The sequence below is a fragment of the Melospiza melodia genome, chromosome 20 (genome assembly GCF_035770615.1).
Source record: "Melospiza melodia melodia isolate bMelMel2 chromosome 20, bMelMel2.pri, whole genome shotgun sequence".
NCBI classification, from domain to species: domain Eukaryota; kingdom Metazoa; phylum Chordata; class Aves; order Passeriformes; family Passerellidae; genus Melospiza; species Melospiza melodia.
In genome coordinates, this window is record NC_086213.1 from 2,269,962 (window position 1) to 2,405,765 (window position 135,804).

The 135,804-nt window shown below is 54.6% G+C and overlaps 2 protein-coding genes across 6 annotated transcripts; both read right to left on the reverse strand.

Annotated features, from left to right (window-relative positions):
* Window positions 1-8,059: 8,059 nt before the first annotated feature.
* Window positions 8,060-119,451, reverse strand: OSBP2 (oxysterol binding protein 2). 5 transcript variants are annotated; one of them, XM_063173514.1, is made up of 15 exons: window positions 119,186-119,451; window positions 110,878-110,955; window positions 90,263-90,471; window positions 44,475-44,725; window positions 25,848-26,046; window positions 22,821-22,941; window positions 22,013-22,079; window positions 20,524-20,691; window positions 17,422-17,667; window positions 15,137-15,257; window positions 14,337-14,440; window positions 13,975-14,070; window positions 13,470-13,654; window positions 12,149-12,369; window positions 8,060-10,870 (listed from the first exon to the last, which is right to left on the reverse strand). In XM_063173514.1, exons 1-15 carry the CDS (start codon window positions 119,449-119,451, stop codon window positions 10,728-10,730), a joined length of 2,475 nt encoding a protein of 824 aa, XP_063029584.1. In that variant the 3' UTR covers window positions 8,060-10,727. The 5 variants fall into 5 exon arrangements, with proteins under 5 accessions (XP_063029584.1, XP_063029588.1, XP_063029587.1 ...); XM_063173518.1 differs by having other exon boundaries at window positions 22,821-22,938; window positions 119,186-119,241; XM_063173517.1 differs by having other exon boundaries at window positions 22,821-22,953; window positions 119,186-119,241.
* Window positions 119,452-121,260: 1,809 nt separating this feature from the next.
* IQCD (IQ motif containing D) lies at window positions 121,261-127,924 on the reverse strand. Its single transcript, XM_063172862.1, has 5 exons — window positions 127,852-127,924; window positions 126,346-127,139; window positions 124,923-125,156; window positions 122,649-122,720; window positions 121,261-121,560 (listed from the first exon to the last, which is right to left on the reverse strand). Exons 2-5 carry the CDS (start codon window positions 126,931-126,933, stop codon window positions 121,282-121,284), a joined length of 1,173 nt encoding a protein of 390 aa, XP_063028932.1. The 5' UTR covers window positions 126,934-127,139; window positions 127,852-127,924; the 3' UTR covers window positions 121,261-121,281.
* Window positions 127,925-135,804: the final 7,880 nt, after the last annotated feature.

A 135,804-nucleotide genomic window follows, 5' to 3' on the forward strand; every position in this document is an offset into this window, starting at 1 on the left:
TGCAACCTAAAATTGGGCACCCAACCCTATCTGGGACCCTGACCCCAAAACTGGGTCCCTATAACCCAAAACTGGGACCCTGCACCCCAAAACTGGGTCCCTGCACTGTCTGGGTCCCTGCCCCACCACCCCAGAGGTGCCCCCAGCATTCCCTGGTTCTGTGACATCCTGAGGGAACACTTGGGACCCAGACAATGCAGAAAATCCCCAGGATGAAATCCTGGCTGTGACCCTTCAGGGATTTGGGAACCCTTCAGGGATTTGGGAACCATTTCTCCAGCAATCTCCTGCTGCAGGGTCAGGTTTGTGTTCCCTTGGTGTCACCCACATGTCCAGGAGCCCTGAGGGTGGCAGAGACATTCCTGGAGCCCTGCAAACATTTGGGGTTCCATTAAAAGCTCCGTATAAAAATGTGTTTGTGGCACTGCTCTGGTTGTGAAACTTAAAAGGAAAATAATGAATCCTGACCTTCAGCCAGGGACCAGCAGAGCATCCTGAGGGATTCCAGGTTTTCCCTGATCCCACATTGCAGAGAAACATAAAAACCTCACTTTTATTTTCATTGGAAAGGAAGCACACAGATCCTTCAATCCGCATCCCTCCCTCCCCCTGGAACAAGGCACAGCAATAAAATCCTGCAAGGAACTCCCATTTCCCCCTTTTCACATGGAGAAACTTCCCTTGGATGTTCTCCTGCCAGTTAAAACAGCATTTCCCAAGGAGATCTGCCCAGAGTGAGGAATGGGTTTCTCCTTTTCCAAATTAAATAAAAGCATCCAAACAGAGCAATTCCCTTGGGTTTTTTCCATTAAATCTCTGTCCCAGGGTCAGCCATCCCACTGGGCAGATCCCACTGGTCCCAGGGCACTCCAAGACCCCTCACAACCTCATGGTGCTCCTCAAGGAATGTGCAGGGGTTTGGCTCTGCCTGTTGGAATTCCGTCCCTGGGACCTCAGTGTGCAGGCAGGAAACTCAGAGTCATGGAATCATTCAGGCTGGAAAGGACCTGCAAGGTCATCCAGTCCAGCCTTTGACCAAATCCCTCTAAACCACATCCCACAGTGCCACATGGACCCATTTTTTGGACACTTCCAGGGATGGTGATTCCACCACTTCCCTGAGCAGCCTGGGCCAATGTTTCACCTCCTTTTCTGCTTGGAGTTTTTCCCAAATATCCAACTGGTGGAGCAGAAAAGGAAATGTCACCTCCAGCCAGTCCCTGCTCTGTCCCAGAGTGGGAGATGGGAGCAGGGAGGGAAGAACATGTGGGAGCCCCGAGCCTGAACCAGGCAGGCTCTGCAGAGGCTTCCTGGGATTCCATGGCTGTCACAGACATCTTTTTATGAAAAATCATTTCCTTAGGATTTTTCCTCCTGAGAAGCTGAGAAGCCTCAGGAACAAAATGTAAACATTGATTATCTGCTGCTGTGGAATGCAACAGGTGCATCTGGGATTGGTCTCATGTGGATGTTTGTAATTAATGGCCAATCACAGTCAGCTGGCTCAGCTCTCTGTCTGAGCCACAAACCTTTGTTATTCATTCCTTTCTATTCTTAGCCAGCCTCCTGAGATGAAACCTTTTCTTCTATTCTTTTAGTATCGTTTTAATTTAATATATATCATAAAATAATAAATCAAGCCTCCTGAAACATGGAGTCAGATCCTCATCCCTTCCCTCATCTGAAAAGCCCCGTGAACACGGTCACACATGGCCATTCCTCCTGATTCCCCCAGGATCAGCACAGGCCCTGGGCTCTCCTGGAGGCACGGATTGATGGTGGTGGGACTGCCTGGGGCCACAGGGCTGTTCCAGCAGGAACTGTGCTCCACACTGGAGCCCCCCTGGGTCAGCAGCGGGGCTGGGGCACAGGGGGAGCCCCCAGCCCCTGCCTGGCCCCGGTGCCAGGGGGTGACCCTGGGCTCTGCCCCAGCTGCAGCTCCTGGAGGTGGTGCTGGAGGCGCTGGAGGTGCTGCAGGAGCCCCGGGATGGAGGTGGGATGGGGACATTCCCTGTGGCCCTGCACAGGAGAGGGAAAGGGCAGCTCAGCCCGGGGCTGGGAGCTCCGGGAGGATCCTGCCCACACATTCCTGGCTCCTCGTGCCCTGGAGCTCGGCCATGGACACAGGGCAGCTGCAGTAGCAGGACACGCACACAGTGTCACCCGATGGACATTTCAGCAGGCAGAGCTGGGCACGGAGCCTCTGGAGGGATCTGGGGGTCCCCGAGGCTCTCTGAGACCCCAACCCCTGAGGCCTGGCCCCTGAACCCCAGCCCAGCCTCGGGGAAGGACCTGGGGCCTGATTCACCTGGATCGGGGGCTCCCTCGGGGCTCCTGGAGCCCTCTGTGGCTGCTGCTCCCCCTCCTGCACAGGGACACAAACACGGCTGGGCCCGCGCCCTGCACAGGGGCTGGCACTGCCCCAGGGGTGACAATGGGGGCTCACCCACCCCATGTCCTCCCTCCCAGCCCCGGATCACCTCGTTCCTCTGCCCGGCGGCTCCCAGGGCTCCCTGCAGGCCCTGCCACTGCCCGAGGCGCCGCTGGATTTGCTGCCGGAGCCCCCGCAGGACGTGGAGAGCGCGGCTGGGGAGGGCAGCGATGAGCGGCAGGGGACGGGGAGGGGACAGGCAGGGGACAGGGAGGGGACAGGGAGGGAGGGTCACGAGTGGGACACCCCAGTGCCCCTGAGCACCTCCGGGCACCCACCTGAGGGCTGCCGGCGAGGGGCCCGGTGCCAGGGCAGTGCCAGGCCGGGGGCTGTGTTCCCGGAAAGGCACCGGGGCGTTCCTCAGGGCCACCGGGGCGTTCCTCAGGGCCACCGGGGGATTCCCCAGGGCGACCGGGGGCTTCCCCAGCGCCGCGGAGCCCCCGGCCCGGCTCGGGCGATGCTCCCACTGGGCGCTGCTGCCGAGCGGCTCCTGGAGGGGCAGGAGAGAGGGATCAGGGCAGCTCTGCCCCCCAGTTCCTCCTGGAGGGACAGGGAAAGGGATCAGGGCAGCTCTGCCCCCTCAGCCGCTCCTGGGGCAGCTTCGGAGCCAGCTCAGAGCTCCCAGGGACATCCGGAGCCCCCCGGGCTGGAGCAGAGGTTTGGAAGGAGCAGAAGAGACAGAGACCCCCGGGGGTCCCTCCTGTGTCCCCAGAGCCACCCCCAGCCCGGTCCATGCCCCCGACAGCAGCGTCCCCAGCCGCCCCTCTGTTCTGGGCGGCTTCAGAGGAGCGGCACATGTGGGCTGATGTGGGCCCCTGGCCGCTCCCGAGCCACAGCCCCAGCTCTGGGCTCGCTGTGTCCCGGCCTTCCCTTCCCTTCCCTTCCCTTCCCTTCCCTTCCCTTCCCTTCCCTTCCCTTCCCTTCCCTTCCCTTCCCTTCCCTTCCCTTCCCTTCCCTTCCCTTCCCTTCCCTTCCCTTCCCTTCCCTTCCCTTCCCTTCCCTTCCCTTCCCTTCCCTTCCCTCCCCTCCCCTCCTTTCCCGGACCTGTTCCGTGGCCTCCCGGAGCAGCCGCAGGCTCTGGGCCCGGTCCCTCTGGAGCAGCCCCTGCAGGCGGTGCAGGACCCGCAGCCGCTGCCGCAGGAGGTGGCGGCTGCCCCTCTCCAGCTCCCGCAGCCTCTGCAGGACCAGCGGAGTCACCCTGGGCTGCCCAGGGCCACCCCACAGCCCCGGAGGGCTCAGGGCAGCATCCCATCCTCACCGCCCATTGGGGAAGGGCTGAGCTTTGCTGGGTCGGTGCCCAGGAATTGTCACCGCAGCCTCCAGCCCTGCCTGTTTCCCTGCCCTTCCCAACATTCCAGCTCTACTCCCTCTGCCCAGGCTCTCCAGGGATCCTCTGAGCTGCAGACACTGACCCCAGGCTACCCACGGCCACAAGGGTGATTTTCCCAACAAATTCTTCTCCTAAAAGCCTCGGTCCCTCAATAAACCCTCAATAAACCCCACTGTGGATAAATCCAGCTGGGCTCTGTAGGAATTTGGGCAGCAGGAATGTTTCCCATGGGATGCTGGACAAGGGGCTGAGCTGTGGCAGGGTGTGATGGGTGTGCTCCTTCCCACGGCCCCTCCGGTGTGATCCTGGCCCCTCTGGAAAACCACGAGTGCTCTGACCTCCAGCAGCTCCAGTTTCTCTTCTTGTGCAGTTGTTATTTTCCTTCTCTCCTTGTCCAGCTGCTCCTGGCTCACACGGGCTCCCTGCCCCTGCCAAGACTGCAGAAACCTCCTCATTTCCCATTCCCACACCTTTTTCTCTTCCAGGAGCCGGCTCTGGGTCTCCCATCACCCCAGGAGCAGCAAAGCAGAGCCAGCACAGCCACCCCAGCCTGTCCCTGCCACCTGCAGCAGTGCCAGCCCAAGGTCACCTCACCGTGCTCTGCAGGTCCGTGTGGCACTGGTGACAGGTGTCCCGGGTGTGTCCCAGCAGGGCCAGGCCAGTCCTGTGCCAGAGACACTGTCACCCACAGCCCCAGCTCTGCCTTCAGGGTGCCCATCCCCTCCTGGGCTTCCAGGGCCACCTCCTGCTCCAGCCTGGGGGCAGGAGCCATCCCTGGAGCCCATACCTGGCTCTGTCCCCTTGGCTCCAGGGCCTGGCACCAGATCCCAGCTCTCGTGTCCCCTCCTGGCTCCTCCACAGTGGCTGCCCCGCCAGCCCCTGGCATCCAGCACTGGGGTTACAATCCCATTTTCCCCCTTTCCATTGCATTTCCTGGTGCATTCCCGGGGCCACCACGTGGGACACAAGGGCCAGGGCCAAGCTCGGTGTCCTGGGCCCTCAGTGTCCTGCTGCTCTCCAGATCCCAGCTGGAACCAGAGCCAGGAGCATCCCTGCATCCATCCCTGCCCCCAGTGCATCCTGTCCCAGCTGGGGCTGTGCCTGTGGTCGACCCCAGACCCAAACCCCAGGGCTGTACCTTGCAGGGCAGTTCCCCTTTCTGGTCCCCTCGCAGCCCTGGGGACAACGGTGACCTCCAAGGCCGGGGGGCTCCCACGACTGTGCCAGCACCTGTGGGGGAAATGGCATTTGGGGACAGAGGAGCCACAAACTCACAGAAACCCCACAGGCAGCAGAGGCTGGCCCTGCCACCATGTCCCTGTCCCTGCCTGTCCCTTCCCCTGCCTGTCACAGCCCTGCAGCCCCTCCCGTGCCCCAGGGCCAGCCCGGACTCACTCCTGCTGCTGGCGGCTCCTTCCCTGTCCATGGCAGCCACAGTGAAGGTGACATTCCTTCCATGTCCCCAGAGGGAGAGATGTCCCCTGGCTGTGGCCCTGCTGGCCCTGGGAGCGCTGCTGCCCGGAGCTCCTGTCCCTGCCCCAGCCCTGCTCCTGCCAGCAGCCATCCCAGCAGCGATCCAGGGGTGCCCAGCTGTGCCCAGCAGCTCCCCACGGGCACCGTCCCCGTGTGCCAGGGCTGCCTGGGCAGGGGGGCCCGGCCGGGACACCCGCCCATGGCTCTGGCTTAGGCTCAGGCGGGAGATCCTGGCTCCCAGGGACTCGAGGCTGCTCCGGGATGCGGAGCTGTGCTGCCGGGGGGCTCTGCTGGGCTCCATGGCCGTGTCCGGCCTTCTCCCTGCGGGGAACAAGGGCTCGTCCTGCCCGGGGTGAGCTCCTGCCCTGGGGACATCCCCAGCAGGCTCCTGCTGGCACAGCAGCGGCTCCACCATCGCCTCCCAAAAGCTGGCAGCCAAATCCTCGGTGCAGACGGAGCTGGAGCTGCTGCAGGGCTCCTCTTCCCGTGGGACAGGGCTGCCAGCCCGGACACAGCCGGCACCGCGTCCTGCCAGCTCTGTGGGGACAGCAGAGCCATGAGCCCATCCCAGAGCGAAGGAGCCATCCCATCCTGCTGGCTCTGAGCCACCTGGGAGGGGCTGGCAATGCCTGTTCTTATCGGGGAGCACCAAAGCATTGACACCGAACACATCCCACCCTCTGCTGCAAGATCCTCGACTCCCTCCAATTGGAAGGAGAAGCCACAATATCATCCTTATCTCCATTTTAAACCAGGGCCATTGTTGACCTTGATGCTCCCAGGATCGGGAGGGGCAGTGCCAGGGAGGGCTGGCAGCATCCAGGATGGGGCAGGGATGGTGTCAGCTCCTCCCAGGGGGGAATTTTCCCTAATACCCAATCTAAACTTCCCCTGGCCCAGCTGAGGCCGTTCCCTCTGCTCCTGTCCCTGTTCCCTGGAGCATGGCCCGACCCCCCCGGCTGTCCCCTCCTGTCAGGAGCTGTGCAGAGCCACAAGGGCCCCCTGAGCCTCCTTTGCTCCAGGCTGAGCCCCTGCCCAGCTCCCTCAGCCTCTCCTGGGGCTCCAGCCCCTTCCCAGCTCCCTGAGCCTCTGCTCCATCCCCATTCCCAGCCAGGCAGAGGGGGCTGTGGGGCCAAGCAGAGCTGAGGAAGCCCCGGGTGCCCCGTGCCCACTCACCGACCATGGCAGGACCCTGCTGGAAAGGATGGGGAGGATGGGGAGGCTGGCACCGCCCCCGCTGCCACCAGCGCTCAGCACAGCCACACCCGGGAGCTGCAGGGAATGGAACAGGGAATGGGACAGGGAACTGAGCAGGGAGTGGTACACGGAATGGGGCAGGGAATGGTACAGGGAATGGTACAGGGAATGGGGCAGGGAATGGGGCAGGGAAGGGGACAGGGAAGGGGACAGGGAATGGGGCAAGGAATGGGACAGGGAATGGGACAGGGAATGGGGCAGGGAAGGGGACAGGGAATGGGACAGGGAATGGGGCAGGGAATGGAGCAGGGAATGGGGCAGGGAATGGGACAGGGAATGGAGCAGGGAATGGGGCAGGGAAGGGGACAGGGAATGGGACAGGGAACTGAAAAGGGAATGGGACACAGAATGGAACAGGGAATGGGACAGGGAACAGAATGGGGAATGGGGCACTGCCAGATGTGTTCACTGGGGGGACAAGGCAGGAGCACCGCAGGGGTGGTGCTGCAGCTGCCCCCCCACATCTGAGCCCCACAAAGGAACCCCCCTTCCCACACCTGGACTTCAGGTTTCATCAGCAGGGTCCAGATCCAGGATCCTGGAAGCCCTGGGCTCCAGGGCTGCAGAGAGGAGGAGAGAAGCACTGAGGGTCTCAAAGCCCTTGGGCTGGGCCAGAAATCCCCAGAATCACCCTGGGCTCCCAAACCACTGCATGCTGGAGGGGATGGGGCAAAGGTGCTGGAACAAAGGTGTGCTGGGCCAGGTGTGCTGATCCAGCTGTGCTGGGCCAGGGCTCAGTGAAGGTGCTGAGACCGACACACCCAGCCCAGCCCGGCCCGGCCTCGAACTGCGGTGCCGGGGTGATGGGGCCGGGGGCTGTTTTTCCTTAAACCCACGATTTCGGTACTGGAGCTGCTCTGGGAGCTGCAGGTGCCCGGAGGCCCCCAGGCACACGGGGAGGGTCGCAGGGCCGGGGTCCCCCCAGGGCAGCCCCGACTCACCTGGGCCGGCCGAGAGGAGCAGGAGCGGCACGGGCAGGGCTGTGTGTCCCGGTCTCCCGGCAACATCCCGCGGGGACCGGCCTGAGCCTGCCCGGATTGCCCAGCCCCGGCCCGGACCCTGCTCCAGCTCCCCCGGGGGCAGCTCCTCCCCACCATGCCCAGGGAATCTCCGTGTCTGGGTACCTTCCCCTGAGCCCCATTCCCTGCTCCTGCTCCGGGCCACCGCCACCTTCCCCCTTGGCCAGGCTCCCCTGGGACATCTCCACCCCGATGATCCCTCCCGGGCAAATCCTGTCCTGCTTTTCTTTCTCCTTCAAGCTCGCAGATATTCTCCTTCCATGCTCCTGTTTCCCTGGACCTCCTGCTTTGGACAGGATTGAACTTCCTCTGGATCACCTCTCCTCCCTGCACCATCTCCTCCCCTCGACACCTTCTCCCCCAGATCCTTCTCCTTCCCTGAACCACCACTTCCCTGGACTTCCCTGTCCTTTGAGCAGCATTCCCTGGATCTTCTTCCTGTGCCACCTTCCTGTCCCCCACCCCGTGTCCATGTCCCCCCTCACACCCAGAGCTCCTCCAGGACCTGCAGCCCTGGAGCATCTCAGTGACCATCTCAGCACCACGGCCTTTAAAACTCCCGAATCCAAGTTTTATTTCCGTGTAGGAGAAGAGGGATCACTCACAATATATTATTGTTCAAAAAGAAAATACATTCAACAGCATTTACAGTGGAATGACATTAAAATCCTCGAGGAGGAACAGAAGGACCAGGAGATGGTGCTCTGGTTAAGTGCTGCTGATAAGATGATCTCTGGAAGATGGAGCGATTTTTTTTCCATTAGCCTAAAATCCGGGGGATTTCTGGGTTGGGGCTGCTCCTCGTGCTCTCCCAGGCTCCGTGGAGCTGAGCAGGGTCTGTGGTGGGGGTTCCCGGACGGAGGGGGCGATGGGGGCACAGCAGAGCCCAGCACATCCCGCTCCTGCCCTGCTCCGCCCGGGAACGGCCCAATCCAGCCAGGAACGGCCCGGGCTGGAGCTCCTCCCTGCTCCAAGCTCCCGGGCGACACTTGCATTGACACAGCAAAAAGGCAAATAAGGCATTCTGAAAGCTCCGTTCCACCCCTCCTACACAACCCCCCCGGGCACTGCGGTGCTGCCACAGGCAGGGCAGCGGCACCAGGGCCCGTGGGGACATCCTCCCTCTGCCAGGCAGCACACCTGGGGCCAGGACACCTGGGGCAGCTCCCACAGGCCAAACCCCAGGCTGGAGAAGTCAAGATCAGCTTTCCCAAGCTGGGGCAAAGCTCTCGGGACACTGGGACGCAGCCTGGAGCATCCCACTGCCAGGAATCCGAGTGCCACAAACCCCAAACACCTCATTTCCAGATGGGAATGTCTCTGGAACACCTTTTCCATGCTACAGGATCCAGCTTTGGAGCAAACCGTTGCTTCCCTGCCGTGGGAATCCATCACCACCGCCCGAGCTCGGGGCCGCCCCGAGGGGAATCGTACGCGTGCTGTAAAAACTCAGACAGACACTTCTGTCTTCATCATTTTTCATCTTTTGTGTACCATAGAAATTTAAGCAAAATAATTTTATATATATTTATATATATATATATGTATAAATTAGAAGCAAATAAATAAGATTAAAGGGTGCACTGAGAGCAGAGGGGGCTGCCCTGCAGCACGGTGACGCCGTCAGGGCCCCGGGGAGTGTACACTGTGGGGATCACAGGGATGGAAGTGCTGGAAGCTGATCAGGAGGAGTCTGATGGATGAGGAACCTGATTGCATAAGTGTCCCGTGTGCAAGCCTGGATATTCCAGTTACCATTGCCCCAAGGTTTGTTATTGCTAATTAACTTCACGTGGGTGTGACGGCCAGCTCGGGGCGGCCTCCGAGGCAGGGTCAGTGTGATATGGTGCAGAGCCAGAGGAGGAGACAGCAAAAATGGGATCCAGCAGGGCCAGTGCAGGTCTCCAGGTGTTCCTGGCCCAGCAGATGCCATCTCTGGGATGCCACCACCTCCTGCTTCCCCTCGGCGCTCCCGGTCCTCACCTGTGCTCGCTCTGCTCCTCCCGGTGCATCCAGGGCCAGGCAGGGTGATGGAGCCAGCAGGGCTGAGGGGACGAGGGGCTCCCTGCCCTGACAAACTGGAGCTGCTGCAGGGAGAGCCCAGGGTGAGGGAGGGGAGGAACAGGAGTTGGGAGCTGGGGCTGGGGCGCAGGGACCCTCCAGCCTCATCCTGTGGCCAGGCCTGGCTGAACGGGGTGGGAGATGCTGGACCAAGGCTCCATCCCAGCAGCACCATGGCACCTCTCCCCTCCTCTCCCCATGGCACCTCTTCCCTCCTCTCCCACCCAGCCTCAGGCACAGCTCAGCAGGGAGACACCGATGGAGAAGCTGGAATTGAGATCCAGCCCCCATGTGCAGGGACACCGAGCAGGGACACGGAGCCAGGAGCATCACTGGGACAGAAACTCTTCACTGCATCAGCCTGGTGTTCCCAGCCACGCTGGGGCCATCTCCCCCTTCGGATGTGGTTGCAGGAAAACCAAAACAAACCTCACTCAAACCACGCCCACATGATAAAGACAGGCCCAAGCTTTGCCTGAACACATCAGACTGTGGGGAAGCACCTCCAACGCTCTTGAAAAAAGCAAAAACCAGGTCAAAAACCCCAAAGTCACCAGCTGAAATATCCTACTTGGTGTTACTGGGATGGCTGGGCACTGTGGAACCACGAAGAGCCGCTGGGATCACGTGCCACAGCTCCTGGGGACAGTTTTCCAAGCAGAGTTGTTCGTGTCCGTCTTTGAAGGAAACCTGAACCAGGAGCAGGATTTTTTTTCTTTTTATAAATAATTCCATAAAGTCCACACAGAAATGGGGTCCCAAAAGAAGAAAAAAAAAAAATGGCAAAGAGAAGAGCTCACACAAGCACAGCATTCCCACACCCCGGGCATCTTTGGAAGTCGACGTCTCGGCCAGCGGAGCCAAGGCGCTGGAGGATATAGGCAGCAACTCCTGACAGCAATGAACATCCCAAACCCAGCCCAGCTCCACGTGTCCTCACTCCTAAGCAGTCGCTGGAAAATCCATCATTTAAAAAAAAAAAAAAAAAAAAAAAAAAAGATGCTATTTATTAGTGCATAAAAAAATAGGTTTGGAATCCCTGTTTGGATCTCTGCATGTATTGACCGTGTCAGCCCGGCGGGACGCTGCCGGCGTGTCCTCGCTGTCCCTCGGGCTGTGCCAGTGTCCCAGGGGTGGCCCCCGAGCTCTGGGGGGCTCAGAAGATGTCGGGGCACACGCTCCAGTCCTGCTTGTCCTTGGCCTCCCAGTAGCCGCCCTTGTAGACGCAGATGAGCTCCCCGGTGACGGCGTCCACCTTGCGCTCGAACCACAGCGGCAGGTACCCCTCGTAGTCCTTCCCTGGGGGCACAACGGGGCTCAGGGGCTGCTGCACCTGCAGCCTGCAACCCCACAGCTCCCACAGCAGCAGGGACTGGCTGCTGCACCTGCAGCCTGCATCCCACAGCTCCCACAGCAGCAGGGGCTGGCTGCTGGTGCTCCCACAGCTCCAACCCCACAGCTCCCACAGCAGCAGGGGCTGGCTGCTGGTGCTCCCACAGCTCCAATCCCACAGCTCCCACAGCAGCAGGGACTGGCTGCTGGTGCTCCCAGAGCTCGGGGATTCATTTGAGCCCAGCCCTGTTGTGGTCATGAGGGCCAAGGGAGGACTGCTCTTCAAGGGGACAAAATGACATGGCCAGGGACATGATGACCAGCAAGGCAAAGCAGTCAACAGCCCTCCCCAGAGCCCACTGCCCCAAAAACCCAATCTGCCCCCACAAGTGCCTCAGTTCCTCAATAAAACCTCCCTGTGGATAAATCCAGCTTGGCTCTTAAGGAACTTGGGCAGCATGGAATGAATGGTTCCCATGGGATGCATGTGGCTGGATTGAAGCTCCTAAAGGAGCTCCAGGAAAGATGGAGAGGGACTGGGGACAGGAGTGCCAGGACACAGGGAATGGCTCCCAGTGCCAGAGGGCAGGGATGGATGGGATATTGGGAACTGGGAATTGTTCCCTGTGAGGGTGGGCAGGCCCTGGCACAGGGTGCCCAGAGCAGCTGTGGCTGCCCCTGGATCCCTGAGCTGCTGACAGCTGTGTGATGGCTCTGGCTCTGCACAATTCCTGACAGGAGGGGACAGTCAGGGAGTCAAGCTCTGCTCCCAGGAAACAGGGACAGGAGGAGAGGAAATGGCCTCATGTTGCACCACAGCAGTTTTAGATTGGATATTAGGGAAAATTCCTTTCTGGAAAGGGTGGTCAGGCATTGGAACAGGCTGCCCAGGGGAGTGGTGGAGTCCCCATCCCAACAGAAAATCCCCAAAGCAGGGACTGTCTGTTGGTGCTCCCAGGGCTCAGAGACTGATTTGAGCCCTGCCATGGTCACGAGGGCCAAGGGAGGACTGGTCTCCAAGGGGACAAAGTGACTGGTGGGACAGGATGGCCAAGGACACAATGACCAGCAAGGCAAAGCAGCCAACAGCCCTCCCTGTCAGAGCCCACTGCCCCAAAAACCCAACCAGCCCCCACAAGCACCCCAAACCCGCCCACAAGGGCTCCCCAGAGCTCACAGGGTGTGTCCCCCACAATCACTGTAGTGCAGTCCCCGCATCCTGAGCCATCCCCGAGCGCTCCTCACCTTCCTCCATGGCCTCCACGGCCTCGGCCTCCCTGCGCCGGCGCACGGCTCGCTGCTTCTCCTCCAGCCTCTGCTTCTCCACGTTGGCCTCGTCCCAGCGGCCGCTCTCCATGAGCCGCTGGTCGGGGCGCAGCCGGCTGTCCGTGGGCGCCACGCGCTCCTCGGGCTCGTTCAGCGTCAGCGCCAGCTCCGAGAAGAAGTACATGTTCTCAGCATTGTCCCTGGAATGGAGACAGCCTGCTCAGCACGGGGAGTGCCTCAGGCACAGCCCCACAGCCCCACTGAGCCACTCCTGCTGAGCTGGGGCAGCTCTGGGACCCTCCTGACAGGAGAGACCTGGAGGGGCTGGAGCGTGTGCAGGGCAGGGAACGGAGCTAGGCAGGGGCTGGAGCCCCAGGAGAGGCTGAGGGAGCTGGGCAGGGGCTCAGCCTGGAGCAAAGGAGGCTCAGGGGGGACCCTGTGAGCTGCACACAGTCACCCCAGTCTGCCTACAGCCACAAGGCTGTATTTTCCCAAGAATTTTCCCAACAAATTCTTCTCCTAAAAGCCTCAGTCCCTCAATAAAACCTCCCTGTGGATAAATCCAGCTTGGCTCTTTAGGAATTTGGGCAGTATGGAATGTTTCCATGGGATGTGTGTGGCTGGAAAAGGGGCTGAGCTGCTGACAGGTATGTGATGGCTCTGGCTCTGCACAACTCCTGACAGGAGGGGACAGCCAGAGGGGGTGAGCTCTGCTCCCAGGAAACAGGGATGGGATGAGAGGAAATGGCCTCATGTTGCACCACAGCAGTTTTATACTGGATATTAGGGAAAATTCCTCCCTGGAAAGGGGGGTCAGGCATTGGAACAGGCTGCCCAGGACAGTGCTGGAGTCCCCATCCCAACAGAAAATCCCCAAAGCAGGGACTGTCTGTTGGTGCTCCCAGGGCCCAGAGATTGATTTGAGCCCTGCCATGGTCACAAGGACCAAGGGAGGACTGGTCTCCAAGGGGACAAAGTGACTGGTGGGACAGGATGGCCAAGGACACAATGACCAGCAAGGCGAATCAACCAACAGCCCTCCCTGTCAGAGCCCACTGCCCCAAAAACCCAACCAGCCCCCACAAGCACCCCAAACCCACCCACAAGAGTCCCCACAGCCACCCTCCCCCTCCAGGGGCCCACCTCAGGAAAAGCCACTCAGCCCCGTGAGTCCCTCATGTCCTCAGGCCTGGGCACATGAGCCTGCCATTCCACAAGGCCCTGGGAGATCCCATCCCAATCCCATCCCCATCCCCATCCCCATCCCAGTCCTGCTGTCCATCCCAGCCCAGGGACTCACGGCAGCGGGTACTTCCTCCACAGGACCTTTGGGGACAGGGTCTGGTACACAGTTTTCTGCTTGCCCTCGGTGCTGGTGCTGCCATGGCTGCTGTGGAGGATCTTGGAGCACTCCATCTTCTCATCCCACGTGCCAGACATGACATAGTGCGCTTTGCCGTCGGCGTCGCTCACCACCCCTGTCACCTGCCAGGGGGACGCGGCTCTGGTGGCACGTGGGAATGCCCAGGGGGGCACCACAGCCTCCAGGTGCCCAGCTGGATGTGGTGCTGTGTCCCCTGGACATCCCTGACCCGTCCAACCCACCAAACCCCTCCCAGTGTCAGTGCTGCAGCTCCAGCCCATCAGAGCCAAAGCACGGGACATGGAGGTGCCACCCAGCCCTCCCTGGTGACCCTGCCTGGCCAGCCCCTCAGCCCCATGCTGGGGCTCATCCCAGTGCTACTGGGAGCCTGGAAGAACCAGGAGTGACCCCTGAAGGAGCAGGGTCTCCGCTGGATACTCACCTTGCGGGGGACATCCCTGGAGAAGTAGCTGTAGGGGGTAAATTTCAGCTGGCATTTATCTTTGGACTTATGGTTAACAATCTCTATTTCACCAGACTGGATAAAAGACACAGAACCACAGCAGGGAGAGACAGAGGAGGTGTTAGTTGCAGTGCAGGTACCAACCCCCACCGGGCACAGCAGCACCAGTGGCTGCCCCCACCCCAGCCACCCCCAGCACCTGCTGGCCTCGGGCAGAGCCAGGGAAGGTTCCAGAAGCCTTTCCCAGCCCTGCAGGGAAGCACAGCTCCCCATCGTGGCAGGAGCACGTGCCCAACGCTCCTCCAGCCCCCAGGGCCAGGCAGACCTGTGCTCTCACCCACCTGGTCGATCCAGAGCTTGCCCACGATGATGTTGTGCACTGTGGAGGTGACTTTCCTCCACACGTAGTGGTTCCCACTGGAGTGGAACTCCAGGTGGATGGCGCCTGTGGAGACAGGGATGCTCTGAGCTCAGCAGGGCAGGTGTTCATTCCCCAGAGCCCACCACCACCCAGCACTGTGCTCATCCCTCTCCCTGCATCCCCCACCAGGTCTGGCTCTGGATTCATCCCTCCCTTAGTGCTCCAGGAAGGGAAGGACATCTCCTGCCAGGCCCTCTGCCCTCGTTCTAAAAGCAGGTCAGAAATGTGCTGCCTGGTTGATTCAGGCACTGGCACCACTCTGGGAATGCTGCCCAGCCCAGGGACAGGCAGAAGGAAAATAAAATACTCCAAGGAGGCAGCTTATTGCTCTTGACTGGCAGGCAGAGGGTTAAAACAGGCAGCAAGTTAACTTTAAGTATCATGGAAGGAGAAATCACTTCCTGGGCAAGCAGGGTATTTCCAAAGCAAAGCAGCCTTTGCAGATGGCATCACTTCCACTTCCAGGGCAGACATGTCATTGTTGGATCGTTGGATCAGGAGCACAAACCTGGGCTCCTTAACTGGCCTTGTAGAACCCACTGAGCCCCAGGTGAGCCCAGGGGATTCCCAGGTGAGCCCAGGGGATTCCCAGAGTCCCAGGTGAGCCCAGGGCATTCCCAGAGCCCCAGGGGAACCCAAGGAATTGCTCAAGGCTAAGGAAGCAGTTCCTTTAACTGCAAAGCCAGTGCACCCCAGGGAATTGCAGGATCCATCACCTACCCAGTGGCATGATGGAGAGGTATTTGCCCCTGAACTTGCTGGCGATGGTGATCTCCTGCCACAGCGTCCAGCCTCGCCTGGAGTACACGTGGTGGGCGGCTGCTGGGGGGTGGTGGCTCACCTGGGGACAGGACACACAGCCCGTGAGGACACAGAGCCCAGCGGAGTGCTCGGAGAGGGGACAGCCCCACACCAGCCCAGCACTGAGGATGCTCCAGGCCCTGGGCACCACATCAGCTTTTCAGACACCACAATCCCCTCCTGGGCAGTGCCCTGGCAGCAAAGGGAGACGCTCCAGGATCCTGCCAGGATTGGCTCAGGCTCATTTCAAAGCATGATCCATGAGATCTTCACTTGAGCAACCACTGCTGTGAGATGCTGCTGTTCCCTGAGCCCTGCTTTCCTGGGATCCTGGCTGGCAAACATGGATGTGCTGGCACCCCAGTAATCCCAGTAATGGAACAGCACCTGGGAAATCCCAGAGGACACAGGCCCACAAGTTATCCAAAACACACAGGAAGACTTTGGCTTCTCCCTCACACACACACCAGGCTGGAAAAGAGGACACAGCACCCTAAATCCTCAGAGTGACTTGTTAGAGGTGGTGCTCACATGGCCCTGCCCTGGGAAAAAAGCTGCCCAAACCCAAGGCAGGAGCAGGAATATCCCAGGCAGAGGGACCTGGTGGCACAGCCTGGCACAGGCACCCATGATCCCCAGAGCTCTGGGATGATTTCCCTGCTGTAATTACAGGCTGAGCGCCCCGAGCTCGGGATTACACACACGGGCAGGGCCAGGGCCTGACATTAAATCCAGGCAGCAGCAGCAGGAAATCCTATTTGGATAACTGGATTTCAGGCACTGGATTATCACTGCTTGGCTGGGCACGCTGGCAGGCTGAGCAGCACAGGCAGCACCAAGGAAAATTCAGAGCAGTGGGAAAGGAGGCTGGAATTGGTCAGGAATGTCAAATCTGGGCACAAACACAGGAAAACTGGGACCAAGCAGAGAAAGCAATTCCAGGCAGGTTATTTATTTGGGAGGGAACAGGGATGGAGAAAGGAGTGTGGTGAAAAGGGGGGTGAAAATGAGAACAGGGATGATGCAAGTTTGGGAATGGTGCAGTCAGGGGTGTCCAGCAGTACTGGACAGGCAGGATTTGCAGAGATGTGCTCAGAGGTATCCAGGGGGGACAGGCAGCCCTGGGCTTGGCACTGCAGCTGGGATGAGGCTGAGAAATCTACCCAGGACATCCAGCTGCACCCCAGGAAGGTGAGGGTGTGGTATGAGGGTACCCCAGCTGGCTAAGGGATGGATCCATCTCTTCCAGGCTGAACCAGGTGACAGGGCAGGAACTGCTGCCAGGCAGGGGGAGGTGAAGGTGTGACTCTGCTGGGATGGGAGAACCTGAGCTCTGTGACAGCTCTGTGACGCTGTGCTGGGGTGGCTGAGGCTTGAGGCCACCTCTGGCCCTGGCAGGCAGGAGGGCTCAGGCTGTGGCTGGCAGTGTCCCACCTCACTGGCATGGCTCCCAGGCTGGGATGGGCCATGTGGGGACATGCAGAGCTGGGTGACATTGGGCCCACGGCGCTGGGGGTGTGGAGGGACAGCAGAGCCAGGAACTCTGGGGATTATCTACTGCAGGACCTTCCTTGGGTCACACTTCCAGGAGACCCCAGAGAGCCTGTTCAGCATGGCCTAGAGAGGATGGGATGGGATGGGATGGGATGGGATGGGATGGGATGGGATGGGATGGGATGGGATGGGATGGGATGGGATGGGACAGGAGGTGCCATCCTGCCTCAAGCCAGCGCTCCACATGTGTCTGACAAGTTTGGGTGCCACTGCCAGGGAGGGCTTTGTCCACCCCTGGGTGTCCTGCAAGGAGCTGCTGGCAGAGCCTGACATCACTGCAGCAACTGCTCCAAACCTGGGGACAAAGCCAATCCAGCCAAACCCGTGCCACATCCCTCCCTCGTCACCCAGCCCAGAGCACCAAGTACCACATCCAGTCCTTCCTTGGATACGCCAGGGGTGGGAACTCCACCCAGCACCTTGAACCCATCCCATTTTGGGGAGAAAAGCTCAGGGGAGGCTTGGGGAGAAAAGCTCAGGGGAGGCTCGGGGAGAAAAGCTCAGGGGAGGCTCGGGGAGAAAAGCTCAGGGGAGGCTCGGGGAGAAAAGCTCAGGGGAGGCTCGGGGAGAAGAGCCCAGGGAAGGCTCGGGAGGTGCTCTGGTGCCCCCAGCAGCACGGCAGCAGCGGCAGGAGCAGCCCCAGCGCTCACCTGCTCGCAGAGGGAGCGGAAGCCCAGCTCCTCCAGGCGGTCCAGCTCGAAGGTCTCCCCCAGCAGGGGGTTGAATGGCTTGGCAGTGCGGTGCACCGTGGTGGAGTAGGAGGACACGGAGAAGGCGGCCACAAAGCACATCTGCTCCGTGGAGCTCTCACACTTCACCGCCTTGTCCAGCAGCTCGTGGTACTCCAGGTCCTCCGTGAGCCGCTGCAGCATGGACAGGGGCTCGTTGAAGTTCACCTGCAGGGGAGCAGGGTGGGGTTAAGAAAGCAGGAGAGATCCCCAAGAGGCACCCCCAAGGCCAAAGGAAAGGGAATGTGTGCTCTGCTCCCTGATCTGTGCCAGGCAGCGCCACGGTTTGGGGTGTGGGATGATCAGGGATCAGCCCAGGTTATCACCCTGACCCCAAAATGAGCCTCAACAATGAGATCAGCCCCCTCCCAGGCAGCATCCCTCTGGGCACAGGACAGGGGTGTGCTGTTCCCCAGCCTGCCCTCATCACCTCCATCTCTGTGTGACCCAGCTGCCCAGAAAACCTGGAAAAGCCCCATTTTGGGGTCTCCATGCTCCTGAGACTCCTGCAAAAGCCCCATTTTGGGGTCTCCATGCTCCTGAGACTCCTGCAAAAACCCCATTTTGGGGTCTCCATGCTCCTGAGACTCTTGCAAAAGCCCCATTTTGGGGTCTCCATGCTCCTGAGACTCCTGCAAAAACCCCATTTTGGGGTCTCCATGCTCCTGAGACTCCTGCAAAAGCCCCATTTTGGGGTCTCCATGCTCCTGAGACTCCAGCCCATGACAACACCTCTATTTTTCACTCTGAAAATACTGAAATTAAAAAATAATTGAAAGCAAGACAGAGCCACAAAAGGTCTTCTGCCTTTTTCGTTTCATTTCGAAACAAAGGAATATATTTTAAGAGGAGCAGATGGCTGAAGAAGCACTTCTGTAAGCCAAGTTAAATATTTCATAGTAGAAAAAACAAACTGCAGATTCCAGGATTTAGCTTTTTTTAGATTTTCCACTCAGGGATTTAGCCTGCAAGTGGCAGGGATCTTACAGCATCAGAGAAAGAGAGAGCTGGGGAGAAAGAGCAGCATCAAATCCACATAAAGAGCAAATCACTTGGGATAATTCTCAGAAGAGATGGAGCGAACAAAGCCAGCAGCTGCATCCTCAGGCAAGAGGGAGCAAAAGCCTTTCATGGGGGAAGAAGATGAATCCACCCAAATTCCAAATTCCTACAACTGTTTTTCTCCTTTTCAGTGCTGCAGGTTTGTTCATTCAGAAGCAGAATCAAGGAGCTGTTTGCACAAGGGGTTTGTCAGTTCATCACTTCCCCAGGAAGGGGATGGGGGTCTCAGAAGACCTCAGAGAACCTCAGAAATGCTCTTAATTCATCAGGAATCTCCCCAAATAACGTCCACATGCAGCTGAGCTTGTGGGGTGGATCCTGGTGCATCTCTGGCAGCACCTTCCTTCTCATTTCATAGGGACTGTGGGATCCTTGAGGATTTCACAGAATCCCAGGATGGTTTGGGTGGAAAGGGACATTAAAGCTCATCCAGTGCCAGCCCTGCCATGGCAGGGACACCTCCCACTGTCCCAGGCTGCTCCCAGCCCCAGTGTCCAGCCTGGCCTGGGGCACTGCCAGGGATCCAGGGGCAGCCACAGCTGCTCTGGGCACCCTGTGCCAGGGCCTCACACCCTCATGGGGAACAATTTTTTCTTATATTTAATCTAAACCTCCTCTCTTCCCCACTGCCCTCAGGGTTTGGACTCCAGCAGCTCCCAGGATGATCTGATGGATAGGAGAAGCACAAATTTCTCTCTCCAGGCAGCAGCAGCTGCTGGGATTTCACATCCTGAGCTCATTCCTGTGCCCATCACGCCCTGATCTGCTGCTGCTGCAGAACTGGATGGTGCTGGGCTGTCCATCCCAGCTGCAAACAGCACAAGGGACAGCCCATCACTCTCATCAGTGCTCTGAGCTCTCACTCAGGCTCTGTTTGAAGAGACAGAACACAACCAATGCAGCATCCCAACCCCTGGAATGTGCTCCCTGCTCTTTACCCATCAATGTGGCTCTGTGCAGCCCACGTGGGGCTGTTCCACACACACAGACCCCCCAGCAAACCCTTTCTGGCCATCACAGGGAGCCTTTGCCCCCAGGGCTGAACCAGCAGCACCCAAAACCTGCCCCCAGCACCTCCTTCACCAAAAATCTGCTCTCTGTAAGGAAAAAGAGGCTCTCTGAGCCCCTGGGGTGGAACCCAGCCCTGCCGTGGCTGGTGCAGGTGGAGCTGAGCCCTGAGTGTCCTGTCCTGGATCACAGGGGGGAAAACATCACCAGCAGCAGGGTCCCTTCCTCATGAATCCCCAGGGATTCACAGTGTCCTGCTCCCCCAATGCCTCTGGATATGCAGAGGACACTCAGGCAATGTCCCCTCTGCCCCAGCCTGCCCAGGACACCAGGGATGTGATGGAGAGAGCCCAGAGGAGGCACCAGGGATGCTGCAAGGGCTGGAGCCAGGCTGGGAGAGCTGGGGGTGCTCACCTGGAGAGGAGAAGGCTCCAGGCAGAGCTCAGAGCCCCTGGCAGGGCCTGAAGGGGCTCCAGGAGAGCTGGAGAGGGACTGGGGACAAGGGATGGAGGGACAGGACACAGGGAATGGCTCCCAGTGCCAGAGGGCAGGGATGGATGGGATATTGGGAATTGGGAATTGTTCCCTGGCAGGGTGGGCAGGCCCTGGCACAGGGTGCCCATCCTGGATCCCTGGCAGTGCCCAAGGCCAGGCTGGACACTGGGGCTGGGAGCAGCCTGGGACAGTGGGAGGTGTCCCTGCCATGGCAGGGGTGGCACTGGATGGGCTATTCGCTCCCTTTCCACCCAAACCATTCCACAATTCCCTGACAAGCATGCAGCAGCTGCCAGCACAAAATCCAGCCCTGGTGACAATCTGTCCCTGCCTGGGGCTGCTGTGCCACCACAGCACCAGCAGAACCATCCTGAGCTGTAACCCAAAGCTCTGCACAGCCAAGAGCTGCCCAAAGCCACCCCCTGTGCCAGCCCTGGTGCCAGGGACACTCAGACTCACGGGCATGGGGATCTTGGAGAGCTCCTTGCCAATGCAGTTCTTCATGATGCTCCAGAGGTTAAGGCTGTAGTTGGGTTTGTCAGGAATTCGAGTCCTTCTCCTCTTCCTTGGCAGGAGATCTTTGCCTGTGGACTCATTGTAGCTGCTTTGATTTGAGCTCTCAAACACCTGTGGAAGCAACAGAAGGAACTCAGGTTTAAACTGGACCCAACCAGACCCAGCAGCTCCCAGGAACAGCAACCACAGCCCAGGAGACACCTGAGGAGCACTGCTGGAAACCTGTGAGAACAACTAAATTACAAAGGGCTATCACACCACGTCCAAGAAAATGACCAGCTAGCATGGCAGAGCTCAGAAAATGCAAAAGGCTTCAGTCCTTTAACTCAGAGGCTCAAATCCTCTCCCTAGCTTAACCCAAACTATTGGAATATGATCCCAATATTACCAGGTAGGTTGTGTCTGACCCTTGCTGCTGGGACAAAGGCGGCAACTGTGGTGTTTCACCTCAGAGACACCTTTGGCTGGCTGGATGCTGCAGCTGAGCACTGAAACAAACCCAGGCTTGTAGAAACTCAGTTTACCTCAGGTGGGAAGGCTTCAGGCTAAGGTGAGGAGAAAAAGGAGATGGATTCTGTCGGAGGGTTAATATCCAGAGTTTATTCCATGGTCACAGATGTCTGAGTCTTGGTAACAGCTCCAATGGAATGCTGACTGTATGGTTCTGGCCCAATTTAAGCCCAGGGACAGGGGAGGGGAAGGGACAGGTGAGCACCAACCAGGTGGGAGGGGCAGGGTCTCAGGGGACGATGACACCCAGTCAGGCCAATGACCCCAGGCCTGAGGGGCATCCTTTGAACCTGACCAACCATACCAGGCCTTGCTGGAATGTTCAGCCTGATTGACAGAACTCACTCAGCAAGGGGGCGAGGGGGAAAAGAGAGAGGTATTGCCACACCTGGGAAGGGACTGGGGAGTAAAACAGGAAATTGCAACACTCTGCAACACCAAACCATCTACCATGACTAACCACCCTCTCCTAATCAACCTCATCATAGCTGTCTCCTATGCCCTCCCAGTCTTAACTGCAGCAGCCTTCCTCACCCTAGTAGAGTGCAAAATCCTAAGCTACATACAAGGCTGAAAGGGCCCAGACATTGTTGGCCCATTTGGGCTCCTACAACCTCTAGCAGATGGCGTAAAGCTATTTATCAAAGAACCCATTCAACCATCAACATCCTCCCCAATCTTATTCATCACAACCCCAATACCAGCCTTACTCCTAGCAGAAATATGGGTACAGCTGTCCCCCAACACCCTCCTGCTTCCCTCAGGAGAATGTTCAGGATGCTGATGCCTGCTGACATCTGTGACTCTCTGAGGAACCACCAGAGATGAAGGGTCCCCTCACAGCCATCCCCTCTGCCCCAGCAGCACCACCCTGGTTCCACCCCAGCAGCACCACCCTGCCCACCCTGCCCAGCCCACTCACACTGTCCTCCAGGGTCCAGTCCTCGGGGTGGCCCTCGCTGGCCCCGCTCAGGTTGCTGCCCGAACGCCTGTGGGGAGAACAGCAGTGGGGAGCACAGGGCAGGGAGCACCCCCAGAGCACCTCCTGCACCCCCAGGGCACTGCCAGGAAGGAGCTGGGGTGCCAGAGGCTGTGCACAGCTGCTAGGAGGGGATTCTAAGGATGGGATGCTCAGGAAGGGATTCTCAGCCACAGCCCTGGGGGCACAGAGGTTCTGCTCTTGTCACCAAGCCCAGAGATGTGACCATGGGTCAGACCACAGGCTCCTCCAGCACAGGTGTCCCTGGAGGAGTAAGAGCAGGTGACAGCAGACAGAGGGCAGGGTTTTATGGGATATTGGGAACAAATTCTTCCCTGGGAGGATGGGCAGGCCCTGGCACAGGGTGCACACAGAAGCTGTGACTGCCCCATCCCTGGCAGTGCCCAAGGCCAGGCTGGAGGGGCTTGGAGTAACCTGGAATAGTGGAAAGTGCCCATGCCCATGACAGGGGGTGGAATGAGAGGAGCTTTAAGGTTGAGGGACAGGGGACTCAGCTCTCCCACAGCACTGCCTGACACTGCCCTTCCTCACCTGCTTCACTACAACTGGGGGCCACCCTCAGCCTTGCTCCAGGAATGCAGGAGCAGCCAGACGCAGGACAGACCTCTGGACAGGGGCAGGGGAAGTTCTGAAGGACATGGCCTCAGAGTGACCCCGTGGAAGGGCTGCTGAGGGAACACCAGGGCTTTTCCCAGCCCTCCCCACACTCCTGGGCAGGCAGGGGCGGTACCTGTGGTGCTTGGGGTCTGCAGTTACTGTGATAAAAGCTGGTGCATCCTCCATGGCATCGAAGTACTCCGTCTCCTCATCTTCATCACTGGCCTCTCCTTTGGCAGACTGCACACTCCCTGCTGGCACAGAGGCTTTGAGACAGAGCCTGCTGCAGGATCTGTCCCCAGAGCCACCCCCGTGTCCCCTCCTCACAGCCTGGCCCCCCTGCATCCCGCTGCACACCCCGAGGATGCTGTACCCAAGCTGTACCCAAGGATTTCCAGCTCCTCGAGGCCAGGATGTGCCCTGCTCCCCAAGCCAGGCACACAAAGCTGTGCTCGGGAGCACCCCCAAAATGTCCCCAGGCTGCCTGAGGGTGTGGCCATGCCCAACCCCGTCTGGGTGTGGCTCCACTCCAGCACCGCCCCGTCCGCCGGGAAATCCGGTTTGGATTGAAGCAGGAAAAACAAATCCCGTGTTTGAGGTGATGCTGGAGAGGGTTCCCAGCCCTGCATTCCCAAACACCGTTCCCAAACAGCAATCCCAAACACCATTCCCAAACACCAAAGAGCAATCCCAAACAGCAATTCCAAACACCAAACACCATTCCCAAACTGACACCATTCCCAAGCACCAATCCCAAACACCATTCCCAAACACCATTCCCAAACAAACACCATTCCCAAACACCAAACAGCAATCCCAAACAGCAATTCCAAACACCATTCCCAAACACCAAACACCAATCCCGAACACCATTCCCAAACACCAAACACCATTCCCAAACACCAGTCCCAAACACCATTCCCAAACAAACACCATTCCCAAACACCACACAACATTCCCAAACACCATTCCCAAACACCAAACGCCACTCCCAAACACCAAACACCATTCCCAAACACCAAATAGCAATCCCAAACACCAATCCCAAACACCATTCCCAAACAAACAGCATTCCAAAACACCAAACACCATTCTCAAACAAACACCATTCCCCAACACCAATCCCAAATACCATTCCCAAACACCAAACACCATTCTCAAACAAACACCATTCCCAAGCACCAATCCCAAACACCATTCCCAAACACCATTCCCAAACATCAATCCCAAACACCAGTCCCAAACAAACACCAATCACAAACACCATTCCCAAACAGCAATCCCAAACACCAAATCCCAAACACCAAATACCATTCCCAAACACCACTCTCAAACACCAAACACCATTCCCAAACACCATTCCCAAGCACCAATCCCAAACACCATTCCCAAACACCAAATACCATTCCCAAACACCAAATACCATTCCCAAACACCGCTGTGCTCTGATCCATGGCTGCAGTGCCCAAGTCCCAGTGCAGTTTCCCTGCTCCCAGCCCATCCCAGACAATCCCGTTCCCTGCCTCTCTCCCGCTCTCCAGAGGAGCTGTGTCACCACCCCAGGCGGATTTGTGGATTTGTGCCTGTCCCTGCAGCCATTTCCCCCCAGCTGCCCCTCAGGATTGTTCCAGCCGCTGGGCCCTCTGAGGACACCCAGCCCCACCATTCCCAACCCGTGTCCCCAGGTGCCACATCCACAGAGCCGTTAAATCCCCCCAGGGATGGGGACACGGCTGAACAACCCTTTCCATAAAGAAACATTCCCCAATATCCAAACTAAACCTCCCTTGAGGGGGAACAAGGGCAGTGCCTGGCACCAACATCCCCCCACCTCCAGCAGCCACTGTTCCCTCCCTCGGGTCTGTATCTCCTTCAAAAGTCAGACCCAGCACTCTGAGCAGTGTTTGTGGCTGTAACTAACGCTGCCCTGGGGGAAGGACACTTGGCAGGAATGTGCAAAGCTGTTGGATCTTACTGCAAACGAGCCCTGGCTGTTCCACTGCCACCCCACAGCCAACTCAGCAGTGCCAGGGGACCCTGAGCCTTTTCCCAGTGCCATGGCTGCCCTCCAGCACCCAGAGATGTGCCCACCAGTAAGGGTTAAAGCTTCTAAAGCAGCCTGGAATAGCATCAGTGAGCTGGGGACAGCCCTCTCTGCATCTGAATCTTGGGGACATCCAAGTCCCTGAGCAAGGACAATTAGGAGTAATTATGGTGTAATGGGAACCATTTAGAAAAATACCATGGGGACACAGGGCATTGCCTTGGGCACCCTTCCTATTGCTGGCAGCTCGCTGGGAGCAGCCAGGCAGAATGCCCTGATCCATCCCAGAGCTGACTGAACAGCCCGGTCCCATCCCAGGGGTCCCCAGGCAGCTCTGTCTCATCCTGACGGTTCCTGAGTGGAACACCTCAGTTCATCCTGGGAGTCCCCGGGTGGCTCCATCCCATTCCACGGGTCCCTGAGCAGCCCTGTCCCATCCCAGGATCCCCTAACATCCCTGTCCCATCCCAGGATCCCCTTACAGCTCTGTCCCATCCCAGGATCCCCTAACATCCCTGTCCCATCCCAGGATCCCCTTACAGCTCTGTCCCATCCCAGGATCCCCTAACATCCCTGTCCCATCCCAGGGATCCCCTAACAGCCCTGCCCCATCCTGGGGATCCCTGGCATGGGACAGGGTCCCTGAACAGCCCTGCCCCATCCTGGGGATCCCTAACAACCCTGCCCCATCCCAGGATCCCAGAGCAACCCTGTCCCATCCCAGGGATCCCCTAACGGCCCTGTCCCATCCTGGTCCCCTAACAGCCCTGTCCCCTCCCAGGATCCCCTAACATCCCTGTCCCATCCCAGTGATCACTAATATCCCTGTCCCATCCCAGGATCCCCTAACATCCCTGTCCCATCTCAGTGATCACTAACATCCCTGTCCCATCCCAGTGATCACTAACATCCCTGTCCCATCCCAGGATCCCCTAACACGCCTGTCCCATCCCAGTGATCACTAACATCCCTGTCCCATCCCAGGATCCCCTAACATCCCTGTCCCATCCCAGTGATCACTAATATCCCTGTCCCCTCCCAGGATCCCCCAACATCCCTGTCCCCTCCCAGGATCCCCCAACATCCCTGTCCCTCCCAGGCCGGGCTGTGGCTCACCCTTGGCGGCGCTGGCGCTGCTGGCAGTGCCCGTGGCCAGCCCGGGTGCCCCCCGGCAGGCTCTCTCCAGGCTGTTGTGCTGCTTGGCTAGCTGCTCGATGGTCTCCTCCAGGCGGATCCGCTGCTCCCGCTCATGCTGCAGCAGCCGCTGCCATTTCCGGCTGTGGCTCTCGGCGAGGTCCAGGAAATCACGGCAGGCCTGCAGGGAAGGGACAGCTGAGCCAGGAGTGTCACAGCACACGGGGACAGCTCAGCCAGGAGTGCCACAGCACACGGGGACAGCTGAGCCAGGAGTGTCACAGCACACGGGGACAGCTCAGCCAGGAGTGTCCCAGCACAGCCAGGAGTGTCCCAGCACACGGGGCTGTTGAAGATTGCAATGCAAGATGTTTTCCATTCCCATCTCTATGGCAGATTACCTTTGTCAAGTGGGCAGTTTGCCTTATCTCTCTCTCTGAGTGACCACATTCACACTTCCCTGGGAGGGGACATTGCTGATAACAGCTATTGAATGTCCCTGCATGGCTGATAAGAACTACAGCATCCCATTGGGAGATGTGAGCCCAGGGGGAGGAGCCAAGCATTCCTACCCAGATATAATCCAGAGGTTTTGAGACACCAGCACGGCTTCTCCACTGGATTCCCCAGAGGAACAGCAGCTGCCTCTCCTTCCACTGGATCTTCAGAGGAAGAATCCATCCTTCTCTACAGGATCCCTGCTCCAGCAGAACCACCCCTGACACTGCAGGAGGGCTGAGCCACAATTCCAATGGCACTGCCACCAACACCCTGACCCACAGGGTGCCAGGTTGGGTTCTGACTCTGCCAGTGTTGTTCTGGTGTACTGCATTGTTTATTTTATCCTTTATTTTTTTTCCCTTCCCTATTAAAGAACTATTATTTTCTGCTCCCATATTTTTGCCTGAGAGCTCCTTAATTTAAAATTTATAGCAATTCAGAGGGGTGGGGAGGGTTTACATTCTCTATTTCAGGGGAGGCTCCTGCCTTCCTTAGCAGACTCCTGTCTTTCCAAACCAAGACAGGGACAGCTCAGCCAGGGGTGTCACAGCACACAGGGACTGTGATGGTGTTCACAGGGGTCTTAGGATGATGGAAGAGATGAGGATCTGACTCCATGTTTCAGAAGGCTTGATTTATTATTTTATGATATATATTATATTAAAATTATACTAAAAGAATAGAAGAAAGGATTTCATCAGAAGGCTAGCTAAGAATAGAATAGGAAGGGATGAATAACAAAGGCTTGTGGCTCAGACTCTCTGTCTGAGCCAGCTGGGCTGTAATTGGTTATTAATTAGAAACAACCAACATGGGCCAATCAAAGATCTACTTGTTGCATTCCACAGCAGCAGATAATCAATGTTTACATTTTTTTCCTGAGGCCTCTCAGCTTCTCAGGAGGAAAAATCCTAAGAAAAGGATTTTCCATAAAAGATGTCTGTGACAGGGGACAGCTCAGCCAGGGGTGTCCCAGCACACAGGGACCCCAACATCCCCTCCTGCTCCTCTCCCAGGAGGGGGCTTTTACCAACTTCCAGAGCTGTGCTCAATCCCCTTATCCACAGCTCAACTCCGGCCATCCAGAGCTGAGCCACCACCAAGGAGGCGGCTGCAACAGGGACAGCTGGCCAAGGCAGCCTGGCCTGCCAGAGCCTGCCCACAGCCTGTCCCTGTCCCTGTCCCTGTCCCTGTCCCTGTCCCTGTCCCCAGCCCTGAGCCTGCTGTGCTCCTCAGAAGCTCTCACAGCCCTCAGCCAAGCCCAGAGGTCTTGAGTGGCACCTTCATGACCAAATTCAGCAAATGTGGAGAAGATGGATGGGACAGTGGTCCCTGGGGTAACAGCCATAGACAGGAGAGGATCACAGAATCATGGAACAGTTTGGGCTGGAAAGGACCTAAAGATCATCCAGTTCCACAGAGAGGGACACCTTCCACTAGCCCAGGCTGCTCCAAGCCCTGTCCAACCTGCCCTTGGACACATCCAGGGCTCCAGGGGCAGCCACAGCTGCAGGAGTCAGCCATCCCTGTGCTCCAGGGAGGCAGAGAGCAAGGACACCTAGCTGCACAGCCCAGGACACAGCACAGGGCCTGGCCCCTGCAGCACATCCACCATGGCCAGAACCCCCATTCCCTCCCCAGCAAGCCTGGGCACCCCCCCAGCCATGAGGAGCCGACAGATGTGCTGGGTGCAGGGCAGGAGGGCTCAGGGAGTGCTCCAAGCCTTGCAGTACACACAGCATCCATCCTGTGCCACCAGGCAGGGGACAGCTGGGACACCACAACCCAGGCTGGCAGAACCCCTTGGCACCACCCCCCTCCCCAGAGCCCCCCAGGACTGGCACCACCAGCCCAGCTGTGCTGCACTGCCAGCAGGAGCTGTCCGGGAGCAGGGCTGGGACACGGGGACACTGCCACATCCCACACAATGGCCTCACAGCACAGCCAGGCCCTCACAGCTCTATTTTTAGGTTATTTTCTATTTTGGATGAAACCCTGAGTTCTCGTGGCCTCGCTGTTTCCTCTGCCATCAGCGCCACGTGCAGCTGAGCACGCAGGCAGGGCTGCTCCTCCCGCCCCAATCCCTACCAGATGCAACACACTCAACTTCTTCTTGTGTTTCAAAGTAGGGAAACAGGATTTTTATGGAAATTCTCCAGGAGCTGGCAGCGAGAAGGGAAATTAACTGTGCTTGTGCAACTCCCTGTCATACCAAGGGAGTCCAATGGATAAATGCTAGCTGAAAAACTCAAACCTATTCACAGACATCCAGAGAGTTTTGGATGTCTGACAGACTACAACATTCCCAGGACTTGCTTATTTTCTGTTTCCAGCTATTTGGATTCCACAGATGATTCATCCAGCTCTTGGCTTGGTTACTCAGCATTTGGGCTGCAGGTGGCACCTGAGGATTGAGGTAACTCCTGGTCAAGCAGAAGATTCAGGGCTTCAGTTTCCATGACGTGCTCTGATTTTACCAGGATTTGTCCAAGAAAAGCTCCAGCTCATCAGTTCTTCACCAAACCTTTCCATTGGATAGGAGCAGGATTTGAGACTTATCCAGGGAAAGAAGTTTTTCCTTTAAGGTTTTGCTTGACATACACCTGGAACATGGAGGGATCAGACCCTCCATGTGTCCCCTCTCCACCCTTTTGATGCTTTTCCCACTGAAGGCAGGGAGGGCTCAGGGTCCTGTCCCCCCAAATTCCTGGCTGTGCTTCCATCTCACATGTGTTCAAAACTGGGATCAGCTCTGGGACCCTCCTGACAGGAGAGCCCTGGAGGGGCTGGAGCGTGTGCAGGGCAGGGAACGGAGCTGGGAAGGGGCTGGAGCCCCAGGAGAGGCTGAGGGGGCTGGGCAGGGGCTCAGCCTGGAGCAAAGGAGGCTCAGGGGGCCCTTGTGGCTCTGCACAGCTCCTGACAGGAGGGGACAGCCGGGGGGGTCGGGCTGTGCTCCAGGGAACAGGGACAGGAGCAGAGGGAACGGCCTCAGGCTGGGCCAGGGCAGGCCCAGGGGGGATTTTGGGGAAATTTCTTCCTGGAAAGGGATGTCAGGCCCTGGCACAGCTGCCCAGAGCAGGGCTGGATCCCCATCCCTGCAGGGATTTAACAACTGTGTGGATGTGGCACTTGGGGACAGGGGCAGTGGTGGCCTTGACAGTGCTGGGGAATGGTTGATGCTCTCAGAAGCCACAGCAGACCCCACATTGTCTGGGTGATGTTTTCACCTCCTCCTCTGCAAACAACTCAGTTCCTCCCCACCCCAAAATCCTTCTGGGAGCCGCCCATGGCCCAAAGCCCAGGGGGACCCTGCCCTGGCCCTTCCCAGTGACACCATCCCAGGCTGGCTGTGTGTGTCCCACCGATGCACTGGGCTAAGAGGATGAAACCAGGGCAAATAATGGGATACGGCCATGACCTTCCCACCCCAGCAAAGCTCATTATCTGCTCCAAAGGTCCAGCTCCACAGGCAGCAGGCACAAAATGCCCAGTTTGGCACCGAGGGTGGCAAGTGCCGCCTGCTCCAGGCTCAGCGCTGAGCACTTTAAAACGAGATCACCTGTAATTATCCTAGTGCAATTAACCACGGGCTGGAACAGGGAATTAGGGGGAAGGAGGTAATTATGGAGGAGCCACAGCGAGGCAGGGCTGGGAGCTGGGAGGAGAACTTGCTCCAGTAGCTGATGGGAATCAACATCCTAGTGAAAAACAGCAGGAAACACCTCGGAATCTCCCATCCCAAAGCTTCAAGGAGGAGTCCATGCTGTATCCCAAAGGGAAACCTGCACCACTGGGCTTCATGTACAGCCATACATAAAATCCAAGCGATGGAGAATGGCTGCCAGCAGTGCAGAGCATGGGGAGGTTTGGGAAGGAGCAGGATGGTCCTCACGAGGCCACAGATCCCACCACGGGCTGTGGAGCTTCCATGGAGCAGGTCAGGACAATGCACAGTCCATGCTGCATCCCACAACGGTGTCCATGTGGATTCAGGAGCTGGGATACACACAGGGGTTATTCCCTGGTTTTGAAAGGCTCTAGGGGCCCCCTCTGCAGCCTCCTCCTCTGTAACTCAGACAATGGCTTGATCCAAACCCGGATGAAAGGATCTGGATAACCAAACAAGGATCATGTTTGCTCCATGGGAGAGAAGTGATGCCAGGGGTGGAGAGGGGAGAATATCCTGCAAGAGGGATCTGCCAAACTCAGCCCCTACTGCTGCCACCAGCAGCCAAGCAAATGACAGTGATTAATTTGGGTTTACACCCCCTAGAGCCAGACAGTGCCAAGTTCCACAGGGATGCCCACTGAAGGCGGGAGCACCACCAAACAGGGATCAGGGGATCTCTTCTCAGTCTCTGTCAACTGAGCTCAGTCCAGAGCCAAAACTCATCCCTGTACGGAACAAGGGCTGCAGGGCACTGGGATGAGGAGCTCAGACACGAATATCCCAGCTCATCACTCACTGCCAGCATTAATCCCCTGCCTTGGTGTTCCCAAGGTACAGACAATCCCAGCCACTGAGCAGGAGCAACACCTCACAATCCAGCTTAGGAAATTCTCATGGAGAGCTGGCTAAATTCAGTTGCAGCTGAACTTGCTCGGGGCTGGAAGCCACAAGACTCAGCCACAAACCCACAGAGGCTGCACAGGGACACAGGACAGCAGCAAGGGCTCCTTGAGGAATGCACCCAAAGGAGGGCACAGAGCCCAGGCTGAGGGATGGAAGTGCAGGAAAAGTGATTCCCCAGAGAGCTGTGGGGCTGAGGAGTCGAGGCCACGAAGGTACAACCATTCTCAAAGCTCTCCCAGGATCCACGCTCTCTTTTTAAGCAACTCAACTCTCATTATATCTAAATAAAGATGTCAGGCTTGGAGTCCAGACTGAGGAGCGTTGAGCTGTTGTTCCAGGTAGGAATGCCCTCTCTCCCCAGTGAATTTCCTTGCTGCACATGGGGAGAGCTGATCTCTCTGACAGAGGCACTCCTGTTGCAAGGCTTTGCAAGGGTTTTTCAGGGTGAGAGAGATAAACAAGAATCTTGATCTCGTGATCAGAAGGCTGGATTTATTAATTTATGATATATAATACATTATGACTATACTAAAAGGAATAGAGAGCAAAGTTTCAAAGCTGCTAAGCTAAGAATAGAATAGGAATGAATCAACAAAGTTCTGTGTCTAGGCAGAAAGCAAGAACAACTCTTCTGTGAGTGGTCAGTAAATCTAAACACCCACAGAAGACCAATCACAGGTGCACCTGTTGCATTCCACAGCAACAGATATCTTTTGTTTACATTCTCTTTCTGGGGCTTCAGCTTCCCAGAAGAGGGAAAATCTTAAAGAAAGGATTTTCCACAAAAGATGTCTGTGACACACTCCTTGTCCTCAGAGTCCTCTGTAAGAGCAGAGAAGAGGAAAGGCCACAGGATGCTGTGCTCATCCCCACATCTTCTCACCCCATCAGGAGACCGGGTTAATCCTCCACAGCATCCAAACTGCCGCCTCCCACTCGCAGAGGGGCAGCAGGGACAGGAGGTGACAGAACACGATCTGGATTTCAAACCCTAAAGTTCCAAAGGCTGTTCTGCCTCAGCATCATCACAGCACAGATGGGGCAGCCAGGCTGACAGGTCACCAGTGACCAGAGAGAAAAGCAAGCTCCATCCCTGTGCAGTCCCTGATCTCGGGGAACCCCCGCGTTCCCTGCAACCACGGGGCAGGAGGGACAGGGGTGGTTTCTCCTCCTCTCCATGGCCGGACAAAGTTGTGGCAGGTCCCAATCCAGCGCTGGCCAATGGAACTGTAAAGACAGGGAGGCACAGCCAAAAGAAATGGAAAAATACCATCGAGGCTCCTGCAAATTCCTGGAGGAAGAGGCAAAGTGCCATGGAGATGCTGCCGGGAGCAGGAGGCAACGCTTGGTGCCATCAGCTCTGCGGTCCCTCCCTGTGCCCAGCAGCTGCCAAGGGCACATTTAGCACCTTTCACACATTTGTCACGGCAAATATCCCGATTTCACAGCTTGTTGCTGGCTAATGGGAACGTCGTTAACAGCCCCGGGATTATTCATGCAGTGGAAAGCAATCACCCGAGGTCACCCGTGTCCTGCCAAGGTGCTGGTGTCACACACCCTCGGGGATCTCGGCTTCCTCAGTGGAGCAAACAGTCAAAATCGGAGGGAAGGAACAAAGAGATGAGGTTAATTAGCTTGAAAGGGTAAATGATCACAGCAAGGCCTGCCAGACTTCATACAATCATGGAATAGCTTGGCTGGAAGTGACCTTAAAGCTCATTTTGTCTCATCCCCCTGCCATGGCAGGGACACCTTCCATTGCCCCAGGATGCTCCAAACCGCATCCAGCCTGGCCTTGGGCACTGCCAGGGATCCAGGGCAGTCACAGCTGCTCTGGGCACCCTGTGCCAGGGCCTGCCCGCCCTGCCAGGGAACAATTTCTGGGGTCACCAAATGGTGACAGCCTCTGGGGCAGCCCCAGCACAGCAGAGCATTCCCAGTTTCCAGCACAACGCTGCTGGATGGTGAGGGAATGGGCTCACACCTGCAATCCCACCTGCCCCAGCATCCCACACAAATCCAACCTTTGGGCAGGAAAAATCCAGCAGGGAAGTGCCTGCTGTTGTGGGACCAACACCTCCTGCTCCTCAAGCATGGGACAAGGAGCACTTCATGGCCCAGGAGTGACAGGAGAGGAGGCAAGTGCCAGATGGGTTCAATCATCTCCTGTTGTTGGGTGAATCACAGAGCAGGAGCCGTCACTGCACTCAGCAGGGACACAGCTCTGTTCGAGTGCCTGGCAGATAAGTGCTCCCTTCCTTCCTGGAGTCATCAAAACCCTGGGACACAGCTGCTGCTGCTGCTGCTGCTGCACAACAGCCCCCAGGGAAGGGCTTTTGTTTGGCTCTGCACTCAGCACAGAGCAGAGAATATCAGCATCACGGGGTGGCTGGGAAGGGACCTTGGAGCTCATCTCCTTCCACCCCCTCCGTGGGCAGGGACACCTCCCATACCCTGCTCCGAGCCCTGTCCTGTCACAGACATCTTTTATGAAAATCCTTTCCTTAGGATTTTTCCTGCTGAGAAGCTGAAAGGCCTCAGAACAAAATGTAAACAATGGTTATCTGCTGCTGTGGAATGCAACAAGCAGATCTTTGATTAACCCATGTTAGTTGTTTCTAATTAATGGCCAATCACAGTCAGCTGGCTCAGACAGAGTCCGAGCCACAAGCCTTTGTTATAATTTTTTTCTTTTTCTATTCTTAGCCAGCCTTCTGATAAAACCCTTTCTTCTATTCCTTTAGTATAGTTTTGATATAATATATATCATAAAATAATAAATCAAGCCTTCTGAAACATGGAGTCAGATCCTCATCTCTTCCCTCACCCTCAGACCACTGTAAACAGTGACACTGTCCAACCTTGAACACTTCCAGGGATGGGGCTGAAGCCATCGGGGTTCAGAGGGGTGAGATACAGAGCCACAATCTGCCACTGCACCCACAGAGGGTTAATTTGTCCTTCCTTCCTCCAAAAACACTCTGAGCAGCAAGCAAAGGGGAAATAAAAGGACAGAGCCAACCTGAATCCCAAATCATCACACATGGCATGGAGTGTGGGCATCTGCTCCATGGCAGCCATGGCACCCACAGCCCTGCTCAGGTGCTGCTCAGCACCACAGCAACCCAGCCTGCTGAAACAACAGCAAATCCTCCCCAATCCTTGCCGTGACCCTCAGCCACTGTCCAGCTGTCTGAAGCACGATGTGGAAACACCAGGAACTGCTCCTGCCTGGGGCAGGGCTGGTGGGGAGAGCTGGGCTGAGCCTCAGCACGCTGTGACACCCTGACAAACCAAGGTGACATTGCATAAAATGTGAGTTCAACATGGAAAATTATCCTTCTGCATCCAGGGGAAATTGGTGCAACAAAAGGCACAGGCCTGGGAAGGATCCTCAGTGACCCAACAGGAAATGGGAAGACACTGGAGCAGGCTCCAGCCCACCCCTTGATGCCACTGTCAGCAGCTCAGCCAGACCCCCAGTGCTCGAACAGGGTGCTCCCAAAATCCCCAATGGTCCCCATTCCATGTGCCTGCTTCTCTCTGGGATTCATGGTTCCCTGGGAGCCAGAAATGTCCATGGTGGAGATGTCCAAGACAGAGAAAACTGAGACACGTATGTCCAAGATGGAGACATCCCCACTGTGATGGGATCAGATCTTGCCTCCTGGTTGTGAATCTGGGAATTTTCCCACCTTACCATGTTATTTTGGGCCACCTGCTTAAAGGCCAAGGACACACCAGTGTTCCAATCAGATGCACCCTGCCCAGGGGTTCCCCAGAGCCAAGCTCATCCCACAGCCCATCCCACAGCCCATCCCACAGCCCATCCCAAAGCACCAGGCCTGGCCCAGCACCCAGACCCCGCCTGCAGCACCGCTGCGAGCGCTGTGGAATCCACCCCATGCAATAAAGAGAGGATTAGTGGGAAACAGTGGCAAATCCACGGGCTGGCTGTGCTAAGAGCCTCTAATCCCAACCCCACGGAGCTCCGTGGAGGAGGAATCAGGGACCGATCCCGAGCCAGCGGCACCCGGCAGGAGAGGAGGGCATGGTCAGGGTGGCTCTGGGAAAGGGAACAGTCAATGCTGCCCAGGGGTTACAGCCTGGAGCTGTGCCACAGGAAGGATCTGAGTCTGCTTTCTGGTGGGAAAACAGCTAAGGGAATTGCTGGATACACCGGGGTGCCGACCCTTGAACCCCAAAGCTCACTGAGCAGCACCTCTGGCAATGCCAGAGGGTGCCAAGGGCATGCTGGGACCAGTGCAGAAAATATTCTGGGAGCAGAGATTGAGCTGGGACCCCCTGCTTCAGAGTGGCCATCCCAGAACTGTATCTCTGCAGGGCTTCCCTGCTCTCCTCCAGCCATGAAAAGCCCCAGGCTTGTCCTGGTGCTCTCACTTGTCCCAAAAATCCCGTCTGGGAAGCTCCCAGCTCTGGCTCTGTCCCTGCAGGGAGGTACCTCCAGGTGGCTGCTGCACATTCCTCGTTCTCCTTGCCCTGCCCAAGCCCCCAGACCCCCCCAGCAGTGGGGGACCCTCCCAGGGTCTGCACCCCCATTCCAGGCCCCGGTGCTGGTGTGCCCAGAGAGCTCTGTCCTGCCCACGGCTCCCAGGATGGCAGATTTCCTGAGGCTCTGGCTGGCTGCTCTGCCCGTCCCTGATGGAGCAGATCCCAGGCTGGAGGAGCAGCTGTCCAAGCGCTGGCAGCAGGAGCAGCTGGCACTGCCCGCGGGCAGCTCCGACCCCGCCATCCGCAGGATCTGCCTCGGATTGTCCCTCACACTCAGCCTCGTGCAAACCCCCCCGCGGTGTGAGAGGGGCTACAGCAGCAGCAGCAGCCCCCCACAGCCCCCTCATCTCCTGGGTAAATCCACAGCAGAGCAGAGGGGCCATTCCAGAGCCTTTTCCTTCCACACGCGCTGGAGGAAGGAGCTGGAGTGAAGCATCTCGGGGCAGCAGCCCAGGGAAGAGGCAAACACAACCCCTGTGGGATTCACCCAGCAACGCTCTGATATTTGCCCTCCCCAGGGCCCCATCCTGCCCCAGCCTCCAGCAGGGATGGGGGTCCCAGGAGGATCCCTGGGCACAGTAAATGCAGAGGTGAGCCTGGCTGGGCTGGCTCCTGGCTCAGCAGAGCTGCTGCTCAAACCCAGGCACTGCTGACAGAGCAGGGCCGAGCTGGGCCCACCGACACAGCCCTGCTGACCCAGCACAGCACAAACACCCCCAGCTCTCCTCGGTGCAAAAGGCATCCCTCGGCCAAAAACATCCAGGGGGGAGGAGCTGCAAGAGGTACCCTCAGGTGTGGGGACAGATTCATCCTCCCTCTTGTCGCACGAGGTTCTGAGGGGAGCCCCAGGACAGACTGAAACCTCTCAGATGGACAGAATGAGGAGGAAGAGAGAGAAGAGGGGGAACAAAGGTGAAAACCTCCACAGCAGGGTGAGCAGGAGCACCCACTGAAAGCTCTGGGCAGCACGGAGGCCCCACACGAGGGCTGAGTACCCCTCAGTACTGATACCCAGCCTGATAAAATCCAGTTGGAAGCACTCAGGGAATGATGATGAGGAGGGAGTGGGAGGAAGGCACTGCCTGTCTGAACAGATCTGATCAGAGAAACCCTCACGCCTCTACATTCAAAAGCACCACAGGATGCTCCGGGAAAGGCACAGCAGCTCCAAGAGCAGGGGCCAGGCTCCACATCTCACCATTTCCACATCTCCCCATCTTCCCTTTTGCACATCTCCCCATCTCCACATTTCCACATTTCCCCATCTCCACATCTCCCCATTTCCACATTTCACATCTCCACATCTCACATCTCCCCATTTCCACATTTCACATCTCCCCATTTCCACATTTCACATCTCCCCATCTCCACATTTCCACATTTCCCCATCTCCACATCTCCCCATTTCCACATTTCACATTTCCACATCTCACATCTCCCCATTTCCACACCTCCACATCCTCCCATTTTCACATCTCCCCATCTTCCTCTCTTGCCATCTCCCCATTTCCCCTCCCCCAGCCCCCCGGAGGCAGTGCAGACCCCCGGGTGCCACTGTCCCCTTCCAGCCTCCCCCAGTAAGAGCAAAGCACCCACCAGTTGTTTCCTGCCAGCGCCTCCACAGCAGGAGCACGCAGGGCACCCGGAGCCCTGGCTGCTGCCCTCTCCTCCGAGGGGGATTAGGGCTGGGTTAGGGATTTAATCCCCCTGCCGGGGCTTTTCTGGGTCGGTGACATGGTTTGCGAGGCGCTGATTAGTGCGCGTCGTTAGCGCAGCGCGGATAATTAACACAGCCGGTGCCACATGCCAGCACAGCTCCTGCGCCATCGCCCTGCCAGGGGCACACACAAACCCCCTGTGGGCACCAGAGCAGCTGCCTGGGGTCACGGAGGGAATCCCTGCCCTGAAGAAGCAAATCTGATGGAGTTTTCTCGCTGCAGCGCTGGAATTAACCCCTGAATGCACAGGTCCAGCCCACTGGCTGCACTGGGATGAACTGGGATAAACATCCATTCATCCACAGGAGCCTGCTGGTGCCTCCCTGCTGCCCAGATGGAGGATGTCAGGTCCATCATCCTGCCTGTGCCACGATGGGCTTGGGGACCCCAAGGGACAGACCAAATGTCCACGCACAGCAGGAAGCAGCTCCAGCACAGGGACGTGCCCAAGGTAGGGACCAACAGCATCAGCCCGGCCCCAGGGGCACTCCAAGGAGGTGATCCCAGGTCACTCTGCTGCCTCCCAGCTCTGAGCAGCTCTCCAGGCAGGCACAGACACACTCACAGGGTGTACCCATCACCTGCCACTGCACAAAGCCAGGAGCCACACACTGGGCTGTGCTGGGCAGCCTGAGCTGCTCAGAGCAGGGGCTCAGCACCATCTGAGTTAAAATGGAAACAGTGTGGGGAGTATGGATCAGGGACAGCAGCGTTCCACGGGGCAGAGGGGGCTCAGTGCTCCAAGCTGGAGGCAGAGGAGGAACTCTGGGGAAGCACATCTTGTGCCCAGGCAGCTCATTCCATCACAGGCACCCAAAGGGCTCCAAACAAACCAACCCCACCTGGCAGATGCCCCTCAGAGTCTCCAGGAGCCCAGTGGGGCTGCAGGGAGAGGCCAGAGGCTCCTTGAGCTACTGGCACACGACCAGGGCCACCCCAAAAGTGCTGCTGAGGCAAAGCACAGCCCTGGAGGGATCCACAGGGAGAAATCCTGCTGGGACTGCAGGGTGCAGCCTCTGGGACGCTGCTGGCTGTCCTGGAGGGACTTAAACTGACAGCCTGGGGGCCCTTTCCTGGAGGAGAGGCAGCACATGCTGTTGTTCACCTCACTCGGGCTCCAGCTCCGTGTTTGACACTCCTGGAAGCCCTCCTGGATGGAGGCCTCAAGGATGGAGGATGCTCTGTGCTGATGCCTCAGGTGCTGCTGCTCCAGGCAGGTTCGTTCCCATGAGAAAGGAAAAGCTGGGTGGGAAATGAGCCTGCCTCAAAGAGGGGGCTGGCACCCCTGCAGGACAGGCTGTGGTGGCCAGCAGCGCCTCTTGAGGGCAGGTGAGTCCTTTGTTCCTGGGACTGCCTGCTCCAGGGGGTCCATTCTCTCCAAATCCTGCTGGAGCAGCATCTCCCACCCAGCACTGCAACCCTGCTGGAGCAGCATCTCCCACCCAGCACCAAACCCTGCTGGAGCAGCATCTCCCACCCAGCACCAAATCCTAATGGAGCAGCATCTCCCACCCAGCACCAAACCCTGCTGGAGCAGCATCTCCCACCCAGCACCAAATCCTGCTGGAGCAGCATCTCCCACCCAGCACCAAATCCTGCTGGAGCAGCATCTCCCACCCAGCACCAAACCCTGCTGGAGCAGCATCTCCCACCCAGCACTGCAACCCTGCTGGAGCAGCATCTCCCACCCAGCACTGCAACCCTGCTGGAGCAGCATCTGCCACCCAGCACCAAACCCTGCTGGAGCAGCATCTCCCACCCAGCACCAAACCCTGCTGGAGCAGCATCTGCCACCCAGCACCAAACCCTGCTGGAGCAGCATCTCCCACCCAGCACCAAACCCTGCTGGAGCAGCATCTCCCACCCAGCACCAAACCCTGCTGGAGCAGCATCTCCCACCCAGCACCAAATCCTCGTGGAGCAGCATCTCCCACCCAGCACCAAACCCTGCTGGAGCAGCATCTCCCACCCAGCACCAAATCCTAATGGAGCAGCATCTCCCATCCAGCATCAAACCCTGCTGGAGCAGCATCTCCCACCCAGCACTGCACCCCTGCTCCTCTGACCCTTCCTTGTCTGGGCTGCACTGGCCTGGCAGAGCCTTCCTGCACCCCTGCTCCTCCAAAACCTCCAGGGAAAACACAAACTAACCCAGGAATGACACAGGCATCCCTCCTGCCCTGCTGCTCCCCACACTCTGCTCCTTGAGGAAGCACAAAGCTCCGCCGTAGCATCCCCGTTCCCATTAAAAACCTATTTCCATCACCACCCACAGCCCTGTGAGCTCTTCCTGACGCCCCAACTGGCTTCCTCAGTGCATCCACACATCCCTCCTGCCTGTCTCCTGCTGAGTGATGAGACAGAGCTTTCCCCACTCCTGGATGAGTCCACACAACTCAGCTCACTCTCCGGATCCTCTGGGCCTCTCATTCCGGTGATTGTTGCTCCTTATTTTCACACACCTCCCACTCCTCCCCCGTGGCAGATTGTGCAGGTTGTGCTCTGGCTCTCTGTGCCTGCTGCCCAGCCCTGCTGACACTGGGCTCCTGCATGCCTGGACTCTGCCTGCTGGGATTCCAGCAGGGAGCAGAGCCAACAGGAGCCTCACAGAGCTCTGGGCTTCAGTTTAGGCACTGCAACAGCCAGACTGAAACCCAGCACGTCTGAAATCCTCACCTGTGCCACAGCAGCCCAGCACATCCCACTGTGCCCAAAGCCTGCCCCATCACTGCCAGCACCACCTGGCCAGGTGATGCTCCCAGCCTCTGGGGAGGAGCACCCGGTGCTGGCTGTGGCAGCACCCAGAGCACAGAGGGAAGGTCACCTTCCCAGCAAAGCTCTTGCATTTCCATCTCTGTTTATTTATTTCCTGTGCTCGCTGCGCTCCCTGCGGCTCCGGGGCCATTTACATAATCGGATCAGAGGCAGCTGCACAGGAACCGCACGAGCCGCGCCGGCCGAGCTGCAGGGCCTTCCTCCAGGAGCACCCATTCCCTCCCTGCAGCACCCATTGCTGCCATGGAGCATCCATTCCCTCCCTGCAGCACCCATTGCTGCCCTGCAGCACCCATTCCTGCCCTGCAGCACCCATTCCTGCCCTGCAGCACCCATTCCTTCCCTGGAGCACCCATTCCTTCCCTGGAGCACCCATTCCTTCCCTGCAGCACCCATTCCTGCCCTGCAGCACCCATTCCTTCAATGGAGCACCCATTCCTTCCCAGGAGCACCCATTCCCGCCCTGCAGCACCCATTGCTGCCATGGAGCACCCATTCCTTCAATGGAGCACCCATTCCTGCCCTGGAGCACCCATTCCCTCCCTGCAGCACCCATTCCTTCAATGGAGCACCCATTCCTTCCCAGGAGCACCCATTGCTGCCCTGGAGCACCCATTCCCTCCCTGCAGCACCCATTCCTTCAATGGAGCACCCATTCCTTCCCAGGAGCACCCATTGCTGCCATGGAGCACCCATTCCCTCCCTGCAGCACCCATTGCTGCCCTGCAGCACCCATTGCTGCCCTGCAGCACCCATTCCTTCCCTGCAGCACCCATTCCTTCCCAGGAGCACCCATTCCTGCCCTGCAGCACCCATTCCTTCAATGGAGCACCCATTCCTGCCCTGCAGCACCCATTCCTGCCCTGGAGCATCTATCCCTTCCCCAGAGCTGCCAGCCCTTCCTCCCAGGAGCACCTGCCCCTCCCTGCAGCACCCATTCCTGCCCTGCAGCACCCATTCCCGCCCTGCAGCACCCATTCCCTCCCTGGAGCACCCATTCCTGCCCTGCAGCACCCATTCCTGCCCTGGAGCATCTATCCCTTCCCCAGAGCTGCCAGCCCTTCCTCCCAGGAGCACCTGCCCCTCCCTGCAGCACCCATTCCTGCCCTGCAGCACCCATTCCCGCCCTGCAGCACCCATTCCCTCCCTGGAGCACCCATTCCTGCCCTGCAGCACCCATTCCTGCCCTGCAGCACCCATTCCTGCCATGGAGCACCCATTCCCTCCCTGCAGCACCCATTCCTGCCCTGGAGCACCCATTCCTGCCCTGCAGCACCCATTCCTTCACTGGAGCACCCAATCCCTCCCTGCAGCATCCATTCCTTCCCTGCAGCACCCATTCCCTCCCTGCAGCACCCATTCCTGCCCTGCAGCACCCATTCCTTCCCTGGAGCATCTATCCCTTCTTCCCAGGAGCATCTTTCCCCTCCTTGGAGCACCCATCCCTTCCCTAGAGCTCCCAACCCTTCTTCCCAGGAGCACCCATTCCTTCACTGGAGCGCCCATTCCTTCACTGGAGCGCCCATTCCTTCACTGGAGCACCCATTCTTTCATTGGAGCACCCATTCCTTCTTCCCAGGAGCACCTTTCCCTTCCCTGGAGCACCCATCCCTTCATAGAAGCATCCAGCCCTTCCTCAGATTGCCCAGCCCTTCTTCCCTGGAGCACTCTTCTTTTTCCTGGAGCACCCCTTCCTTCCCAGAAGCATCCATTCCTTCCCTGGAGCACCCACCCCTCCCCAGAGCACCCATCCCTTCTTCCCAGGAGAACCAATCCCTTCCCTACAGCACCCATTCCTTCCCTGGAGCACCCATCCTTTCTTCCCCTAGCACTCCTCCCTTCCCCTAGCACTCATCCCTCCTTCCCTGGAACACTCAATCTCCCCCTGGAGCACCCAGCCCTCCCCAGAGCACCCATCCCTTCTCCCCAGGAGCTCCCACCCCTTCTGCTGACAGCCACAGCACCAAAGCTCACAGATCCAGAGCAGATCCACGGGGTTTGGTGCTGCTGCTCTGGACACAGAGCATCCACGTGCCAGCACCAGCCCAGTGCTGAGGCTGGGATCTCTCCAGGAAAAGCCTGGGGCAGGCAAGGACACTTTCATTTCTCCTGCAGGGAGCTCCTGGCCTGGCAAAAGCACCTTGGGCTGCCATGGGAGATGTGCTCGGGGATGGAGGTGGGATGAGCACGGTGTAGTTTTACCAGGAAGCTCCCCATGCTTCCCCAGAGTGATGTTTCATGTTCTACACAGAAGATTTTGGGATCTTTGCACTGCACAGAGTTCCCCCACCCCACCATGAGAGGCTCCTGGCAGCTCCAGAAGGCATCAGCCCATCCAAAAGGAGAAATCAAGGCACAGAAAGGGATCCATGCTGGGAAAGGTGACACTGTCTAGGAGCCACCAGTCCCTGTGATGGGGTCAGGCTGGTCCCCCTTTCACTGCCTGTCCCTCTCCTGCCTTTCCAAGCCAGCCCCTCAAAGTGTCCCCCTGGCCACAGCTCTGTCACCCCCTCCCAAAACACTCATATCAGCAGGGCTCTGGGAGAGCCACAACCTCCTCCTGGAGCTGCCCCTGCTCCCATCTGTCACAGACATCTTTTTGTGAAAATCCTTTCTTAGGATTTTTTCTCTTCTAAGAAGCTGAGGCTTCAGAAACAAAACGTAAACAATGGTTATCTGCTGCTGTGGAATGCAACAGATAGATCTGTGATTGGTCTCATGTGGATGTTTGAAATTAGTGACCACTCACGGCAGAGCTGGCTCTCTCTCTCTGTCTGAGCTACAGACCTTTGTTTTCATTCTTTTCCTTTTTTTTTTCTATTCTTAGCTGAGCTAGCCTTCTGAGATAAAGGCTTTTCTTTTTATTCTATTAGTATAGTTAATATATATATCATAAAATAATAAATCAGCCTTCTGAAATATGGAGTCACATCCTCATCTCTTCCCTCATCCTGAAAACCCCTGTGACCACTGTCACAGCCACCCTGCTCCCTCCAGCCCTGTCCCTCCCAGGGCATCCCCCCAGGATGCCCATCCAGAGCTGAAGCACCACAGGATGCTGTGAGAATGTGCCCTGCCACCCCCAAGCCCCTCTTACCTGCTTGGGATTTTGGATGAGCCCTACTCCTGCTGTTTTATCTCAGCACAATGGTTTGTGTGGAATTTCCCACCCTCCAGACAGCCTTGCTCAAGCTTTTATCACATTGCAAACACCACAACCTCCTCCTCCTCCTCCTCTTCCTCCTCCTCCTCTCTGGGCTGGACACAGCAAATACTGCTCTGCTCATCCCTTCCCAAAGGCTGCCTGAGAATCCTCTCTCTGGCAACTCCCTCTCTCTACCTCCCATTGCTGCTCTGCCTCCTGACAGCAAAGCTGGGCAGCACCAAGGGGCTGCTGGCACCTCCCACCACGCTGCCAGCCCCATTCCCAAAACTTGGACAAACTCTCCGTGGGGAAAGTGCTGCACAAGCCTCCCCAAACTGCTCAGAAACACAAAAGGGAACTCAGGAAGCCCTTTCCCCCTGTGGCTACAGAATCCTAGCAGTGGGAATGGGGAGGATGCTGAGACCATGGGGATCCAAGTACCCTCCAGCTCCTGCTGGGAATTACTGTTATTCTTTAAAGCCCACATCAAACAACACCCAACCTCTTTCTGCTCAGGGCTGGGACAGCACAGCGACAGCACTGCTCCATTCACAATCCCCTGAGCTCTGCCTTCATCCATTATTCCAGCCCGGTGAAGCTTTGGGACTGCTTTATTTTAATTTTCTTTAAATATTTTATTCAGTTTTGCTCTCTCTCACAGCTCCCTGGGGTAAACCAGGCTCCCCAGGAAGGGCTGTCTCACTGCCATGGAGGCAGAGCCACACTCCAAACACGAGCTGTCTCCAAAAAGCACCGAAAGCACCGTGAGGCTGCACAAGGCAGGAGCAGGGGAGGTGCCAGCACATCCTGACCTCTGAAACCCAGCTGGGAGAGCAGAGCCCAGCATGAGACCCCGAGGGGTTAAATCCCACTGAGACACTGAGGGGTTAAATCCCATAGAGACCCCGAGGGGTTAATCCCACTGGGACACTGAGGGGTTAAATCCCATAGAGACCCCGAGGGGTCAAATCCCACAGAGACCCCAAGAGGGTCAAATCCCACAGCCATGTGGGACTCCAGCAGCTTCATGGAAGCAAAGAGGATGTGAGGGATGTGGGATGTGGGTCTCAAGCTGCAGTGGGCGGTGGGCTCTGGAGTGCTGTGCCAGGCAGGATTTCCACCCAGGGAGCAGGAGAAAGCCCCTCAGCATTGCCAACACCCCCATGTCCCAGCTTTCCAGCAATGTTCCATGAGGCAGGCTGGAAGGATGCAGCATACCTGTGTCTCAGCGGGGTCCACACCCGTGCCCTCTTCCCAGCTGCATCTTCCCAACTTCCCATGCCCTCAGCGCGGTAACACGAGCCAAAGCACGGGGAGCAAACAGGGAGGGAGGGAGGATGGAGGAGGAGGAGGAGGAGGAGGAGGGGCAGAGCAGCAGCACTCACGTTGATCATAGCATTGGAGGTGATGCGGAAGAGCGTGGCGCGCTCGTTCACCGCCTTGATCTTCTCGCCGCTGTCGGCCGGCAGGCGCAGGTTCTCCAGCTCGCTGAGCGAGCGCTGCAGGGCCGCGCCGTGCTTGGCGATCAGCTCGTTGCAGGTGCTCAGGTCCTCCAGCTTACTCGACAGCGTCTTCAGGGGGCCGTGCAGCTCGCTCTTGTCTGACTGCGAGGCGGGCTCCTCGTCACCCGAGTCATCTGCACGGGGAGGGACGGGGAGAAAGAACAGCGTTCCCATGGCTACCCCCGGCCGCTGAGCCCCGCAGCGCCGCGGGCACGACCGGGACAGGGAGCGGGGACAGGGAGCGGGGACAGGGGACAGGGAGCGGGGACGGGGAGCAGGGACAGGGAGCGGGGACAAGGGAGCAGGGAGCGGGGACAGGGAGCGGGGACAAGGGAGCAGGGAGCGGGGACAGGGAGCGGGGACAGGGAGCAGGGACAGGGACAGGGAGCGGGGACAAGGGACAGGGAGCGGGGACAGGGAGCGGGGACAAGGAGCAGGGACAGGGACAGGGAGCAGGGACAGGGACAGGGAGCGGGGACAGGGAGCGGGGACAAGGGAGCAGGGACAGGGAGCAGGGACAAGGGACAGGGACAGGGAGCAGGGACAAGGGACAGGGAGCAGGGACAGGGAGCGGGGACAGGGAGCGGGGACAGGGAGCGGGGACAGGGAGCGGGGACAGGGAGCGGGGACAGGGGACAGGGAGCGGGGACAAGGGAGCAGGGACAGGGAGCGGGGACAAGGGAGCAGGGAGCAGGGACAAGGAGCAGGGATAAGGGACAGGGAGCAGGGACAGGGAGCAGGGACAGGGAGCAGGGACAGGGAGCAGGGACAAGGGAGCAGGGACAGGGAGCGGGGACAGGGAGCAGGGAGCGGGGACAGGGAGCAGGGACAGGGAGCAGGGACAAGGGACAGGGAGCAGGGACAAGGGACAGGGAGCAGGGACAGGGAGCAGGGACAGGGAGCAGGGACAGTGAGCAGGGACAAGGAGCAGGGACAGGGAGCAGGGACAAGGGACAGGGAGCAGGGACAGGGACCCGGGACCTCCTGCCAGCGCCAGGCTGGGGGTCGTGGCCACCACATCCCCCAGAGCACAGTGTGGCGGGAGTGGCACCCAGAGCCTGAGCAGACGCTGTCACCCAGACCTGGTTCAGGGATGGGTGCTGGTGAGGCAGAGCAGAAATTCTCCAGGGTAGAAATCTATTTTGATTTAGGTGAAATCCACATTTTTGAGTTGAGTCTGTGGTTGGAAAACATAGCTATTTAGCCTGACTGCAAAGCCTAGGCTCGGAGAAACTGCTTCAGTGAAGGACAGAGATAAGGGGGGAGACAGAGGGTGATAGAGAGAGACACAGAGGCTGCCGTGAGAGCAGTCAGAATTCCTGACCTAGGAATTCTTTCTGATAAAGAAGAACTAGCAGCAAATGTCACGCGAAATTCATAAAAATGATTATGTATGAACCTATTGTGAAATTGTATGCATATGTATCTGAGAAGGGGATAAAAAGGGACCTGAAGTTCCCAGAAGCACACATGTCATTTTAGGAGAACGATTCCCACATGTGTCCAGCACTGTAATAAACATACATACAATAAACACACCAGCTTTACAACTTTCACAAAACTTGTGGAGTTTTGATTCTGGGGTGGCACAGGAGGCGCCACACACCAAACCTGCCCTTCCCAGGCTCGCTGGGGTCGATCCACCCTGCACTGGCAGCTCTGCCAGCCCCACTCAGGGCAGAGTGAACAGGGCCACCCGAGGGAAGGTCACAGAGACACCAAGGGAAGTGACACTTTACCCAAAACTACCACCATGTCTTCAGAGGGCAGAAAACTTCACGATCAGCGCCTCAGCTACAGCAAAACATTCCTGTAACTCCAGAACACTCAAAAGCAGGAAACTAACCCAAATCCACTCAGTGGGGGTAACACAGCATTTCTGATCACCCCACAGCTCCCTCAGGAGCCGTGATCGGCCCCAAGAGGCAGCAGCACCCAAAGCAAACACGAAGAGAGAGAAGCAGGTCCTGGGCAGGGGCTGTGCCCCATCCTTATGCTCTGAAATTCAACTGAGGGTTTTCCAGGTGCTCCCAAAACCCACCGAGGCAGCAGAGCAGAGAGCTGCTCCTCTATCTCCCCTCCCTCAATCTTCTGTTTCTGGATTTCAGACAGATGGGCACCAGCAAAACCCAGCTAGAGCTGCTCTGCCAGGTCTGGGGGTGTTGGGGGAGTGAGAACATTCTCCAACCAACCCAGGGGATCTGAGGAGTGAGAACATTCTCCAAACAATTCAAGGGGATCTGAGGAGTGAGAACATTCTCCAACCAACCCAGGGGATCTGAGGAGTGAGAACATTCTCCAACCAATTCAAGGGATTTCAGGAGTGAGAACATTCTCCAAACAATCCAGGGGATCTGAGGAGTGAGAACATTCTCCAACCAATCCAGGGGATCTGAGGAGTGAGAACATTCTCCAAACAATTCAAGGGATTTCAGGAGTGAGAACATTCTCTAACTAATCCAGGGGATCTGAGGAGTGAGAACATTCCCCAAACAATCCAGGGGATCTGAGGAGTGAGAACACTCCCCAAACAATCCAGGGGATCTGAGGAGTGAGAACATTCCCCAAACAATCCAGGCACAGAGCTCAGGGAAGGCTCTGGTGTAGCAGGGAGCAGCACGTTCCCTCTCAGGCTGTGAGGGAAGAAGGAAACCCGTGATTCCCTGGCAGGTGGGTGTTTGGCTGCTATTCCTGGCTCATTGATGGGAGCTCTGCAAATGCTGTGGCGACAGGGAGAGGTGCTCAGGCACTGAATGCACAGTAAGGAAAGCAGAGGATGAGCACCCTTTGATAGCAAGGATCTGGATAAAAGTGACAGGAACATCAGCCTGGAGTGGCAGCAGGAGCAGAGCACAGCACAGGGTCACAGCAGGCTCGTGGTGAACCTCCCCAGAGTGGATGTGATGGGACAGGAGGCACAGCTCAGGGACAGCACTGATCCTCACAGCAGGACCAACCTCACTGCCCGAGGACAAAGGGAGAAATCCAAGGGAAACGGGGCATGGAGCAAACCCCAGGTGGCCCTATGAAGCACCGGGACAGCACCTCCCAGTGTCACCACCTGGTCCCTCTGCAGCCCAGCTGACAAACAGGAGCAGAGCTGCTGGAGCCAGAGAGGAAGCAGCCAGCAAGGAGAATCAGACACGCAGGGGAAAGCAGCTGAGAGCTCCCCAAGGGAGGTGAGTGCCAGCTGAGGGGCCGGGAGCTGGGCAGGGACAGCAGCAGAGGTTTGAAAACACCCCCAGAACCAGGGAAGTCTCCAGAACAGCTGGCAGGGAAACAGGAACAGGAACAGACAGGATTCCAAGGACTGGTGCTGGGAAGGATGAAAGTTTGACAAGAAAGTCTCACAGATATCTATGCTCAGCAGAAAAATTTGTAAATGTAGAGTCTGATGAAGGAATAGAGATGGAAGCAAGTTTTGATATAGAAGAAAAGAATTGCTGAGCCAGTCTCACTGGCTAACCAAGGAGGCAAAGGATGTGTTGGTTAGAAGGGGTTTTTATGACTTAGAGCAAAGGATAAACCCACCCCAAACAAGAAGATGTTTTTACCAAGCAGAAAGATAGCACAGGCAAACAAGTCAGCAAATGTGGCAAGTAGAAAAAAGGTCTCAGGATTTTCCACTGCAAGAAAACTGAAAAACAACTTCTAGCTTAAACTGCAATGTACTTTTAGTGACTGGAGAACAGTACCATGAATATGGTACTTACAGTAGTTATGATAGGCTATAGGTAAAAGTTAAGGTATAGATTGGTTCTGCTGTATTAAGATGCTCAGCAAAGAAAAGTAAATAGAGCAAAGAAAAGTAAATAATGCAATATAACCTAAACTAAGGGTCTCCAGGCCTGCCTACAGCTGGAGCTGACAGCTGTAGGCACAGCTCTGTCACCCACCACCCTGGGCTGCTGTGATATCTTGAATGGAATAAACTGCATTTTGGATACAATAAACTGCATTTTGGATACAATAAACTGCATTTTGGAGAGCCCCTGGAGCCCTGCATCCCTCACTATGGCTCTTGCACCCAGCAAGGAACACAGAGGCACCACAGCAATGGCACAGGCTCACACCACAGGCCAACTCCAAAAGGTCTGGCAAGAAAACCAAAGCCACTTTTCTACCAGTAGAGAAAATAACCAAAACCTCCTCCAAGTCCATCTTCTGACACAAAAGTTTCAAGCATTCCTATGGTGCCTTCCACACTGTGGCACACAATGGGTCTCCAGCAGGGTGGGCACATTCCCTTGGATATTGGATATTGGATATTGCCACTGCACCTGTCCTGACCATTTGGAATGCTCTGTCTTACCAAGGCCAGAGCATTCCTAACCCCAGACACCCACTGGGAGGGGGACACCAGGCTGCCCCTGCTGCTCTGAGCTCTTCCTGGGGCTTCCCAGGGCACTCTCTGGCCTCCTGCACACCTCTCCGTGCAGGTGAGAAACTCTGCTCTTCCCACAGCACCCTGTGCAGGCTGTGCCAGCTGCCTGCCCTCCTGAAGGCAGAACCTCTTCTCCACAGCTCTGCGATCTGATCACTAACCAGGCTGCACTTTAACAGCCAATTTATCAGAAAGTCCCATATTTTATAAAGCTCCCAGGAGCAGAAGCCAACCCAACCCCTTGGCTCAGCTGTCACTGCCAAGAGGAGGCTGAACATGGCAAAACCCACCTGTGAGGGACTCCAGGGGACAATCCGAATTTCCCAATTTTCTTTTTAGGAAAAATACCAAAAAATAAATCACAAAGACAATTTTATCTGCTTACAAGTCCTGCAAAACCTGTGCCAAGCAAGAGAAAGTTCCTCTCTGCCTATCTCCTGTCCCTTTAGTTTTCCCCCATCCTGCCTTTCACAAAATGCTGCCCCAAAGCCCTGGCCTCGTGGGCTGTCAGTGCCTGGGTGCAATCCCAGATCACAGCCTGGGATTTTCCACAGAATCACAGAATGCCCTGAGCTGGGAAGGACCCACAGGGATCACCCAGACCCCCAACAACCCCACCCTGTCCATCCCTGGCAGTGCTGCCCAAAGGCTCCTGGAGCTCTGGCAGCCTCGGGGCCGTGCCCATTCCCTGGGCAGTGCCAGCACGGGGATGGCAGAGCAGGGACAGGGGTGGGCTCTGCACTCTGCCAGGACATTATTTCCTGCCCATTGACCGAGGCTGTGGGAACAGTCCCTGCCCGAGTGCTCAGCTTGAGGCAGGAACACAGCGTGGCCCAATTTCTCAGCGCTGTGCAGAATTATATAAATGCCTCAAAGCCCAGGAAAAGAGGGAAGGAACCTGGGTCAGCCCAGTGATTGCTGTTCATTCCAGCTGAGCTGAACATCCCTCCCCAGCTCCTGCTGTCCCAGAGCTGCTGCTGTGGGAGGCTGGAATGCTGGAATGCAGCAGGACACCTCCTTCCTCCTCCTGCCTGGGCAACTGCAACCATAGAACCATGGAATGGTTTGGGCTGGGACCCTGAAGCTCACCTCATTCCATCTTCTTGATATGGTCAGGGACACCTTCCACTGGAGCAGGAACCAATTAATAATATATATAAATAATTATATATATATATATATATATATATATATATATATATATATAAAATAAAGAATTATATATATATATATATAATAAAGAATTATATATATATATATATATATATATATATATATATATATATATATATATATATATATATATATATATCAAGTGACATAATGTGTTGCAATTATCTCAAATCAAAGCATGGGAAGAGGGAAACCCAATGATGTCACAGCTCCAGTCAAATAAATCAGAGCAGCTGAAAGCAGGAATGATCACACAGAGCACCCAAACCTCCTCACTGCCATTCCCAAGGTGGAGCTCTGGCTCTGAAGGTGCTTCCATCTTTCTCCTGGGAGCTCCCAGCAAAGCTGACCAAACCCCAAACCCACAGAAACATGAATCCTTCTGTCTCCTGCAGCAAGCAGCAGCCACTCAGATCTGCACCAGCTTTGGAGCTGCAGCCCCAGATCCCAGTGGAGGAGCTCTGCTCCCACCAGGCCATCCCCAGCATCCCCCCAGCTGTACAGCAGGACAAACTGCCACGGGAATGCTGTGACACAGGACAGGGCTCTGGCATCCCCTCATTCCCCCCTCAAGGCTGCTCTCAGGGAAGCTGCTTTGAATCAAGGATCATTTAGGAAAAGACCTCCAAGACCATCATGTCCAACCTGTGACCAGCCTTTGCCCATGACACACCAAATCCTGTAGTTACAGCTGGAGATTATCTTATCACCAAGGGCGAGAGGAGAGAGCTGCAGAAAGATTTCAGTATTTCTCCTGTTGCTGACGAAGAAGGATTCAGTCAGGCAGAAAGGTGGAAGAGCAGGGAGCCTCTGCCTGGAGGTCTCTGCCTGGAGCCCAGCCAAACACCACAGCTTTGGGGATCCTGCCCTTATTGCAGCTTTTGGATCAGCTCAGACAGGGAAAAAATGATTTGGCTTTGCTAAGGCCTGGAAAACACCCTGAAGGTCAGGAAAGACCCACAGAGAGAGTCAATCCAGGGCTCCTCATGCCAGGATGGAGCACAGGGGATTTGCAGAAACCAAAGTGCAGTGGGCCCAGCAAGATCAGAGCACTGGGAATTCAACCTGAATGGGGGGACCCTAACAGCACCCACTGAGGGTCACAGAACCTCCTGGAGGCTGCAAAAACACAGATTCCTCAATAGCTGGGAGGATTTAGGAGAGGGAAGAGGGGGAGAAGGGAAACACAACTCGCACGGGGTGATGGTGAGGGACACCCAGCAGAATCCAACTGAAACATTTTCCAGCACAGCCCAGGAGGAGTTTTAGTGATGGCTTTGAAGAGATTCCAAACATGCAGGGAATGAGGAGGAACCAAACAGAGGAAGTGAGGACTGGCTGAGGTGGAGGAAGCTCAGGGGCTGGAGCGTGTGCAGGGCAGGGAACGGAGCTGGGAAGGGGCTGGAGCCCCAGGAGAGGCTGAGGGAGCTGGGCAGGGGCTCAGCCTGGAGCAAAGGAGGCTCAGGGGGCCCTTGTGGCTCTGCACAGCTCCTGACAGGAGGGGACAGCCGGGGGGGTCGGGCTGTGCTCCAGGGAACAGGGACAGGAGCAGAGGGAACGGCCTCAGCTGGGCCAGGGCAGGGGCAGGGGGGAGTTTGGGAACATTTATTTACTGAAAGGGTGGTCAGGGGGGCACAGCTGCCCAGGGCAGTGCTGGATCCCCTTCCTGGAGGGATTTAACAGCTGTGGGGATGTGGCACCTGGGGACAGGGATCAGTGGTGGCCTTGGCAGTGCTGGGGAATGGTTGGACTCGACGATCTCAGAGAACTTTTCCAACCTCAATGATTCTGGTGTTCTATTCCAATGCTCTGTCTCTGGATGCTGCCCCCACTCCTTTCCCTCAGTTTGGTCCTTTTGGATCCTCAGCTCCCAGCAGCTCCTAAATCCCATTAATCTCCAAACCAACATCCCCAGCTGGGCAGGGCCAGAGTGGATCAGGAGCGTGTCCAGGAGCAGCACAAAGCCTGGAGGCCCTGCAGGAGCCAGGGAGGGCTCCCTGCTCCTCCCCACAGGCAGCACACACAGAGTGCTGCCATCCCTGGCTTCCAGCCCCCAGCACACCCTGTCCCTGCACAGGGAAGGGCTCAGGGATGGATCCCCTCTTTCCACACAGGTGCTCCCACCCACCCTCACCTGCTCTCCATGGAACCAAGCTCCTGCCTGGAGCCCCAAACCCTCAGGGGTGGCAGGGGGCTCCCAGTGCCATGCTGGGGTGCAGGTGGCCCTTGGGAAGCAGCACATCCCTGGCTCAGGAGCTTCACCCCAGCTCACCCTGCTGCTCCTCATGAAAGGCAGACATTCAGCAGGAATTCCTGTCGCTCTTCCCCAGGGAACAAAAGCTCCTCAAGAAAACAAACATGAAAGGCTGGCAGGAAAAATTTGACAACAAATTGCCAGGTTCCTCTGGCTCCTGTGCTGTGGATGAGGCAGCCCAGCCTCCACAGCATCCTCCTAAGGATTCCTGCACTCCCAGTGAGCTCTGGAGATTTCCCTGTGCTCACCAGTGGCACAGGGGAACTATTCATGATTTGAATTCATCCCCCTCTCCATCCTGCAGCCAAGCTTTGCCCCGGCCAGCACCTCTGGGACCCAGGACCAGAGCACAGTGAGCAGCCATCACCACCCAGCTCCAACCCCAACCCTCTTCCCTGTGCCACGACACAAGTGTGGCACAGCAGGGCTGGCCCCAGGCACTGCAGTAACCCACATAACACCCTCCTCCTCCTCCTCCTCCTCCTTCCCCCCTCGCTCCAGCAGTGCTCCACAAATGCAGCTGCTGCTTCCCGCTCTCCTCACTATGCACATCTGCAAACTCAGGCTCAAATCCCAGAGACACAAAGCACAGCAGCTTCCCATAAATCCGGGAGCACTCCAGGCTGGTATTTGACACCTCCGTCCCCAAAGCCCGGCGCTCCCCGAGCCCAGCCCTGCTGCTTTGTTTGGACGGGGAGCAGCTGGGCTGGCTGTGGTTTGTAGGGCACGGGCACGCAGGGTTGCTATAGGAACAGGCAGCCTCACCATAAGCTGGGCAGATTATTTTTGGAGCTGTGATGCAATTTAATCTATGGAAAATGGATCGGCAGCCATGGCCATAAGCCTCCTCAGGCTGGTTTCTCAAACACAAACCTCAGTGCCTGGAGCAGCAGCCCAGCAGAGCCACCAAGGCAGAGCTCCCTTTCCTCCCCTTTTTCCATCCTGAAATCTTCCCTCATTGCCTGCAATTCCTGCAGAGCTGGTGGGAAAGCTGCTGGCTGGAGGCACAACACCAGAGCGTCCCCATGCCCTGGAGACACACTGGGGGCACACTGGGACTTTGCAGTCCATCCATGGGGATCCCAGGGACAGGGATGCACTGCCACACAGAGCTCCCACCCCAAAACCACCAGGGAGCAATCCCAGGGGGCTGCTGCTCATGGCTGGGCTGCTCCAGTGGTGCCTGTGGATGAGCATAGCTGGGAAGAACCTTTTCAAACCAGCAGGAGGAAAAGGGATTGAAAGGTTCAGCATTAGACCAAAATTATTCCAAAGTTCCCAAACTGCATCCAGAGCCTGGCTGTGATGTCTCCAGCCCAAAACACCACAGCTCCTCAGCCCCACACCATGCCTGGGGCAGGCAGTTCACCCCTGCTTATCCTCCTCTCCAAGGCCAGCACAGCTCTCCTCACCTTCCTCCATCCCTCACCTTCCTCCTTCCCTCTCCCTGGGAGTGGAAAACTCTCCCTTCCCAAGTATCCTCATTTCCAGCAGCAGTCCTTGTGCCTCCTGCATCACTGTGAATCTCTCCCCAAGAGATTCCTGCAAGCCTGAGCTGCTTCCCCACCACTGCATCAGAGCCTCGGGAGCCTCCAGAGGCAGGGCTGGCCCTGGCTGGGAATTAAACCCAGCTTTCTCCTGATGGGGGGGTGGAAGTGCAGGATCAATACTGCAGGAGCGAAGTCAAGGAGCCCAGAGCAGAGATCCCTGAGTGCTGCCCACAGGGAAAGCTCAGGTGGGACAGAAGGAAAGCTGATGGCTTTAATTCAAACAGCATTCCTGGGCTGCCCCAAAGGCACCAGAGACCACAGCAGTGACAAAGGGGCATCTCAGCAGCTGATTTCCCCATGGGCAGCAGGACCTGCACATCTGCCAGGGGAGCTGAGCTTGGAAGCCTCAGAGTGCCAACCCTGGCTGTTCCCAGCCCTGGAACAAGCTGCCTTCAGGCCTGGATGGTCCCACCTCCAGCACAGCATGGATTATGCCTCCATTCCCCTCTTGTGCACTTTCTCCTGCCTTTTCCCACACTTGTCTGGGAGTTTTGGATCTAGAAGTATGGAAAGTATCCCACTGACTGGAAAAAGGCTTTTCTCCTCCACAGACAGAGTGGAAGATGTCCATGAGGATCAGGCAGCAGCAAATCCTGCAGCCATCCCAGCTGAAACTCCAAGCTCTTTCTTCTCACAGCAAACCACACAAATCAATCCCATCTCCTTTCCAGATTCCCCATTTATCCCAACCCCAAGCAAAGGTATGATTCAGAACCAGCAGCCCTTCCTGTGTGGAATTATCCTGATATCTGGGATCTGCTGCTCACCCGTCATTGCTGAGGCAGAGCAATTTCCAGCCTGGCTCTGGCAGACACAGCTGCTTTCATCACTTTTAATCGCTATGAATATTAAATGGAGCAGGGATCTATATTTAATAGCCTGGCCCGGCTGCCAGGGAGATGGATGAGGTTTATAGCAGCTGCAGATGCAGGAACAGGCGGAATTTTGGTGGTTAGAAAGAATTACACTGAGAATTAATCATCAAAATAGTAGGGAAAATAATCATTCATAAATCATTCCAAATCCGGGTGATCGCTCAGCAATTGCCACCAACCTGCCAGGGCTGGGCCTTCTCCCCAGTAATGCAAAGGGAAATGGGAGCAGGCAAATGGGAGCCTAAAAACAGGGAAAAGTGGCTGCTCCTGACAAGCTGGGACACACCCCAAAGTCACATTCAGTGGGGGCAGGAGGGGAGGCCCAGCTGGTGATGGGGCTCCAGAGAGCAAAGCCAGAGACCAAAGGCCACTGCTCCTGGGGTGCTCACCTGGAGAGGAGAAGGCTCCAGGGAGAGCTCAGAGCCCCTTGCAGGGCCTGAAGGGGCTCCAGGAGAGCTGCAGAGGGACTGGGGACAAGGGATGGAGGGACAGGACACAGGGAATGGCTCCCAGTGCCAGAGGGCAGGGATGGATGGGATATTGGGAATTGGGAATTGTTCCCTGGCAGGGTGGGCAGGCCCCGGCACAGGGTGCCCAGAGCAGCTGTGGCTGCCCCTGGATCCCTGGCAGTGCCCAAGGCCAGGCTGGACATTGGGGCTGGGACACCCTGGGACAGTGGGAGGTGTCCCTGCCATGGCAGGGGTGGCACTGGATGAGTTTTAAGCCCATCCAGCCCAAAGCATTCCATGGTTCTATGAAAATAAGCAGGATACAGAAATGGGCAGTGGGAAAGCACAAAGCATCTCCATTCCCATCACTGCAGCATTCCCAGCCTGGCCATTGAACATTTTATTGCTGCAATTACAAAATGATGATGATGCTCCTGGTCAATAATCCTGAGCAGCACAGGCTGCACTTTGCCTGGACTGCACTCCTGCACTTCCCAGCACAAATGGGGTTTTCCCAACACCCAAACAACCCCAATAAGATGAAATTCAGGCTACAGAGTCACACAGATTGAGTTAAAAACACAGCAAAAGGCAGGGCTTGAACCACAAAGAGGATGGACACACTGAGGAAATGGAGGTGAAATGGGATGTGATCAAACCAAGACTTCTCATGGCCTCAGTGGAGAGACCCAACCCAAGAGGCGGCCCTGGAGCCTCTGGTCACGGCTGCTCCTAAAAACACACAAATCCCAATGGAACTTGGAAAAGTAAGCTACAAGAGCAGATGAATTCAGGGTTATAGAAACAGAGAAGGCAAATTTGAGACAGGAGGTGATTTCTGCTACGTCCTCACCAGCCCACAGCCAGTTTGAGATCCTGCACTTCCAGAGTATCCCAGTAAAGGACATCCCTGATGGCACTGGGGCTGGGAAACACATCCCAGAGGGACAGGGACTGGAGGACAGGGCTGGGCAGAAATGGGAGAAGTCAACTGGAGACATTTTGACAGTCCATACAGAACAACTCCAGAAACTCAGGAAGCAAAGCTGGAAAAGGGAGCAGCTACAGAGGGGCAGCCGTGACACAGAGCCCTGAGGGGGGAGAGCATTGTCCCTGTGTCCCTGAGTGCTGGAGCGTGTGCAGGGCAGGGAACGGAGCTGGGAAGGGGCTGGAGCCCCAGGAGAGGCTGAGGGAGCTGGGCAGGGGCTCAGCCTGGAGCAAAGGAGGCTCAGGGGGCCCTTGTGGCTCTGCACAGCTCCTGACAGGAGGGGACAGCCGGGGGGGTCGGGCTGTGCTCCAGGGAACAGGGACAGGAGCAGAGGGAACGGCCTCAGGCTGGGCCAGGGCAGGGGCAGGGGGGATTTTGGGATAATTTCTAATCACTGAAAGGATGCTCAGGCACTGGCACAGCTGCCCAGGGCAGTGCTGGACCCCCATTCCTGCAGGGATTTAACAGCTGTGTGCACGTGGCACTTGGGGACATGGGGCAGTGGTGGCCTCGGCAGTCCTAGGGGAACAGTTGGACTTGATGCTCTCAGGGGGCTTTTCCAACAGAAAAACCATTCTGTGACTCTATAAATACATACATATAAATAAATAAATAAACACACACGCACACACACACACACATATATATATGTATGTATGTACGTATGTGGGCTGAAGCACAGGCAGGCATCAGTGCTGCTTCACAAATCTTCCCAGTGGATTTTTCTTCACAATCCTTCCAAAACTCTCCTCAGGAGGAGCCAAGAAGCTTTGCAAGATGCCACTTTGCTGGCTTTCGGAGGAGGTGGAGGATTGGTGGCTGTTTTTTTGCTCTGCCTTTTGCCCACAACGCTCTGTTCCCTGTTCCCAAAGGGATGAGGAGTTGGGAGCCCTACGGAAAAGCACAGACCCAGCCTTGAAAGCTCCTGAGCAGGGATCTGAGGGGCAGAGCTGGCAGGGAACACAGCAGGAGATCCAATGAGCCCAGCTGATGCTTTTGTGGGAGCACTGGAGAGTCACAGTGAGCGCTGCTGGACAGGCCCTCTGTCCCTCCTGTCCCCTGAGGGCACTTGTGAATAGCAATGAGCAAAAACATGAAGGGGAAGGAGTGATTACAGGGAAATAACGGCTCATTAGCAGATAATTGGGGGCTCAGCAGCACAGCTCACTGCCAGGAAAGAAAATTTTTAAAAAATTAAACTAATGGCTTGATAAAAATAGAAACTTTTTCATTCTGCAGCTCGGAACAGCAGCGACACACCAAGTGCTGAACTCCAGGAGCAGTGTGGGTGCAGAGCTGGGGCAGGGAGTGCCAGGAACAGCCCAGGGATCCCAGCAGGTCCTGCCAGTGCCCAAAGGGGCTCAGGAGAGCTGGAGAGGGACTGGGGACAAGGGATGGAGGGACAGGACACAGGGAATGGCTCCCAGTGCCAGAGGGCAGGGCTGGATGGGATATTGGGAACTGGGAATTGTTCCCTGGCAGGGTGGGCAGGCCCTGGCACAGGGTGCCCATCCTGGATCCCTGGCAGTGCCCAAGGCCAGGCTGGACACTGGGGCTTGGTGGAAGGGGTGGCACTGGATGGGCTTTAAGGCCCTTCCAGCCCAAGCCATGCCCTGGCTGGGAGCTGTGGTGACCTTGCAGGAGGCCCCATCACTCCAGAATCCTGCAGTCAGCCTGGATATCCAGTTACCCTCCCCACCACCCGCCCAAAGCTGCCTGTGAAAGCATTTCTCATTCCTGGGTAGATCCATATCAGCAGGACAGAGGCACAGACCTCTGTGTCCCTTCCTGAGCCTCTGAAACATCCACATCCAGCTGAACTTCTCCCATTTGCCCTTCACCACACCAGCCCTGCTCTGATGTCTCTGTGCCCTCTGAATTCACAGCCCACACCTGACCCAAGGCAGGACTTGCCCTGCCTGCACCTCCAGGGCCATCTCCAAGGGAATATTTAGCCCACAGACACAAGTGGCATCATAAATAATTCAGTCACTTGTTCTTGTCCAAAGCACGCCAGAAAATGTCCAAAACTTGTTCATTAATTGTTTCTGTTCCTTTAGTCACTGAATCCTTCAGTATCCAGCGATTCCTACGGATTTGCATCACTCCCCCACACTGAAATGGAGCAGCTGCCACAGCCTGGTGGCACCATGAGCTTGGGGACAAGAAGTCCCTGAGTCCCTGAAGGGGTGACAGGCAGGAGCAGGACACCAGGCCAGGCACAAGCAGCTTCCTTAGCCAGGAACAATCCCAAAAAAGGGCAGAAATAACTAAAATTCCAATACTTTGGGGGAAATGAGGTATTTTCAGTGCAGATACTCACAGAAGTGACCAGTGTGACAGCTGGGAGGTGACACCCTGTGTCACAGACATCCTTGATGAAAAATCCTTTCCTTAGGATTTTTCCTCCTGAGAAGCTGAGAAGCCTCAGGAACAAAATGTAAACAATGGTTATCTGCTGCTGTGGAATGCAACAGGTGCATCTGTGATTGGCCCATGTTGGTTTTTCCTAATTAATGGCCAATCACAGTCAGCTGGCGCGGACAGAGAGCCTGAGCCACAAACCTTTGTTATCATTCCTTCCTATTCTATTCTTAGTCAGCCTTCTGATGAAATCCTTTCTTCTGTTGTTTTAGTATAGTTTTAATGAAATATATATCATAAAATAATAAATCAGCCTTCTGAAACATGGAGTCAGATCCTCATCTCTTCCCTCAACCTGAGACCCCTGTGAACACGGTCACAGCCCTCCTCTTCCACAGGGCACAGCAAACCCTGGCACAGCAAACCCTGGCACGCTGCCACTGACACCATGGCAGGTCTTGGATGTCTCCTTCTGCATCACTGGACATCCATTTTTTATGATGCTTAAACATTTTCCAGCCCCAGGTCCATCTCCAATGTCAGCAGGGCGAGGAGGGGAGCTCACAGATGGGCTGCCCTCTGCCCTGGCATCCATCAGGGTTGGAGAGCTCCCAGGATCCCTGGGGATAACACCATCCTTGGGGTAGCCAGGACCACTCCCAGGGGCTCACCACAGTGAATCCAGCCCAGATCCATTTATGGTTTTTTCTGGAAGTCTCCCATGAGCAGGGAACACAGATGCTGCCCCAGGCTCCCTCCAGCTCACAGAAAGCAGTGGGAGATGTGCAAAGGACACTCCCACACTCCTGTCAGCTCCCTCCTTGCTCACTGACCCTGGAACAAGCAGGAGATGACAAGGGCTTCACTCCCAGGGAGGGGGAGGCAGGGAAGGGACAGGGCAGGCTCTGTCCCTGTCACACCCACGGCTCTGCAGGATCACAGGGGAACAGCAAACCCCAGCAGCACGAGCAGGGATGGTGGGACACAGGCAGCCCAACCCAATCCCTGCTGGGCCACCCAGAGAGGCTCAGAGAGCCCCTGAGCCTCCATTCTCCCAAATCCAGCAGGTGTCATGTCCCCTGCCTCAGGATCAGGGCTCAGCTCATCCCTGCAGGCCCCAAGCTCAGCTCATCCCAGGCTTTGCAGGAACACCCAGGCTGAGCTGCAGTGAGGCCACGGAGACACAGGCACCTCCTGATGGGCACTGAGCCCCTCCCGAGCCGGCAGGGCTCAGCTTACCCGGGGTAACAGGATCCAGGGGTGTCAGGTGTCCCCCCTGCTCCATTCCCCAAGGTCAGGACACGCCAAAGGCACAGCTCACACGGGCAGGAGCTGGGAGCCTCCCAGCCCCCCTGCTCTGCCAAGGCTCAGGGAGGATGGGGAGGATGGCAGCAGGGCAGCAGCAGTCCCAGAAAGGCTCCCAGCTTCCATCACCTTTAATTTGTATTTCAATCCTGCTCCCTCTGAACCCACAGGCAGGGAAAGCCTCCAAGCCCATCAAGTCCCAGCTGAGCCCAATCCCCAGCCCAAAGCACTGAGTGCCAAATCCACACGGCCTTCCTGGGACACCTCCAGGGATGAGGGATGGGCACTCCAAACCTCCCTGGGCAGCTGTGCCTGACTGCCCTTCCCATGAAGGAATTTCCCCAAAATCCCCCCTGCCCCTGCCCTGGCCCAGCCTGAGGCCGTTCCCTCTGCTCCTGTCCCTGTTCCCTGGAGCACAGCCCGACCCCCCCGGCTGTCCCCTCCTGTCAGGAGCTGTGCAGAGCCACAAGGGCCCCTGAGCCTCCTTTGCTCCAGGCTGAGCCCCTGCCCAGCTCCCTCAGCCTCTCCTGGGGCTCCAGCCCCTTCCCAGCTCCGTTCCCTGCCCTGCACACGCTCCAGCCCCTCCAGGTCTCTCCTGTCAGGAGGGTCCCAGAGCTGCCCCAGCCCTGGAGGTGCCCCAGCAGTGCCAGCTCAGGGCACGGGCACTGCCCTGCTCCTGCTGCCACCCCAGGGCGACACAGCCCAGCTGTCCGTGGCCTCTGGGCACACCTGGGCACATCTGGGCTCATGTCCAGCTGCTGCCACCAGCACCTCCAGAGTTTTCCCACCAGCAGCTTTCCAGCCCCTCTGTCCCCAGGTCACCTCCCCTGCAAGGACAGGTCATTTCATGGGTGTCACAGGATAACAAACCTGTCCCCAAGGTCAGGGCACTGTCACACATCCCAGGTTAGAGCAGGAAGTCACAGTTCAGTGCCTGTGGTGAGCCAGGGACCATCCCACATGGGCCCCATGCCTGGCACCACCTCCTTTACAGCCAGGACAGCCCCAGGCCCCTCCTGGGCTCAGTGCCTGCTGTGGGAGCACAGGAAATCCAGGTTTGATCCCTGCAGGAGGCACCAGCACAGCAGCACTGACAGCTGCTCCAGCAGCAGGACAGAGCAGCAGGGGCTGAGGCCAGGCCAGGCACAGCAGGTCCTGGCAGTGATTCACTGCCAGAGCTCCTGGAACAGCCAATCCATCCCTGGAGTCTCTCAGCAGCTCAGCACAGACAGGGAGAAGGGCACACACTGCAGGAAGTGCTGTGCTGGCTGTCAGTGCACAGAGATCAGGGGAAAAGGGAAAAGACGAAGAAATCCACTCCTGCTGCAGGCAGGGCCTGTATTGCAGAGCTGTCTGATGGAGCTGGGAGCTCATCTCCCTTCCAATTCTAGAAGAGCATTTCTGGTGTCTAATTAACACCATCAGGCTGTCAGGATGGCCACTTCCTCCCTAATTACTGTGCTTTGTAATTAAGATACAGCTAATAAACTCCTGTTATTAGTGATTGCTGCTGATCAGCTCTGAGGTGCAGAGCAGCTCCTGCCTTGTGCTGGTACCAGAGCTCCCAGGCAGTGCATCCATGGCTCAGAATGCCAGGATTATTTGGGTTGGGAAAGCCCTTTAAGGTCACTGAGTCCAACCATGAACTCCAACACCTCCAGGCCCACCCTAAACCCTGTCCCTGAACCATTTCCATGGCACCTGCACGTCCTGGGGATGCATCCTCTATTACAGCAACCTGAGTGGGCGCTGCTGGTGAGAGAGAGACGGCGAATCTTGTTTCTTGATCAGAAGGCTTGATTTATTAAGATATTATATAATACATTATGACTATACTAAATAGAATATAGAGAGAGGTTTGCAGAGCTGCTAGCTAAGCTAAGAATAGATAGAAAAGAATCTCAAACAAAGCTGTGTCCAGGGACTCAGTCTCCTAGCTTGTACTGGTGATTGGCCCTTAATTATAAACATAGGAAATGAACCAATCAAGGTGTCCCCGTTGCATTCCAGAGCAGCTGATAATCATTGTTTACCTTCTCTTCGGGGGCCTCTGGCCTCCAGGAGACGCAGAAATCCGAAAGAAAGGATTTCTGTGGAGAAATGTCTGCGACAATCCTCTGCCAGCCAAGCCACATGTGCTTGTGGGCAGGAATCCACCTTCACACTGCTGAAAATGAAAGGGAACAGGGCAGAGAGGGCATCCCTGGAAAGAAAATAAACATTCCCTGCCCTCAGCACATGATCTGGTGCTTTGATGAGTGTTTAAGGCTCACTGCTGGGAAGGATGGGCTTGGCCAGCTCTGGCCACTGCCATTCCCTGATGGCCCCAGGGACACTCGCTGCCCCACGAGCTCATCCCAGTGACAATCATGGAATGGGATCGTGGAATGGAACCATGGAATGGAACCGTGGAATGGAACCGTGGAATGGAACCGTGGAATGGAACCGTGGAATTGGAACCGTGGAATGGAACCGTGGAATAGGAACATGGAATGGAACCATGGAATGGAATCATGGAATGGAACCATGGAATGGAACCATGGAATGGAACCATGGAATGGAACCATGGAATGGAACCATGGAATTGGAACCATGGAATTGGAACCATGGAATTGGAACCATGGAATGGAACCATGGAATAGGAACATGGAATGGAACCATGGAATAGGAACCATGGAATGGAACCATGGAATGGAACCATGGAATGGAACCATGGAATAGGACCATGGAATTCCCTGAACTGACCCCCAGGATCATCCATCCCAGCCCCTGTCCCTGCCCAGACCCCCAACAACCCCACCCTGTCCATCCCTGGCAGTGCTGCCCAAAGGCTCCTGGAGCTCTGGCAGCCTCGGGGCCGTGCCCATTCCCTGGGCAGCCTGGGCAGTGCCAGCACCCTCTGGGGGAAGAGCCTTGCCCTGAGCTCAGCCTGAGCTGCCCTGGCACAGCCCAGAGCACAGAGACAGCTCCACATCCACTCCCCCAGCCCTGGGGCCAAGGGCAGTCACAGGGAAAAGTTTCCTTCCACTTCTCCCTGGACATCCCAGCTCACACCGAGCTCCCTGAGCTCCCACTTCTTGAAATGAAAGGATTCACAACATGAAACATCTCCAAACACCTCCATGGACATTCTTACATCATTATTTCACCTGGAAAAACCATCCACACCAAAGGACACGGGCAGGGCCCCATATCAATGCACCCTGAGTGACCCGTGACTCAGCCATGGAGAATCCAGGCTTTATTTTAAAGCAGGTGGATCCACCAGCCCTGATTACAGATTTTAAGCGCTTTTCACAAATAAACCAGCAGCCACCACTGCTAAAGCTGCAATAAAACACCTCCAGTTCTCCAGCAGCTCCAGCAGACACTGCCCCAGCCCAAGTTCCAGACTCCTAACCCAGGAGCAGAACAACCAGGATGCAGCCCATGGATTCAGCATCTCCCCATGCCAAAACTCTCAGGAAAGAGCTCCCCACCTCAGAAACTTCTAAATAAATCTGGATAAAGGCTGAACCAACACACCTGCTTTGGGAGCAGGATACAGCCTGTCCATCACCACCTGTGCTTGGTCCTCCTGGAAATGTAATCCAGCTCATTCCTGAGCAGACTTTAAACACTCATTTCAATGGTTCCTAGCTGGGCCATGAAATAAATACACCCTGCATGTCTATAGGGAGAGAAATGCATTTTTCCATCTGTTTTATGGTCCCCTCTGCGTGCTGAAGCTGTGGGCCAGGTGCAGCCCAGGATCTGAGTTTCCTTTGAGGATAATTGCCCATGTCACCACCAAATATTAACGACAGACTGCATTTGGGCATGGTAAGAAACCCAGCACCAAACACACAGCATGGAGCTGGAGAGGGAAATTCCTGATGGAAATGCCCTCTGAAAGCAGCAACAGCACTGCTTCTACTGGCAAGAGCTTTGAGATCCTCAAAATTAACTAATGAGAAGCTAATTATCTTAATCTGCTAGCTACCCACAGACCTTCCTGTGCACAGCAAGTGAAGTGTCTGCATTCCTCTGGCTCTAAAGGCTTCAGCACCTCACTCCTTCCTCCTTAATTTGGCCACAAAGCCAAAACCCAAGATCCTATCAGCTCTGACTCAACCAGACCAGCCCCTTAACACACAAAAACATTGTCTCTGTATAATCAAAAGAGCACTGGCACAACTTGTGCCATCCCCTGGACCCCTGGCAGTGCCCAAGGCCAGGCTGGACAGGGCTTGGAGCACCCTGGCATGGTGGGAGGTGTCCCTGTTCATGGCAGGGGTGGCACTTCAAGGACCCTTCCAAACCAATCATTCTGGAATATTGAATCATTCAACCCAAAGATTCAGTAATTGGTTTTATCTTACAAGCACAAAAGGAGCTCCTGAAGCCACCCAAGGCCTCCAGGCTGAGCTCCTCTGCTCCCAAGGAATCTCCTGCCGAGCACAGCCAGGCCCAGCTCTTCCCTGGGCTGCTCATTAAAACTCATCAGCATTTTAAACATAATTCAGACAGCTCCTTTTGAGGAGATAAGTGGATTTAAGGACAAAATTTTGGTAGGGAAAAAAAAAATCACAGCATGAGGATTTCTAAATGAAAAGCAAAGCCACCCTGGGATGTATTTTCCCATCCAAAATATTGCATTTCCAATGGGGAATGTGCTTACCAGAGCGACACACTTTGCACATCACAGTTTTTACAGTAAATTGGTTTTAAAAGCCAACATTTTCCCAGCTTTGGGGTTCAGTTTGCTGTTAAAACATGACAAATATTTGCCTGTCACGTCCCAGGGCCAAAAGCCTCTGGGTTTGTCAAATTTGCTCCACATGTGTGAAATGGATGTTCCCCCACCAGACAGGGAAAATTTTTCCATGTCACTGCAAAGCTTGCCCGAAATACCACCATAAAATGGGGGAGAGATGCTTTGGGGGCAGAAAAAGACCAGGCCAGCCATGGGAATACCCCAATCTCACCTCAGACACCCTCAAAACCTCTCCCCAGGTTCCTCCCTGCACTTCCCAAGCCCACTCCCCATTTCTCCAGGGCTCACCACTCACCTTCCCCAGATTTTCACACAAGACTGGTTTCAGCTTTTGATGAGAATAATTCTGGTTTGGGGCATTTTATTCTCCACTGAAGGCTTGTTATGTAAAGCTCTGTGCAGAACTCCTGGAACACGCATGTCCTTACGTCACCCAGCTGGAAAAGCAGCTCGAGAAGGGAAGCAAAGGGAAGGGGACAATCTGGATTTGATAAAAAAGATTTTTTTTTTCTTTTTGGTCATCTGAAGCTAGCTGTAAATCCTCAATTGCTTGAATTTTGATTTGACCTATTTGCATTCTTCCTTTCCTCGCCCATTTCTGGGGGAAGGAAATTGCATTTAGATAAAATGATTTATTGTGAAGTGATGCTTGAGAGCAGGATGGGACAACAAGAGGGAGGGGAGTGACACAGGACCATGGGATCATGGCATGGGTTGGGTGGGAAGGGACATTCAAGCCCATCCAGTGCCACCCCAGCCATGGCAGGGACACCTCCCACTGTCCCAGGCTGCTCCAGCCCCAGTGTCCAACCTGGCCTTGGGCACTGCCAGGGATCCAGGATGGGCACCCTGTGCCAGGGCCTGCCCACCCTGCCAGGGAACAATTCCCAATTCCCAATATCCCATCCATCCCTGCCCCCTGGCACTGGGAGCCATTCCCTGTGTGCTGGCATCATCCCAAACTACATCAAAGCAGCAACATTTGGATTTGACCATCACAAGGCCCAAGTGTGAATCACCAGGTCCCTGCAGGCAGACCCTTGGAGCACAGCAGGGACAGAAATAAAAGAAATAAAACAAGGGATGTGATGAGCTGCCAGTGCCCAGGACAGGGGAGCTGCCTCTGGTGTCCAAGGAGAGCAAAGAATATCCTGCAAGTCCTCACTTCTCACCATCAGCCTTCACTGTCAGACACTGGATTTTGCTCAGCCCCTCCACTGATGAATCATGGAATGGGTTGGGAATGACCTTAAAGCCCATCAAGTGCCACCCCTGCCACGGCAGGGACACCTTCCACTGTCCCAGGCTGCTCCAACCTAGCCTGGAACACTTCCATGAATTGTCAGTGCTGCCATGAAGCAACACCAAAGCTGAACTGAAAGGCAGGACCCACCCCCAGCCTCTTCCTGCTTCATCCCACTGAGGAAAAAACACCAAAAAGGGGGTTTGTGTCCCAAAACACAGCAGATTTGGGCACAGCATCCTTTATCCCATGAAGGACAGTGCTCCTGCACACCCAGCACTGGGCTCTACTGGGAATCACCTGGAATGACACAGAGGGCAGGGACAGACAGGACATTTCAGTGCACACCCTAAACACAGCTCAGTGTTCCTGGAGAACAGCTCTGCCCCTCAGCATGGCATGGGCAGGGAACAGCACAGGACCAACACAGCCACGCTCCCATTCCATCTCAACTCAAAGGAATTTGGCTTAGAACTCAAAAAATACATCCTGACATCGAAAGGGACTGATTTACCCATGACAAACAGCCCAACACCCTGTGCAATTAAAGGTACCCGAACAGAACAAATTATCAGCAAATTCAGAGGGTTTTTTGAATTCAAACTGAGTTATTCTGGATTTTTAAACACCTGATAAAGCAGGAGCCCCACACTTTGTCCATCTCCAACCAAACCCAGCAGGGCTGTAGCACATGATGCCTGCAGGGCAGATCCCACACGTGCATTCCTAATATTTCTGGTACGGGGTTAAACATCTCCTCCCCAGCCCACCCCAGCAGAGCAGCCCCAGGGATGCATCCAGGACGCCGGGAAGGCCACTAACCCTTGTGGAATTTATTCAGACAGCCGGCGTTGCAGAAGGAGCGCAGCGATCCTGTCTCCCAGCAGCCCCTACCCTTCATCCCCACCGCGGGATGGCTCTGCCGAGGCTGCCACGATTCCTACATGGCTGCGAGCCTGGGGAGGCAGGAAAACCCCCAGGGATGGAGGGACGGCCCAGGGAAATGTCCTTATCCCAGTGCCACACTTCCCATCATCCATCCATCCATCCATCCATCCCCAGCACATGCCGCTAGCAGGGCACTACGGCTCCATCATCAAACAGCCTCGTACCAGCATGCACCACGGAGCAGCCTTTAACTCCATCGCTGCCGGAAAACAGCCTCAAAATGCCCCAAAAACTGGGAATGGGAGCGGCAGCAGCAGCCCCAGCCCCGGCAGGCTCGGCTGGGAGCGGCTCCGGAGCGGTGCCTGTGGATACCCAGCCCCAAAGGCAGAGGGATGCTCGATTTTTGGGGAGGGAGGAGGAGATTTGGAAGCTTGTCCCTTTAAATGCTGCCGGAGGTTATTTTTAGGACATTGGCTTAAAATAAAGAGCAGAATTCCTTTATTTTTTTTATCAGAAAGTCCATGATCCATTTTAGTCACTCGGTCACATTTCACATCCCGAGAGCTCCGTAACCAACCCCGGAGGCTCCTCCAGCCCTGTCCTCCCCGAGATCCATTTTCTCACCCCTCCTTTCCAAAACCACTGGATTTTCCCAGCTTTAACTTGCCCAGTCTCGAGGGAATGTGTAATTCTGAAGGAAAAATGCAGCAAAAATCGCAATCCCAATCCCTGCTGCCTGTGTGTAGTGGGACCCAGAGCATGGAGTGGGAACTGGGAATCTCCAGGACCCACAGGGATTAACAGTTTGCATTTGATCATTTTTTTTTTCTCACTCCAGCTGGATTACAAGGATTTTACAGCAAGAAAGAAACGTTTGTATTCCAGCTTTTAAGTTAGAACCACTTTCTGAGGACACATTTAAATAGAGAGGCAGGGACTGTGCAAAAATTCCAGGTGGAAAAAGGAGAAATTCAGCCAGATCACACAATCTTTACAATGTGCAGTCAAGCCAGGGAAACTAATGCTGGCAGGGCACATACACACAAAGATTTAATTAAATTATTGGCATATTTATTGATGGTCTGGGTAAGAATCTGCAGTTCTTAAGGGGAAAATGACCACCACAAGAGACTGGATTTTAATTGGAGAGAAGAGGAAGGTCTGGATAAGATTTAGCTCAAAACAAGAATTTCCAGCTCTGATATCAGATCCAAGGACCAGCTGGAGGCAGGATCTGGGTTTTGACACTGAGACCAGAGTTAATACCTATACAGGGCCATACAGACACACACACATTTATGTTTTGTATTATACCCTAATTCCCAATCCTGATCAGCAGGGATGGAGCAGACACAGCTCCTGCGGGAAATCAAGGCAGGATCATGGAAAAAGAAACCTAAGATCCTCTCCATAAGGATCACATTCCCAAACTGACACAGCTCTGCATCTTTCTGCCAGCTGCCCCCAGCCTCCTCCTGCCAATATTTAAGTCACAGCCCCAGTCACTCATCTGAACATTTGGCAATCAGCCCTCAAGTTCCCTGTTCATCAACAGATTGCAGGTTTAGCCCTGGATTCAGCTCATTCTGCTGCAAATCCAGAGTTACCTGGGTCCCAGGAACAGCAGAAGGTGCCTGGGAAAGGCTCCCTGACTTCCATGGGAAATTCAGGATGAGCTTTCTCCTTTCTTTCCAAGGGAAAGGCTGGAATTGTGATCTTGCTTCTTGCTGAGCAACTGAAACTCAGTTGGGAAGAGGAGTGAGAGTGCAGAACACCCAAGGCTGATGAGGTGCCAGGGCAAGGCTGGGATAAACACCATGAATGAGGGGATCCAGGAGGAGACCATCCATCCATCCATCCATCCATCCATCCATCCATCCATCCATCCATCCATCCATCCATCCATCCATCCATCCATCCATCCATCCATCCATCCATCCATCCATCCATCCCCTCACGGCACACACACATCCCACAACACACTCCCAGACCATGGATCTCCCAAAACACCAGATCATTCATCTTCCAGAAACTGCATCAAATATAAAAAGCCATTTAAAAATGCAACTTCTACCTTTCAAATATTTTGCCTGAAAGAAGACGAGGTGGGTAGGTCAGAGGATGGCTGCAGTTTGGGCTTAGTCTGACTTCTTTTCCAAGTTTGATGAAATTCCAAAACAAACTGCAGAACTTCAAGAATTCTCTTTTCCCATTCCTGAGCATTACCAACAACACTCCCAGCTGCCCTCTTCAGCCTGGTATCTCCTTTATCATTATCCAGTTAATCTTGAAAGCCTCCGTAATCCCTAATTTTCTGCTATCTTTACAGCTCTGCCACATCCACCTCCCAAACCCACTGATACAAACATCAGGTGATTGTTACAAAGCCCTGCCAGGATTAGTGGGACCAAACCACCTCCAACTCCAGCCCCTCCATTAAAATCCATTGGAAATGCTTTATCTGGAGCAGTTACAATAACTTCTCCCTGGTCCCGAGGTTCCCTGGGTGGGAAGGGACCTTAAATCCCATTTTATTCCAGCCTTGGGGGTTTCTCCAGCCTGACACGGGGCAGGGTGGCATGAAGGGCTGCCCCACACAGGGACCCTCTGGGGACCCCCACATAAGGAAACACCCCTCACTTCACCCATTTATAATCAATCCAAGCGTCTCACCAGCCCCAGGGGCTCTCCCAAACACCTCAAACCCAGTGCAGACCCCAAAGGAGCCCTCAAACCCAACCCTGCCCCACAGCGCTCAGCCCCAGGGGGGTTAGGGCATTACATACTGCGTTTGCCACAGCACCTCTTCCTCATCCAGCGCTCGGGAGGGGCTGCAGGGACAGGGACAGGGACAGGGACAGGAGGTGCAGGAGCAGCCCCGGATGGCCCCGAGCCCGGCCCAGCCTTGCCCCGGGCTGCTCTCCGCAGGCTCCATATCCTCATCCCTGCCCCTCTCCGCAGCTCTCACTCCCTGCTCAGGGCTGCGAGTGCCGCCTCCTCCTCCTCCTCCTCCTCCTTCCCTTCCTCCTCCTCCTCCCTCTCCTCACCTCACCCACAGCAGCTGCGCTGCCCCAGCACGTGGAGAACAGGCTCAGAATAAACAGAAACTTGGGAAATTTCACCTTTCCAGTGAAAGGAAAAGCCCCAAACCAGCCCCTTCTGGGGGTCTCTTCTGGGCAGAGCTGCATGCCAAGGGTGACACAGACACTCCTTGCCCAATTTCAATTTTATGGTGATAAAACCACCTAAAAAAATTCTGGGGACTTGTGCCTGCACTGAGATACCTTATGATACACTAATGATGGGATATTAAATATAGTCATTTACTGTATATAATCTAATGTTGCCTTGAAATACTCTTTCCAGTATTGCCTTGAAACACTCTTCCCATAAATCCCCAAGTATTCCAAAATAAAACAGTCGTGCTGATTTCTGCTTTGGGATTGTTGTAGTTTTTAAGCAGAGTTATTCTATTCCCAACCCTCAAATTATCTCCCTGCTCCGACTGCAGGGACTGTCTCTGCCCCCTGCAGACACAAAGGAGAAGTGGCCACTTCCCTCTGCAAAAACCTTCATTGTATTGGAAACATTTAACACATCTTCATCCTCTGCTGCTTTTAATAACATTTTATTATTTTCAATGTTTTCTAGAGGGGTGGGTGTCCCTCACTCCCTAAATTCTTGCTGCCTGTTTAAAGTATGATGCCCAAAACCACCCCACATAAATTCACACACACAGGAGCGAAGTGAACATGTGTGAAATATCACAGAACCATGGTTTGGGGTGGGAAGGGACCTTAAAACTCATCCAGTGCCACCCCTGCCATGGCAGGGACACCTCCCACTGTCCCAGGTGCTCCCAGCCCCAGTGTCCAGCCTGGCCTTGGGCACTGCCAGGGATCCAGGGGATGGCACAAACTCAAACTCTCTGGGCACCCTGTGCCAGGGCCTCTTCTCCCTTCCTGGTCCTCTCCTCCCTCCCAGGAAAAGCCAATCTCCCTGTGCCTACATTGTCAGAAAACTTTTAGGATTTCCAAAAGGAAACAATTCAACTTTGAACCTTCCCTGGGCAAAGAGATAACACTGGATCTTCTCTTTTGCCCTGTGTGAATCAAAGAAAATATTATTTATATTGTAAAAAGTAAAGGAAAAAACCTACCAGTTATACTGGGGAGATTTTCATTCCTGACTGAGAAGAGCTCCAGCCCCTGGATATCACCAGGAAACACCACTGCACATCCTGAGCAGCTCAAATCCATCTCCAGGCTGCACATCTCAACCCAGGGATGCCCAGAATCCAGAGTGCTCCAAGGCCAGCCACAAAGGAACAGCTCCCCAGAGGCTCTTCCACAGCTCTGCCCAACAACTGGCTCTTTTTGACACTTGTTCCTGACTCCATTTATTTTATTCCTCTCAAAAATGCTGCTGGAGTGCAAGGAACTCCCCCACCTGCCCCACCTTGGTGACACTGAATGCCATGGTGGGTTTGTGTATGGAAATCCTGGATTCTTCACACAATTCACCCTCCAAAAGGAGACCAGTGGAATAACCAAAATATCCTTGTTTTAGTGTAAACAGGCAGTTGGAAGGGCTCACATGTGAGTTTTCCATCAAACTCCAGCAGTTCTGCTCCCAGACTGGAGCAACTTGGTTCATTCCAGGGGCTGGAGAGCAGAGGCAGAACCTGGAGGGAATTTGAGGGTTTTTTTACTCCTTTCCTCGTTTAAAGCCAGACATTCACCCTCCAGCACATTTCTTCTGCACTGCTTACCGACCAGATGCCAAGGAGGGACAGGGAGCAGGAAAATGCTGCCCAGGGCAGGGAGGGAAGGGAGGGACCTTTGCCTTGAAGGAGAAGTGGCTTAGCTGGGAATTTCAGAGGCACAGCAGGGACAGAAATCCTCAGAGTCCCTCACTCCCTGCAGGCTGCAGGAATCACACCCAGCCCCTCTCCACTGCTCCCCACGCAGCACCCAGGTGAGTGAGAGCCCTGGGATGGCAGCACTGCACTGAACAGGCTGTACCCTCCAGCAGGGAACCCTGCCAGGAACAGGCACAGCCTGCACCAGCTCTGGGAAAGGCAGCACTGAGTGCAGCTCACAGCTCAGAGCCAGCAGCACTGCGAGCAGCAGCCTCCTCCCCACCACACAAACCAGCATCCCTGAGGCTGGAAAAGCCCTCTCAGCCCATGGAGGCCCAGCTGTGCCTCATCCCCAGCCTGTCCCCAGCAAAGAGTTTTGAGTGCCACCTCCAGTCACTCCCTGGACACTCCAGGCCCCATCCCCAGCCTGTCCCCAGCCCTGAGTGCCACCTCCATGGAGTCCCATCTGTGCCCCATCCCCAGCCTGTCCCCAGCCCTGAGTGCCACCTCCATGGAGTCCCATCTGTGCCCCATCCCCAGCCCAGAGCCCTGAGTGCCACCTCCAGTCACTCCCTGGACACTCCAAACCTCCCTGGGCAGCCCCTGCCAGTGTCTAACAATGCTTTCCATGAAGGGAATTCTTCCTGATGTCCAGCCTGAACTTCCTCCTCATGAACCAACCTCCATGGCTGGAAAACCTCCACCTGCAGCACCAGGACCCTGTTTAAAAAGGATTAACAGCTTTTGTACCCCTCCATCCATCCTCTCCCAAGTCAGTGTCAGCACTTTACACCATCCAAGGGTGTTGCAGACATCTTTTATGGAAAATCCTTTCCTTAGGATTTTTCCTCCTGAGAAGCTGAAAGGCCTCAGGAAAAAAATGTAAACATTGATTATCTGCTGCTGTGGGATGCAACAGGTGCATCTGGGATTGGTCTCATGTGGTTGTTTGTAATTAATGGCCAATCACACTCAGCTGGCTCGGACTCTCTGTTCGAGCCACAAGCCTTTGTTATAATTTTTTTCTTTTTCTATTCTTAGCCAGCCTTCTGATGAAATCCTTTCTTCTATTCTTTTAGTATAGTTTTAATGTAATATATATCATTAAAAAATAAACCAAGCCTTCGGAAACATGGAGTCCTCATCCCTTCCCTCATCCTCAGGCCCCTGTGAACACCATCCAAGGGTTCAGCCCTCCCTCCCTCCATCCTGTCAGGAGCTGAGGGTTAACCCAGTGTGCCACTGTCACCACTGTGCTCCTAAATCCAGCACCCACCACACCCCTCAGGGAGGCTCTGGCAGCAGTTTAAGCTCCCAGCAGCACATTTCAGGGAGAATCCCAAACTGGGTGTTTATCATCTTGTCATGCTTTCAGCCCTCTTTGTTTTCCCTTCTCCTGCCCAGCTTTAACTATAAATTAATATTTGAGTTCCTCGTGAATGAGCTACTGCCAGAGGGAGAGCTGCTCCCTGAGGAGACTCATTTTAAATTGGAAACACTCCTTAGAGCTAAATTTTTAGTTGAAGCTACAAATCTAATAACTGAGGTCAAAACTCCCTGGTTATCCATCTCCAGGAGCAGCATGCCTGCCAACATGATGTTATTACAGCACCACAAGAAGTCATTTCCATGGGAAAAGGCAGCTCTGCTGCTGCATCCATCCTTCAGAAGGGGCTCTGCCCTCCATGCTGGGTTTGTGTTCCACTTCCAGCAGCTCCTGGGGGAGGCTGGAGCTGGATCCCTGCTCACACTTGTCCCAAGGCAGCTTCCTGCAGGACAGGCTGCTGAGCCCAGCCAGGGCACCAAATATGCTCAGCCCAGCAGGCCAAGACCCCCAGCAGAACTCCCAGCAAAAGCTTCTGCTCTGCAGAAAAGCTGAAGAGCAGAAACCCTGTTTTTTGTGCCAGCTGCCCCCAGCCTCCTCCTGCCAATATTTAAGTCACAGCCCCAGTCACTCATCTGAACATTTGGCAATCAGCCCTCAAGTTCCCTGTTCATCAACAGATTGCAGGTTTAGCCCTGGATTCAGCTCATTCTGCTGTAAATCCAGAGCTACCTGGGTCCCAAGAACAGCAGAAGGTGCCTGGGAAAGGCTCCCTGACTTCCCTGGGAAATTCAGGATGAGCTTTCTCCTTTCTTTCCAAGGGAAAGGCTGGAATTGTGATCTTGCTTCTTGCTGAGCAACTGAAACTCAGGAGGGGACTCAGGTGGGAAGAGGAGTGAGGGTGTGGAGCACCCAGGGCTGGTGAGGGGCCAGGAAAGGCACAGGGAAAGAAACACAGTGGGAATGAGGGGACCCAGGAGGAGACCGACCATCCATCCATCCATCCATCCATCCATCCATCCATCCATCCATCCATCCATCCATCCATCCATCCATCCATCCACCCATCCATCCATCCATCCATCCATCCATCCATCCATCATCCATCCATCCATCCATCCATCCATCCATCCATCCATCCATCCATCCATCCATCCATCCATCCATCCATCCATCCATCCATCCATCCATCCATCCATCTCCTCCTGGCACACACAGCATCCCACAACACACTCCCACACCGTGCATCTCCCAAAACACCAGACCATTCATCTTCCAGAAACTGCATCAAACATATTCCATGAATCCCATCCCTGCCTCAGTAATGGAGCCAATGGAGGAGGCAAGGGAGATTTCCCTCAAAAAAAATTTCCTCAAATAAAATAAAAAGCTGAGCAGAATAAAAGTGGCATTGTATCCTCAAGCTGATCTTCACTACCTAGAGTGACAATTTTAGCTTAAAAATTGCTAACATTTGGATTAAATTTAGGATTTAAATTTATAAACTCCACTAGAATTCTGAATTCCCACGTGGATCTGGGGAAACGCCCCGGCGGAGCCTCTGCTGGGATCAGACTGCAGCACTGGCAGGAGCTGCAGGAGGAGCAGAGGCACCACAAGGTGCCAGCACAGCCCAGCTGTGCCACTTCCAGCCGGGAATGTGGGGGCAGGGGGAGTTTGGGCTCCCCACAGCCTGAGGCTGGGAAAGGGGCAGGAACCCAGGACAGAGGAGCAGCTGCTCCCCATGGAAAAGCGGCTCTCCTGCCCTACTGGAGTGCCCAAACAAAGTCTGCCTGGCAAATCCCTCTTTTCCCAGACGTCCATTAATGCCAGCTGCAAAGCAAGTACACACAGGCAGTAAATAACCTCCAGAGCCGGGCTCTCTGCAGGGCCAGGGCTTATGCAAGAGCTGGGAGAGCTGGAAGCACACGGAGCTCCACGGGCAGCCAGGAACGCAGGGAAGCAGCGAGCCAGGAGGGGGCAACCTGCTCCTGCTGCATGGGATGGGAGCGGGGAGAGAACAGCGCCTGCAGAGCGCCGGCAGAAAGGGACCGGGGGGGCTGGACAGAGCCCAGGTGTGCCCAGGTGTGCCCAGGTGTGCCCAGAGGCCACGGACAGCTGGGCTGTGTCGCCCTGGGCTGGCAGCAGGAGCAGGGCAGTGCCCGTGCCCTGAGCTGGCACTGCTGGGGCACCTCCAGGGCTGGGGCAGCTCTGGGACCCTCCTGACAGGAGAGACCTGGAGGGGCTGGAGCGTGTGCAGGGCAGGGAACGGAGCTGGGAAGGGGCTGGAGCCCCAGGAGAGGCTGAGGGAGCTGGGCAGGGGCTCAGCCTGGAGCAAAGGAGGCTCAGGGGGCCCTTGTGGCTCTGCACAGCTCCTGACAGGAGGGGACAGCCGGGGGGGTCGGGCCGTGCTCCAGGGAACAGGGACAGGAGCAGAGGGAACGGCCTCAGGCTGGGCCAGGGGGGATTTGGGGACAATTCCTTCATGGAAAGGGCTGTCCAGGCCTGGCACAGCTGCCCAGAGCAGTGGGGAAGCTCCCAGCCCTGTAGGTATTTAATAACAGCTGTGTGGATGTGGCACTTGGGGACAGTGGTGGCCTTGGCAGGGCAGGGGAATAGAGAGATTTGGGTGATCTCTGGGGGCTTTCCCAACCTCCACAATTCTGTGATTCTGTGACTACAGTGTGCTCAGGTATCCCAAGCTCCTTGTGCAGAGGGATGTCAGAAATCCCAAGGGGATGGATGGATGGATGGATGGATGATGGATGGATGGATGGATGGATGGATGGATGGATGGATGGATGGATGGATGGATGGATGGATGGATGGATGGATGGATGGATGGATGGATGGATGGATGGCACACATGGCTCTGCAGGTGTTCCCTCAAGCTGTGAGTCCCAGCAACTCCCTGCTACCTGAGTAACAAATGAACATCCACCCAAACTCCTTCGTGTGCAGGGAGAGCCCTGAGGGACTCCCTGTGCCCTGCCAGGGCTGCACAGAGCTGTTGTAGCCCACCACCAACCCAAATCCCATTTCCCCTCTGTGGCCAGGAGCAGGAGCTGTTGGCCTTCATTAGACACAAACACCACGAGGTTTCCTGCCAGTCCCTCACTCCTCAGTGCCCAGCAGCCCTGCCACCCCCACCTCTGCCCAGCCCAACCCTCCAGAGGTGCCTTCAGACCCACTGAAGGATCACTTTTCACTCAGTGACTCATTTCTAATTAGCAAGGACTGTTATTGTTTTCACAGTTCAAATCTGATTTACCTCCAAGAGTCTTTATCTGTGCCAGGTAAAGCAAAAAACCCGTGGGAATCCTGAATGACTGACAGCAACAGTGAGATCCTGAACTGATTCCTGAGCTGGGAATCTCCCCCTTGCTGCTCCCAACTGTATGAAAATCCCTGTTGTGCTGCTAAATGTGGCATTAAAAACTACTTACAGGTGAAACTTGCCTTAAAAATCAGTAACCAGAGCCTGTTCAGGAAGGAGAGAAGAGCTCAGGGCTCAAGAGCCAGGGTGAGCAAGGACCAGGCTTTGTCCCCTTCCTGCAGCTCCACCTCCATGAGGACAGCACATCCCTGTGCTGGAACTGTCCCTCCCATGGCAGGGACACCTTCCACCATCCCAGGGTGCTCCAAGCTCCATCCAATTCCTCATTCCCAATATCCCATCCATCCCTGCCCTCTGGCAGTGGGAGCCATTCCCTGTGTCCTGTCCCTCCAGCCCTTGTCCCCAGTCCCTCTCCATCTTTCCTGCTCCCAGGGGATAAAGTTTTGCTTTATCTCTGTGTCCAGTCCCTTCATTGTGCCATTTTCCCAGAAAAATGAATCTTAGTTTGAGCATATAAATCCAATGCATGCTCCCATTTTAGACAGCACTAGAAGTGCTTGAAAGTTTTGACATTATTTTTAGCACAAATATTTTTGAAAGTCTTCCCAAGCTAAACCTGGTGTGTCACTGGTACTTAGGGAAACCACATTTTTTCGCCTGTTGTGAAAAATAACGAGTTTGTAGTATAGATAAGTGTTTTCTTGCTCAAACACCAAAACCCTGTCACCAAGGGTGTCTTCTCTCCTGGTTCCCTGCCAGGCAAGCACTGTGCATTCCCTGGGATCCTGAAAATCCCCTTTCCTGCGTGGGTGCACGAGTGGGAAGGATGATCCTTGTTGTTCCTTCCCAGCTTCACTTGCTAACATTGACTGGGTTTGTCATTTTGGGAACTTTTCACTTGAACTTTTCACTTTTCACTCAGTGCAGACGTTCCCTCCTTGTGGGCACTGGCAATGGGATTTCTGCCCTCTTAGATAAAGGTGTCCCTGCCCATGGCAGGGGTGGGAAAAGCTGAGTTTAAGGTCCCTTCAACCCAAACCACTCCATGGTTCTGTGACCCTGCAAAGCTGTTCCAACCCCTGTGGCTGCAGTCACAAAGCACCACCTGCAATTCCCCAAGGGAAATAATCAGCCCTGAGTTCAGGTGAAATGTGGGCACAGCAGCCCAGGGGTCACTGGTTTGGGCTTTGCAGCTTTGCCAAGTGACCTTGGGAAATTCTTTCCTCAAAAAAGATGTGTGGAAGGGAGGAGATTGTGTGGAAGCAACAAAAAAGGCACTGGGAATGAGAGAAAGGAAACACAGACTAATAAACAGCTGGGAAACATGGAATGAGGGAAATCCCCTCACTCAGGCCACACACTCACAGTGTTTGCCCATGGCACAGAGGGAAAGGGCCATAAATAATGAAATGAGGGGAAAAACCAGATTTAGAGAAACACAGGAGATGGGCATGGGAGAAATACAATCCAGTAACACAATCCTCAGCATTTTTGGAAACAAGAATGGATTTGTGGTACCTACAAACATGGCACAGCAGAGACCATTCTGCCCTGGTATTTACCTCTCTATCAATTTATAACCAGTTTTTCCCTGCTATTTGTCAACTCCAGCAGTAACATAACCCTCACCATAAGAATTTATCTCTCTCCCTCCCATTTTTGCTGGAGAAGAATCTGCTCTCCAGCTTGCCAAGGAGTGAACTGAGCCCTGTGTGTACAACAGGACACTTTAGCCCCTGGGTTTTGCCCTCCCAGCTCCCACAGGCAGGGCTGAGCAAGGGCCCAGAAGGATTTCTCCTCCCAGTGTTCCTGCACCAAACTCCTCCTGCAGCAGCTCAGCCAAAACAGGGCCTTTCCTTCACCACAGCTGTCCCAGGTCACCCTTGACACTGGCTGGGGGCTCTGTACAAATCACAAACGGGACGGGGCTGCTGTGGAACCTGCTTTGAGCTGTTTGATTCTCCAGCATCAGTCTCATTCCATGGTGATGACAATGGGAAGAGGCCACCAGCTCACATCCCAGGCAGCAGACTAAGAATTTTATGTTACAACTCACTTTATAAGTTTTTGGACCAATCACACAAAGCAAAAGCACATTGACAGTATTTACATCTGTATAGTATATATTCTATATTGACAGTAGTTCTATCCAACCACTATAAGCACAGGTACCTTTGGTTAAACAATGCTTGCTTCTTTTGAATACAATACTTACTTGTAAGCCTTAAAGCACAATACACAGAGCTCCATTTTTTATTAAGCTTCAACCTTCTTAATATCTTGCTAGATAAACTTTTCTGTAGCTTAGAGAGTTATTCTAGACCAGCATTAATACACAGATCATTGTTCTATTTGTCTTTGCTTTTGTACAGTTTAAATAATTTTTCTGCTGACCAATCTCATGGCTGCTGCTTAGCTCCAATCACAGTTCTGCTGTCTCTGGGGCCTGCCTAAAACCCTCTGATTTTGTGGATTCCCACAACCCTGGTGAGGAAAGAAGGGCCCTGGTGTGCCAGCAGAGCTCAGAGTATTGTGGAATCACTCAGGTTGGAAAAGTCCTCTGAGCTCCTCGAGTCCAGCTGTCCCCGGCCCTGCCAAGGCCACCCACACACCCAAGTGCCACATCCCCACTGCTGTTAAATCCCCCAGGAATGGGGACTCCACCATCTGGGCAGCATGTTCCAAAGCCTGAGCAGCCTTTCCTGAAGGAATTTTCCCAGTATCCAATGTAAACCTCCCCCAGAACCCTCGTGCTGCACATCCCACCCCCTCCTCCTGCAGGAGCATCTCCCAGCTCTGGTGTGGGCACGGAGCCTCCTGCCCAGCCCAGCCCTGCTCCTGCTGTGCCAGCCCTCCCCGAGCCTCCCCCCTGCTCTGTCACATTCCTGGGGTTATTAAAGGGGGTTCCTGCTGCAGCCCCACCTGGAATGCTGAGAACACAGGAGCCCAAAAACCTCCACTGAGAAACTGCCCCACGGCCTGGCTCGGCACGCTGAGCTGAGAGCCAGCCCTGCTGAGGGACTGCAGGAGCCCATGGACATTCCCAGAGGCTGCCAGGAGTGGGAAAGGATGGGGTGACTGCCCAGAGGAGGGAGCAGAGGGTGCCCTGGGCAGTGGCACAGGGCAGGGCAGGCAGGGGGATGTGCCCCTTGGCCAGGGTAAGAGCAGCACTGGAGCAGCAGGAGCTGTGACATCAATTCCCATCTCACTTCAGAGTTACAGAATCCCAGAACAGTTTGGGTGGAAAGGGAACTCAAAGCTCATCCAGTTCCCCTGCCATGAGCAGTTTTCCCTGCTATTTGTCAACTCCAGGAGTGGCATAATCCTCACCATAGGAATTGATCCCTCTCCCTCCCATTTTTGCTGGAGAAGAATCTGCTCTCCAGCTTGCCAGGGAGTGAACTGAGACCTGTGGACACTTTAGCCCCTGGATTTTGCCCACCCTCCCAGCTCCCACAAGCAGGACTGGGTGGAAAGGGAACTCAAAGCTCATCCAGTGCCACCCCTGCCATGGCAGGGACACCTCCCACTGTCCCAGGCTGCTCCAGCCCCAGTGTCCAGCCTGGCCTTGGGCACTGCCAGGGATCCAGGGTGGGCACCCTGTGCCAGGGCCTGCCCACGCTGCCAGGGAACAATTCCCAATTCCCAATATCCCATCCATCCCTGCCCTCTGGCAGAGGGAGCCATTCCCTGTGTCCTGTCAGACAATCATGGAATAGTTTAGGTTGGTAAGAACCTTAAAGCTCATCTTGTTCCAGCCCCTGCCATGGGCAGGCACAGCTCCCACTGACCATGGGCACCAGGCAGAGCTGAGGAGCAGCCACAGCTCTGCTCTCACTCTGGAGGATGAGGCAGGAGCAGCAGGAATGGCCTAAATACTGCTGGCTGCTCTGAGCCCCTGCTGGAATGTTTAATTCCTGCTGTTATGTAAGTACTGTTTTCTGGGTTCCTTGGCTGCCAGTGATTATCGTGGATTACATCTGCACAACAACAGCAGTGGATGTGCTCTGGTACCTGGGATCAGGGAGAGCAGCAGCACAGCCAGGAGGGAGCTCAGTCTGGGGCTGCTCCATCCCCACATGCAAGTGGAGGGGAAAACAGCAGCAAGGGAATTAAAAACAGATTAGAAAAATAACAAGGCGGGGGAGGGAGGGGAGGGAAGTGGTTCCTGGCTTGTGAAATAGAAAAATCCAAAGATTCCTCCCATCCTCCTCGTGTTTGCACCACCAGGCAGCAGCCAGGAGAAGGGAGCAGTTGGAGGCTGTGGAGATAAAAGAACCCTACACTGGTTTGGGGTGGGAAAGGACCTTAAAGCTCATCCATTCCCAGCCCCTGCCATGGGCAGGGACACCTTTCATAAGACCAGGGTGCTCCAAGCTCCATCCAGCCTGGCCTTGGGCACTGCCAGGGATCCAGGGACAGCCACAGCTGCTCTGGGCACCCTGTGCCAGGGCCTGAGCACACTTACAGGGAACAATTCCTTCTCAGAGTCCCACCTAACCTGTCACTTTGTCCAAAGTCCCTCTCCCTGGCACAGTTCCCATGGATCCAGCCTGTCCAGACCCCTCTGCAAACCCTTCCTGCCCCCCAGCATCCCTGAGGCTGTGGCAGGAGGAGCTGAAGCGCTGCCTGCAGCTCCCTGGGGTGGCTGAGATGGACCAACCCACCCCAATCCACGAGGAGAATGGGGAGCCAGAGCATCCTGCCAGCTGCAGGAGGAGCACAAGTGAGAGCAGAAGGCACTGAGAGGAGACAGGAATCATTAGGAATGGGAAATCCAAGCAAACAAGTCCATCAGCAGCACTGTCAGCTCTATTTCCCACAGCAGCAGCTCCTGGCACGGTTACCAACAGCTGGCTGTCCTGGGGAAATCCAGACTCCAAGGATAAAAACACAATTAGAAGAGCAAGGTGACAGCCAGGCACGAGGGAAACAGCTCACAGAGATGGGAATCTCACAGGGAGGAGGGGAAAAGGGAATGCTGCTGTCCAAGAGCTGGGAATGGCTGGGCTGTTACAGCCACACATGAGCTGGGACAACAATGACAGCAATTGTCCTGTCCTGCCACAAGCCAAGGCCACCTGGCCAGGAGCTTCTGTGAGGCCCTGGGGAGCAACAAGGGGATAATTCATGGCATGGGACAGGGAAGGTGCCAGATGCTTTGCAGTGTCACGGGCCCAACTCAAAATGGCTTTTGCAAACAAACCCCTGCCTTGGAAAAAGGACAAAAAAACAGCCAAAATGAGCAGAGCAACACAAGCGACATTAGCAGTGGAGTGATTAAAGGGAAAGCTGAGGAATAATTAATTATGGCTAGTTTTTAATGGGATCTGGGACGCTGAAGGGGAACTCCCTGCTGGCCTGAGCTGCTTCCACCCACCCAGCTGCACCCCAGCCCTGCAGTGTCCAGTGTCCCTCTGCAGAGATGGATTGTCCCTTTCCACTCTCCTGCAACAGGAATCCACCCCAGGACCAGAGCTGAGGGCCTCACCAGCCCTCTTCCACTCCTCCTCCTCTCTGCTCAGAGCTCCCACCCTCCTGCAGGGCACAGAGAGCCCCCAGGAGCAATCTCTCCCTGTTTGTCAAGAAGAAAACAATGGATTAATGCAGGAAGGATAACCAGGTAAGCCAGGTAATCAACCCCCACTGTCCCACACCACAGGGTGTTGGTTTCAAAGTGAATCCTCCCCAGGATGGTCACACAAGGTCAGCCTAAAACCCCAGGAAATTCCATCTCTTCCCCAGCAGGCAAACTGCAATTGGCATTTTGGAAACAGGATACTGGGACAGGGCACAGGCTCTGGTTCCTCTGGGCACTGATCCTGCACTGTCAGAGCTGCGCTGCACAAGGAGCCCCCAGGTCACATTCCACACACAGCCAGGCACAGCCTGTACCCCAAGGGATGAAATTGTGCCCAAATCTGTTCGGTCTCCCTGGATTTTCTGGCTCCTGGCAGCAAGTGCCACCATTTAATTGGATGTTGTGCAAAATATTAATTATTCCTGCTCCATTTAAACCTATGAGCTGATCATTCCCTCCTTTTTCTTGTTAAAAGCACTTGTCCCCAACTTTTCCTAGACTCAAGACAGCCACAGAATTGTTAAAGTTGGAAGAGACCTCTAAGATCAAGTCTAACCATTAATCCAGCACTACCAAGGGCACCAATAACCCACAAGTGCCACCTGCACACAGCTGTTCAATCCCTGCAGAGATGGGGACACCAGCACTGCCCTGGGCAGCTGTGCCAGGGCTGGAAAACACTCTCCAGGAATAAATTATCCCAAAACCCCCCCTGGCCCAGCCTGAGGCCGTTCCCTCTGCTCCTGTCCCTGTTCCCTGGAGCACAGCCCGACCCCCCCGGCTGTCCCCTCCTGTCAGGAGCTGTGCAGAGCCACAAGGGCCCCCTGAGCCTCCTTTGCTCCAGGCTGAGCCCCTGCCCAGCTCCCTCAGCCTCTCCTGGGGCTCCAGCACATTTCCTGTACCACTGACCATCATCCATGTGGCACCTTCAGCTGTCCTTCCCCCAGATGATGTGATGGTGTTCACAGGGGCTCTCGGATGGGGGAACAGACAGAGATCTGACTCCATGTTTCAGAAGGCTTGATTTATTATTTTATGATATACATTACATTAAAACTGTACTAAAAGAATAGAAGAAAAGGTTTCATCAGAAGGCTGGCTAAGAATAGAAAAAGAAAGAATGATAACAAAGGCTTGTGGCTTAGACAGAGAGCCTGAGCCAGCTGACTGTGATTGGCCATTAATTAGAAACAACCCCATGAGACCAATCACTGTTGCATTCCACAGCAGCAGATAACCATTGTTTACATTTTGTTCCTGAGGCCTCACAGCTTCTCAGGAGGAAAAAACCTAAGGAAAGGAGTTTTCATAAAATGATGTCTGCAACAAGATGAAAATTTTACTTTCCATTATCCTCCTTCCCTTGTCAGAGACGATTTTATCTCTCTGGTTAATCTTGTGCCTGTTTGGTTGTCTGGGTTTCCTTTTCAAGTTCTGCTGAAAACCCTGTGAGTCACTGGCAGGGTTTCTCCAGGGAAGAGATGCCAGCAGCACACAGAGCAAAGCTGCATTTCCTTCTTTTCCCTCTGCTTATCAATTCCCAGTTTTTCTGCACTCAGCCAAAGGAAGCAGACACCTCAGAGAGTGGCTGGCAGCTGAGTTGTTCTTGGCACAGACCCCAGCACTGACCTGTCCAGTGAACTCCTGGATTTCAGCACCATGAACACCGAAATCCCTTTCTGTCAGCTCAGAATCTGCTCCTCATCAGGGTAACACTGGAATCACACACAGATTTCACCCTCTCTGCTGCTGGGGATGCCCAAGCAGGGAATCAAAAGGAGTCAGCAACTCCCTCTCCCAGCAGCTCAAGTCCATTCTGGGGAGTTTTCCTGGTGTTTAAAGTACCAGGAACAGAATTCCACTCTTCCCTTGCACACTTTTCCCTCATTACAAAGCCAAGAACACCATCATATATTCAGCACTCATCAAATTCCTGGATGTCATGATACTGCTCCAAAAAAAAGGATAGTTTTTTATCTGTTTTTGTATTTGTTTAATGAAAATCCACCAGCCCCAGTCACCAAATACAGAGGGTGAACACAGAAATCTGATTTTCAGGCCAGGTAACAGCACAGGGCCACAGCCAGTACTGATAAAAGCAGGTGATGGATGAGGATAAATTGAGTTTACTACAACACTTTGCAATGCCACTTAGCAACAAGAATGCCACATTTGGCTGAGCAGAGCTTGGTCTGGGACTGTTCTGTCCTCCTGTCACACTCTACATCTGTTTTAGAGGAATTAAGCACATGTGGTAATTGAGGAGAGAGCTAAGCTCAGCTCCACTCTCACTTTCTGCCACTAATCCCTGGGCAGGTTCATCCCTGGGCAGGTTCATCCCTGGGCAGGTTCCTCTCCCTGGGCAGGTTCCTCTCCCTGGGCAGGTTCCTCTCCCTGGGCAGGTTCATCCCTGGACAGGTTCATCCCTGGACAGGTTCATCCCCCTGGGCAGGTTCCTCTCCCTGGGCAGGTTCATCCCTGGGCAGGTTCATCCCTGGGCAGGTTCATCCCTGGGCAGGTTCATCCCTGGACAGGTTCATCCCCCTGGGCAGGTTCATCCCTGGGCAGGTTCCTCTCCCTGGCAGGTTCATCCCTGGGCAGGTTCATCCCTGGGCAGGTTCATCCCTGGGCAGGTTCCTCTCCCTGGGCAGGTTCCTCTCCCTGGGCAGGTTCCTCTCCCTGGGCAGGTTCATCCCTGGGCAGGTTCCTCTCCCTGGGCAGGTTCCTCTCCCTGGCAGGTTCATCCCTGGGCAGGTTCATCCCTGGGCAGGTTCATCCCTGGGCAGGTTCATCCCTGGGCAGGTTCATCCCTGGGCAGCAGGATGAGGACAGGGAGCCCAGGTCACATCTCAGTACCAATGTCCCAGGTCACAGCTCATTACCCAAATACTCCTGACCCCACAGTGGGCAGAGGGGAAACCAGAGCTCCTCCTTGCACAGAACAGCAAAGTCTCCCATCCCATACTTGGTTTGGGGACAGGTTTTGCAGTTACAAACAGACATGAAAAGCAGTCCTGTGAAATGGCCCCCGCGGCTGCACAGCTCCAGCCAGCAGCCAAGTAAAAAACAGAGTTAAAAACACTCCCACAGCTGTTCAGCTCAGGGGGAATGACCCTTTTGATCCACCCCAAAAAGGTGACCCAGCAGTGAAAATACGGGCAGCAGTTTGCCAGTCCTCCTACCCGTGGAATTTCCCACCAAATCTCAAACACCCTGGCAGCACTGAGGGATCCCTGACTCCTGCAGAAACAGTGAATGAACCCCAGCCCAGGCTCCAGCAGGTCTGGGGGTGATTCAAGGCTGAGCAGTGCAGCTGACACAGCAGAGGGATGGGGACATCCAGGGGGTGGAGAGCTGGAGAGGGCCCAGGAGAACCTCACAAGGTTCAACAAGTCCAGGTGCCAGGTCCTGCATCCAGTCAGGGCAACCCCTGAGCACAGATGGGAGAGGAACTCCTGGAGAGCAGCCCTGGGGACAAGGACTGTAAAATGGGATTTTGACAGGACAAGGACTTTGGGGTGCTGCTGGGTGAGGGAATGCCCCAGCCCTGGAACCCCCTCAGCCCTGGGCTGAGCCCCAGTGTGGGCAGCAGGGCAGGGGGGATTCTGCTCCTCTGCCCCACCTGCAGAGCTGCCCCAGCCCTGGGCCCAGCGCAGGAGGGACCTGGAGCTGCTGGAGAGAGCCCAGAGCAGGCACCAGAGATGCTGCAAGGGCTGGAGCCAGGCTGGGAGAGCTGGGGGTGCTCACCTGGGGAGGAGAAGGCTCCAGGGAGAGCTCAGAGCCCCTTGCAGGGCCTGAAGGGGCTCCAGGAGAGCTGGAGAGGGACTGGGGACAAGGGATGGAGGGACAGGACACAGGGAATGGCTCCCAGTGCCAGAGGGCAGGGATGGATGGGAGATTGGGAATTGGGAATTGTTCCCTGGCAGGGTGGGCAGGCCATGGCCTCTGAAGCAGGCAGGTCAGCAGGCAGTGCCCATGAGCACAGATGGCCACAAGGATGCTCTTTGTGTCCCTTCCCAGAAGGACAGACAGCATCAGACACAAACCTGCTTTTCTCTCCACCTTACCTGTCTCCTCTGCCACCCTCTCTGCACCTTCTGGCCTTCCAGTCATGGATGCTCCTCCCTGAGGGCACAAATCCCTTCAGCTGCTCACCACCCTTTGCACTCACTGGAGCCCAGCCCTTGGGGAGCACACAGCTTTTGGGGATCCCTCAGGAGGCAACTCAGACAATTCTGCACATGAGCAGATTGAAGGACTGGGGACTTGTACAGCAAATCCAGAACCTCCTCCCTTTACTTGTAAACATCCACCCCAGTGCTCACAGAGACACAACATCAAGAATTCTATTTGATTCAAGCCAAACCCACAGTCACTCTTTACTATAATTAAAATATTTCTAATTGGCAGAAACCATCAGCCAGGTGAACATTACAGCATAAAGAAATTCACTGATGTGCTCAGGATTCAGCACCCATTTAGAGAGTGTCTTATCCCCTTGATGAGATCAGGAAAGTATGGAAAAGCAGGAGTCTGCTGTGGATTTTCTGTTCCATCAGCTCTGTGGCCTGGATCACAGCTGAGTCAGCAGAGCCTGGGGCAGCACAGCCACATCCACAGCACTGCCCTCAGCCCAGAGCTCAGCAGGGCCTCAGCCCCAGCACAGCCAGCCTCTGCAGTTGCTATTTTTATGGGCAGACACAAACCAAAATAGCTGTGCCTGACTGGGGAGGCAGCGTGGCCGACAGCCCTGGGACTGCCCCGCCCTGACCCAGCACTGCCACAGCCCCACGGTCACCAAGGGAAGGTAAAGAACACACAGCACCCCTCCAGGAGATCCTTTCCTACATCCTCCTCTGCTAGAGATCCTTTCCCACACATCCACTTCTCCAGGAGATCCTTTCCTACACCCTCCTGTCCAGGAGATCCTTTCCCACACATCCACTTCTCCAGGAGATCCTTTCCCACACATCCACTTCTCCAGGAGATCCTTTCCCACACATCCACCTCTCGAGGAGATCCTTTCCCCCCACACCCTCCTGTCCAGAAGATCCTTTTCCACACCCCATCCCCAGGAGATCTGTCTCCACACAACCACCCAGCTGAAGGACTCGAGAGCCCCCAGACACACCTCAATGCAGCCAGGACCAGCACAGTGTCCCAGTGTCCCACCCTAAACAAGTGTGCCCAGAAATTTCCCCCTTCTCCTGCATCAGCTGGGCTCTCTGTCAGTATTTGAATACTCCAGAGCTGGAATTTTAAGGGACAGAAAATTCACAGCACTTAAAATCACAGAATGGTTTGGGTTGCCACTTTAAATATCACGTACCCCAACCCCCCAGCCATGGCAGGGACACCTCCCACTGTCCCAGGCTGCTCCAGCCCCAATGCCCAGCCTGGCCTTGGGCACTGCCAGGGATCCAGGGGCAGCCCCAGCTGCTCTGGGCACCCTGTGCCAGGGCCTGCCCACCCTGCCAGGGAACAATTCCCAATTCCCAATATCCCACCCATCCCTGCCCTCTGGCACTGGGAGCCATTCCCTGTGTCCTGTCCCTCCATCCCTTGTCCCCAGTCCCTCTCCAGCTCTCCTGGAGCCCCTTCAGGCCCTGCAAGGGGCTCTGAGCTCTGCCTGGAGCCTTCTCTTTTCCATCTGTTTTACTGCAGCCTGAGCTATGCTTGCTTGTAGAAGAAAACCCAATGTTAATCCCAGAAGAGTTATAGACATTGAAATACAGACTAACAGAATCACTGAAGTATTTCTAAAATATTCTGTTTGCCAAGCCTAACTGACCCATTACAGAGTAGAACAATGCCACCCCGGGGAGGAGCTGTGCACCAGGCACAGGGCTCTGACAGCTTTACAAAGTGTCACTGTCCCAAACCCCCTCCAATAAACACCACAACAAAGGGACAGAAGCAGAGATGCACACAGAAACAGCTCAACTAAATATCTGTGTCACTCACCCACCAATCTTCCCCAAGCTGTGCAACACCACCCTGGGGTGCTCAGCCCTCTGAGCACAGCATTTAAAGCATTTACAGCATTTCCAGCATTTACAGCATTCCCACACAAAGTCTCCAGGAGGAAGACACCTCACTCTGCCTTCCAGAAGCAGCATCCTTAGCTCATTGTTACTGGCTCTCTGCAGTTCCCAGCCATTCCCAGGGCTCTGAAGACCTGCTCAGGGCTGGCAGGCAGCTGAGATGAGGAGCAGCAGGGCTGTGTCCAACCCTTTGTGTCCCTGGGAGACCATCAGCAGCCTCCAGCTGAGCATTAAACCCTCCCTGGGTGGGTTCTGCACCATTTAGCCAACCCACAAGAGCTGTGTGAGCTGAGCAGAGCAGCAGGAGCTGTGCTGGGGAAGATGAAACAGGAAAGCCTCATAAATGTGATTGCCTGGCAAAAGATTTTGAGAATATGGAAACTGTAAGTGAGATTGAAATGAAAGCAAGCTTTGAGATCCCTCAGTTACTGAACAACTGGAAAACAATGGCAGGGCCACCTGAAGGTGATCCCCTTTTGATGGAACAACACCCTCTGCTTGCAGACAGGCCCAAGGCTCAGAGCAGACCTACAGCTTGGCAGAAGGGCCCAAAGAGGAGTTTTTAGGGTTTAAAATGTACCACAGTATGGTAATGTAATGATTCTTATAGGCTGTATGGAAATGCTATAGGATTTGTATCTTGTACTAGATTGGTTAGTGGGAATTGGAATATTCAACAGAGAAGAAGATTTATGGTATTGGAACAGGAACGTCGCTCTCTCACCCTCTTTACCCCACTCTTGCCTTCTCTCTCTTTCCCACTCTCTTTACTTCTCTCAGCCCTGCCCCAGCTGTGTTTGGCAGCTCCCAGCAGGGCCCTGCACCCAGGCCCTCTGCAATGAACCCCAAGTTCCTGACCTGGCTTCAGAGATGTCTCGTGTCTGTCCGTCCCCGCCATCCTACCTCTGGCACTCTCACAGAGCTGGAGGGCTCTGGCTACCCAGTCTGCCCCATACATGACCAGTTAAACGGCTGTTCCTGACTGGTTAAACCCCCACTCTTGACTGGTTAAATGCCCATACCTGACTGGTTAAATCCCCATTCCTGACTGGTTAAATCCCTGTACCTGACTGGTTAAACCCCGTACCCAACTGGTAAGACCCTCGTACCTGACTGGTTAAAGCCCCGCTCCTGACTGGTTAAACCCCTATACCTCACTGGTTAAATCCCCACACCTGACCAGTTAAATCCCTGTTCCTGACTGGTTAAACCCCTATACCTGACTGGTTAAATCCCCACACCTGACCAGTTAAATCCCTGTTCCTGACTGGTTAAACCCCATACCTGACTGGTTAAATGCCCATTCCTGACCAATTAAATCCCCGTACCCGACTGGTTAAATGCCCATTCCTGACTGGTTAAATCTCCATTCCTGACCGGTTAAACACCCGTTCCTGACCAGTTAAATCCCCATTCCTGACTGGCTAAATGCCCGTTCCTGACTGATTAAATCCCTGTACCTGACTGGTTATATCCCTGTACCCGACTGGTTAAACCCCGTACCTGACTGGTAAGACCCTCGCACCCAAATGGTTAAATCCACATTCCTGCCTGGTTAAACCCCTGTGCCTGACCAGTTAAATCCCTGTTCCTGACTGGTTAAATGCCCGTACCTGACTGGTTAAATGCCCGTACCTGACTGGTTAAACCCCCGTACATGACTGGTTAAATCTCCGCTCCTGACCAGTTAAACCCCCGTTCCTGACTGGTTAAACACCCATTCCTGACTGGTTAAACCCCTATACCTGACTGGCTAAATCCCCAAACCTGACTGGTTAAATCCCCATTCCTGACTGGTTAAATCCTCGTTCCTGACCAGTTAAACCCCCATTCCTGACCGGTTAAACCCCCGTGCCTGACTGGTTAAATGCTTGTACCCAACTAGTTAAATCCCCGTACCTGACTGGTTAAATCCCCATACGGGACTGGTTAAATCCCCATTCCTGACTGGTTAAACACTCGTTCCTGACTGGTTAAATCCCTGTACCCGACTGGTTAAACCCCCATACGGGACTGGTTAAACCCCCGTTCCTGGCTGGTTAAATGCCAGTACCTGACTGGTTAAACCCCCGTTCCTGACTGGTTAAACCCCTATACTTGACTGGTTAAATCCCTGTTCCTGACTGGTTAAACCACCGTTCCTGACTGGTTAAACCCCTATACTTGACTGGTTAAACGCCTGTTCCTGACCAGTTAAACACTCTTTCCTGACCGGTTAAATGCCCATACCTGACTGGTGAAACCCCCGTTCCTGACTGCTTCAGCCCCCGTACATTACTGCACAAATCCCCATACCTGACTGGTTGTTGCGCATGCGGATGGCCTTGGCCTTGGCCAGCTCCAGGGCCGTGACCCAGCGCTGCCTCTCCACCTCCGAGTTGGCTTTCAGGTGGTAGGTCCTGCCCCCGTTGGACAGCACGATGTTGCACGAGTCCTCCGTGTCGATGTGGGCTGTGGACAGGTTGATGGTGCCCCGGCACGTGTGAGCCATCTCTGCCTGAGTCCTGCACGGGAACAGAGGGACAAGGAAGGGTCAGTGCTGCTGTACCTGACCCCAGAACACCTCCAAGGCACCCTCCTGCACAGCACAGACCTGTGGAGACATCCTGAGGCGGGCAGCACTCACATGCAATCCACTAAAGCTGGAAAAGGAGTGGTATTCACATGCCCTCTGAACAGAGATTTAGCTTTCTCAGGATTCTCCTGAGAGAAGCAGAGAAAAGAATGATCAAAACAAAATCTCATTTGCTGCTCCTGTGTTTGTGCCCATGTGGAATGTGTTCTGGAGATGGTTTACCCGAGGTGATTGCTTGATTGGATTCTGGTGATGGTGTTTTAGATTCATTGAGCAATTGGATCCACATGTGTGTGTCAGGACTTCCAGGCAGAGAGTCACAGGTTTTCTAGTTAGTTAGTGATAGTTCTTGTTAATGTAATATAGTTATAGAATAAATATAGTATAGTGAAGTAATTAATTAGCCTTCTGATATAATGGAGTTCTGAGCATCATTCTTCCCTGTGTCAGGGGATCTTCACAGCATCCAACAGAAAAGGCCCTCAGAGGAACAAGGGCAGGCTGAGGTGTTTAGATGGAACTTGTTCCCTTGAAGGAGCAACACCCCATCATTCCTTACACATTCACATCCCATCGTGTCCACTGCTTCTAAAAGCGAAGTTCCAACTACACAACACCAGCTTTCTCATCTCATTTCCACTGCTGCTCTTCTCCTTTCTCCCAGCTGTGCCACCTCCAGAGTCCAGCACTCTATGGCTCATTATACCCTCTCTGTTCCATCATTGTTTTTGTCCAAGTGTGCTCAGACCTCGTGGGTGCCAGCCCTGGGGTGGCAGCAGGAGCAGGGCAGTGCCCGTGCCCTGAGCTGGCACTGCTGGGGCACCTCCAGGGCTGGGGCAGCTCTGGGACCCTCCTGACAGGAGAGACCTGGAGGGGCTGGAGCGTGTGCAGGGCAGGGAACGGAGCTGGGAAGGGGCTGGAGCCCCAGGAGAGGCTGAGGGAGCTGGGCAGGGGCTCAGCCTGGAGCAAAGGAGGCTCAGGGGGCCCTTGTGGCTCTGCACAGCTCCTGACAGGAGGGGACAGCCGGGGGGGTCGGGCTGTGCTCCAGGGAACAGGGACAGGAGCAGAGGGAACGGCCTCAGCTGGGCCAGGGCAGGGGCAGGGGGGAGTTTGGGGAAATTTCTTCCTGGAAAGGGTGGTCAGGCCCTGGCACAGCTGCCCAGGGCAGTGCTGGAGTCCCTGTCCTTGCAGGGATTGAACAGCTGTGTGGATGTGGCACCTGGGGACATGGATTTGTGGTGGCCTTGCCAGTGGCAGGTTAATGGTTGACCTCAATGATCTCAGAGGGTTTTTCCAACCTCAGTGACTCCGTAACTCCACAAGAACATCAGAGCAGGGAGGCCTCAGAGGCACAGCCCAGAGCTGCTCTCACAAAGTGTTGGTGATCAAGCTCACCACAGGACAGAGATATGGGCCCTGCCAGGGAACAGTGGGCAGCACTCCAGGGATACCCACTGCCAACCTGACTCCTAAGGCTGCTTGGTACACAGAGGAGGCCACTCTGCCTGACCAGGAACTGAAAATCTCCCAACCCCCAAACATCTCAAGGACATCTCTCACCTGCTCAGTGGGACAGATTTATGCCAGGGCCATATCCAAGCCTGACATGAGGAGATGAAATCCTTCTGGTGCCTCCTAAAGACCGACAGTTTGTGTCTCTCAGCACCACAGGGCAAGTTCACAGTGTGGTTAACCTTTCTGCAGGGGTGAGTTGGCCCCAAAGGAATCAAGCCCCAATTTTCATTCCTAAGTCATCCCTTCACACTGCAGCACGTACTGTGCTCCCAGGAGGGATCCCTTCCCACCCTGAGAGAGGTGCTAAAATCATCTTCTCTCCTCCACAAAGCAAAGGTCCCCAAGGTGACTGCACTAAATCAGCTGCAGACACTCAGAGCCTCACTCTCCCACCCAGGGAAACAGAGATGTTGCTCTCCCAGCTCCCCTCCCGAGCCAATCTGCATGGGAAATCAACTCCTATCAATCAGCACCCACACACGAGGCAGGCACCTGACCCAGCCGGGAGCCAACCTCCGGTGCCCAGAGCCGGGCAAAGGAGCAGAGGTGCCCTTCAGAGCCCTCGTGGTCAGCTGGATCCGCTCATTCAGGCTGGCACTGGGCTCTGCTGTAACCTGATCCTGCAGATCCCAGCTCTGCCCTTCCTGCAGCACTGGGAGCGCTGTGTTTGGAGAGTTCAACCTGGCTGGGGGTTAAACCTGAGCGCTGAGTTTGGAGAGTTCAACCTGGCTGGGGGGGGGGGGGGGGGTTAAACCTGAGCACTGAGTTTGGAGAGTTTAACCTGGCTGGGGGTTAAACCTGAGCACTGAGTTTGGAGAGTTTAACCTGGCTGGGGGTTAAACCTGAGCACTGAGTTTGGAAAGTTTAACCTGGCTGGGGGTTAAACCTGAGCACTGAGTTTGGAGAGTTTAACCTGGCTGGGGGTTAAACCTGAGCACTGAGTTTGGAGAGTTCAGCTTGGCTGGGGGTTAAACCTGAGCTCTGTGTTTGGAGAGTTTAACCTGGCTGGGGGTTAAACCTGAGCACTGAGTTTGGAGAGTTTAACCTGGCTGGGGAGGTTAAACCTGAGCTCTGTGTTTGGAGAGTTTAACCTGGCTGGGGGTTAAACCTGAGCACTGAGTTTGGAGAGTTCAGCCTGGCTGGGGGTTAAACCTGAGCACTGAGTTTGGAGAGTTCAACCTGGCTGGGGGGGGTTAAACCTGAGCACACAGAGGTGGAGGCAGCCAAACCTCTGGGATTTTTGAGCTCTGCGAGGGAGCAAAACCCACCGGGATTCGCCCTCGGAGCGCCAGAATTAGAGCTGTGCATGGGAGGCTGGGGGGAATGACAGCCTTGGAGAGTCCTGGCCAGGACACAGCAGAGGGAAAAAATATCCCAAAATACCACAGGGAGGATGAAAGCACCCACCTACCCAGCCAGGGGATGGCAAACATCATCACATCAACATCAATGTGTCCTTTTTGCCAGCAGCAGGATCCCAAAGCACCAGGACATGCTCCATGGAAGCTCTGAGTGATCAACCCAAGGAAATGCTGCCCAGCCAGGACACACCAGAAAGAAAAAATATCCCAAAATACCACTGAGAGGACGAATGAACCCACCTACCCAGCCAGGGGATGGCAAACATCATCATATCAACATCAGTGTGTCCCTTTTGCCAGCAGCAGGATCCCAAAGCACCAGGACACACTCCATGGAAGCACTGAGTGATCAGCCCAAGGCAATGCTGCCCAGCCAGGACGCACCAGGGAGAAAAAATATCCCAAAATACCACAGGGAGGATGAAAGCACCCAGCCACCCACCCAGGGGATGGCAAACATCATCACATCGACATCAGTGTGTCCCTTTTGCCAGCAGCAGGATCCCAAAGCACCAGGACATTCTATGGAAGCCTTGAGTGGATCAGCCCAAGGCAATGCTGCCCAGCCAGGACACACCAGAGAGAAAAAATATCTCAAAATACCACAGGGAGGACAAATGCACCCAGCCAGGGGATGGCAAACATCATCACATCAACATCAGTGTGTCCCTTTTGCCAGCAGCAGGATCCCAAAGCACCAGGACACGCTCCATGGAAACCGTGAGTGATCAGCCCTGCCCAGCCCAGGCACTCAGTTCCACACAGAGCAGGGCAGGAACCACAGACAGATTCATGGCTGACCCCAAAATCAGGCTTGTGGCAACACCAGTGCTGTTGTGGATGTGCTAAGATCATCAGAGAGGAGAATCCTTACCCTAAAACCAGTGATATTTTTACCACGATGCCAGCAAGACCCCATCTCAGCTGTCCAACCTCCTCTGGAGGCACAGGCCCCAACTCCCAGGCGGATTTTGTCCAAGCCAGCACATGCTGCCGCTCTGAATATATATTTTCCTCTTTTATTTCAACAGAATAATAGGAATTTCAGACTGGTGAAAATTCTGGCATCTCCATCACCCACCCTTACTCACTAGCCCAGCACAGCTCTTGTATCACAGCCACTCACAATGACAGGTTTTGCAAAAATCTTGAAAGAATTTCTTTTTAAAATATTATTTATAGCATTTCTCCCCTTTTTTGACTGATAAAGCTACTTCAGCTCCTTAACACCACAAATCTAAACACAGAGAGTTTGACAAGACAATCTGCAGCATCAGTTCCTTAAAAGGGCTTCAGTCTAAAACTCCTGGAGTCTGATTTTCAGTGACTTGGATTCTACAGCCTGACAGAGCAGCTACAACACTGCAGTGCCATAAAAGAGCAGCAAATTATAATTTAAAGACCTGCTTTGTACTGCTGAAGGGACACTTGAGCTCCAGGAGGCTGCTCAGCATGCCAGGGCTGTGCAAGAGAAAGATGCTCCCAATTTTTAACAGCTGTACCAAATCTCCCTGGATTTAAACAACAAATCTCCCTGCAAGGGCTCACAGGACAGCTTTACCTACAGAACAAAGAGAAGAAGGTGAAAAGGGAGATAATGAAATGTTTTTTGCCTGCCAGCTCCACAGCTGTGGTTTTGGTGATACCCCAACAGCCAAAGGTTGAGCTCTGGATGCTGCTGGGAAGTTGCTGCTGACACAGGATCTGTAATTAAAACTGTGTGGCTCTGCTGGAAGCTAACAGGGCACAGCAAGGAATGAACAAGCCAAGCTCACACTCTGCTCCCAACACTTAACCAGCACAAGGGATGCCTGTGGAATTTCTCTGAAGAATTTTCTTTCTACCAGCAAGGCACTGCACCATTCTGGGTAGCCTTGTCCCTCCTAAAACTCAGCTTCTTGTCTGACAGCTCCCACAGCATCAGGCAGAGGAACCTAGCAGGGAACTGAGACCATCCCCACGTCCCAGGCACAGCAGAATTCCAGCCTGAGCATCCTCAGGGAGAGCTTCCAGCAGCCCAGCCCTGGGACCAGAGCATTCCTGCAATCCTGGAAACCCAACCAGAGCATTCCTGCAATCCTGGAAACCCAACCAGAGCATTCCTGCAATCCTGGAAACCCAACCAGAGCACTCCTGCAATCCTGGAAGCCGAACCAGAGCATTCCTGCAATCCTGGAAGCCCAACCAGAGCATTCCTGCAGTCCTGGAAACCCAACCAGAGCATTCCTGCAATCCTGGAAACCCAACCAGAGCACTCCTGCAATCCTGGAAGCCCAACCAGAGCAGTCCTAGAAACCCAACCAGAGCATTCCTGCAATCCTGGAAGCCCAACCAGAGCATTCCTGCAGTCCTGGAAGCCCAACCAGAGCAGTCCTAGAAACCCAACCAGAGCATTCCTGCAATCCTGGAAGCCCAATAGCTGCCCCAGTTCAGCCAAGCAGGGCAGGAGTGACACCTGGAGGGACAGGTGACTTTGTGACATTCTGTCCTGGCGGGAAGCATCCAGCATCATGAGGGGAACAGAAACACTCAGGGTAGTGAGGGACAGGTCTCCAAACTGGATTATCCACCTGAAACCCAGCAGGGAGCCACACAAACACTGAGCTGAGGGTGCCCTTCAAAGCTGGCAAGGGCAGACTCCAGTATCACCCATGCTCTAAGGCACTTCCACAGGGAAATCCAATCACATTTGAAGTTATTTCCTGAAATATGTTCACACTCTCATCCTGCAGATTTTCTTGATCATCTCAAAACCATTGCTTTGCTGTAAGCCTCAGAAATCAGCACACCTGATTCTACATCACAGAACCATGGAATGGTTTGGGTTGGAAGGAACCTTAAAGCCCATCCAGTGCCACCCCAGCCATGGCAGGGACACCTCCCACTGTCCCAGGGTGTCCCAGCCCCAGTGTCCAGCCTGGCCTTGGGCACTGCCAGGGATCCAGGGTGGGCACCCTGTGCCAGGGCCTGCCCACCCTGCCAGGGAACAATTCCCAATTCCCAATATCCCATCCATCCCTGCCCTCTGGCACTGGGAGCCATTCCCTGTGTCCTGTCCCTCCATCCCTTGTCCCCAGTCCCTCTCCAGCTCTCCTGGAGCCCCTTCAGGCCCTGCAAGGGGCTCTGAGCTCTCCCTGGAGCCTTCTCCTCTCCAGGTGAGCACCCCCAGCTCTCCCAGCCTGTCCACAGGATCTCAAACACTGAATTCCCATCTTATCAGTGTTTCCTGCTGTAAATGTAGGTCAGGCTCACACTCAGCCACCTCCCCAGGACAGGCTCAGAGAAGCACAAGGTGAGCAGGAGAGATTCCTGAAGGAGGTTTTGTCTTCCTTATCCCAGTGTATCCTTCACCCTGGGCTTTCACTCCCTGCTGTTACAGCACAACCAGTGAAATCTGGGCACTGAGGGGTTCAGAGGCTGCATCTGACTCCCCAGGCCACACACCCCAGGGACTTCTCCCCAGAGTTATCCAGGAGCCAGCACAGCTCACGAGCAGCCTCTGACCCAGCCTTCTCCTGGGAAAGCAGCAACAAGTGCTCCAACAGGGCCCTTGCTGGGATCTCTGGAGCAGCAGGAGGCACCAGCAGCCACAGCAGAGCGTGTGCAGGGCACCACTGAGCTCCCTGGACACTGCTCACCCAGCAAGCATTTCCTCATTTAAACAGCACTTACAGAGAAATCTCCTGCTGTTGCTGCACAGTCTGGGGGGGTTTTCCTTGCCTTACATTTGTTTTCCAAGGAAGTTTTGCTGTCCAGGTTTGGGGGGTGAGTGTAGATCCATGAACAGCCTGCCCTGCATGACCAGACAGGTTCCTGCAGGTGCCACCCTTCAGGTGGATGGGACAGCACAGGGGCAGGGCCAGCAGGGATGCTCCCAGCTCCTCCTCCCTCAGGCAGCCTCAAGGAGAAAATAAGAAACATCTGAAGAGTTTGAAAAGGAAAAGGCACAAAGTTTCAGGGAAGAGAGTGAAATTGTTTGTGGTTGGGGGTGGGTTTGAGTCTCTGGTTGAGAGGTACAGAGACACCACAGCAACATTTGTCACTGCCCACGTGGGATGGAGCTGGACACCAACCCCAGGTTCATCCTGGAGCTGGCAGATGCACACACTGAGGGACTTTCCCAGCACCACGCTGGATTTGCAGCTCAGAAACACTTCTGGCTGCCAGATCTCAACAGAATCACAAATCCAGGCTCCTGAACTGCTGCAGATCACACCCAAAACCCAATCCAAGACAGCCAGGAGCAACAAACAGCACAAACCACAGCACAAACCCAACAGCTTCATAGGACAGACAGGAGCCTCAGACAAGGGCCCAGGAAGAGAAAGGGAATGGCTTCCCATGGACAGGGGCAGGATTAGATGGGATATTGGGAAGGAATCTCTCCTGGGAGGGTGGGCAGGCCCTGGCACAGAGAATCTGTGGCTGCCCCTGGATCCCTGGCAGTGCCCAAGGCTGGGTGGGGCTTGGAGCAGCCTGGGACAGTGGAAGGTGTCCCTGCCCAGCACAGGGGGTGGAACAAGATGATATTTAAAGTTCCATCCACCTCAATCTGTGACACCCTTGCTGCTTCTTACACCACTGCCCTCTCCAGACTCAGCGATTAAGACCTGTTTTTTTTTTTTTTCTACTGTTTATTTTATGGATTAAGTAGAAAACAGTTTGTAAAAATTCATTTCTTCATCATACTGGAAAATATGGTAACATTAAGGGCTCTGCAGCCTTAGAGGAATATTTATACCCATGGCCAAGTGGGAAATGCCCTTTGGAGTCAGGTGCAAGGACTGCTGCAGGCAGAGGGAAGGAGAGAAATCAAGGCCAGGGAACAAACCAGGCAGAATTGGACAAATCAGTAGCTGGGACAGGATTTGATTTCCTTCCCAAGCACCAAGGATGCCACAGCCCTGAGTCCCTGCCGTGCCTGAGCAGCACAAGGATTTCCATGCAGAATTCAGAGCCTTGCACCTGGGTTAGGCTGAGCTCTCCCATTCCCCCGGGGCTCAGGGACAGGAGCTGCTCTGCCCATTGCTCGCTGCCAACAAAGGGCTCTTGTGCCACCACCCCCTCCCAGCAGCAACAACAGCTCCCTCACGGCTCAGCTGCCACTCCCAGAGCATCCGTGCCCACATCTGGTGTTTGAGTTCCCCGTCACCCCCACCCCACACTCCAGCCTTGAAATATCAGACACAACGAGCCTCCCTGCACAAGGGCTCCAAGGCAAAACGCCCAATAAACTGAGATTTCCCATTTGTTCAGTTTTTGGGGCTATAAAGCCAGTGAAATCTCTGCTTCCCTTTTAGGCATGAGAAATCCCAAAAAGCACTTGAATTTGAGCTCACATGCCTGAAGGACATTGAAACCAAACCTCTTGGGGTTATTACTCTCCACGGGTTCAAGGAAAAAGGGAGTTTATGGCAGCTCAATCCCAGAACTCAAATCCCCAAGGGGATGCAGGCCTGTGGCTCCAGAAGTATTTTCCCAGTGAGTTCAGCACACCACAGCTGGTTCAGCAGGGCTCTCACAAACCACAAGCTCCATGTGACAAACAGCTCAGATATTCCCTCTGCTTCCTCTTTTTGCCTTCCCCAAAACCAAGGAAGCACAAACCAACCCCAAACAAGCACATGGCAAGTGTTGGGCTGAGATTGCTGTAAAAACACACGATTTTAGATCTGTTTAAAGGCCAACTAATCTGTAACTGGCTGCAGTCAGGATGGGCATGGGTTGGGAATGATCAGGGCTGAGGGAAAGCCTGCAATCCTGGCTGCAACCCTGGCTGCAACCCTGGCTGCAACCCTGGCTATTTGCAACCCTCACCAGCCAGAGGGATGTCTGCAGCTCAGGATCATGGAAATATCCCCCACAACCTATCCTGCAGCTTCCCAAGCTGGTTCCAGGACAAATCCCTGCCCACACGGGGACCAAAGAGCCTCAGCAACACCACCCAGGCAAGGATTTAAGGCAGATTTGGCCATACAGCTCTTCTGTAAGCAAGCAATAAGCACAGCAGTCTGGAATTCACACTCCTTTCTCCACCTTCATTTGGCTGCAATACCCACCCCAGCAAAGGAGGAGCCTGGAAGATCCTTCTGCTCCAGATCATTCACAAACAGCTCTTGTCTGTCTGTGCTTCAGAGAGGGAAAAAACTCCAGAGGAGCTCAGGACAGCCAATTTGTCAGACAAATTCCCTCAGTGCCACAGTGCAGGGTCACAGACATCTCTTATGAAAAATCCTTTCTTCAAGATTTTTTCTCCTGAGAAGCTGAAAGGCCTCAGGAACAAAATGTAAACATTGATTATCTGCTGCTGTGGGATGCAACAGGTGCATCTGTGATTGGTCTCATGGGGTTGTTTCTAATTAATGGCCAATCACAGTCAGCTGGCTTGGACTCTGTCTGAGACAGAAGCTTTTGTTATCATTCTTTCTTTTTCTATTCTTAGCTTAGCTAGCCTCCTGATGAAATCCTTTATTCTATTCTTTTAGTATAGTTTTAATATAGTATATATCATAAAATAATAAATCAGTCTTTTGAAACATGGAGTCATCTCTTCCCTCATCCTCAGACCCCTGTGAACACCATCAGTGCCTGCTGGGAAGGTTCCATCCCACGAGGATGGGACACTTTGCCAACGCCAGCACTTCCTACTCTGAAATCTCTCTGCTGTGAGAGTTCCATGAGAACACTCCCTGCTGGGGAAGTGCACGGCTGTGAGAACGTGCTCAGGGCAGGAAAACCACCACAGCCCAGCTGAAAGGGCTCTGCAAACAACACCCAGGCTACCCCTCACCTCTTTTCCTGAATAAAGTCAGGGTGAGCTGCTGGGTGGCTGAGGAGCACAGAGCAAGCTCCTCCCAATACACAACATATCCGAGCTGGGTGCCAAGCACAGGGGCTCATTTCCTGAAAACCTGTGTAAAACCTGCAAAAATGCACTCAGACCTCAAAATGCTTTCCCTGCCACAATCAGAATCACAGCAAAAGGCACAGTTCCCTTCCCCGTGTTCCTCAATGCTGTTTCTGCAGCACTCCCACCGACAAGACTCCCACCCCAAACACAAAGATACTCTGAAGTCAGCCCATCCTGCTGCACACCTCTGGGATTGCCTCTTATCCCACATTTCTGCCTCTCTCATGTGCATGCTGCAAGTTTTCTGCCAGGACACCTCAGCACTGGCCAGGAGATAAACTAAGCCATAGTGCAGGTCAGCAGATGTGGCTGGCAAAGAGGGTTTGTGTCGGAGTTTTTATGAAAACAAAACAAAACAAAACAAAAACAAACAAACACAAAAGATAAAATTAATGTTAAAATAATTTACTGGGAAGCACTCCCACTCCTCCCAGCACACGGGGCTATCTCCTCTGCACCTCTGGAGAGGCCGGTGTGGCCCTGGCTGATAAGGGTATCAGCCCTGCAAACACGGGCACCCAAGCAGCTCCAGGAGGCACTGACTGGTTTGGGGCTTCACCTGCTCCACCATGCCCCAGCCCTGCAGGGCACAGCTCCCCGAGCTGCTGTGACCCCAGCCCTGCTCCCACCCAACGCTGCTGCAGCTCCCCAAAAAGGGCTCTCACTCCTTCCCTTCCTGCAGGGCAGAATGAAAGGAACTCGGCGTGGGAAAAGCATCTCAGGACATGAGCAGAAGGAAGGGCTCTGAGAGCGTGTCCTTGGTGGCAGCTGGACTGCAGCTGACCCAGCACAGGGACACTGGTGTCCCTCACAGCCCAGAAACCAAACCAGCAGCTCAGCAGCTTCAGCAAAGCCCCTGAGCCAGGATTTGGGCATGGAGCTGGGAATGGTTCCTAGAACCAGGAGGCAAGCATGGAGCTGGGAATGGTGCAGGAACCAGGCTGTGGGCATGGAGGTGGGAATGGGGCAGGAGCCAGGATCCAAGCATGGAGCTGGGAATGGTGCAGGAGACAGGCTCTGCATATAGAGCTGGGAATGGTTCCTAGAACCAGGATCCAAGCATGGATCTGGGAATGGCTGTGGGGAGCTGGGAATGGTGCAGGAGTCAGGGTTGGCACATGGAGCTGGGAATGGCTGCAGATCCAGGCTCCAAGCATGGAGCTGGGAATTGTTCCTAGAACCAGGATTCAAGCATGGAGCTGGGAATGGCTGTGGGGAGCCAGGCTCTGGGCACGGAGCTGGAAATGGTGCAGGAGCCAGGATCCAAGCATGGAGCAGGGAATGGTGCAGGAGCCAGGCTCTGCATATAGAGCTGGGAATGGTTCCTAGAACCAGAATCCAAGCATGGAGCTGGGAAAGGCTGCAGAGCCAGGATCCAAGCATGGAGCTGGGAATGGTGCAGGAGACAGGCTCTGGGCACAGAGCTGGGAATGGTGCAGGAGCCAGGCTCTAAGCATGGAGCTGGGAATGGTTCCTAGAACCAGGATCCAAGCATGGATCTGGGAATGGCTGTGGGGAGCTGGGAATGGTGCAGGAGTCAGGGTTGGCACATGGAGCTGGGAATGGCTGCAGAGCCAGGATCCAAGCATGGAGCTGGGAATAGTTGTAGGGAGCCAGGATCCAAGCATGGAACTGGGAATAGTGCAGGAGCCAGGCTCTGCATATAGAGCTGGGAATGGTTCTTAGAACCAGAATCCAAGCATGGAACTGGGAATGGCTGTGAGGAGCTGGGAATGGCTGTGGGAGCCAGGCTCTGGGCATGGAGCTGGAAATGGTGCAGGAGCCAGGATCCAAGCATGGAGCTGGGAATTGTTCCTAGAACCAGGATTCAAGCATGGAGCTGGGAATGGCTGTGGGGAGCCAGGCTCTGGGCACGGAGCTGGAAATGGTGCAGGAGCCAGGATCCAAGCATGGAGCTGGGAATGGTGCAGGAGCCAGGATCTGCTCATGGAGCTGGGAATGGCTGTGGGAGCCAGGCTCTGGCATGGAGCTGGGAATGGCTGTGGGAGCCAGGATCTGCTCATGGAGCTGGGAATGGCTGTGAGGAGTCAAGATCTGTACATGGAGCTTCCAAAAACACCAGAGGAAGCCCCCCCCCAGTCCCCCCTGTTTTTTTGTTTTCCTTAGTTTCCAAACTAAAATTCCAAGGATCCCGAGATGTGGAATCCCATTAAGACTTTCAGCTGCTCATCACATCAGTCATGGAAGGTCTGCTCCAGGTCTCATCACCTCCACAGCCAGCAGGATAACCCAAAACCTGGACCAGGCCTGACTCACAAGCTCGGTGGTTCATTTTTAAGCAAGAACAAAAAAAGAGTGACCACACACAAGTTCATTTGACAAATGCACTTTACTGCACAAGAAACAAATGCACTGCAGCAGATGAGAGCCTCAAGCAGTCATTTTTCTCATTACAGCCTCTGCTTTCAAGTTTGTACTGGTGCTTCAGCCCTTGGGAGTTGTGTTAAATGATCAGCATAAAGATCAGCCACAGTCAACTCGTGTTTATCTTTTCTCACCACCACAGCCAAGGACATAATAGCATACAGGGCACACAGAGTCAACATTAAAACCCCAGTTTTACTCCTATCCCATCAATTCCTATCTCATTTACAATATTCAGACTGGTTAAAAAATCCTGGTTTTCCAGACTACGGACGTTAGGGATGTATTTGCTTCAAGCACAAGACTTATCCCACCTTTCAGAGATTGAGGGTGGGTAGAAAAGTTCACTCCAAGAATTTTTCCATGCTGCAAGCACCTCTCTTTTCTGCAAGTTACTGTCAATGTTAATGTTTTCAGTACCCAATAAATTTCCCTCAGAGACAGCACATGAGATACAGTTTGTGACCTCAAACATCACTCTAAAATCATCACATTCCTGACTTTTGCCAGCTCTCAAACAAGGCTCAGTTCTAGCCCAGGATCTCTGTGTGGATGAGATCTTCCTTAGGGATACACATCTAGATGCAGAATCTCCTTCTGGATGAAATATTCCTTGAGGAGAGATATCTGGATGCAAAGCCCACATGGTTGCATAAATATATATTTTCCTCTATTTTAAGGCATGAGAAAAAAGATAAAACTTCATATCTAAAAGCTGAACTGTTGTTTCTCAGCCCTGGACTATGAAATCCTCAGTTCAACAAGCACTTTGCTACAGGTTTATGTGGAGGAAGGTTCCAGGAGTGTGTCCAGGGCAGACATGGAGAGAGGTTCCTTCAGCTCCATCTTCTCCCTGAACAGGACACACAGCTGCCTCTGCCCAAGGCAAACACACAACAGCAGCAGCTTCTGCAGCCTGCTGTGACCAGCCACAGGTTTACTCTGTGCTAAATCCATGCTCAGCTCCACAATCAGCACATCCTGCTGCTGGGAGCAGCCACCCTGGGGCAGTGGAGGCAGCTGCCTGCTTCCAGGAGTCACTGCCTGAGAGCAGGAGGAGGGGAATGAACTTTGCTGCATACAAGGTGTCTCCGTGACCTCCACTGCCCAGGAAAGCAGCAGCTGATCCTTGCAGGACACGTTCCTGAGGAGTCCTGAGGTCAGCAACCCTGGGAAGAGCAGGTTTCCTGTAAGAGGGGAGCAAACAGAGGGAAATGCAAGCAGCACAGCAAACCCTGTCAGCAGTGTGAGCAAGGGGCAGTGTGGCACAGTGCAAGACCTTTCCCATCCCTTACAACACCACCCATAAAATAAAATATGTTGGCAGCCAGCATTGCAGATGCTGGAGATGCCAAGAGCTTGATTTAAAACAGAAATCAAGAGTTAACCAGTTACTGGGCCATGACTGGGGCTGAGGGTGCTTCTGCATCAAATCTGCAGGTGCCAAAGTGACTTTGGCCAACAGCTTGGGGACAGGCCTGGCACATGCCAGCTGCTTCCCTGTGACACCAAACATCCTCCTCCACTGAGTCTCAGTGCCAGGACACAGGGAATGGCTCCCAGTGCCAGAGGGCAGGGATGGATGGGATATTGGGAATTGGGAATTGTTCCCTGGCAGGGTGGGCAGGCCCTGGCACAGGGTGCCCACCCTGGATCCCTGGCAGTGCCCAAGGCCAGGCTGGACACTGGGGCTGGAGCAGCCTGGGACAGTGGGAGGTGTCCCTGCCATGGCAGGGGTGGACAAGATGCTATTTCAACTCCCTTCCAATCTAAACCATTCCATAAATCTCTAATCCAAGACACGCTCTGGGATCATTCAGGGCTGCACATTTTCCGCAAAAACCCTGCAGATATTGACTGTGGGTTACCAGGAACAGCCAAGAGGGAAGGCAAAGTCACTGACCTTCACAAGGGACAGCTCTCACACGCAGACAAGGATGAGTTGCAGCTTTCAGCCAATTTCCCAACTGCTCAGACCAGACTCTCTGTGTTATTTCAGTGCATTGTGTTGCAAGACAAGTTGTGTGGTGCAATAAATGCTCCGAGGTTTTAATGCAGAAACATTTCAGTGTTTCAGCACAATCTGAGTCCTGCCCTTCACTCTCACCCCTGTGTGCTGCCCTGGCTGCAGCCAAGCCAGGCCATCCTCCCCCAGCACAGGACACCCTCACACCCCCACAACACCCAGCTGCCACCCCAGCCCTCTGCTCCACGCTGGAAATGTTCACATGCACAAAAGCAGCAGCAGCAGCACTTCATCCAAAGCCACTCCTTCCCATTCCAGCACCACTCAGGGCAGCCAAGGGGCTCCTGCTGTACACACCAAGGCAAACAAGCAATCCACAGAATCATGGAATGGGTTGGAAGGGGCTTTAAAACCCATCCAGTGCCACCCCTGCCATGGCAGGGACACCTTCCACTGTCCCAGGCTGCTCCAAGCCCTGGCCTTGGGCACTGCCAGGGATCCAGGGACAGCCCCAGCTGCTCTGGGCACCCTGTGCCAGGGCCTACCCGCCTCACAAGGACCAATCTCTTTTAATATCCAATCTTAATCTACTGTCATCCAGCTTTAAGCCATTCCCTGTGTCCTGTCACTCCAGGCCCTTGTCTGAACTCCCTCTCCAGCTCTTTTGGAGCCTCTTTAGCTGCTGTTTTTTCATGAGAAAAACACCAATTTTACACATTGCTTGGCCAGGCAGCTCCACAACCCCCTCAGCTGCTCAGGCTCCTGGGAAGCAGCAGGATTGTGCCAGCAGATCCCAAAATCCCCCTGCAGCCCAGGCCCTGGTGCTCCACAGAAGACATTAAAGCCTCCATCCTGAGAGCTCGTGTCCAGCAGTTCCTGTCACAGGGACAGGGCTGGGAATGGTTTATTTTTAGCCCTCAGCATCTTTCATTTCCGTAGGAGCTGCATGCAATGCTCCCTTCCACAGAACACCTCCTCCCCTGCCTCTCCAACACTGCAAACCAGAGTGCTGGGACAGAACAGAATGCAGGGCTCTGGCTGCTGAAAAGGACAAAGCCACCCGAGGAGGGGAGCAGAGGCACCACACGCAGGCTGGGTGCTCTGCCAGGGCAGGAAACAAACAGGGAAAACAGGGAAAACAGGAGAAGCAGAGCCATGTGTGCCAGCAGGATCTGTGCAGTGATCCACACTCCCAGTGAGGTGTGAGACAACAAACAAACACCACAAGTGCAGCCAGCACCAGAAGCAATCCAACAATCCAGGGCTTTTCATCTTCTCCAGCCAACAGCAGGGAGATGAATGCTGCTCTCCAGTTTCAAACTCCCACGTGGTGAAGAGCACCTATTTATACAATTTTTTACACAGATGAAAGGGCCAATCTTGGCCTAGAAGCCACTCTCTGCAGCCGTGAATGACTCCAGGCAGTGGCTCATGGCCTGTCTCTCCAGCAGCACCCTCAGCCCTGGGGCTCTCCCTGGCAGGTTCAGCAGCTGGAAGGACTCCACCAAAGACATGGAAGTGTCCCAAGAGAGAAGGAAGAGCCCAGCTGAGCTGCAAAGAACAGAGCCCAGTGCTCAGCTGGTTTCCCCAGCAGGACTCAATGCAGGGGACAAATAAAGCTGTGACCATCCTCCTCCTCTCTTCCCAGGATCCACCAAACTCATTGAAAACTCTCTTTTTCTTTTTTACATAATTTTATTTCTTAAGTCTTCTACAGGAAGAAAAGCAGGTTTAAACTTTCAACTTTGTATCTATTTTTATGTTATCAGAGATTTTTAAAAATGGCATAAGAGGGGACAGAAGCCAGGCCACCGAAGGGAATTCTCCCATAGGAACATATTCCAGGAGCTGGATTTGAATGATCCTTGTGGGTCCCTTCCAAGTCAGGATATTCCACGACTCTGTGATGTGAAGGAGCACAGAGCAGTGAAAAGCAGCACAATGCCCTTTTCCCAAGTGAGGGAGCAGGATCACATCACATCCAGGCTCACTCGAGCTGAGCTGTTCTGACTCCAACACTTGCACAGGGGAGCAGATTCTTTTTATAGAGACCTGGCACGGCACAAACACTTCCATGAGGTCTGTGAAGGGATGAAGGGGCAGCAGCAGGATGTGTCCCCACAAAGTGCCACCATCACAGGACAGCTCTAATGCCACACAGGCACATCCCAAGTGCCTCTGCTGGGTTTACATCTGCAGTTCTATAAATAAACCATTTTGTAAATTAAGACTACACCTAATGGTGTAATGGTCTATTATATGGTAGAATGGCCATGATATATTTTGAACTTGGAAATTAAAGCTACATTAATGCTAATAGTGGAGTTTGTGTACCTGCCCCGTGGGACAAAGGGCTCAGTATTTATTTCCTTTACAAACAGAAAACTCTAATTCCCTCTGTACCCATGAGGATGCCTCACTTCAGGGTAGTGTCTGATTTAATATTGGTGTTTTAGCTACTTTACAAATTTGTCCTTCCTAAAACTACAGAAATTGTAAATCTTCAGGGAAACACCTTGAACCAAAGTGCCAACATTAACCTCACTACATTATGGCTGAAAGATTTAGGATTGCTCAGCCTGGAGAGGAGAAGGCTCCAGGGAGAGCTCAGAGCCCCTGGCAGGGCCTGAAGGGGCTCCAGGAGAGCTGGAGAGGGACTGGGGACAAGGGATGGAGGGACAGGACACAGGGAATGGCTCCCAGTGCCAGAGGGCAGGGATGGGTGGGATATTGGGAATTGGGAATTGTTCCCTGGCAGGGTGGGCAGGCCCTGGCACAGGGTGCCCATCCTGGATCCCTGGCAGTGCCCAAGGCCAGGCAGGATGGCACTGGGACACCCTGGGACAGTGGGAGGTGTCCCTGCCATGGCTGGGGTGGCACTGGATGGGCTTTAAGGTCCTTTCCCACCCAGACCATTCCATGGTTCTGTGACTGAAGATTTTGCTCCCTCCCCTGCCTGACCCTGTGACACCCCAGCCTGGCACCACAGCAGCTCCTCACCACGATCCCAGAGCTTCCTCCAATGCATCACTGCCTCCCTGCAGCATCCACAGGGATTCCTCAGCAAAGCTCTCAGCCTCCACTGCCTGCAGAACGTGACTCTCACAACCACTGAGCCTGTTCAGGTGTTGAGCACTTGGAAATCAATTGTACAAATCCTGATGGGATCAATCCCGTTCTCACAGCGTGGGCTCTGTGCTTAAATTAAGCTACAACATTCCAAAAATGGGGAATGTCAGCTATGGGCAGCCAGAGGTTTCACTCCTGCACTGCAAAGGCACCTCAGGGCTGCAGCTGTGCAGCAGAATTCAATCCCATCCAGTAATTACAGACCTTATCTGTGCTGAGATACAGAGCTGCAGCCTCTCAAGGCATTTACAAGTGACAATTCCAGGCTGGATGTCTGCAGCTGTAAGGGAGCCTGTTACAGAGCAACAAACACAAATTTCCACACCTCTACAAGTCAGCTTTCAAACTTAAAACTGCATTTCCAAGGAGCTTGCATGCATAGGTTTTTCCACTTTGAAGCAGAAATTTTTGCTTCTTTCCTGGTGGTGAAAAAGAAGGGGACAGAGAGGGAGAGGCAGATGCCTCACCCAGTGCACACTCAGTGTTTATCCACAAAAAAATCCAGGTTCCTGGGAAAACAGTTCCCATGCAGCACCCAGCTGGGACATCCCAGAGACTGCACAGACAAAAAAACAGGAAAATTCCTGTCCATCAGCTCCTAAGCCAATCCCTAAAAGGATCAGAAGCACCACTGGGTCTTTGCCTCCCCAAATGCTGCAGCCAAACACTGTACTTATAATGAGCTTTAACAGATAAAAGCCTGATAGAGGAGTAAAGCACAGATAATCCCATAAATTTGGTTTGCCAATCCTCAGGCTGTCCCAGGGTCAGGCAGCTCCTCCACCAACTCAGAGTGCCATGGAAGTGCAGGATGGTCTGTGAAACAGCCTGAAGGGCTCAGACACAGAAATCACCAGGGCTCCCCTGGCACTGACAGGACAAGGCTTTTCCTCATCCCTCATCAGCATCCAGAGCTGAAGGCAAAAAGTGTCACAAATAACCATAGAATGGTTCATGAAATGTGTCTGGGAGGCACCTCAGGTGCAGTGTCCTGCTCTGAGCATCTGCCTCCAGACAAGGCTGCTCAGGACCCTGCCCATGGAACAGCCATGAGTTCCCTGCACCTCTCCAGATCCCTGTCCCAGTGTTCAGTCTGAACAGTCCTCATTCCCAAGCCAGCATGTTTCCATGTGTCCATGCAGGGTTTCCCACGTGCTGCCCTGTGTCTCACCCTGCCACGAGCAGAGCCAGGCTCTGTCCCCTCTCACCCCCTCCACCGTGGAGCTGTGGGGCCTCCTCTGCTCCAACCACACTGAAGGCCCAGACAGGGCCCCCAAGGGCTAAGCAGAGGGGACAGTCCCTCCCCTCAACACTTCTGCTGACACAGCCAAAGCCACCGCTGACCTCTGCTCACTCCTGGTCACCTTCTTGTCCCCAGGGCTCCTCTGCAAAGCTGCTTCCAGCAGCAATGGCTCTGCTGAGCATCACAGGGTTCTCATCACCTGCAGCTCCAGGGTGTCACAGTCCCTCTGAACTCCAGGCCTGTGAGCTCTCTGCTCCACTTGGCAGCACCCAGAGCCGGGCTGTGAGGGCACTCACCCATTAATAACCACAAATACTGCAACTAATGAACTGTGCTCTTATCACAGCTACCAAAAACCAATCAAATTACACATACTCCTAATCAATGCCTGAGAGGATACAGCTAACCAGAGCACCACCAGCACCCCAGCTCCCAAAGGGAGCCCTGCTGCCACAAACATCTTTTATGAAAAATCCTTTCCTTAGGATTTTTTTTTTCTCCTGAGAAGCTGTGAGGCCTCAGAAACAAAATGTAAACAATGGTTATCTGCTGCTGTGGAATGCAACAGGTGCATCTGGGACTGGTCTCCTGTGCTTGTTTGTAATTAATGGCCAATCACAGTCAGCTGGCTCAGACAGAGAGTCTGAGGCAGCTGCCTTTGTTATTATTCTTCCTTCTCTATTCTTAGCTTAGCCAGCCTTCTGAGATGAAACTTTTCCTTCTATTCTTTTAGTATAGTTTTAATGTAATATATATCATAAAATAATAAATCAAGCCTTCTGTAACATGGAGTCAGATCTACATCTCTTCCCTCATCCTAAGACCCCTGTGACCACCATCACACCCTGCATGCTGTGGACAATTCCAAGTGGGAGCTGACAGTGTGTCCTGTGTGCCACATGTAAATTATGCAGTATTAAGATGATTATCACTTTTGTACCATCACAAAATGACTTTTAGTTTGAGCCCTCTTTTCCTCCTGTTTATAAAAGTTCCATCCCAGCAGAGAAGCAAAGCCAGGGAGCCCCAAGCAGACTCTCCCCAGCACAGACCAGGAATGGAAAACTCTGCTGGGATAAAATAAAGCCATAGAGCAGTTCCACCTCACCACACACTATAAACCTGCAGTGCCTTCTGCTCCACAAACCCTGCTGGGAAACACCACAGTGGCAACTTGGGAATAATAAACAGCAGATAAACAGCACCCAGCATCAGTCACAGGAACGGGCATGCTTGGAAACAGAAAAGATGGAAGGTCTCAAGTCATCCAAGAACAAAGGATAGGGCTGCTGGAGAACACAGCCCTGACACCAGGCACCACCCAAGAGTTCCTGGACTCCTCCAAAAAGGCTTCAAACCAAAGGCTGAAACTTAACACAGAATCATGGAATCTCCTGAGCTGGAAGGGACCCACAGGGATCATCCAGTCCAACTTCTGGCTCTGCCCAGACACCCCAAACCCCACCCTGTCCATCCCTGGCAGTGCTGCCCAAAGGCTCCTGGAGCTCTGGCAGCCTCGGGGCCGTGCCCATTCCCTGGGCAGCCTGGGCAGTGCCAGCACCCTCTGGGGGAAGAACCTTGCCCTAAAATCCAACCTAAAATTCCCCTGACACACCTTCATGGACTCCTCACGAGCTGTGGGCACAGCTGCCACCCCCACCTGCTGCACAGCATCTCCACACCACAAAGACAAAAATCTGCTTCTTTATTCTTATGGTCTCCACCCCTGCATAGTCCTGGAGAGGAGGGTCATGTCTGTGTCCCACAGCCATGAGCACATCCCAGTTATCCATGTCCATGCTGCAGCCAAATCCACCCAAACTCACCCCATCTTCCGAACTGGCACCGGTGTATTTTTCAAGCGCTTCCAAGAAGAGCCACCACTCCTGACAGTTGCAGAAGACCTGAAAAAAAAAGTTGGTGGAACCACCCCTGTGCATTTCACAGGAAAAAAAAGAAACTTCAAAAATCATGAAGATTTCCAGAGCTAGGGAATTAGTTGCCATGGATATTTGCTGCTGTGACAAATACTCTAATTCTGTGCTGGGGTGAGTGACAGCACAAAGCACCGAGTCAGCTGGGAACAAACAGCAACACGGCGAGGCTGGAACACAGCACACCCAGCCCCTCGTCCCTGGGAGCATCCCTGAGGAAACCAACCATGGACCTCAACAGCACCAGCACCAGGAGGCCACAGGGCTCCCCAAAGGAGCTTTGCTCCCATCCAGGCTACCCAGCCCTGCTGTCACACCCATGGCTGGGCCATGGCAAGGAGAGTTCACTGCTTGTGAGAGCCCACCCAGCCACAGTGTTAAGGTGTGTGTGCCAAACAACCAGCCTGAAGTGAGATCTTACAACAGTAATACACAACCAGCAGGCCCCAAGGACAACATTTTCCTGCTCTGTTTCTCATAAAGTTCCTAGAAGAAACCTGCTCTAGCTATTAACAACAGATTAAGATTCACTGCTTTGTGTTAAAGAAGGAAAAGAGAAAGGCACTGACTCCCACTTCACCATATTTACCCCCACATGCATTGCAGAAGCTGCTTTAAACAGCCACGCGTGCCCAGCCAGTGCTCTCATCCAGAAAGATTTGGAGGATTAGGACTATTTTTAGGGAGTGAAGCACCTCCCCCTGAGTCACTGCAGGGACATACATCTATCCGGTCGTGATTCAAAGCAGAAATAGCCTTGAAGAGTTAGATAAAAATAAAAAAAAAAGCAAGGAAAGTGGATACTAACACAGCTTGGTGTGAAAGGAAGGGCAGGGAACACAGAGGTGACAAAGGGTTCGGGCACAGTCACCAGTGCTGACACAGCAGCAGCTCCATCAGTGTCACAACGTGACCTGTGAGCAGCTGCAGCCCACAGCATCACCTGGGGACAGCACAGGTACAAACCAGCCCTGCCAGCAGCCCTGCCTTGCCGAGGGGGAAGCGAATCCCAAGTGCCTGGAAGGGAACCAAGAGAAGATTTGCTCCCATTTGTTCTGCTGCCATGGCAGAGCTGCACTGACACACAGGCCCACGCTCCCATCTGCATCTTCAATGGCAGATTGATCCCTTCACAGCCCGGGCTCAGCACCAGCCCTGCACTCACACTCACACTCAGGGCTGTGAGTGAGCACCACTGCCCAGCACCATCCTCACATCCAGCCCTGCACTCACACTCAGGGCTGTGAGTGAGCACCACTGCCCAGCACCATCCTCACATCCAGCCCTGCACTCACACTCAGGGCTGTGAGTGAGCACCACTGCCCAGCACCATCCTCACATCCAGCCCTGCACTCACACTCAGGGCTGTGAGTGAGCACCACTGCCCAGCACCATCCTCACATCCAGCCCTGCACTCACACTCACACTCAGGGCTGTGAGTGAGCACCACTGCCCAGCACCACACTCACATCCAGCCCGGCACTCACACTCACACTCAGGGCTGAGTCAGCACCACTGCCCCAGCACCACTGCCCTGCCCAGCACCATCCTCACATCCAGCCCTGCCCCAGCCCTCAGACACGGCAGTATTGTGGCATTAATTATTAAACAAGCTTTTTGAGTGAAACCAAACAAAGGCTGATGCAAAGTGTAGAAAGATCCCTGCCACGGTGCTGTAGGAACTGCTACAATAATTGAACAGTATAATGAGGACCTGAAGGGATATTTAACACCTCCAGCCAGCTCAGGTTTGGAAGCACTATCTTATTTAGGGGTAAATATCCAGGATGCTGCCTGCCCTCCTGATAGCAGGCTGGGACAGCTCACATTTCAGGGTGACAACCTGAGCTGTTGGCCATCAGCTGAACAGACCTGCAGGGAGCAGAGGGCTCTGATATCACTGATAACACTTCAGGCATATAACATTACCAGGCTGAGTTACCCAGCTACAACATTTGATACACAAGCACAAAATACAGAGAAGCTCAGGAGTCTGACCTGCTGCAGCATAACTCAACCTACAGACAGTGAACATCGTGGTCATTCAGAGGTGAGCTCAGAGCTCATTGCACTGATTGGAAACTCCTTTTCAAGGGAAAATGAGGTGGGATACAAGGGATACTGCATGGAAAAGCACAGCAGGTTCCTCACAATACTCCTGACAAGAAGGATCAGCTCCTTCCCCAGTGACTCACTGTGGGTACAGAGGATGACAGGCCATACAAGCACCAACTTAAACCTGTAATTGGAGCAAGCCAAGTCAGAGCTGAATGCATATTTCCCTGGAAAAAGACAAGCAGGGGATCTGCAGGAAGAGGCAGGTGATGCCAGTCACCTCTGCAGGCAAAGGACAGCTGGCCTGCTCCTGGAGCAACATGACAGCAGCTAGACCAAGGGTTTTCCAGGGCTGAGCACAGTCTGGAGCAGGAGCCAGTCCACACCACCCTCTGCTCCTAAAGGCCAGCACAGCCCCTGCTGTCCCACTCCAGCAGAGCTGAGGGAGCTCCAGCACCGTGGGGGAGAGTGCAGGGCTGGACAGTGACCCCTGCCCTTGCCTGGGACAGCACAGCAGAACTGCACAGTGTGTGCTCCAGCAGGGGAACCGGGACCAGGGCACAGCTGGAATGGGGTGACAGACACCTCACTCAGGTCAGGAGGCAGGCAGCTGAGCCCACAAACACCCTCCACACCTGCCAACAGCTCCAGGAGTGAAAACTGCTGCGGGAGCCAAGCTACCTGAGGGATCCCCTCGTGCCCAACATGGAGACAGCAGCACAGGCTGCTGTACCTCCACACAAACCCAGAGTGTTCTTCCCCCTCACCGTTTAGACAAACCAGCTATTTCTTCTACAATTACATCAAATTAAGTATTTGGCCAGTGTAGAATCATGGAACGGTTTGGGTGGGAAGGGATCTTAAAGGTTCCACTCCCCTGCCATGGGCAGGGACACCATCCACAAGACCAGGCTGCTCCAAGCCCTGCCCAGCTTGGCTGGAACACCTGCAGGGATGGGATTGTCGGTTTCTCGGCTGTTTAGGTGACCTGGAAAGGCCCGGGGTGGCCTTGGGCAGCCCGCGCTCCAAAGGACGAGAGAAGGCTTCAGGTTTTTTCTCGGTCTCGGTGTTTATTAATTGTTTAGACAGAGGTCTGCACAGCAGCCAGCCATGAGCACACTGAGAGCCCCCGGGGCGGTCACCTATCTTTATACTCAAAATTACGTATACAATATTTATCATTTTTCCCCAATACCTTTCACCCTTATTAACCAGTGCACTTTTAGTAATAACCAATCCCAAAGTGCCAACATCACCAGAAAAGATGGAGGCCAAGAAGAAGAAGAAGAAGGACAGGACACGCCCCAGTTCCTCCATCTTACTTCTTTAGACCCCCCTGTACAGAAATCCTAAACCCTGTGTCTCACACTCTAATTAGCTTATCCCTTCACCATTCACCCCAGTGAAATCCTCCCATCCTCATACAGGTGTCGTCTCCCATGCAGGATCAAAGTCCAGCCACCAGACACTTCTGGCAACATCCCAGGACCCCCGAGCCCCCCAAGGGTGGTCTCGGTGACTCTGCACATCAGTCCTGAGGTGCTGACATCCCACATGGGATGAGGGATGTCATCCATCCCACCTAGCCAAATGAAGATTATATGTATAGAAACAAAGGAGAAAGATGGTTCATGGCTCTTATCACAGTTTGCAACCAGCAAACAGAACCAGGCAACAGCTGTAAATCCCCTCAGCCAGCACTAATTACCAAGCCATGATGGAAACATCCCTAAGGAGAAGATCCCTGTCTCACACCCTCCTGCAGAGTCAGCTGCAGTTGCTGTTTGGACTGAAGTGAGCCCAGCCTCCCCCACAGCACTAACTGGGAGCAGAGCAACCCAGCCTGGAACCAGCAGCCCCAAGAGCATCGTTCCCCCCACCCCATGGCACCCCAAAAGTGTCCTGTGGCCACGCAGTGTCCCCAGGGAGCTGTGGCAGCACCGTGTCCCCAGGCACAAAGCACAGCAAGGAGCTGCTCCAGAATGGGCAAATAGCAAGGAACACCAGCAAAGCACCATATGGATGCAGAGAGTGCCATGGGAAAACAAGCTGACTGGGAACACCAATTATTCATCACTGTTTAAAAACAAGTAGCTCAAAGTCACCAGGAGCTGCAGAGCTGCCCTGGAAACCTGCACGCTCCAGCACCCAGAGAGACACAAACACTCCAGGATTGTCGGGACAGGGTGTCACAACAATCATTCCAGGAGAGCATGGTGCCTCATTCTATCAGGTACAAGCTAAATGTAAGGAAAAGTTTTCCCCTCCAAGGGTGGTCCCACACTGGAAGAGGGGCCTGGAGAGGCTCTGCAAGCTCACACCTTGGAGATCTCAGAGGCTGGAGCACAAGTGTGATGAGAGACGGCTGAGGGAGCTGGAGGGGCTCAACCTTGTGGCTCTGCACAGCTCCTGACAGGAGGGGACAGCCGGGGGGGTCGGGCTGTGCTCCAGGGAACAGCGACAGGAGCAGAGGGAGCGGCCTCAGGCTGGGCCAGGGGAGGTTTAGGTTGAATATTGGGAAGATTTCTTTATGGAAAGGGTGGTCAGGGTGGCAAAACTGCTCAGGGCATTGCTGGAGTCCCCATCCCTGGAGTGACTTAAAAGCCACGTGGATGTGGCACTTGGGGACATGGGTCAGTGGTGGCCTTGGCAGTGCTGGGGGCTCCCAGAGGTCCCTCCTGGGCTCCCTCAACCCCCCACATCTCCACCATCAGCAGAGGTTCTCAAGCTCCTTCCCGAACTCCCCTCCTCAGCTTTCAGTGGAGTCTCAGCACAAAAAACATCTCTGGGCTGTGCTCAAGCCCTCCCGATGCCAACCAAGAGTTAAGCGCTGCATAAACAGAGCTGGTGAAGAATGCTGCTCTGTGAAACACAGCTTTTCCAGGGAAATGAGCTGCAGGATGACCCAGACAAGACAGCTAAAGTGCCCCAGGCACCCATCACTGCTCAGAGAGGGGAGTTAATGCTGCTTGAAGGAGAAGCCTTTCCCTTCCCAACAATAACACGGTTTTCCCCTCTCCATTTGTCACTGCTTTCATCATTACACCCCGTGCCCACACAAAGCACTGCTGAAGGCTCTCCAGACACCCAACCCACAGGAGCCCAGCTCCAGCCCATCCCACAGAGGAGCCAACACATCCCAGAGCTCTCAGAAAGGTCAAGGAGCTGCTGGGAGAACACAACACTTGGAGCATCCATGGTCACATGAGCCAACGCCAGTCTTTGATGAATTAATACTCACCTGCAGATCCTCTCTAATCTCCTTGAAAACACTTATCTGTTCAAGGTGATTAGATTCTCCCATACAGAGCCGCTAATTATAGATAATGATAACTCTGAGTGGCAGCAAGAGGAGTTCAGAGAGTTTGGATCATTAGCAAGTCAAGCAGACTAGTCCTGCATCCACAAACTGCCTTCCCACGCCAGCATCACTGAATCAGCCAAAACACTTGGTCAAAAACAACCCAGGAGGACCCATCAAGGGCATGTAAAATGGTCCAACCATATTGCTGTGGATTTGGGAACTTCCTAAACCCATGCAACTCCTCCAAAATTCCTCAGCAGTTGTTGTCTTTCACAGGTTCAGAGGAGGGAATACAAAGCAAAGGCACATGAAGTTTCCCTGGCAGCAAGGCTTGATGTCTTCATCGATGTAGCAAAGCTACAGGAGGCTTTAAACGCTCCATTTGGGGAAAATGTTGTAATTAGAAGCTTTAATTCAGCAAACTGTCCCTGTGAAACCAACTGGGCAGCAAACGGGCGTCGCACTTGGCTGCTGGAGCAAACCCCTGAGTGAGAACAGCTCCAGAGGATGGCACAGCAGCCACCCACACAGCAGCACCCCAGGGACACCAAGGGGACACCCGGGATTTCAGCAGCTCAGCTCTGCACACCAAAACCCTCCGGGCAACGTGACAGGCTGGGGTTTAAAGCTGAACAGCGAGAGGCAGGAAATCCAAATGCAACAAAAAGCTTCAACACGGAACAAAATCAATCCGCTCAAGGAGGCGGCTTGGGCACCACGGGGCAGCCTTCCCAATCCAGATGATTTTAGCAGACAAGCAAAATGAAGTTTCTACAAAGTAGCCATAGCTAAATCAGGTGGGCTGTGCAGCTACCAAGGTGAGAAGAGCACAGCAATTCACCTGCAAGGGCAGGAAAGGAGACTCCTGGTGTGGACCTGCTGAGCTGGGCTGAGCACAGAGAGCCAGCAGAAAGCAGGACCCGTGACTCTCGCTATGCCAGGGACCTCTATAGAACACTTACAGATAGAGCATCTATCTATATTTGTCTTTCTCAGCGAACAGGCAGCAGCCTGACACCTGCCTGGCTCCTGTCATGGAGCTAGAATTCCTATCAAAACACAAGTGCCAGGTTTTACCCCAGACTGTCTCCCAGGAGCGCTCCCAGATGAGCAATTCAAGCTGACACAGGCACAATTGCAGAGTGCTGGGTTTGAAGAGTATCATGGAGGCTTTTCTCCACTTAGGAAAGGCTTCACCACGTGTTCTGCGCTGTATTTTTGTACTCCTGACTCACAACCAAATTAATTCAGTTGTCATCAAGCCCAGAGATGAAAAGAAGCACAAAATCCTCCAGCATCCTTTTCCCCAAGCAGCTGCTGAAGGTCTGCCCTGCCTAAAAGCTTCACAAAGTTTCAACTCCTTCACATGCAGCTCAGAATAATTTCCTTGGGTGTTTCTGTTTGTTGTTTCAGCCTAAAACAGATCAAATGGTCTCAAAATAAACCAGGTTGTTCCCATCTAAAATAATTGTTGAAGAAAACCACTTGTTCACTCACGACAGACTCGGCATCAACACGCAAAAATAATATTCTGACATGGTTACAAATGGGGTGTTAAACTCCAACAGCCTTTTTGAGCAGAGTTAAGGCATTCCAGAAAGGATTACAGTAAATTAGCTGAATTACTGAGAGGTAATTACATTTTTTGGGGGGAGGTTGTTTGGCTTTAGTTCTTTGAGGGTTTTCAACAACTGCAAGTAGATAACCACACCATCTGTCTTCTGCACTGTTACCTGCTGTAGTCTGACCCTGGGACCCAGGTTCCAGGGGTCTCTTAGAGCTGGAAGAGTTTATATTTACATCTGACAGGGAGCTGGAGCTCTGCAATCTGCTTCAGGCTACGTGTCAGCAGCTGGAGCTGGGAGGAAATCAGCTGATGAACTTTATGTCGGGAGGAAAAACAGCTCTGGCACAACCTTTATAGAGAATTCCTGTCTCAGGGGGTTTGGCACTTTAAAGAGTTACTATTTTATAAAGCTTTTAACCATCTTTAACATTCAGGATTGTTTCCATGTCCTGAAGTACAGCCAACATCTGCTGCACAACACTGAGGGTGACAGAGCACTTGTGTTCCCAGTGAGAAAGATAAACATGATCCAAATCACAGAATCCCTGAATGGTCTGGGTGGGAAAGGACCTTAAAGCTCCTGTCGTTCCACCTCCTACCATACACAGAGACACCTTCCTGGAGGATAAAAACACCATTTGTATTTTCACCGCCCAAGTGAGACAAGCAGCACAAGAGACGCTACGAAGATGACACCGCTTTGGATTCAGCCTCGGGGTGTCTGACACGCTCCTCGGCGAGCCCACAGCCCGTCAGACAGCGCCGGGAGCCAGGCACGGCTCGGAGCAGCTGCTGGGGCTTCCTTCAGCCCCCAGGAGCAGCCCCAGCCCGGGCTGCCTTCCCAAGGCCGACATTCCCGGCACAGCATCCCAGGCCACGCTTGCACCGCCACCGCAGCGCCCGCAGCCGCGGGCACCGCTGGGGAAGGACCCGCAGGCTCCGGCAGGGTACAGCAGGAGCAGGTTACACAGCTGAGGGAGGAGGGTCTGGGGTGTTCGGATGGAGGTTGTGATTTGGGCAGCTGTAGCAGCCGGAGCTGCTGAACCAGGAGCGGAGGGATGGAGAGAGAAGGATGGGAGATCCAGGGCGATCCATCATCCCGGGGCCCCGCTGGACCCCCGCGGCTCTGCAGGATCAAAACCCGAGTTTGGCTTTAAAAGAGGAAAAAAAGCCCAAACTAAACAATACGAGGCGATTTTCGCTGTGCAACAGCGCAGCCGCCGCGGTCCATCCCCCCTCCCGGCGGCCCCTGCCCGGCCCCCCGGCCCCGGTACCTGTAGTAGCTGAGCAGCCCATTGCTGAGCACGAACCAGCGTCGCTGGTAGCCCTTCAGGTAGTTGGTCCACTTGAAGAGCCAGCCCTTGTAGGTGTCGGAGCCCGGGGGGGCGGCGGGCGCTCCCCCCGCCGGGCCCCCGCCGCCGCGGCCGCCCGGCTCGGCGCTCATTGCCGGCAGCTCGTGGCAGGCCAGGCAGGGGACGGCGCTGAGGAGCGAGACCAGCCCGCGGGTGCCGCCGCCGCAGAGCGCGGCCGCCTTCCCCATAGACCCCGCGGGGCCCGGCCGAGGCTCCGCCGCTCCCGGGGCGGCCCCGGCCCGTCCGCACCGAGCGGGGGCGGCGCCGCCGCCACGTGACTGCCCCATGGGGAGGGGAGCGGGCGGGAGCGCCCCCCGGCGGCGGGGCGGGAACGGCGCGCACCGCGCCCGCCCTCGCACCGCGCCCGCCCTCACACCGCCCCCGCCATTTTGGCCCCCCGCCGCCATTTCATGCCAGGGGGCTTGGGCGGGGGGCATGGTGGAAACTGTTCCGTATAAATGTTCCCGTAAAAAAATCCTCCTGGGTGCCGCCTGCCCTGCTGGGAGGAGAAGCCCCATCCTCGTGTCCCGCTCACCCGCCCCCTCCAGCAGCACACGGGCCTGGGTTTTGTGCCCGTCCACAGGGCAGTGTGGAGGCCTGTGGCAGTGCCACCCGGCCAGGTGTTCCCATGTCTGCTGAGGGTTCTTTCCCTTTTCTCTTCCCAGCCTTTTTCCCCCTTCTTTGTTCCCTTTTCCCTTTCCCCTTCCTTCTTCCTCTTGTATTCTCCCCTCTTCATTCCCCCCCATCATAGATCACGTCTCACTCATCTCCCTGATCCTCTCTGATCCCCCTGATCCCATTATCCTCAGCCATCACCTTCACACACTGTCACAGCCGTGCCAGGTGCTCAGGAGCCTTCTCCAGCCCTGGGAATTCTCCAGAGAGGGCGCTGGGCTCCAGGCTGGGCAGTTCTGAGGGTGAGGGACCCTCCATGTGCTGCTCTGGGCTGAGCTCCGGCCTCTTTGCAGCTGAGTGAGCCATTCCTCCCTGGAGACTCCTTCAGGCAGGAGCACCAGAGACACTGAGGCAGCTTCTGGGGCCACTCCTCTGTCTGCAACAGCCTGAGAGGGCTTTGGACTCCAAAGGCTGCTTTTCAGAGAGCCATGGAATGGGTTACCATGGAAGGGACCTTAAAACTCATCCCAGTTCCACTACCTGCCATGAGCATGGACATCTTCCACTATCCAAGGCTGCTTCATACCCCATCCAGCCTGGCCTTGGACACTTCCAGGGATTCAGGGGCAGCCCCAGCTGCTCTGGGCACCCTGTGCCAGGGCCTGCCCACCCTGCCAGGGAACAATTCCTAATTCCCAATATCTCATCCATCCCTGCCCTCTGGCAGTGGGAAGCCATTCCCCCTTGTCCCAAGTCCCTCTCCCACTCTCCTGGAGCCCCTTTAGGCACTGGAAGGGCCTTTAAGGTCTCCCTGGAGGCTGTAGGTTTTTGGGAACTGAAGTCTATCTGCACAGGGAATGTCCTTCTTGATGTAACTACACCCCAAACTATCCACATGGCTGCCAACTTCTCAAAGTCTCATGGATCCCAGTATCTCTTGTGGCTGCCAAGAAGGGAACACACCTTCCTTGGCCATGTCTGAAGAGAGAGGGGCCTCACCAGTGCCACTGTTCTCTCCGGGGAAGGGAGGCTGCAAGGAAGGGCCCTAAAGTCAGGAGTGGGCTGTCAAATCCACACAAGTAGGACATGACAGCATGAGGGGAAATAGCCTCAAGTTGTGCCAGGGGATGTTTATATTAAATATTAACAGAACTTTTTTTTGTGGAAAGGGTCCTGAGGCCCTGGGATAGACTGCCAAGGGAAGCGGTACAGTCGCCATCCCTGCAAGTGTTCATAAAACATATGGATGTGACACTTGAGAACAAGGGTTGCTGGTGAACATGGTGGTACTGGCTTGACTGGATGATCTTAAAAGTCTTCTCCAACCTTAACAATTCTTAATGCTTTTATCTGGAAGAGCTCAGACACAGCAGCTTTGCCAGGAGAGAAAATGATTTGGGGCTTTATTTCTTGCCTTTGCCCTTGCCCTTGCCCTTTCCCTTCTTCCGCAGTGACTTGTACTTGCACCGCACAAAGTAACCTTTCCAGTAGGCCTGGATGCAGGTGGCAGCTTGGTTCCTCCTGGCCTCCTCCCGTGCAGCCTCCTCTGCCTTCTCCTGGAGAATCCTGCGCTCCTCCTCGATCAGGGTGTACTCCTGGATCAGCAGGGCGTGTTTCTCCATCAGCACGGCCAACTGCTGCTTCTCCTCATTGTAGGCAATCTGGAGCTCATCATATGTGGTCTGCAAGGACAGCAGGGATCAGGGACAGCTGGGCAGCAGCTCCTCCCCACATCCCCAGGTGGGGGTCCTGAAACCCATCCCAAAGCCATGGAGCCTAAACTGGTCAGAGCCTTTCCAAAGGGATTCAAAAGGAAGGGATGTGCCCAGTACCCAGGGAGTCTCATGACATGCTGGGTGCCTTGATGCTCCCCTGAAAAATGCTCCCACACACAGTGGAAGATTTGGAGAACCAGCAGTGCATCTGCCAGGGTGCTGCAATGAGCTGAGCTCTCCAAAGCAGCCCTGCTATAGCAGGAACTGCCTGGCACAGCCTCTCTGCTAAAGATTTTGGGGCTTGTACTGCAGCTCTAACTTGGGTTTGATGTTTTGCCAGTGTGGGGGTGGGTCTGCCTTGACAAGTTCTGCCCCAAACATGGGGCTCCTGCCTCTCCAGGGACAGGAAACCAAAATAATCCCATTATTAAACATCTGACAGGATCATTCCTTACAATTAGCAGCAGCTTTCAGGCCCCTCCCTGTATTTTGCTCTGTAAGGAATCCAGCAGCTTTTATCCAATCCCATAAATACTGCAAGAACAGGAAAGCCCCCAGGGCCTTCCTAGAGGCAAGTTTTGGGGGTTCTGATGTGACCCTGAGCCTGTGATGGCTCGGTTGTGGGCAGGCTGTTGGGTTTCTTAACACCCAGCACATGCCCCAAGGATTCAGCAGGAACAGGAGCAGGATTTGGACACCAGGTAGGGCCATGAGGATTGAGGATTGGAGCAAAACTGTAAAACCTGTTTCCTGGCATCAGGTGGACACCCCAGACAGAACATGGTGACCCATTTGCCCCCAGATCCTGTGGGATTTAGCACAGATTTATCCCACAGATACCGTGGGATTTACTGTGGGATTGAGTGAATGTAACATTTCCTAAAGCCAGAGCAGCAGAAGACTCCTGGACACACAGGCAGGACAAAGATCCCTTTCCTGTAGGTTTGCCTGGATGCAGAACTGCCTCTCACTTCCATGGTCTCCTGTGTCCCTTTGGAAAGGAATCTACCCAAGCAAATCACTTTATGGCAGAGCAAAGCACTTAAAGCCAACACCTGTTTTTCTGTCATGTCTGTGTCGTATTTCTGGACCCATTCCTGAATTTCCCTCTCTGTTTTGCACTTTTCCTGAAAAACAAAACAAGATCAGATCCTTGAAGACATCTGAGGCCTGGGAAGAAGTGCCCTGAGTGAGAAAACAGGGAAACTTTAAGCCACATCATCATTATATTTAAGTATTCGAGCCACAGCATCATTATATATCTGAATATTTCACCTCCTCCCTGTGACAAGCTTCCCTCAGCTGACACATATGTGGTTTGCCCTGGTTTAAGGATTCTCCTGGGACATTCCCAGAGGGCTTTATTTGGTTTACAGCATGGAGCTGGGGGGATGAACAGCACCTGGAAGTTGCTTTCTGCAGGAGGAAATGAACGTGTCTGATGGAATGTGGCAAGTCATCAACAAACTGAGGCAACCAGCCTGAAACTGAAGCAGAAGAGAACTGCAAAACCTGAATTTGGGACAGAAAATACTCAGAAGATGGTGGTGCCTTTTAAAAGAAAGCTCTTTCTGGCTGTACAACAGTTTAACAATGGCTGTACTCCTGTACAGCCTGGGGCAGGTTCCCTCCAGCTCTGGATGTGTGCTCTGTGGAATCATTCCTGCTCCATTTCCTGTGTGGCACAACCCCAGCATGGCCCAAGGGCTCCCAGGCCATCACGAGGTCCCACCTGAGCTATTTAGACCACAAGTACAACTTGTACTTGCTGAGGAAAGGAGGCTTCTGTGGTCAGTAAATGCATCTGCTGGGGTGGTGGAATGAGCTGAGCTCTCCAAAGCAGCCCTGCTGTGGCAGGAACAGCAGCAGGAACTGCCTGGCACAGCCCCTCTGCCAAAGATTTTGGGGCTTGTACTGCAGCTCTGACTTGGATCTGATGTTTTGTCAGTGCCCAGCCCTTCATGCTGTGCCACCCAATGCAAGAGTGACAGATGCCCCACCACCATGTGGGCTTCCTGCCCATGGGAGGCTGCACTGGTTTGGAGAGAACACTCAGGATGAGCAAAGTGAGAAGGAAAATGCCCTTTTTTCCAGTTCTCAGTTCTTTGTGTCCCCAGTGGGTTCTGCTCAGGGCAGAGTTGGAGCTACAGGGGGCTGAGCCTGCCTGCTGCTCCCATTCCTCCTCCTGAATCTGCTCAGCCCTGGGGACAGGGACTTTGGGGTGCTGCTGGGTGAGGGCTGCACCTGCCCCAGCCCTGAAACCTCCCAGCCCTGCAAGAGTCCCCAGCATGGGCAGCAGGGAAGGGGGGATTCTGCTCCTCTGCCCCACCTGCAGAGCTGCCCCAGCCCTGGGCCCAGCACAGGAGGGACCTGGAGCTGCTGGGGAGAGCCCAGAGGAGGCACCAGGGATGCTGCAAGGGCTGGAGCCAGGCTGGGAGAGCTGGGGGTGCTCACCTGGAGAGGAGAAGGCTCCAGGCAGAGCTCAGAGCCCCTTGCAGGGCCTGAAGGGGCTCCAGGAGAGCTGGAGAGGGACTGGGGACAAGGGATGGAGGGACAGGACACAGGGAATGGCTCCCAGTGCCAGAGGGCAGGGATGGATGGGATATTGGGAATTGGGAATTGTTCCCTGGCAGGGTGGGCAGGCCCTGGCACAGGGTGCCCATCCTGGATCCCTGGCAGTGCCCAAGGCCAGGCTGGACACTGGGGCTGGGAGCAGCCTGGGACAGTGGGAGGTGTCCCTGCCATGGCAGGGGTGGCACTGGATGGGCTTTAATGTCCCTTCCCACCCAAACTATTCTGGGATGATTCTTTGAAGTTACATTTCCCCCCATTCAGCCCAGCCTGACTCCTTCTTGGTTTGTCTGTTCTGCCAAGCTGGGCAGAGCAGGACCTGCTGAGCCCTCAGCATCAGCTCCATTCCACCCTGAACAATAAATCAGCTCTAAAAGATGCCTTCTACCAAGGCAATATTGTTTGCTCTGCTCCCCCTACAGCAGACCCCTGGTTTGTCACTATCCCACACGTGTCCTGCTCCTGCTGGCTGGCCTGAGCCCTGCCTGGTGTCACAGCACAGTGGGAAGGTGTTCCCAGGCAGCAGGAGCAGGACCTGTGACAGCTCCGTCCCTGCTGTCGCTGCAGGGCTGCTTTGCACTGGAATCAGCAGAGCATGAGGACAGGGCGGGTGTGCTGTGACAAACACCATGTGCATCCTGCCAGGAACAAGCAGGGACCAGGCAACTCCTTGCAGCAGGCAGCAGCCAGAGCTGACAGCTCTGCAGAAAGGCTTCAACCTTCTGTCCCAGGGCTCTCCTCCCCTCCTCTCCTCTCACCATCCTGAGAACCAGCTCTGAGGCTCGATGCTTCAGCACCAGTGCACTGAACTGTGTTCCCAGGTGCTGAATGTCCTCCTTCAGCCTGGCACACCTCTCCTGGGAGGCTTCCTCATCCCCCTTTTTCTGCTTTCCCCCTTCCTTCATGAGCAGCCGGATTTCAGTCCTGCAGTTCTTGGCCAGATCTTCCATGGTGGTTTTGAGGTTTTCGATTTCTTTGTCCTTCTTGCTAACCTAGACCAGAAAAAAAGAATAATTCTTTTGGGAAATGCCCCTGAGGATAAGGTGAGCAGAAGAAAAGCTGGAGGAGATCCAAGAAGGGACCCCCAGGGGCCAGCTCAGGTAGCACCAAGGCCCTGCCACTGCTGGCTGAGGGAAGAGTCAGATTTACACAGGAGCTTTGGAAACCTTCCCCTGGCTCCTCTGGGAACCTGTTAGTAAAGGCACAGAGTGAACAAACCATCCCAAGCCCCACTGGCACTGCCACCTGAGGAGCAGCCAAAACAGATTCCCTGGAGTGGTCCTGTGGCTCCCTCAAGGGCTGGATCAGGCTCTGAGTGACTGTCTGGGGGACAAGCTCAGGGAGGGAAATTCCCAGCTGGGATCAGTGAAACAGATTTATTCCCCATGTCCTGGACAAGCTGCCAAATTGCACATAAAAATCTCAACTCCCAGAACTCCAAGGAGCAGAGGGAAAGGGGAAAGCAGGCTCTGCCACAAGTGAGCTGGGCAAAACCTTCTCAGCCAACCCCTCTTGCAGGGAGGAGAAAGAGAAACCCAGGTAGAAAACAAAGGATTGTTGTCAGAAGCTCTGGGCTTGGTACACAGGCTGGAAAAGTGCCTGGGAAGTGCCCAGTCAATTATCTGCACCTCAGCTGCAGATAAAATTCAAGATTCATGTAATTTGTATAATCACTGATTAATCACAAAGGCTCCAAAGCAGCTGCTAGAGTTGGGAGTCACAGAAATGTTGGTTTTAAGCAAGAGTGAAGACAGAGCAAATATTAAAAATGGATTTTAATCAGAGCAATCTCTCCCTGTAATGATTTTTCATTCTTTCAGCAGCAGGGAATGAAGCAGCTGGCCTTGTCACCCTGCCAGGATACCACCACAGCAGTTTGTGCCTGTCCTCCCACTCCTCTGGAACTCAGGGACTTACATTGTTTAAGTTGACTGGTGACAACAGGTTCAAAACATGCCAAATTTGAGTTTAAAAAAAAAAATCAAGCATGCTATATGCATTTTTCATTATATTTTACAATAAAAATATTATTCTTAAGTTTTAGATCTGGTTTAGAAAGGATTTCTGGAACTTGCTCTTTAGGAACTGCAATAAAGGGATTGGTTTATAGTTAGCAAGGTTTTGCTCCAATAAAAAGCAACTTTCCACTTGGTTGGAAAACACATTCCCACAAGGTCATACCTCTTCATCTCGAGCCTGGATGAGTCCTTCAAGCTGTGCCTGTAGAGCTGAGATCACTTCTGTGTTCTTCTCAACCTGGAGGGAAACGTCTTTCATGAATTGAATCATTTCCCTCTCCTCATCAGGAGTGGTCAGGAGCCTCTCGAGCATGGAGTCCCGGAACTCCATGAAGGCTTTGATGAAAGCATCAGCTGGTGACTCTCTCACCCGAACTTCGAATTTCAGCCCATGGTAAAGCAAGGGGTTGACCAGGAAGAGCCTCAGGATGTTTCTCAGGGAACTTTTCAGGTGTTTCTCTGCAGCTCTGATGGTCTTTGCATCTCCAGGGCTGCTGTGCAGCTGCTGTATTTCCATTGAAAGCTTCTGAAGCTCCAAAAGGCTGCTTGTGATCTCAGGTCCCAGCATCACGGCATACCTGTCCAGGGAGCCAGTAATCCGTGGGATCAGCCTGGTGATCTCCAGCTTGACAATGGTCTCATCCAAGACAGTCATGATTCTTTCTGCCTCCGTGCTGTCAGGCTTTAGCTGGCGTGAATCTAACACCTTCATGACACCTAATGGGATCCCTGCCTTCCTTGGAGTTGCCATGGCCTTCACCAAGGTTCTTTGCTTCGTGAGGATGCTTGGAATGCAGCTGGATCCCCTGTTGCCTTGGATTCACTGAAACACCACTGGCCTGGGTGGTTTGAGGTCCAGCAAGGACACGGCAGCTCTTACACAAGGTGAGACTCTGGAAGAAAATGGAGGTCCCTGTGCTGCTGCTGTCACGTAATCTCCCTTCTTGGATTTTCTCTCTAAAAGAAAACACAGTGACAGCATTAGAGAAATTATGTAATTTGGGAAAACAGAGTCCGAGGTTACCCTGGAGTTCTCTGTGAGTCTGGGCAGGGGGTCAGGACATGGGGTTGTGGATTAGAGGTGGTCTCTGTCCCAGAGCAGCTGTCAAACACCCATAGGAAGGGAGTGATGGATTCCTGGCTTTGAAGGGTGGTGGGGGGAAAGCTCCCAACAGCAGCTGAGGTAGAGCAGCACAAGCTGCAGCTCTGCTGTCCCCAGAGGGGTGTGGAGAGGGGTCTGGAGAGCCCTGGGGCCACCCTAGAGGGGAGGGTTCCTAGTGGGAAACCTCTATGGGAAACCTCTGCCCTTGCAGGCCTGTCCTGTCAGAGGGAGGAGGAAGGAGAGGGCATCTGGCAGGGACAGGGCAAGAGGAGGAGAGAGGGGAGGGAGGAGATGGGGACAGCTGTAGCGGAGGGGCCGACAGGGAGTGCAGGGTCCCCTCGGTGAGGGTGTGGGACCGCAGGAGGCCCCAGAGACCGGGGAGCAGTCAGAGGTCGGGGCGGTGACTCCCGGTGAGGACACCCCCGTGCGAGCGGAGGGCGGCTCGGGGCCGGTGCGGGAGGATCCGTGGGACCAGCGGCCCTGGGCATCCCGGGGCGGGACGGGGTGTCTCAGGAGTCGGTTACTGGGGGATGCCGGCCCCAGGCGGCCTCCACCCCTGAAGCGCACTCGGTTCCGATCCTGGTCCCAGTCCCGATCCCGATCCCGATCCCGATCCCGATCCCGATCCCGATCCCGGTCCGGATCCCGGTCCCGGTCCCGCTGACAGCGCCTCCCGTTGCCAGGCGACCCGAGGGGGCGGGGCCTTCCCGGCTGTTCACGACGAGCTGTGCTGGCCCCGCCTCCTGTCGCTTGATTGACAGCGCCGTTGTCCAATGAAGAGTCCCGCTGTGGCGACTGCCAGGGGTTGGGGGGTGTCATGGCGCTGAGGGGGCTGTGAGGGGTGAGGGGGAAGAGGCGGCTCGTTCCATTTGAGCTGCCCAGATCTGAGAGCCCGACAAGTGCTCGAAGAATAAACTTTATCCCGAAGAATAAACTTTATCTCCCCAAGGTGACGTCTGCCAGGCGCGGGTCAGCCCAGTGGGTGTCCAGGAGCTCCGAAGAGGCTGTTTTGAACCATCAGGACACAAGAGAGATCCCCTGAGCCGCACTATTAACGTGGCTGGTTTTACAGGGCCATAAAGTGATAATGAACCTCAGCTGATGAAGATGCTGATGCTGTACAGGCTGAGTTAATTGCTTACCTGTGATTTACTGACGTCTGCAAAGAACACGATGGCCCCTGAACGCTGCCCTGCAGCTTGCCCTCAGCCTGTGCCCATGGATGCCCTCGGGAGGGGAGGGTTTGGTTTCCAGCAGCAAACACGGCAATGCTGAGCTCCAAGCCACGCTCACAGCGATCTCTGTCCCTCGCAGGAGCTGGCACAGCACAGTGGTGGGGCGGCCATGCCCTCATGTGCAGCCTTGTCCCAGGTCCCAGCTTACCTGGCCTGAGCAGCTCCTTTATTTCTGTGCAGGGAGTGTCCAAGTGCAAGAATAATTCTGCTCACCCATTCCCAACTGCTCCCCACACAAAGCAAAGAGAGGATGGTGGTGGGAGATGTATTGGGACCACCAGGACTGGGCTTTCTGGTGTGGCATTGGTGAGGATGGATGAGAGGATGTTTGGCATACCTGGTACCATCTCCAGCACCCCCAAGTCATTTTCCTCCAGGCCCATTACCTGGAGCAGTGACCTCCATGTGGGTTCCCTCCTGCCCTGAGTGGCTCAGCCAAAGGACTGATCCAAATCAAGAATGGGATTGAGTGTGACAGGGACTCTGGGTTTGGGCCCACCCAGCCTGCTGTAGCCTCCAGGGAAAGCACTGACCTGCCCAGGAACACCTTCTAAAGCTCTAATTCAGCAACTGGGATCCAGAAGATCAGTGATTTCCTGGCTCCACTATGATTGAGAGCACAGCAGAACTGTGATTTGAGTTCTGTCATGGAGCTCATCACACAACAGAGAACAGCCCTTGAGACATGGAGAGCTGCTGCTTTTCTTGACAAGGACTCCAGAAGGGATCCCTGACCCCCCTGAAAGGCTGCCACATGCACTGCAGATATTTTGGAATGAAATCCATCATGAAAAGGATGTCTTTCCAAAGTTGAGGAGTGTTCTGATTGCTTTGTTTGAAATGTGCTACTGCTCTCCAAGAAGGGCAGACTTGGACTTGCTGACAACCATGACCTGGAGATGGCATCAGCTGGCCAGTGACTGTCACCAGAGTTCCCCGTGTCTGGTGTGCACAGCTGTGCACAGCCTGCTTGAAGGGACAGCAAGTCCTTGTGACATCCAGGGAAAGAGGAAGGAAAGGGGTGGAGCCGTGGGTCGCATCCAAACCTCCTCTGAAGCAGGGAAGACTGTGGATCACTGCTGCTCCCTCCTGGATCTGGGTAATTACAGACACTGCCATCTCCCGGGAGGAGATGGGGCTGATGACACATGTCCAGAGCAGCCCTGACTCGTCCTGCAGCTCCACACTGCTCCAGGCCAGCAGCAGCTCTTCAGCCAGGAGGAAAACTGGGTCACTTTGGGAGCTGGATGAAGCATCACCAAACCTGCGTCAATCCCACCTCATCCAGGATGCAGAAAAGCCTCAGATCCATCCTCAAACAATTCTCTGCACCCAAACCCACCAGACTGCATCACTGCCTGAGCCAGAGCTGCCCAAGAATCCAAATTATGTGGGGCATGTCCAAGCAGGGGAGGGAGAGCCCGGAGCCCCTGGGCACAGTGTCCCCCACAGTTTGAGTCCAGCTGTGTTCCAACAGCAGGACTGTGACAGACACCTGAGGGCCATGGACTCCCCTGGCCCCAGCTGGCCTCAGCAGCACCCAAACCCCTCTCCAGGTGCTGAATCCCATCCTCTGCAGCAAAGGGAAGCACAGCTCAGAGTGTGGGAGCTGGCAGGTCCATCTGCTGGGAAAACCATGACCCACCCCAGCCTGGTTTGCCCAAATAATTTCCCTGTTCCTGCTACCACCCACCCCTGTGTGGGACCTGGGAAGGGACACCAAGGAGGGGCATGGTTTGAACGAATTGTGAAATGTTGGTGACAGAGCAGGAGCACACAATGAAGCCTTGGTGTAGGCAGCAGCACCCCATCCTGTCACTGCAGGGCCAGTCCCTGTGATGGTGTTATCAGGGGTCACAGGGTGAGGGAAGAGATGAGGATCTGACTCCATGTTTCAAAAGGCTTGATTTATTATTTTATGATACATATTATAGTAAAACTATACTAAAAGAATAGAAGAAATGATTTCATCAGAAGGCTGGCTAAGAATAGAAAACGAATGATCACAAAGGCTTGTGACTGACCAAGACAGTCCAGACAGCTGGGCTGTGATTGGCCATTAATTAGAAACAACCACATGAGACCAATCCCAGATGCACCTGCTGCATTCCACAGCAGCAGATAACCATTGTTTACATTTTGTTCCTGAGGCCTCACAGCTTCTCAGGAGATAAAATCCTAAGGAAAGGATTTTCATAAAACATGTCTGTGCCAAGTCCCCTCCTGCCAGAGTCCTTTGGCTGTAGCCTTACATTGTGCCCTGCCGGCAGCATGGAGCTCTGGCACCACACCAAGGCCTGCAGGACTCCACAGGGCCAGCTGATCCCTGAGCACATCCCTCCTGCAGCTTTGGCTGCTGTTCCTCATTCCCATGTCCCACTGTCAGTGGGATGATGGCATCTGTATCCCGAACAGTTGGGAAGGAGTTTGCACTTCCCTGGCCCCCAGAGCCTGTCAGGAAGGCCCAGACAGGGCACAGAGAAACCAGGGAGTCCCTGCAGCACAGAGCTGGCTGAAGGGATGAGAGTAGTGGGGCTGGTGTAAGCTCTGAGCTAAAGGAGCCAACAAGGAAAACGGGAGGGCTGGAGGTGCTGGGTTAGCTCTGAGAGCACCAGGCTGGAGCTGGGTGGCAGGAGCAGGAGTGCAGAGGGACACAGCCAGCTGTGGGCAGATGTGGTACAGGAAAATGTCCCTGGGGCTGTCAGGGCACTGAGACCAGAATGTATGAGTTTGGTCCTAATCTGTCTGCTAGGCCAAAGGAGGTCATACAAATCCTGTGTCCAGTTCTGTGTCCTTTATGACAGGAGAGACCTGGAGGGGCTGGAGCGTGTGCAGGGCAGGGAACGGAGCTGGGCAGGGGCTGGAGCCCCAGGAGAGGCTGAGGGAGCTGGGCAGGGGCTCAGCCTGGAGCAAAGGAGGCTCAGGGGGCCCTTGTGGCTCTGCACAGCTCCTGACAGGAGGGGACAGCCGGGGGGGTCGGGCTGTGCTCCAGGGAACAGGGGCAGGAGCAGAGGGAACGGCCTCAGGCTGGGCCAGGGGAGCCTCAGGGTGGATTTGGGGACAATTCCTACATGGGAAGGGTGCTCAGGCACTGGCACACGTGCCCAGGGCAGGGTTGGAGTGCCCATCCCTGCAGGGATTTAACAGCCATGTGGATGTAGCACCTGGGGACAGGGGACAGTGGTGGGAGAATGGTTGGACTTGATGCTCTCAGAGGGCTCTTCCAGCTTTAACGATTCTGTGATTCCGTGAGTCTGCAGCAAGTCACAGCCTCCATCTCCCCGGTACAGCCCGCTGCTCCCTGGCCCTGCCGAAAGGGAGCGCACAGGGCTCGGTCAGCACCGACACCAACCCTGGGTGTGCCAAACCCCCCGGCCTGCCCGGGAACCGCCCAGCTCCTGTAGGAGCATCGGGGGTAGGACGGTGGGGACAGAGACCAGAGATGTCTGCAGCCGGGTCAGGAACTTGGGGTTCATTGCAAAGGGCCTGGGTGCAGGGCCCTGCTGGGAGCTGCCAAACACAGCTGGGGCAGGGCTGAGAGAAGAGAGGGGCAGAGAGGATGAGAGGGTGAGAGAGTAAAAGGGTAAGAGAGCGAGGTTCCTGTTCCAATACCATAAATCTTTTTCTGTGTTGAATATTCTGATTCTCACTAACCAATCTAGTACAAGATACAAATCCTATAGCATTTCCATACAGCCTATAAGAATCATTACATTCCCATACTGTGTTACATTTTAAACCCTAAAAACTCCTCTTTGGGCCCTTCTGCCAAGCTGTAGGGTCTGCTCTGACCCTTAGGCCTGTCTGCAAGCAGAGGGTGTTGTTCCATCAAAAGGGGATCACCTTCAGCTGGCCCTGCCATTGTTTTCCAGTTGTTCAGTAACTGAGGGATCTCAAAGCTTGCTTTCATTTCAATCTCACTTATAGTTTCCATATTCTCAAAATCTTTTGCCAGGCAATCATATTTATGAGGCTTTCCTGTTTCATCTTCCCCAACAAGCTCCAGCTGCTCCAGAGGCTTCAAGGCCACGGGGCTGGGGAGGTGGTGAGGGGAGGGCAGAGGGGGACAGGCATCACCTCGGCTTGGGGCTCTTCATCCCGAGGAGCTGCTGCGTGCCAGGGCTGTCTGCCCATGGGCATGGTGGCACCAAGGACAGCCCCGAGGTGGGGAGCGGAGCCGCCGATGACAGGCTCCTCCCAGCACCGAGGGGCTGAGCTCTGTGACCTCTGCACAGAGCAGCTCTGTGAGAGCCCTGCAGCCCCTCTGCCTCCCCGGCGAGGAGGGGACACATCCCCCATGCCCCCGGGTGCTGCTGCGTGCCAGGAGCCACTCGGGGCCATCCGCTCCCCCAGTGGGCAGGGTGGGTGCTCTTTGGTTCTGATGCTCTCCTTTTCCCACAGCATCTTCCCAAAAGGAAAACCTCAGGGGTGGCCAGTGTGGGTCACCCCCAAGTGACAACCTCCAGGCAGTGACAACCTCCAGGCTCCTCTCTAAAAAATTCTGACATTATTTGCTTTTTGGCATTTCGTTTTTATTGATCTCAAAACATCTTTTCCTGGGTTTCAGTCACCAAGCAAGCTGGTGCAGGTGGGCACCAGCCTGGCACTGGTGCCTGCATGACCAGAGATGTTCCCTGTCTCTCCTGCCCAGCAGCTGTCACAGTGAACCATGGAATGTTTTGGGTTGGAAGGGACCTTAAAGATCATCCAGTTCATCTGGTGAACAGCAAATCCTCCTTTTTCTGGACAAACCCAGCTGGCAGAATTGAGATCAAGAAGGAAGAGTCTGTCCATGGAGAGGAAAGGAAGCAGGGCAGATTTATCACAGGTGGGAGGAGTTAAAAAACATACCTTAAATACTCTGGGAAAGCAAGACTTGATAGATCTATGGTTTGAAGCCACTTCAGGTGCCAAACCCTGATTTTCCATGCAGTGTTTCTAGAGCCTTGCAGCACCTGAATTATGTCTATAGGGAGGTTAGGAGAAAGTTTTGTGCTTCTTTAAATAACAGTTTTAACAGTAAATAGAGAATTTATTGCCAAGGCCTGATGGCTCCTGATTTTTGAGTGCTGAGATGTGACTTGCTTGTGCTGTCCTGCTGTCTGAGCTGTGCCTCTCCCATCAGTTTTGAGAAATCCCAGCTGAGGGGCACAGCTTGGAGGTACTGGGCATTTTTCAATCCAGTGAAGGAAGCACTTGACTGAGGATGTGACGTGATTGAGGATGTGGAAGCAATCTTCCAAGGTCCAATTATTCCCTCGAGGTCACTGGGAAGCATAAAAAATAAGCAGCTTCATCTCAAGCAGAAAAGGTTTATGTTATGAAATCCAAACACTGCAATGGTGGCTGGAAAAGCAGGACACACAGTCATGGAATCTCCTGAGCTGGAAGGGACCCCCAGGGATCATTGATCCAGCTCCTGTCTCTGCCCAGACCCCCAACAACCCCACCCTGTCCATCCCTGGCAGTGCTGCCCAAAGGCTCCTGGAGCTCTGGCAGCCTCGGGGCCGTGCCCATTCCCTGGGCAGTGCCTGGCCACCCCCCAGGGCACGAGCCAAGGAAAACTCCATCCTTTCACATGGCACTCCCACTCCCTCACAGGACAGCAGTCCCTTGAAGAGGAGTTTCACTCCTGCAGCTGCCTCACAGAATTCACAGAATGACCAGGTTGGAAGAGACCTTCAAGGTCATCGAGTCCAACCCAGCCCCAACACCTCAACTGAACCCTGGCACCCAGTGCCACATCCAGGCTTTGTTAAACACACCCAGGGATGGGGACTCCACCACCTGCCTGGGCAGCCATTCTAGAATGTTATCACTCTTTCCATGAAAGATAACATCCAACCCATATCTCCCTTGGCACAGCTTGAGGCTGTGTTCTGTCAGTTCCTGGAGAAAGAGCCCAGCCCCAGCTGAGCACAGGCACATTTCAGGAGCTGCAGAGAGTGACAAGGTCACCTCTGAGTCTCCTTTTCTCTAGGCTGAACACCCCTGTCGCAGACATCTTTTATGAAAAATCCTTTCCTTGGGATTTTTCCTCCTGAGAAGCTGAGAAGCCTCAGGAACAAAATGTAAACAATGGTTATCTGCTGCTGTGGAATGCAACAGGTGCATCTGTGATTGGCCCATGTTGGATGTTTCTAATTAATGGCCAATCACAGCCAGCTGGCTCGGACAGAGAGTCTGAGACAGAGCCTTTGTTCTCATTCTTTTCTATGCTAATCTTAGCCAGCCTTCTGATGAAATCCTTTCTTCTATTCTTTTAGTATAGTTTTAATGTAATATATATCATAAAATAATAAATCAAGCCTTCTGAAACATGGAGTCAAATCGTCTCTTCCCTCATCCTGAGACCCCTGTGAACACGGTCACACACCCCCAGCTCCCTCACTGCTCCCTCCAGCCCAGGCTCTCCAATGACCCCATTCCCAGAGGGCAGCAGCGCCAGAGGGATTGCACTGATTTATTGCAGTACAGTTGGGTTCCTGAAGCTGCTGCGTGCCGGCAGCCGGGGCTCGCCCTGCAGGAGGAGCTCGGGTTTATTGCTGTAGGATTGGGTTCCTAAAGCTCCTGTGTGCCGGCAGCCGGGGCTCGCCCTGCAGGAGGAGCTCTCCGGACGCTGCTCTACTCCGAGGGCTTCGCCTCAGCCGCCCCCGAACGGGAGCTGGGGCCGGGCACCCTCCCGCTCCTGCGATCGAACACTTCCAGGGACCTTTGAAACTGTTCCGCTGTCTTCTTCCTCCACGCCATCTTCCTCTCCTGTTCTTTCAAAAACTGCTGCCGTAATTGTTTGTAGAGACGATGAGTTCTCCTTTTGGCCTTCTCAAATTTTTTTACCTTTGTGAGAGCAAACATAAGCCTTTATTGCCACTCTCCTACCATGAAATAAAGAACTCTAAAATAGTGCTTGTCTTCAGGAGGAGACAGATCCCGCCACATCCCTCACTTTGGCCAAGGTGATCTCCGAGCAAAAAGCTCCAATATGCATAATCACAGAGTCAGAGAATCACTGAATCACTGAATGATTTGGGCTTAGGAGAAGCCCAGGAAGGGACCTTAAAGCTCATCTTGCTTCAATGCACGGGGACACTTTCCACCAGGCCAAGTTGCTCCAGATCCCATCCAAGCCTCCCAGGGATCCAGGGGCAGCCACAGCTCTGGGCACTGTGTGCCAGGGCCTGCCCACCCTCACAGGGAAGAATCTCTTCCCAAAATCCAATCTAAACTTATTCTCTTCCAGGGTACCATTGGAACAACATCTGAGTTCAGGTCAAGCCCATGTCTG

What these genes read in the sequence shown, in the direction of transcription:
- OSBP2 (XM_063173514.1), bottom strand. Translation starts at nt 119,451, where the DNA reads ATGGGGAAGGCGGCCGCGCTCTGCGGCGGCGGCACCCGCGGGCTGGTC. An exon ending in TCTCCAAGATCCCCATGCCC is followed by an intron (nt 17,668 to 20,523) that starts GTGAGTCTGAGT and finishes GCTCCCCTGCAG; the next exon opens with GTGAACTTCAACGAGCCCCT. An exon ending in TGGAGGAAGTACCCGCTGCC is followed by an intron (nt 12,370 to 13,469) that starts GTGAGTCCCTGG and finishes TCTCCATTCCAG; the next exon opens with GGACAATGCTGAGAACATGT.
- IQCD (XM_063172862.1), bottom strand. Translation starts at nt 126,933, where the DNA reads ATGGCAACTCCAAGGAAGGCAGGGATCCCATTAGGTGTCATGAAGGTG. An exon ending in TCCAGGCTCGAGATGAAGAG is followed by an intron (nt 125,157 to 126,345) that starts GTATGACCTTGT and finishes TTTCTGGTCTAG; the next exon opens with GTTAGCAAGAAGGACAAAGA. An exon ending in CAGACATGACAGAAAAACAG is followed by an intron (nt 121,561 to 122,648) that starts GTGTTGGCTTTA and finishes CTGTCCTTGCAG; the next exon opens with ACCACATATGATGAGCTCCA.